This window comes from Canis lupus, chromosome 4 (assembly GCF_011100685.1).
Source record: "Canis lupus familiaris isolate Mischka breed German Shepherd chromosome 4, alternate assembly UU_Cfam_GSD_1.0, whole genome shotgun sequence".
Lineage (NCBI taxonomy): Eukaryota > Metazoa > Chordata > Mammalia > Carnivora > Canidae > Canis > Canis lupus.
Window position 1 is genome coordinate 10301660 of NC_049225.1, and position 144179 is coordinate 10445838.

At 41.1% G+C, this 144179-nt stretch overlaps 1 protein-coding gene, 4 long non-coding RNA genes and 1 other non-coding gene across 14 annotated transcripts; 2 read left to right on the top strand and 4 right to left on the bottom strand.

The window, feature by feature from the left end:
- Positions 1-15103: 15103 nt before the first annotated feature.
- On the bottom strand, positions 15104-66219 carry RAB4A (RAB4A, member RAS oncogene family). Of its 5 annotated transcripts, XM_038533957.1 has the most exons (10): positions 65990-66139; positions 57994-58187; positions 37580-37676; positions 37339-37419; positions 35092-35206; positions 29550-29612; positions 27809-27925; positions 26485-26580; positions 21421-21557; positions 15104-16820 (listed from the first exon to the last, which is right to left on the bottom strand). In XM_038533957.1, the coding sequence occupies exons 6-9, from the start codon at positions 29560-29562 to the stop codon at positions 21442-21444; spliced, it is 342 nt and encodes a 113-aa protein (XP_038389885.1). In that variant the 5' UTR covers positions 29563-29612; positions 35092-35206; positions 37339-37419; positions 37580-37676; positions 57994-58187; positions 65990-66139; the 3' UTR covers positions 15104-16820; positions 21421-21441. The 5 variants fall into 5 exon arrangements, with proteins under 5 accessions (XP_038389885.1, XP_038389883.1, XP_038389882.1 ...); XM_038533955.1 differs by lacking the exons at positions 37580-37676; positions 57994-58187 and having other exon boundaries at positions 27809-27963; positions 65990-66219; XM_038533954.1 differs by lacking the exons at positions 37580-37676; positions 57994-58187; positions 65990-66139 and adding an exon at positions 63453-63532 and having other exon boundaries at positions 27809-27963.
- An 8824-nt stretch (positions 66220-75043) lies between these two features.
- On the bottom strand, positions 75044-78717 carry LOC111095444. The gene is made up of 3 exons (XR_005357826.1): positions 77975-78717; positions 77800-77895; positions 75044-76065 (listed from the first exon to the last, which is right to left on the bottom strand). It is a non-coding gene; the product is annotated as an uncharacterized LOC111095444 (long non-coding RNA).
- A 2477-nt stretch (positions 78718-81194) lies between these two features.
- LOC111095443 lies at positions 81195-89354 on the bottom strand. The gene is made up of 4 exons (XR_005357550.1): positions 89251-89354; positions 88274-88468; positions 82252-83491; positions 81195-81719 (listed from the first exon to the last, which is right to left on the bottom strand). It is a non-coding gene; the product is annotated as an uncharacterized LOC111095443 (long non-coding RNA).
- Positions 89355-97656: 8302 nt separating this feature from the next.
- LOC102153281 lies at positions 97657-99716 on the bottom strand. 5 transcript variants are annotated; one of them, XR_005357555.1, is made up of 4 exons: positions 99533-99716; positions 98962-99076; positions 98768-98807; positions 97657-98250 (listed from the first exon to the last, which is right to left on the bottom strand). It is a non-coding gene; the product is annotated as an uncharacterized LOC102153281 (long non-coding RNA). The 5 variants fall into 5 exon arrangements; XR_005357554.1 differs by having other exon boundaries at positions 98962-99354; XR_005357556.1 differs by having other exon boundaries at positions 98962-99073; positions 99189-99716.
- Positions 99717-102083: 2367 nt separating this feature from the next.
- LOC106558668 lies at positions 102084-134508 on the top strand. The gene is made up of 3 exons (XR_005357827.1): positions 102084-103079; positions 103734-104311; positions 132607-134508. It is a non-coding gene; the product is annotated as an uncharacterized LOC106558668 (long non-coding RNA).
- On the top strand, positions 126888-126994 carry LOC119871661. The gene has a single exon (XR_005358733.1). It is a non-coding gene; the product is annotated as a U6 spliceosomal RNA (small nuclear RNA).
- Positions 134509-144179: the final 9671 nt, after the last annotated feature.

Genomic DNA, 144179 nt, shown 5'->3' on the forward strand with positions numbered 1-144179 from the left:
TTGTCCTGTTTTTTCATTTCGGACATATTCCTCTGTCTCCTCATTTTCGTAACTCTCTGAGTCTGTTTCTCTGTGTTAAGAAAGCTACATTCCCTGCACTTGAAAGTAATGACCTTATGAAGAAGTCCTATAATGTCCTGCTGTGCAGGACCACCAGAACTTGTTGCTTCAGGGGTGTCTTCTATGTATTTTATATGTATTTTATATGCACCCTGCTGTTGTGATTGAGCCACTTTTTCCTTCAGTCTGATTGTCTGCAATGGCTTTCTTTGCCTGTTGGACAATGTTTGGTACCTGTGGTGTTCATGAGCCAGTCTGGGGACACCTTGGTCTTGAGTCAGACCAAGCATTTTCCAGAGATGCAGTAGTACCAAACTGTGGGGTACTTTCCCTGTGTTGTCCTGGGAAGCTTTGGTTGGCGGGTCAGGCTCAAAGTCAGAATAATTGTCTGCCTCCAGTCCATCGCTAGGGCCTCTGACTAGTTTGTATGATGATCTTTTCCTCTACCTGAGGCAGGAGACGCTGTGGAGTGGTGCTGGTCAATGCAGGGGCTGCTTGCACTCTGCCAGGCCTGTGGCAATGCCCTATATAGGCTCTGGTCAAGAGCGTGTTGGAGAGGGCACATGCACCAACACACAGCATGGAGGTGTTGGGGTCGGGGTGTGATGCTAGCCCGCTTCGTGTCCCTGCTGTGCCTGGATTAGGTGGGCTGTCCAGAAGGGTGGATTAGTAGAAGCACAGTGTGTGTATGGGGGGGAGGGGGCAGCAACGCTAGCAAATTAGTGCTTTCATTTGCTTTCGGCAGGTGGCTGTGTGTTTACACTGGGGGGTGGGGGAGGGAAATGGTGCCTGCCAGTTCCTTTGTTCCTAGAGGAGTTCCCCAGGGATTTCTGTCCCTCCTGACAGGTACGTGCTCCAGTGCTCCGAGATTAGTAAACAACTCTCCCTTCTGTTTGCCCCAGGCATTTTTCAAACTGCTGTCCAATCTCCAATCTCCATGGGCGGTTTGTTGTGCTCTTTTTAAAGGTGGGGGTTCCATTTCCTCTCACCCACATGGTCTCCCAGAGCCAAGCCTGCTTTGTTTTTTAAAAAAGATTTTATTTATTATTTATTTATTTATTCATTCATTCATTCATGAGAGACACAGAGAAAGAGGCCGAGACAGAGGCAGAGGAAGGAGAAGTAGGCTCTGTGCAGGAGCCTGATGCGGGACTAGATCCTGGAACTCCAGGATCACGTCCTGAGCCAAAGGCAGACCCTCAGCCGCTGAGCCACCCAGGTGTCCCCCAAGCCTGCTCTTTAAAGATTGCAAGTTTAAAGTCCCTCTGGTTGTAAGAACTCATGAAATTTGGCCCCTCTGGTTTTCAAAGGCAAATGTTATGGGGATGCATCTTCCCTCTGTGGGCTCCTTGCTGTGAGGGGGTCTGTTTCTCTCCTCTCCATGCCTGTGCGGCCCCCTGCCTCCCACAGTCCCCAGAGTCCATTTAGTTCCTGAGTCTCCTCACTTCCTACCCTCTTTGGCCTCTTCTCTACTTTTAGTTGTGGAATTTGTTCTGCCAGCCTTCAGACTGTTGTTCTGGGTTATTTACACTGATGTGATCCATGGGATGAGGTGGGCCTGGAGCCTCCCTACTCTGCCATCTTCCTGGAAGTCTGTTTTTTAAAAAACTGAAGTACAGTTGATACACATTACAGTAGTTTCTGGTGTACGACATAGCGATTTGACAAGTCTGTACATTATGCTATACTCACCACAAGCGTCGCCACGGTCAGTCACCATACAATGCCATGACCTTATCATTGACTATATTCCCTGTGTTGTACCTTTCATTCCTGTGGCTTATTCATCCCACAACTAGAAGCCCATATCCTCCCACTCCCTTTCACCCATGTTGCTCACCCTCTCACCCCTTCTCCTCTGACAACCAGTCTATTCTCTGTATTTATGGGACTGTTTCTGCTTTTTGTTTTATTGGATGTTATATTCCACAGATAAGTGAAATAATATGGTATTTGTCTTTTTCTGACTTATTTCACTTAGCATAATACCCTCTGGGTCTATCCAAGTTATTGCCAATGGCAAGATCTCATCCTTTTTTTATGACTGAGTAGTATTCTATTGTGTATACACCATGGATATGTGTATATCCATTCATCTGTAGGTGGAAACTTGGGTTGCTTCCACATCTTGGTTATTGTAAATAATACTGCAATAAGCATAAAGGTTCATATATATTTTTGAATTAGTGTTTTCATGTCTTTTGTGTAAATATCCAAAACTGGAATTACTGGATCATATAGTATTTCTATTTTAAAATTTTTGAGGAACCTCCGAACTGTTTTCCACAGTGGTTGCATTTCCACCAACGGTGTATGAGAGTTCCTTTTTCTCTACGTCCTCATCAATACTCGTTATTTCTTGTATTTTTGAGGCTAGCCATTCTGACAGTTATAAGGTGATATCTCACTATGGTCTCAAGTTGTATTCCTTTGATGATTAGTGACATTGACGCTCTAGCAATTTAATAGACCCAAGGAGGGTCATGGAACCTCCAATTTATAGCTGCTCAGACAGAAGCACAGGTAACAATCTGGACTTGTGGTCAGCATCTGAAGTGGGAAAGGAGGGTAGTCTTATGTGACTTAGCTCTTACACTGTGGGGTCTCATGCTGTCTTCAGGTAGGTATTGTCAGAATTGAGTTAAACTGTAGGATACCAGCTGCTGTCACAGAATTGCTTCTGGTGTCAGAAGTGAAGTGGTGTAGTATTGAGAGGAGACACACAGCAGGAGTGAATGTTTCCTTACAACCCAATAACAGTACTTCAGAATATATGTGCTTCTGTCCTAATAGTGCTGTCATGTGCATGTGAGTGTTCCTAAAACCTGGTGAGCTTCTAGAAGAGGTGTGGCAAGGATCATCCCTACAAAAATTACAATGAGCAAGAAGAACAAGAATTCTCTGTATGCCCAGGGAAAGCAGAACTATGACAGGAAACTTAGTGACTATGGTGGGCAGACTAAGTTGATCTTTCAGAAAAAGGCTAAAATTACAAAGAAGATCATGTTTGGGCAAAATATGCAGGAAAATCTGAAGATTGAAAGGAAAATGACAAATTTTCATTTATAGTTGGAGACTTCAACACTATCAGTAATAGAACTAGTAAACAAAAATCAGTGAAGATATAGAAGAGCTAAACAACATCATTGCCATCAAATAACTGGCATTTATAGAACATTCTACCCAACAACAGAAAAACTTTTTTTTTTTTTAAGAATTATTTATTCATGAGAAACACAGAGAGAGAGAGAGAGGGGCAGAGACACAGGCAGAGGGAGAAGCAGGCTCCATGCAAGGAGCCCGGTGCGGGACTCGATCCCTGGTCTCCAGGATCACACCCTGGGCTGCAGGCGGCGCTAAACCGCTGCGCCACCAGGGCTGCCCAGAAAAACATTTTTCAAGTGCATATGGAACATTCATCAAGATCATATCCTATTTATAAAATAAACTAACAAATGCAAAATGAAATTATACAAAGTATATTTCTGACTAAAATGGAATTATTTTTTTTTAATTTATTTATGATAGTCACAGAGAGAGAGAGAGAGGCAGAGACACAGGCAGAGGGAGAAGCAGGCTCCATGCACCAGGAGCCTGATGTGGGACTCGATCCCAGGTCTCCAGGATCGCGCCCTGGGCCAAAGGCAGGCGCCAAACCGCTGCGCCACCCAGGGATCCCCTAAAATGGAATTAAACTGGAAATCAGTACAGAAAGATAACAGGAAAATCCCAAATCAGTTGGAAATCAAACAATACACTCATAAATGATTTCCCAAAGAGGTCTCAATTAAATATTTTAAATGGGAGAAAAATGAAATTACAACATAGCAAAATTTGTGGGCATAGCTAACACAATGTGCTTGAAGGAAATTTATAGCTTTGAGTGCTCATATTAGAAAGTTCTCAGATCAATAATCTAAGCTCCATCTTAAGAACTGGAAAAGGATGAGCAAAATAAACCTACGTCTAGTGGAATGAAAGACAAAGTAAAAAGTAGATATCAATTAAATGGGAAACTAAAATGAAAACAGCTCATTCTTCAAAAAGAACAAAATTGATAAACCTGTAGCAAGACTGGGCACCTGGATGGCTCAAGCATCTGCCTTTAGCTCAGGTCATGATCCCAGAGATCCTGGGATCCAGCTCTGCATAGGGTTCCCTTCCAGCAGGAGCCTGCTTCTTCCTCTACCACTCCCCTTTCTTGTGCTCTCACTCTCTGTCAAATAAGTAAATAAAATCTTAAAAAAAAAACAACAACCCAAACACCCAAAAAACGTATAGAAAGAAAAAAAAAAAAACGTATAGAAAGACTGGCCAACACCCACCCCCCAAAACAAAACAAAACAAAACAAAAACCCACAAACTAGTCTTATATTACCAAAATCAGGAATATTATCTTAATTTGCATTTTACCTGGTAATAGTGAGGTTAGCATCTTTTTCATATTGTTAACCACCTATTTCTTTGATGAATATTCTGTTTGCATACTTGGCCAATCTTTTAAAAATATTTTGGAAAAATTAGAAAAATGCACTTTTTTTTTTTTTAAGTGCATTCCTGTTTGTGTAGCTTGTTAGGATCTGTATACATCTGGCATCAATTTTCTGTTAAATGTATTGCAAATGTGTTGTCATAGCCCATCGCCAAACTTTATGCTTTCCTTTTTCTTATAGGAAATAAAATAATAATCTGCAGAGTCAAACCTCAAACCTTTTCTTTATAGATGGGGGATTTTGTGTCACCTTTAGAGAGATTCACCTTTTGATCATTAAAAAAATTATGTTCTCCCAATATCTTAAACAAATAAAACGACTGCCTTTTGCTTTCAGTTTTTTAATCCAACTGGAATTAATTTTTTGGTGACTATGAAGTGAAAATTGAATTATTTTTTCTCCCTATTAAATGAGTAGTAGATGGACTTAACACTGTCTAGTGAAGAGCCCCTACCGATATAAGATGTCACATCATCTTTTTTGTAAATTGCCGTAGATTCATGAGGTTTCTAGATGCTGCTCTTCTATGGATCAATTTGATCAACCTGAGCTCATAACACTGTTTAATTTTGTGGTGTACTTTAGTATTTGGTATGGCAAGTCTTTCTATGCCCATCTTGTTCTTTGCTTTTCTTGGCAGTTTTCTTTCTTTGTTTTTATACTTGAATATTAGAATGAACTTACAAATCTATTAAAGTTCCCATTTGGGAGTTTTACTAAATTGCACTGATTTTGCTAATTTTGGAGGACTCACATCTTAATAATACTGAGTCTTTCTATCCCCAAACACAGTAGGTCTCCATTTAAGTTGGTCTCCTTATATTTATTTCAGAAGTTTTCATCAAAAATTTCTTGCACATTTCTTGCTGAATTCTTCTCCCTTTCCATCAAATTTTGTAAATGATTCTTGCCTATATATAGGAAAGGGGTTAAACTGGAAAGAATGTTACTACTTTTTCTGATAAATAGGTTAGGAGAATGTGGTGAAGACTGAGACATTAACAATGCTGTCATTAATTAAATATTTTGGAATTACTTCGAAAGAACCAGAGACTTGGAAATTACCCAGTTGTTAACCAGTAAGGAATGGGTTAAAGAAAACATGGTCTATGCACACAATGGAACATTATGTAGCCTGTACTGAGAAGAAAGCTCTCAATGTACTGAGTGATACTTGCAAAGAGCTCCAAGATACATTATAGCTGGAAAAAAAGATAGTATGTAATATGTTACCTTTTGTTTAAGAAAGGGAAGAGTAATAAAAAAAATCTGTATTTACATCAAGATGCTGGAGGGATATACAAACTTACAAATGGTTATATAGAGAGGTGAGGGAAGGAAGGGAGTATGTGTGTGTGTGGGGGGGAGACTCCAATGTTTATTTTTCATACTGCTTTGATTTTTGAACTGAAAAAATGTATGTTGTTTTTAAAAATCCTAGAGAAAACACAAACTAAATACCCCTCTTCAAAGATATGTCCACCACCTAAAGATTCTTTTGTCTTTTTTAAATTTTAGCCTTTCCATATGTACTGTAGTAGTTATGAGGAAGGTAGACTTTTACTCCACAAACAGTAGTTTCTGGCCACTGTTATGAAGTATACAATGAGATTTTTTAAATTTTATTTTATTCATTCATGAGAGACAGAGAGAGGCAGAGACATAGGCAGAGGGAGAAGCAGGCTCCCTGCAAGGAGCCTGATGTGGGACTCAATCTCAAGACCCTGGGATCATGACCTGAGCTGAAGGCAGACACTCAACCACTGAGCCACCCAGGTGCCCCTACACTGAGATTTTTGAATAGTAAGATATAAATCCTAAAGTTTCACTAAAAAGACTAACTTTTCTAGGTTAGTAAAGACAAAGTATAAACCTCATGTTTGTTTTTTAAGTGCAGATTTAAGTCTGGGCCTCTTGCTCTATTAGTGGGAGTATAAATTGGCACAAAATCACTGGAGGGCAGTTTGGCTTTATGAGTCTTAAAAAGGAACACATCTTAACTGGGCAGTTCCACTCCAAGAATTTCCTGATATACCCATGTGTGCAGGTGTGTCCTGACCAAGGGAGTTCAAACCGTGTAGGATAGCGGCAGACTGTGGCCCAACCGCATTGTCTGACTCTAATCATGAGCTAGACCTACAGGGGAGGAATGAAGAATGCAAAATGCAGAACAGTCTTGAAGCATATACAAAACCCAAGTGGAAGCCCTCTTGCTCCACTGATCACCATTGCTAAAGACTCATGGATTCAGGGGGTTGCCTGTGGCAGGAATCTTGCTGTGTGTATAGTTTCAATTTAAATGTAAAACGCTGGTTTTGTTTACTATGAAAGACAGTCCAATCTAGGTAAGAGTAACTACTTGTGAACATTGACTTTACCATTATCTTTTATTGTTTTTTTATGGCCTAGGTGTTGACTAACACCTGTGATGACAACATCAGTTTCTCTTTTTACATTCTTATGGCTTTAGGATTTCAGAACTGGGGAGTCCCTTTGTCTCTGCACTGCTTTCTGGTTATTGAGAGGATCCCTGGGAAGTCAGAACCAAGTGCTTGCTTCTGCCCCAGAGCCTCCTCGAGTGGCTCACCTTGCTCAACTGGCCACTTCCTTCTCCTTCTTCACGGCATCTGGCTCAGCTCCAGGGTCCTTTGTCCCATGCTCATTTCTGGATGCTTCCTGACACTCACCCTTCTTGGTTGCCTTCTATACTTTCTACAACATCCGTTGAACTAGACTTTTACTTTATCCCCAGCAGACTACTCTGCTGTGCAGTGTCACCAGTGACAGAACAGACTTGACACGTGGCTAAAACATTATGTCAACAGAAGAACGTTTGAGCAAACACCAGACTTGGCCTAAAGTTGAGGCCACTACATGGATCCTGAAATGTAACTACATTTGGTGAAAGTGTGAAGCAACAGGTGATATTTTACTAGCATAAAGCCAAAAATATTCCGGAAATAAAAAGGAGAAAAGAGGGCTACAGTAGAATAATCTGATGGTTACAGATTAAGTTAAAAAAATTCCAGAGTAAATAATATAATTTTTCTTTTAGTCTTGCTCAAGGACTGAGTTAAATAGAGATGAGAAGCAGCACAGGCCAGGACTAGCCTGGGTCAGCAGTTTATTGCACACATACAACACAGGAATGTGGCCATGGGAAATACGTGCAATGTTGCCATGAGGGATGCAAACCCCAGGGTATAAGGTGAAGCACAATCTCCCCACGAGGGGGGTGACAGCCACTAGCACAGGCCTCACATTCTTACCTTTAACCTTACCGTTTAACTCACAAACAACTTCAGCTCTGGACAGCTTAAAAGCCAACGACAAGAAGATAGTGGCAAGCATTCCAAAAACCAGTTAGCATGCACTTTGAGTCACGCACTTTTAACTTTATACTGTTTTCAATTTACAGAAGGCAGGGACAAAAAGCAAGTTACCAAACTTGCAAGGGTTTTTTTTTTTAAACCAAGACATGGTTTCACGGCGATGAAATCAACATATTTCCCACATCTAACAATTTAACACTAAAGATTATTTTTAAAATAAAAACTACTCTCATTAGTTAAAATAAGAACTTAATAGTTTTAAAAAATTCCAATAAATGTGTGTGTGAAATTTTCATAGTACATTGTGAGGGAAGAAAGGATTCTGGTCAGTAGAAACCCTAGTGCCTTGTCTGACTGCTGAGTGGTGGGGTCCGCAGCCCGCCCCCCACCCCCAGGGCCTCCGGTTCACCTCCTAGGGGTGGCCAGCTCCTACTCTGTCTTCTGGGCCCTCAGTGGTGAGATGGGTCTTGTCATCTGCTCTGTACCACTGCAAAGGGCTGTTTTCAAAGTTGAATCAGGGTTAAATGTGAGAATATTTTTAAGTTGTAAAAAATGCAAAGCCCTTACAAGGTTTTATTATAGACGTTTTAATTGACAGTATTAAAAATGCATTTGTTAAACTAAAAGTTTTCTCGTAATTTCACTAATAAACTGTTTTTTAAAGAATCTGTGGCTATCCCCTTGGCTGCTAGCTATCTGTGGTTTCAGTTACCTGTGGTCAACTCTGGTCCATAATTATTAAATATAAAATTTCAGAAATAAATAATTCATAAGTTTAATTTTTTATTTTTTATTTTTTAAATTAATAAGTTTTAAACTGTGTTCTGTTCTAAGTTGCATCGTGCAAACTTGTGCCAACCTACTCTGTCCCACCCAAGAGACAAATCATCTTTTGTCCAGCGTATCCATGTTGTATGCAATACCTGCCTGTTATCGATAACCTGGCAGACGTGGTTACCAGATTGGCTGTTGTGGTATCATGGTACTTGTGTTCAAGTAACCATTATTTTACTTAATAAAGGCCCCAAAGCACAAGGGTGGTAAGGCTGGCAATTTGGATATTCTCTTATCTAGCTATGTGTGTATAGGAAGAAACTATATATATAGGGCACAGTACTCTCTGCAGTTTCAGGCCTCTTGGGGTCCTGGAGTGTGTATACACCATGGAAGGGGGCGGGCTGCAGTACTTTGATCAGAGACACAGTGGGCAACGAAGCTGCATTCAGCAACTGGATTTCTCCAAGTGCAAAAGTATAGTTCTCATAGCTTAGAGTGAAAGTTTGAAAAATCAGGTAAAAACCTGTATAAACAACTTAAATAGATACAAAGTTCAAGTTTCAGGTGAAATCATTTAATCTTAGTATTACAGTAGAACAACTATTTGCCATTCCATTTGAAAAGACAGCAGTTTCCAAGTTTTCAGGATCTGGCTTCTCCAACATGGGGACTTGTCAACTGTAACAGAGTACGTAATTAACAAAACGGAGAGATTTGACACATTTCACCCCAAGCATTTGTGACCATCATACAATACTTAGATAGCTGAGCACATCTAGGCCTGAAAGCAGAGGCTTATTAATAATCACAACCTCAATTGCTTCTCACAGTCCTCAAGCCTAAATCTCCGTTCTTATAGCAGCAGGTCATGAAGATGGAGAGCATACCTTGAGTACCTGCCTGCCCACGGGTTGTACCCCGAGGTACTAAGAGGCCAACCAAGAGTACAGATAGAACTCCCAAAAAATACTAATCCTAACAAGAAAGGCTCCTCTCCAAATGTCAAAGCTCTTACCCCTAGAATGTAAAATAACTGGGTAACTCTGTTTGTTACCCAACATTTGGAAAAGGAGTATCATATGCATGAGGACATAGAATTTTAGACACTTTTATCATAATGTGTCTTGGAGAAGACAGTTTTGAACTGAAATTTTGGTGTGACTCATCAGCTTCAAGAACTTGGATGTCCAGATGTCTCCCCTGGTTTGGAAAGTTCTCAGTCACTACTTCTTTATTTTTTAAAAAGATTTGAGAGAGTGAGAGAAAGCTCACACAAGTGGCAGGGAGGGGGAGAGGGAGAAGCCTACTCCCCGCTGAGCAGGGAGCTTGATATGGGGCTTGACCCCAGGACCCCGAGATCATGGCCTGAGCCAAAGGCAGCCACGTAACTGTAACCGAGCCACCCAGGCGCCCCTGCCACTACTTCTTTAAAAAAGCATTCTTGGGCAGTCTGGGGGTGCTCAGCAGTTTAGCGCCACCTTCACCCCACAGCCTGATCCTGAAGACCTGGGATCAAGTCCCAGGTCAGGCTCCCTGCATGGAGCCTGCTTCTCCCTCTGCCTGTGTCTTTGCCTCTCTCTCTGTGTCTCTCATGAATAAATAGTCTTTAAAAAATAAAAAATAAAAAAGCATTCTCCTCCTTCTCCCTCCCCTTCTTCAGGGACTCCAAAGCCATGTATAGATTTCTTTTTTTAAAAAAAATTTTATTTATTTATTCATGAGAGAGAGAGAGAGAGAGAGGCAGAGACATAGGCAGAGGGAGAAGCAGGCTCCATGTAGGGAGCCTGATGTGGGACTCGATCCCGGGTCTCCAGGATGCCGTGGGTGGCGCTAAACTGCTGAGCCACCGGGGCTGCCCTAGATTGTCTCTTAATGGTGTCCCATATGTCCCATAGGCTTTCTTCATTCCTTTTCATTGTTTCTTTGCTTCTCTGACTGGGTAATTTCAAACCATCTGCCTTCAAGCTCGTGGATTCTTTCTTCTGTTTCATCCAGTCTGCTGTTGAAGCTCTCTACTGAATTCTTCGTTTTAGTAATTGTATTCTTCAGCTCCAAAATTTGTGGTTATTGTTATCTCAACTCATTTTGTTCTTGTGTTTTTCTGATTTTGTGAAACTGTTCACATTCCCTTGTAGCTCTCTGAGCATTTTCAGAACACTGTTTTTAATTCTTTATCAGGTAATGCATGTATTTCCATTCCTTTGGGGATCAGCTACTGGGAGTTTATGGTGTTCTTTTGGTGCTGTTATGTTCCCCGATTCTCTGTCACCTTGTGTAGGTGTATGTGCATTTTAAGAAGCAGTCACCTCTTCCAGACTTGATGGACTGGCTTCAGTAAGGAAAGTCCATCACCTGTGAGTGGGGCCTGCTGGAGCATGCTCTGTCTTCAAGAGCAGTAGCGCAGGGTACCAAGAGCAGGGCAGTATGGCAGCTCCAGGTCTGATGCTGCACTGGTTCAGGCCACTGTGGTCCATAGCATCAACTGTATGATCCTTTGCCAGTGCTGCAGTGGCTTCAAGGGCTATTGGGATCCTCAGTGATGCCTTCAGGTCCAGTGGCTAGGGACCAGGGCAGGCAGCAGTGGTGGCTGTGCACATACTTGGCTGTGGAAGCCAGCCACAGGGGCTGGGGCCAGAGGAAGCAACTAGCGCTGGAGCCAGCTGCAGGCTCACAAGCAAGCAGCTGGGGGACCCTGGCTGTTGGCGTGCACTTCTATGATTGCAGGACTGACCAGGGATTAGAGTCAGGCTGGTGGCTTGCAAGGGCACAGCTGGAGGGGCGAGTGTGCATGTGGCATTGGGGGGTCAGGTATGGGGTGTGTGTGTGGGGGGGCTGTCCCAGGCTGGCATCCTGCACTTGTACAGCTGCAGAAGCCTGGGTGAGCTGCCAATGCAGATCTCAGGCTCCCGCAGGGGCACTGGGAGGGAGCAGAAAGGGACTCAGACTTGGTGGTGGGGCAAAAAAGGAATGAAATCTGCAGGGGGGATCCCTGGGTGGCGCAGCGGTTTGGCACCTGCCTTTGGCCCAGGGCGCAATCCTGGAGACCCGGGATGGAGTCCCACATCGGGCTCCCGGTGCATGGAGCCTGCTTCTCCCTCTGCCTGTGTCTCTGCCTCTCTCTCTCTCTGTGACTATCATAAATAAAAAAAATAAAATAAAATAAATAAAAAATAAAAGAAATCTGCAGGGGATCCACATGGTGTACCGGCTGTTTATTTCTTCAGTGGTGAAAGGTGTGGGGTCCTCTGCAGAGCAGGTCACTGGCCACCATGGTTGCTCTTGCAGAGTAGCTGCTGTTAGCCCTTGGCCCTCTTCCTTGTTCTTAGTCATACCAAGTTCCCAATGGTATGGTGATTATATAAAATTAAAAACAAATCATTTTCAGAGATGCATAGGTCTCAGCATTGCAAGCCTCTAAGTGGTGTAAAACTGAAGTGGGTCCTTTGTGTGATGCCCCAAAAGGTTAGGGAGACTGGCTGCTCCCCCGACTCTCCTATCCCTGGTGCTGAAAACTCTTTGTAGCCAGGGAGTTCTCTCGGTGCTGAGCAATGCTGGTCTGCAAGATGAGAGAACACAGGCAGGATGAAGCTGTTTTTCCTTCCCTTTATTTGTGGTTATTCTCAGGTTTTTTGTCTCATTGTGTTGAAGATCTTCAGTGGACTCCTGAGCTGTCTTGGAGCTGATTTAGCAGACAGCTGTCTGATGTTGTCCAAGCTGATCTGTGTGGGGAGTTGGGGGTGGGGGGGCAGAGGCTGGGACCTTCTACTTTACCATCTTGGTGATGTCATCTGGAAAAGGGCTCTAGGAGTTAGAGCCCTGTCTCCCTCCCAGACAGGAAGGGATTTAGCAGGATCATATGACCATCTTTCAGGGATTTTGCAAAAAGGGATCTTGCAGTGCATAGACTGAACATCTGACTATGTTAGAAAGCATTGGGGACAGAACTGACACCTCATCTGTCCTTTCCACAGGTACTCCTATGTACTGGGCATTGGGTGTACAAAAGGCAGCCTGTCCTAGGGAGGTCTCAGCCCATGAGTGAAGACAAATACGGATAACATACAGATAAACGTGACAATATCAAAAGTTAGGAGAATGACAAGAGCAGAATGTGTGGGCCTATGTCCAGGGGTGGGAAGGGGCTCAGAGAAGGCTCCCAGCAGAGAAATTCTACAGTGCAACACCACAAGACAGCAGGGCTGCAGCCTGACAGCCTGGGAGAGCAGGTGGGGTGTATTACAAATGAGGAGGACACACAGTCCACACAAAGCCACAGAGGCAATGGGAAAGAAAGCAGGGGGACATTCAGAGAAGCACGAGTGTCTTATCAGAGCATCACTCTCCCCTGGAAATGGGTATACTATGTACTATGGGGTATGTAATATACACTTATGGCCATGGAAATGAATATGATGACTTTTCTGGAAAAGGGAATAATGTGGGAGACTTACTCTGAATTACTTATATTACAAAAAAAGAGAAAACTCAATGCAAAATTATTGGAGCCCCCCCGCCCCGCCCCTCAGCCTACAGAAATCAGCATCCTACTTTCACACATAGTTAGCTAGGTCCTTAAATATTTAGTGAACACAATTATCTCCATGATATTTTGGAATGCAAATTTGTTTACTTAACACTAGTTTTCTTTAAAATGAAACTTATCTATGTCGCCCAGAAGTTAGAGAAAGAAGTTGTCAGAGCAGCAGCTTATCTTTTCATTCAGTTCCCCACAGAGGTCTAAGGACGAGGTCTTCTAGCAGAAGCAGCTGAGATTACTGCAAGTTTATGACATGGCTCAACCCACCTCATACTTGGTTAGCGTAAGTCAAAGTTAAATACATTCTTCATAATGTGATACAAACACATTGAGAGGATTTAAATGAAGTATGCTTCTTGTTACTACACTGGCAGAGGTGATACTGAAAATATTTACCAACCAACATTTACCAACCGCTCTGATGCTGTGCTGGCCATGGGTAGCAGGCTGGCTGCCACGGTGTTCCTGCCGCAGGCACGAGTGTCCCTTGCACCACGGACAGCACTTCTGGTACAATTAGCCACATGCCCCGAAAATACTGTATGAAAGATGTACACTTTGTTTTTTTGTTTGTTTGTTTTTTTTTTTTTTAAGATGTACACTTTGCTTTCTCGTTATATGCTTGAAAACTTTATGTAACTCCAAGATAAGAGAAACCACCATTCTTGGCTTTGTATCAGTATCTTTTAAGAAGTTCCCAATGGTATGGTGATTATATAAAATTAAAAACAAATTATTTTCAGAGATGCATACCAGATAGTTTTGGGTGCAAGGACAGATGCCTTGGAGGTTTCCAAATGCCACAGAATTGAAAAATGGGGCAAAGGTAGAGCAAACGAAGACACACACACAGATGGCCAGATCCCACTACTGCCTTCTCACAGTAAGCAGTATTTTCTAACTCGATAGGGTGATGGCTAACACTCAGCAATGGGTCTTCCTGAATCTGTTGGGTGTTCTCAAATCCGTTTAAAGGTCTAAAAACAACTCCTTGAAGAATTTAATGCAATTGGGAAGTAACCAAGCAACAACTAGGACAAACTCCGATTATTTGTATATGAACAGGTAGAATAATTAGGAAAGAGGTTCACTTTACAACTGGCACACAAAAAAATTACTAAGAATTCACAGGTGTTTTAAAGTCCCTCTAAATATCCCTTCCAAAAAAAGAAAAACAAAAGGATAAATTTGACAGAGAATGAAGAACCACCTACTATGTTGCAGTATGAATTGCTAATGATTTAAATTTCTAATTTTAACATCAGATTCTTCATCACTCTGAATAATACTGATCTGCTAGGAATCAATGTTCCTTAAGATTTCAAAAACTCTTACATAAGTCACAAAAAACAGATTTTCAATAAAACCATGACTGATGTGACATTCTTATTTTCACTAAATACTGGACTTGTAAAAGAATAAACAACTTCAAGTCTAAATGGAGTTTAGAATATTTTTCCAGGAAGACTGAAAAAATACTTTTCTAGAAATGTGAATTAAGAACATCCTGAAAACTTAGTAAGTTGTGGAAAATGTATGCATAACATTTACTGGACTATGATATAATAACATATACTTGGTTTTTTGTCCCTGATCCCTGGCACAGAGCTAAATTCCTGGGAACCTCAGATTTCTAGCTGGCTGGTCAGAAGCACAGGTAACTTGCTTGTTACTGACGCCTGAAGTGTGTATGTGTGTTAAGGGGCAGGGCAGACAAAGCCTGTAACCTGCGGAATCTGATACTATCTCCAGGTAGAAAATGTCAGAATTGAATTGTAGGCCACCTCGCTAGCATCTCTAGAGACTCAGAGAATTGGTTGAGGGTGTTGGAAAACACTCCACTGACCAATACTAAATTATCCTCCTTCATTTCTCCTAAAGGCCTTTATTAAGAACCACCATAGTTTGGTTCTCCAGCAACTTTTATTGGTCAAAAGATGTGGAATTATATGCAGTACCTGTGGTTTAATTAATAGGCTCATTTATAAACCAACTTAACATCTTATTTTAAAAATTCTTGCTTTTGAATAATCCACTGTGGTAGAATAGACATGCTTCTATCCCATGCAAAAAGCTGTTCAAAAATGAGCAGTCTGCAAAACTACCATAAATGAGACATTGAATCGAACGTTCTTCCAGTGAGGTCCAAGAAGTAGTTCAGTCTGAGTATTTCCTTCATATTCTGACTTTTCAAAAGAAGATATCCAAAGCATTAAAAAAAGCAAAATTAAAAATACCTAAAACAGATACATACTGATATTTTTATCCAAGTCACTTTCCAGAGTTTGTAGCGCCACTGTGCTCTGTTGATAACTAAAACAACGAAAGCAGTGGGCAGCTTCTAACTGAAAGGCAATGAAATCTACCAATCAGTCTGCAGCTAAAAGTCACAGTGAAAGAACATACAGATGGTGAAGAATGCTTTTTAACCATTTAGCCTTAAATAATACTGTATTTCAACTTTAAAGAAAAGTTCTATTACATGTTTTTTGCATCGACATTTTAAAATATTAGAACAAGTCTTTGTAATACAATATATATTATACTTCAATATACCTTAGGTGAATTAAAAACATGTCAACTTGATAACTGTAGTAAGGCATTTAAGTATTCAGCGAAAGCTATACAGAAATTTCTTAATGAGTGGTATTCCTTTAATATTAACTTCATTTAGTGGGCTTCCTTAAAATGAAAACATAATAAAAGACTTAAAAAAGAAGCAATGACATCATACACTGAATCCCAGGAAAAGCACAGTAACAAACAAGTTTTCCAACAGGGAGACCAGATAGAGCAGCAAACCAGCAACAGGTGAGCAGCTCCAAATTACACGGTTCATTGCATTTACAGACAGCTGAAAGCAGAATCAATTCCTTAGTAGTAAGTTTGGGTAAAGATAACAGAATCCTTGGTGCTGATCACAGTGCCTAAAACACAGCAGGTACTCAGGCTATGTTTCCTGAATTGGTCTGGGTGAAGATACTTTAAAATCAACAGAGTGCTGGACAGTGTAAAGTTCATGGAAAAGCTTTACTTTTCATTTTATTTCCATACACGAGTAACTACTGATCTAGTATTTCAAGGGTGGATTATGTAAACACTGTGTGGACTGTGGTAGACGGAATTAAATAAGCACTGCACTGGCCATCAATGCCAGTCTTTGAATATCAGGTCATAAATATAACCAACTGTGCAATATACCTGACATGATGATCAAAGTACACCTCACCATTAACAGATTTCAGTTCATATGATTAAAAAAAATAAAATTTTAGACTGCATTTAGAGCAACATTCTATCATATCCTACATAAGATACCATGCTGTGGAGACGTATTGAGCAAGAGTATATATACAGCACACAGTCAGGATTTAAACCAAAAGTGAAAGGGAAATATGGAACAGAAAATTTTTACATACATGTATACATCTAATGGTACTGTCCATTTAACGAGATTTATTGTTATATGATTTGCTGTGCCACATCTACTAGCTTGTGTAACACCCCAAATTATTTTTCTTCACACAAATATCTACTTCTGTATAAAGTAGAAAAAGATGGTGGTAAAAAAACTTCTTCTTCAAGCTCCAACAATTGTCCCAAATACCACTGTATGAACACCTAAAAAATATTAAGAACAATTTAGAAATATGCAGAACTATAAATGTACAAATACAGCTCAAAGTTCCATAGGGACTTAGTGAATGTATCTTCCAACTTTACTTAAACTTACCTACCCCTGTTAGATAATGTGGTAGGTACATAAAAAAGTCCACTGTGGTAAATGAAAAAAACAAAAGCTTTAGAAAGGTAAACTCTCCATTTGCAAATTTTATAAATAAGCCTTCTATTTTAGCAACAGACATATTTAGACTTCAATTTACCACAAAAAAGTCTCCTTATGGATACAAAAGCAGAAAAATCTCTAACCCAATTACTCTCATCACCTACCACTCTTCTCTCTTTCTGACCAAGAACCCAAGAACCCAAGGATTTCCTATAAAGTTTAAATTCTTTCAAGCAGAACATCTTTTTTAATCGGTTTAATCTACCATTTCCTATTTGATCTGTTCTTTACTCCTTTCCTCCTCTTGCCTTCTTCTTATTCAAATTATATGTTTATTCTGTTTAAATTCTTATGTTGGCTTAATAGCCCAAACTCTTTGTGATGTTGCTTTAAGACTTTTTTCTTATTAAGATTTTATTTTTATTTTTTTGAGCAATTTTAGGTTCATAGCACAGGTGAGGGAAAAGTCCCTAGATTTGCCATATGCTCCTGCCTTCACACATGCAGAGCCTCCCCCATTATCAACACCTGGGACCAGAGAGGTACATCTGATGAAGCTACAATGACACATCACCATCATTACCCAAAGACTGTTATTTACATCGTGGTTCACTCCTGATGCCATACATTGGACAAATATATAATGACATATATCCACCATTATGGTATTATAGAGTACTTTCACTGCCCCAAATATCCTCCATGCTCTGCCTATTCATCCTTCCCATCCCCAACCCCTGACCACCAGGGGGTTTCTTTTTTTTATTGTCCTCGTTTTGCCTTTCCAGAGTGTCATATTGTTGGAATCATACAGCATATCGCCTTTTCTTCAGATTGGCATCATTCATTTAGTAATATGCATTGAAAGTTCAATTCCTCTCTGCTTTTTCATGGCTTGATAGCTCATATCTTTTCAGCACCGAATAATCCATTGCTTGGATGTACAGTTTTGTTATCCATTTGCTAAAGGCCATCTTACTTGCTTCCAATTTTGAGCAATTATGAATAAAGCTGCTATAAACATCCATGTGCAGATTTTTATGTTTTCTTTTTTTTCTTTTTGCATAGACTCCATGCCCAATGTGGGGCTTGAACTCATGACCCTGAGAGTAAGAGGCACACGTTCTACCAGCCAGCCAGGCACCCAGACTTTTGTTTCCAACTCCCTTGGATAAATACCAAGGAGTGAGACTGCTGGATCATATTTACAGAGCATGTTTAGTTTTGTAAGAAGCTGCCACACTGTCTTCCAAAGTGGCTGTACCATTTTTGCATTCCCACCAGCAATCAATGACAGTTCCTACTGCTCCACATTCTTGCTCACATTTGGTGTTGTCAGTGTCTTGTATTGTGCCTATTCTAATAAGTATGTTGTAGTGGTACCTCATTGTTGCTTTAATTTGGATTTTCCTGTCAACATACGATGTGGAGTATCTTTTCACATACTTACTGCCATCTATAGTTAGTATGCCTTCTTTGGTGAGGTGTCTGTTATAGTCTTTGGCCCATTTTTAAATTGAGTTATTTTCTTATTGTTAAATTTTAAGGGTTCTTTATATAGTTGAATAACAACCCTTCATTTGGTATCTTTTAGAAATATTTTCTCCCATTTTGTGGCTTGTCTTCTCTATCTTGTTGTCTTTCCTCGAGCAGAAGTTTTATAATGGAGTCTAGCTTATCAATTATGTTTTTAGTGGATTGTGCCTTCCATGTTGTATCATTATACCCAAGGTCATCTAGGTTTTACATCTGGGTCTATGATCCATTTTGAGTTAATATTTATGAAGGGTATAAGGTATGTGTCTAGATTTTTTTTTTTAATGCGGATTGCACAGTTGTTCTAGCACCTTTTGTTGAAAGGACTATCTTTGCTCCATTGCCTCATCTCTGCTCCTTATGCAAAGATCAGTTGACTATATTTATGAATGTATTTCTGGGCTCTCTATTCTGTTCTACTGATATATTTGTTTCTTCGTTTGTCTCTACCAAACTGTCTTGACTACCATAGCTATATGGTGTCTTGGAAGTCCAGCAGCCACAGTCCTCCAATTTTGTTCTTCTTCAATCCTGTTCTTCTTCAATCCTTCAATCCTTTTGCCACTCCATATAAACTTTAGAATCAGTTTGGTTTTCCTCATATAGATCTTGTACAATTTTGTCAGAATTATACCTAAATTTTTTTTAAAGATTTTTAATTTATTTATTCATAGAGACACAGAGAGAGAGAGAGAGAGAGGCAGAGACACAGCCAGAGGGAGAAGCAGGCACGATGCAGAGAGCCTGACATGGGACTTGATCCAGAGTCTCCAGGATCACACCCTAGGCTGCAGGCGGCGCTAAACCGCTGCGCCACCGGGGCTGCCCCCTAAAATTTTTTTGAATGCCAATGTAAACAGTATTGTGTTTTTAATTTCAAACTGCACTTGTTCATTGCTGGTATATAGAAAAGTGATTGACTTTGTATACCAACCTATATCCTGCTATATATAATCTTGCTGTATGATTGCTTAGGGAGGAGTTTGTGGATTCTTTGAGACTTTCTACGTAGAGAACCATGCCGACTGTGAACAAAGACAGTTAATTTCTTCCTTCCCTATCTGTATACCTTTTATTTCCTTTTCTTATCTTACTGCATTAGCTAGAACTTCCAGTATGATATTGAAAAGGGGTGGTGAGAGGGGATATCCTCACCCCACTTCTTCTATTAGCAAGAAAGCTTCAAGTCTGAAGATGTTAGTGGTAGTTTTCTGTAGATGATCTTTACCAAGCTGAGGAAATTCCCCTCTAGTCCTAGTTTACTGAGAATTTTCATCATGAATGGGTGTTGGATTTTGTCAAATGGTTTTTCTCTTGATAGAACCATATGATTTTTCTTCTTTAGCCCATTGCTGTGATGGATTACACTAACTGATTTTGGAATGTTGAACTAGCCTTGCAAACCTGGGATAAATCCCACTTGAAAGTGGTTTATAATTCTTTTTGTACATTGCTGGATTTGATTTGCTAGTATTTTATTGAGGATTTTTGCATCTATATTCATGAGATATTGGTCTGTAGTTTTCTTGCAATGTCTTTGTCTGGTTTTGGAATTAGGGTAATGCTGGCTTCATAGAATGAGGTAGGAAGAATTCAATCTGCTTCTCTCCTGTGAAAGAGATTGTAGAGAAATGGTGTAATTTCTTCCTTAGATGTTTGGTAGAATTCACCAGGGAACCCATGTGGGCCCAGTACTTTGTTTTGGAAGATTGTTAATTATTGGTTCAATTTCTTTAATAGATGTAGACCTCTTCAAATTGTCTATTTTTTCTTGAATTTTGGCAAATCATGTCTTTCAAAGAATTTGTCTGTTTCTCATCTATGTTATTAAATTTGGGGGCATAGAATTATTCATAGTGTTCCTTTATTAATCTTTTAAAGTCCGTAGGATCTACAGTGATGTACCTTCTTTCATTTCTGATAATAGTAATTTATGTTTCCCCTTTTTCTTAATTAGCCTGGTTACAGGCTTATTGGTTTTATTGATCTTTTCAAAATATCAGCTTTGATTTTATTGATTTTTCTCTGTTGATTTTCTGGTTTTAATTTCATTAATTTCTGCTGTATTTTTTGTTTTTTCTTCTGCCTACTTTGAATTTAATTTGCTCTTCTTTTTATAATAGCGTATGATGGACACTTAGATAACTGATTTTAGAGCTTTCTTCTTCTTCTTCTTTTTTTTTTTTTTAAAGATTTTATTTATTCATTCATGAGACACACAGAGAGGAGAAAGGCAGAGACACAGGCAAAGGAAGAGGCAGGCTCCATGCAGGGAGCCCGACGTGGGACTCGACCCCGGGACTCCAGGATCACGCCCTGGGCCAAAGGCAGGCGCTAAACTGCTGAGCCACCCAGGGTTCCCCGCTTTCTTCTTTTCTAAGTATGCATTAAACATTATACATTGTCCTCTAAGCACCGAGAATGTGGGGCATCCCCCCACATTTTGGTATGTTGTGTTTTGATTTTCATTTAGTTCAAAATGTTTTTAAGTTCCTCTTGAGATTTCTTCTTTGACCCATGACTTATTTATAGGATGTTGTTTAACTTCCACATATTTTGGATTTTCCAGTTATCTTTCTGTTACTGACTTCTAGTTTAATTCCATTGTGGTCTAAGAGAAGACATTGTATGATTTCTATTCTTTTAAATTTGTTAAAGTGTGTTTTATAGCCCAGAATGTGGTATATCTTGGTGAATGTTCCATGTGAGCTTGAGAAGAATGGGTATTCCACTGTTGTTGAAAATATCTGACTTTTAATTATACAATCACCTCTGGGTTTCATAATGTAGCTACAAAAAGCACTAACAGCTTTACATTAAGCATGTGTAGAAATACTGAGTAATGAACATAGTTTAGGGTAAGAGAGCCAGCAAAGATGCTATGATAAGAGCACCTACCTGTATACTCTCATCCTGCTTCTAACAACCACATTCCTGAGCACTTGGGGCCTGTGCACGACGTGGTGACCGTAACTGTCTCAAGGCAGCATCTCCATACTGAATACCAGAGCCCATTCTTTCTGGGTCCAGCTCACCTGAGGACCAAGCAAATATATATATATATTTAAAGATTTTATTAATTTATTCATGAAAGACATAGAGAGAAAGAGAGGCAGAGACACAGGCAGAGGGAGAAGCAGGCTCCATGCAGGGAGCCTGATGTGGGACTCGATCCCAGGGCTCTAGGATCACGCCGGCTGACAGGCGCTAAACCGCAGCCACTCAGGGATTCCCCTTAAAAAAGTTTTTATGTTTCTGTGATCCCAAAAATATATTAAGTGAAAAAAGCAAAGTGTGGTACATGTGTATAAAAAATGTTTTGAATAAAGAGGAAAAAATATATACATAGGTTTTCTTATATGGGCATAAGAACATCTTTGGAAGGAGACATAAAAAAGTGAGAATAACAGTTGACTTCAAAAAGGAGTTTTAGATGGGTTGGGGCCAGGAGATAGGTAATGGAGGGAGACTTTTACTATATCTGCTTTTATATTTTTTTAATTTGGGATTATATGAATATATTATGTATACAAAGATAAATTAATAAAATTAAACTACAAAGACACCATTTCCTACCTACTCAGACTGGTATGATACCCTGTGGGCATGGCTTCAGTGAAATAACCCCTTTTATTCATTATAGTGGGATTATAAATTGCTACAACCAAAATAGAAGGAATTTGACAGCCTTTACCTAAATTCTAAATGCTTATGTTCTTTAACCTAGCAATTCCACTTTTGGTAACTTATCCTGTACATACACTTCACACATAGACTGGTTAAATAAATTATGGCAATATAAATAACTGAATATTAACTATACAAACGTACACATGTATATGTATGTACATATGTATACATATGTATATGGAAGTCTCTATATGTTGATGTGTAATGATCTGTAGACCCAGTAGGTATAAAAGCAAGGTACAGTAGAATTTATAGCATGCTAACTTTTGTGCAAAAAAATGAGAGGAGGAGGGGTGCCTGGGTGGCCCAGTTGGTTAACCGACTGACTCTTGATTTTTGGCTCAGGTCATGATCTCAGGGTGGTGAGACTGACCCCCGCATCGGGCTCCACTCTCAGTGAGCAGTCTGCTTCTCTCCTTTTCCCTCTCTCTCTGCCTTTTCCTTTGCTCACATGCATACACACTCTCTCATTCTCTCTCTCTTTAATAAATAAATCTTTAAAAAAAAAAAGAGGAAATAATGGTTTTTGAATCATATGAATGTGCAGCTTATTCAGAAAATTTAAAGTACTGCTGAAATACTTCAACTTAACTTAGATGTAATTATGATTTTGATCATCTCAAAAGAAATATATCTTGCAAGTTTCATTATGAGTCAATTTATATGTACTATATCCATGGATGCAATATTAAGGTAGCAAGGTAATTAAATAAAACTTCATGCCAAGATTAATAATAAGCATAAAAATTAATAACAATTTTGTACCAAATTTAGTAAAAAAATTTTTTTTTGTTTTCAGACCAATAAAATCCAGGATGAACTGTCTCTGTTTTCCATCTGGGTTCCTAACCCTCTCTCCCTGCACCTCACCCAGCACCCTAGTGTCTCTGTGATCTCCTCTCCACCCTCTTCTCCTTCCCCTTCCACCTTGTTTTATCTCTCAGCATTCATACATGCTAACATTTCTTCCATCACCAAAACGTCTTTATTTTTTTTAGGATTTTATTTATTTATTCATAACAGACAGAGAGAGAGAGGCAGAGACATAGGTAGAGGGAGAAGCAGGCTCCCCCTGGGGAGCCCGATGTGAGACTGGATCAGAGGACCCTGAGGATCATAATCTGAGGATCTGAACCAAAGGCAGACACTCAACCACTGAGCCACCCAGGTGCCCCACCAAAACCTCTTTAAATTAACCCTTTATACCCTACACTACCAGCACTTTCCTTCTCAAGAGAGGAGTCAACACTCAACTCTGCTTTCTCACCTCCTTTTCATTCCTCACTTGCTGCCTTCTATTTTCATAATTCTACTGGAGCTGTTCTTTTTTTTTTTTAAAATATTTTATTTATTTATGAGAGACACACACAGAGAGAGAGAGGCACAGATACAGGCAGAGGCAGAGGGAGAAGCAGGCTCCATGCAGGGAGCCTGATGTGGGACTCGATCTGGGGTCTCCAGGATCACACCCTGGGCTGAAGGCGGCGCTAAACCACTGAGCCACCGGGGCTGCCCTACTGGAGCTGTTCTTGATAAAGACACCCAATGACTTCCTATTTACCCACCCCAGTGGGTATTTTTTTTAGCGTAGTTCTTAGCTGAGGAGACTGTTCTCTATTGCGCTGACAGTGAACAAGTCTTTGACTCATCATTTTGGCTGAAATGATGCCCACTTTCCCCTGGCTCTTTCCATACATCTCTAATAATTTCCTTCTCTTTCTCTTTTGTAGGTTCCTCTTCTTCTCACTCTGTCTCCAAGATTCCACTTTGATCACTGTTTTTCTCACTTTTACCTGCTCTCAGATTATCATATTTCTTCCATAGTTTCAACTACTCCTATATCCTGATGGCTCCCAATGTGTTCCACCAGTCCAGACTTCTCCCCAGAGCTTAGGAAATAATTCCATGGGCTTGTGCCAGTGGTACTGCAAAGGGAACACATCCAAAACAGAAACATCCATATTCCCTTGAACCTACTTATCCTCTGGTTCAATGACATTTCTTTACCGAATTACCCTAGTGTGACATCTAGCTACCCATGGTTCCTCATGCCTTCCTGACCCCACCTCCTTACCACTTCCCATCTCAAAACCAACTGCTCTGCCCTACTATTTAGCATATGAGTTATATGATGCTACTACCAAAATATTTCTTAGACTTATCTGTATCTTTTCATCTCTAATTCACATCCTCCTTAAAGCTCTAATCAGTCTTTTACTTGGATTATTAAAAAACGCCTTAATTGCCATCCTGGTCTCCAGTCTTGGTTCTTTCAATCTGTCTTCAACATGGCCACCAACATACATGATTTATCTCAAGTTCCAACCTGACTATATCAGTCACTGCTTACCATCCTTGAATAGCTTTCTGCCCTCTACAGCAGTGGTTCTCAGTCTTGGATTAACAGTAAAATCAGTCACAGAAGAGGGCTTTTATTATTTATTTATTTATTTATTTTTAAAGATTTTATTTATTTATTCAGGAGAGACACACACGGAGAGAGGCAGAGACACAGGCAGAGGGAGAAGCAGGCTCCAAGCAGGGAACCCGACATGGGACTCGATCCGGGGACTCCAGGATCATGCCCTGGGCCACAGGCAGGTGCTAAACCCCCAGAAGAGGGCTTTTAGAAATGCTGATGCCTAGACCATACTTCAGCCCAATTAATCAGCATCTTGAGAGGTGGGGGCTGGGATCTGAATTTTCATACATCCCAGGAGACTCTAGTGTACAGCCAGGGTTAAGACTCAGTAACCCACAAGATAAAGTTCCAGATCCTTGATGAGGATCACTAGCCTGGCTTCTGCTTCTCTCCAACCTTCTCATCGGCCATCCCTCACCGTAGTCTCTCTGTTCTAGTGATTTCAATTTTCCAGTCATTTTCTGCCAGCCTCAAATCATGCTATCCCCCCCTCTGGAGGACTACCCTCTCCTCCTCACTCCCTCAGCCAGCTCACTCTTCCTTACACTGTCAAAGATGAGTTCAGCTGTCACCTCCTCTTGGAACTCTGCCTGACACTACCTCTGTGACCTGGCTGGGCAGGTTCCCCTTCTCTGTGTCACCCAGGATCCAATGACCCCCTCAATTACTGTATCTTTTTTTTTTTAAGATTTATTTATTTATTCATGATAGACACAGAGAGAGAGAGAGAGGCAGAGACACAGGCAGAGGGAGAAGCAGGCTCCATGCAGGGAGCCCAACGTGGGACTCGATCCCTGGTCTCCAGGGTTGCACCCTGGGCCAAAGGCAGGCGCTAAACCACTGTGCCACCCAGGGATCCCTCAATTACTGTATCTACCACACCGTATTATAATTATCTTTTGATGTCTCCCATGAAAGACAGTTTCTTGAGGGCAAGGGTTACAATTAAATCATTTTTGTATCCCAGCACCTGACAAGAACAGATATTCAGATATTTAAGTGCATCAATTAAAAAGTGAATGTCCAGGGAGCTTGGGTGGCTCAGTGGCATCTGCCATCAGCTCACGTCATGATCTCAGGGTCCTGGGATCAGGGTCCTGGGATCTAGCCTGCTTTCCCTCTGCTCGTGCTTACTCTTGTTATCTCTCTCTCAAATAAGTAAATAAATAAATGTATATCTCAAATAATTAAGCAAGTAAGTAAGTAAATAAATAAATAAATACCTTTAAACAACAACAAAGTTAATGTCCACATATAATTTTGGTAATATTTAAAGAAGACTCAACTTTAATAAATGACAATTATATAGTACTGTCAGCTGTCTAGATTAGGGTTATTTTAAATTTATTTTTACTGAAGCAACAAATATAATAACAAGACAGGTTATTACTGAGGCATGCTCAGCTGGCTTCAGAAATAATTTCTTCATGATGCCCAAGCTGTAAGTACCAGCATCACATATGTACCCATAATTTCCTTAACGTCACACAGGCAGGTCCCCATCAGGCCACAGAACCACTGGCCCAGCAGGGCTAGCAAGCTGCTGACAGAGAGTGGACAAAGATCCAATCATCCTCCTCTAAGCGATGGATCCATGAAAGGCCATGGTTCTAAAAGCATACCCTCCCTGAAACCCTGTCTGTCCATCCTTTCACCAGTGGCTCATGGAGGGGTGGGCTTTCACCTCTGCCATGTAGATAAGACCTTCAAAACCATAAGTGACCATTTTAGGTTGGCAGGTGAAGAGAGAAATGCTCTTTGACCAAATCACTCCTAAAAAATTAAAAAGTGATACTTAGCTAGAGAGTAAAATATGCTGAAGAAAAGTTTATTAATGGAAAGCCTTTTACCTGATTCAATTTTGTTAAGTATTTTTCTTGCACATTGTACAAAGGCCTCTTCCACATTCTCCCCCGTTAGTGCACTTGTTTCCAAAAACATCAGTTCTAAAAGTGACATCAAATAAAATGTGAAGGCATGTTGAAGATAATCACAACTGAAGTACTGACAGCCTGTTTAGTATTCTCTTCAAATAGCAGGCAAAATGGAATTTATTACTTAAAAACCACATATTTCTGTAAATACAGAATCAATAAATGTCAGTATATTTTTTTAACTGTTAGGAGAATTCTCAGCCTTTCTAAAAAGTGATGGGTATCTTGTGCTGGCACTTAAGTCTATTGGAAGGAAGTACTGGTATTAAATCCTGGTAAGGAAGCAGGCTGCCTGAAGCAGCTCAGCTGTCGATCCAAGATGAATATTTTCCACTCTTCATGTCACCACAAATACAACTGACAAGTTTATCATTTTAGGAGAGGGACTACACTGCAGGTTGTCATTCTGATGGTGAAGAGGTCCTCTATGAATTAATACTTTCCTTATCTACCACTGTACTTAATAACCCAGCAGAAAGGCTGACTCTCCTTGCTTCTGTATTTCTAAATGGCTTCTTTACAAATTCATAGTGGCTTATGTTTTTGTCACATGCTTATTTTCCTAGCATAAAACCAGTCAATTTGTAAGAATATAATCTGGTAGTCCTAGAGTCCAACTGAAAATTGATACTAGGATATTTTAGTTCTTGACTGGTTCTAAAAATTAAAATTGTTTAAAATGTCTGAATTCCGATCATTCTGTTATCTATAAGCAACCATTAATTTTATGTGTCATCCTCTGGTATTCCATATGAAAATTCAGAGAATTTTCAAAGGCATATAATCAAATAACTTAAATTTAATGTAAGTAAAATAAAACCAATAAGCCCAGTATTTCTTCCACTGCTTTCCCCTTCTATTTAGATCTAACATTTCACCAACTTAGCTCCATATTATATTAGAAAAAAGACAGGACATCATGCAATTAGGACCTTTAAAAATTATTATTATAAACTTCACTTTAGATCAAAGCCTGTGTAATTCAAAGGCCCTACACCAAAAAGTCACTATAGGATATTGGTACATTTGCTTTTATCATCATAATAACTTTGGTAGGTGGCCTGCAATATAGTGAAAATATGTTGAATAAGTCTAATCGCATTCAACACAACAGGAAATTTCACATTTCTTAAAAATGGTTTTAATCTTAAAATTCTAGTAGCTGTTATAAACTCAAAGCAATGTTATTATCCTCAAATCAGCCCATTTGAAAAGCAGTAATAGGTAAAAAATCACTTGCCATTTTCTTGGGCAAATCTGGAGGCTTCTAAGAAAGTAACTTCACGATCTGCGTCCAGGTCCTTCTTGTTTCCACAGAGGATGATCACGATGTTCTGACTTGCTAGCATTCTGGCATCTGTTAACCAATTAGTAAGCGCATTGTAGGTTTCTCGGCTGCGTAATATAAGATTGTGAAAATAGCACATGTATTTTATAAAACTAGCAATTCTTTCCAGTCATTCACACTACTCACACTGCTTTTACATACGTCAGGGTAACGTCGACAACCTTTAGGGTGACTCAGGTAACTTGCATGCCCAGTTTACACCATACCACAGGGTTTGTTGGTTTTGTTTACAGAAAAATGAAACAGCAAGTCAGATATTTAGCTGTTTGTTTTTGCCCAATTGGGGTGCCAAAAGGAAACAGAAGTTCCTTAATTTGTTTTGCAAATATTTATTGAGCTCTTAAGTCTTAGCTCAATTATGTGCAACACGGGTAAGCAAGATCTAACACCTAACTGTTGCCATTTAGCAGATCTGTGCAATATGGTGGTACTCTGTTTTGTAGGAATTTATCACATTCTTTATAAGGACTCTGTGACACAGAATCTATCTCCCTTTTCCATGAGAAACCTGAACCCAGAGAGCTTAATTAAGTTGCCCAGCCATACCAGCAGCCAGTGGCACAGCCAGGCAGGACTTAACCAGGTCTATCTAACTCGAGGACCAACTCTGAGATCTGCTGTTTTCAGCTCTGATACATTCAGTATATGTATTCTGCAGTATGCTTAGACAGCCTAAGGACTTCATACATTAACAAGCTGAGCCTTTCACACTGTGAGCAAGTACAGCAGGGCTGGGCCAGGAGCTGCACACCTTCTTGCCACAGTGCCTCATCCCGAACACGCAGACTGGGTGTGTGTTGCAGCAACAGAGTAACACCCTCTCAGCTCTGCAAGTTTCCAACCCAGAGAGAGCCACCAGATGGTGGAGTGTAGATGACATTTTAACACTGAGATCAGCGCTGTCTGAGGGACTTCCACAAGGACAAGAATGTGCCGTAACCCATAGTGTCCAATACAGTAGCCACCAACCACATGTGGCTGAGTGCTCAAGATGGGGCAAGTGAGACCAAGGAACTAAGTTTTTTATTTAATTCCTGATATGTGGATGATAGCTACACACAGAAGAGTGCACTCAGATTCTTAGGATGTGCCAAGAGCTTTATATTAACCAATTTAATAACCAGAAAATCTCATGAGTATAACACGATCATCATTATTCCAGGTAACAGATAAGGAAACAAAAGTCCAGATGGCTAGAGCACGTTGCCCGGGGACACCACACAGCTAGTGATCTGGAACTGAGGTTTGAACCTAGGCAAACAAGGCCCACAGCCTGTGCCCTCAACTTTCATCAATGTCAATTACTTCTAATAATTTATCACATGTAAACTTTCACTTTGTGAACCGTGAGAAACATGTCAAAGTATCATGCTAAAAAAAATAATGAAACACTAGGGATGCTTTATATATCTAAAGCCTCACCAGCAGATTTCCTTACACAGTTAAGTAGTACTAGGGGTTAGCTCGAACTCCTCTCAGACCCCAAATGAAAGGGCTGAGGGGATTCCAGATTCCCAGCCATACTGCCTAGCCTGACACACAAAACACACACCACATGTAGGTGAGCCTTGGGAAGATCAGACTCTGTGGGCACAGCCCCAAGCTGCTTCTTCCATGGGGGACTTCATATTACCTGGTGATGTCATAGACGAGGAGAGCTCCTGCAGCACCTCTGTAGTAACTTCTCGTCACAGACCTGAAAGAATTACACTGCTTTTACTTTCAGCCAATTGAGATCCTTTACTACTGAGCACCGTCATCTACTTTGTAAATCTCGACATGGGGACAGGCATTGCTTAAAACAGAAATGAATCAGACATTGGAATATATGTATGAGGGGCTCTTCTGTCTGAAATCATGTCACAGAAACACTGGGTAGCACTGGGGAGGTGGGGACATTAGGCCGAGGCATGAGGCATGTATGACATTTTCTAGCAGGTAAATGAAGCTCTCCCACAGAACTTAAGATTATCTTGAATTTACAAAGAGGGGTAAAGTGTCTTAAGAGAGCTAGATGGACACTAAGCATTTAGCAATCCCACTCTGCTTCCTCTGGGGGTTCCAGACCTTCCCCATGCCCCTGCAGAACTGCCCCTGCTCTTTCTCAGGGAACAGGAATGCCCTTGGATGGGAATACACTCATCTTCCAACAGAGAACCATAGATATCCTGCCCTGTACTCACCTTCTGCTCCTTCCCACTCCTAACGAGGAAGCACAGCTTTGTGCACCTTCCCTATTTTACCTATCTCCACTAAGGACCTCAGAAGACCTAGCCATTCTCACAGTCGTGCGGATTAGTAACACTTTCTCCCCTGTATTATCAGTCTCTTCTTCTTGGCTAGATCTTTTCCCATTAGCAACATAAAATGTGCTCTGGTACTTCCCATCTTAAAAAACAAGAAGCTATGCAGCACGATCCTTCAGAGCTCGTTTCTGCATCCACGTTCCACCAAAGAGTTGTCTTTGCCAGCTGTTTTCTCTGCTCTGCTGTGTCCTCTATGCCGTGTCTCTGAGTCCAGCGGCATTTCTTGGTTCTCATCCCCTCACCTTGCCTTGTCCCTCCCTGAATGTCTCCCTTTGCTTTGCTTCTGCAGCCACAACCTCCTCCTCTCTCACTGGTCAGCTCTCCTTCTACAGCCCTGGGTCATTCTCCAGAGCCTGCCCTCTTTGTACTGCAGTTCCTCAGTGCTAGGGCTCAGTCCTGGGTTTTCTTTTCTACTCATACCTTAAATTAAATGTAATCTTTGGCTCAGACTACTTCCTTGTAAAACTACTTATAAGATTCAGCTGCTGCCCCAATATCTCCATGTGACTGCCTACTGAACATATCCTACTTAATATTTGTAAGACAGAGTATTTTGGTTTCCAGATTGCAGGTCTATCCTGGTTTGGGGACCATGGCCTCACCATGCCTCTATTTGTACAGCCAGAAAGCTCTGCTCCTCACCTCCTCTTTTGCCCATCTCCATACTGGACCCATCAGTCAGGTTTTATCTCGCTAACTGAATATATCCTATATTGTGCATGTCCTTCCATCTTTACTGGTACCATCATAATCCAAATCACCAAGTCTCTGCCTGGACCCTTGCAGTCACCTATAGCTGGTATCCCCACTGCCATGTATGTTCCCACTACCACCTATGTCCCTTGGTCCATTTTCCTGAGCAACCAAACTCCTTATTAAGAACTACAAGGCTCCCCTCCCTGTGCTCAGGGGCTAGACATTGAGTTCAATTGCCCATAGGCAATGATTTAATCAATCCTGCTTACCTATTGAAACCTCCATAAGAAACACTAAATGATGGAGTTCTGAGAGCTTCTGAGTTCATGAACATGTGGAGGTGCTGGGAGGGTAGTACACCCACAGAGGGCATGGGAGCTCAGCACTCAATTCCAATATCCATTGCCCGATGTATCTCTTCCATTTGGCTATTCCTGGGTTGTATCCTTTATAATAAACTGGCAAGAGTATATACAGTGCTTTTCTAAATTCAGTGAGTCATTCCAACAATTTATTGAATCTGAGAGATGGGTCATGGGAACCTGTGAATTTGCAAAAGTGAGCGTGGCCTGGACACCAACTTTGTGACTGGTGTATGAAGTGGGAAGAGATCTGATGCTAATACCAGAGAGTCAGAATTGAGGTGAATTACTGGACACAAAGCTGGTGCTGGAGAATTGGAGAACTGGTATGGAAAACCCCGCCCCCCTCCATTTGGTGTCAGCTAACAGGTACCACAGAACATTGTCTACTCAGGGCAAAAAGGAAACTGGGGACCTTATCAAAAATAAACAAAAGGATGCATTATAACTTTGATACTTTGAAAAGGGCAGCTATTTTCAAATGTATTTTTAGTTCCTAAAACTCCCAAGGCAGATGGGTAGCCTGAAGCTTCCCCTTGCTACGTTTAGACTGCTCTGCAGATGGGCACGTGCTTTCAGAAATGGGAGAGAGGTGTAGCCTGAGAAGGATCAGGTCATTCGTTCTTCCTGGGGTCATCTCTCTGAATGGGGGGAGGCCTCTTTTCCACATATGTTAAGAAGCAAATCTTTTCCTATTTTAGTTTCTAGGAACTACCTAGTATCAAGTTTCTAGAGAAAGAGGTATGTAAGAGTTCTTCTCGAGATAAACTAAATTATATCTACTGCTGAATCACTTATTTTAAAACACTGTAACTTGACATATGGTGCCTAACAAATTATTCAAGTATACAATTTAAGCTAAATGCTCAATAAGAATACTTTTTTGAGTTATTTAATTTTCTCAAAAGTAATTTTATTTTTTTATTATTTTTTTAAACAGCACATTTTATTTTATTTATTTATTTATGATAGTCACACACACAGAGAGAGAGAGAGAGAGAGAGAGGCAGAGACACAGGCAGAGGGAGAAGCAGGCTCCATGCACTGGAAGCCTGACGTGGGATTCGATCCCGGGTCTCCAGGATTGTGCCCTGGGCCAAAGGCAGGCACCAAACCGCTGTGCCATCCAGGGACCCCTCAAAAGTAATTTTAACCAGAGTAATACAAGTACATAGTTTGAAAATATTGCCAACAGGCTCAACATGAAAGTCTGCAGTGTCCTGCCCCACTCTTCCCTGGAAGCCCCACTCCCAAGGCCTTCGAATTTTATTTTTTCCCCTGAATGAAGTTATTAACACAATACACGCTGAATATCTATGTGCTAGATTCTACTCTGGGCTTTGGAGAACAAAAAAATAAAAACATCCCTACTTTCGTGGAACTTAGTTTCATTTTTTTGGTATATGCTTCCATATTTCTATAAAATGCTTATGAAACTCTTTGAGTTTCAGGGCTCTCTGCTTACCTGCTTTGATAAGAATCTAGCTCGCTCACACCCTCCCAGGCCCCTCCCTCCATCTCCTCCTCCTCCTGTCAGCTGCACCCTCTCCTGAGGGCCACCCTGTGACACTTGTCCTTTCTCTTCTCCCTAGCCGGGGCCATCTGGCTGGACTGCATCGTCCTCTTTCAGGCTTTACCTCCTTATATTGAAGAAGTATATCCTCCTGAAGTTTCTAAGAAAGAATATGTGAAAGATAAACTTTGTTTCCCCTATTCTAGAATATCTAAAGGTTTTCTGACTTTATTCTCACATTTGATTGATAGTTTGGCTAAGTTGAGTATTTAAGGTTGGAAAGGAACTTTTCATGCTGAGTTAGAAAGGCAAGGCTTCAGTATCTTCTAGCTTCCTGAAGTTGCTATTGAATGGTAAAATGCAATTCCTCTTTCTATCCTTCAAAGTGACTGGTTTTCCTTCTTAGGATCTTTTTGCATCTTTACTTCATCTTTGTCCTCTTGAAATTTTACATGACATAAATAAGTGAGATTTCCCCCCATTCATTTGTATTTGGTGTAAGGTGGGCCCAATATATCTGGGATCTCATTTCTTTGGTAGAAAATTCCAGAGATTGGGCTCTTTTACTGGGGAAGCTAATACATTAGTATATTTAGACCTTTCCTCTGGAGCTCTTCATTTTTCCGTAGAGAGAAACTGTTTCTCCTGAGAGTATGTATACCCCTGGCTGCCAGCAACCAGGGTGTGTGTGTTGTGGGGTTGTGGGGGTGGGTCAGGAGTCACAGACTTGCACTAACGTCCCTCTTTTCAGTCCTTCCTTCATCCCTGTCCTCTGCTGCTGTGCCTTTGGACTTTGTGTCTTGACCCTGTTTCAACTCAGATACTGAACTTCTCACAACGTGGGTGTGTGCACACACATATGTAAACACCTTCACCCTTCCTCCTGCAGAACCTAATTCTTCCACATCCTGACCTCTTCCAGGATGCAGAAGAACTGACCTCCAGCTCACTGGCCTTCCCCCTTCACAGATACTTAAGATGCAGCTCCCTCAGCACTCAGGCAGTCACCATTCACATCTTATCTCTAACATAGCTCTGAAATCTCTTCATCGTAATTATGGAGTCTCCCTTTCTGGGTCTTTGTGAGTTATGTTGTTTTATAATCATTTCAGGGAGGATTAGAAAACATTTAAGTCTGGACTGAATCCACAATGTTCAATCAGTGGTTCCAGAGTGGTTTTCATATTTAAAAATTTTCAAAGCAAATAGTTATTGAACATTTCAAATATAATATATACCTGATTTTAATGCTATAAGTGAGAGTGAGTTTTACTTAACTAAAATTTAAAACTGTGGGGCAGCCCTGGTGGCTCAGCGGTTTAGCGCCGCCTTCAGCCCAGGGCCTGATCCTGGAGACCCAGGATCGAGTCCCACGTCGGGCTCCCTGCATGGAGCCTGCTTCTCCCTCTGCCTGTGTCTCTGCCTCTCTCTTTCTCTCTGTGTCTCTCATGAATAAATAAATAAAATCTTAAAAAAAAAAAAAACTCTCTTAAAAAAAATTTAAACCTGTGAATATCTGTTCTTTTTTGATTTTGTGTATTTGTTCAAAAAACACAACTAGAATATTAATCCATTTTCTTGCTTTAGTAATTACAGTCTATTAAACATGTAACCTCATCTGCAGTGATCTGGGGTCATCGCTCCAAACATTGATTATGACTGCAGTATAATAAAACTGTGCAGGAGAGAGTATCTGGTGGAATGTATATCAACCATCAGAACATGCTCTAGTTAATATAAAACAAAAGAAAACCCCAAAAGAGATTTTAAAAATTCTCCTTTAAAAATCAGAGAAGGGCAGCCCCGGTGGCGCAGTGGTTTAGCGCCGCCTACAGCCTGGAGTGTGATCCTGGAGACCTGGGATGGAGTCCCAAGTCAGGCTCCCTGCATGGAGCCTGCTTCTCCCTCTGTCTGTGTCTCTGTCCCACCCCCCTGAATAAATGAATAAATCTTTAAAAAAATAAAAATAAAAATCAAAGAGAAAAACGGTTTTACTATTTGTTTGCCTTAATTTTAATCTAAAAGTATTCTGTAGAATAAGCAATGCCACATCCTCCTAATGTACTCACTAGTCCCAAAGAATAAATTAGCCTCTACATTAGGGTGTGTTCACTCAAAAGAGATTCTAATGCATTTTTCTAATGCTGCAAAGAGACTTTTAGCTTGTGTTAAAGCTTCCAGAGGTGAAGTTTTTGAAATGTGTGCAGGGGAGGAGGAGACTATATATATGAAGAGACTATAATTGATTATTTCAAATCCAATTTTCAAATATTTTTATTAAATTAGAGAGAAAGCTACCTGAATCGTTCTTGGCCTGCTGTATCCCATATCTGTAACTTTACATATTTACCACCAACATTTATTATCTTTGAACCAAATTCCACTCCTATTGTATGATTTGAGTCATCTTTGACTGAAAAAGAAAAAGAACAAGATATTTAATTTCAGAACATTAAAAAAACACTTACAGACTTAAACAAATAAAATCATGGGTTAAAGTCAATGGAAATGTAATTTACTGTAGCCTTTCATTCTCCAATAGTGAGTTGATAAGAAGCACTCACTGTTTTAAACAGAACACACACACAGTTCCTACTCTGAAAGAGACAATAAGGCTCTTTCACAAAACCCCTGAAGCAAACCATTCATTTTATTTTTATTTTTTTTTAAACATTCATTTTAAAGCCTAAGCTTGGAAGTGGCTATGGCACATGAGAACCAGATCTACCTGACCACTGTTAGAGTACTGACATATGGGGGCTGCATAAAATACCTGGGTGCCATCCTGAAGGGATGCCCAGTAACAGACTTGCAACTTGGTCAGGAATGAGGTGGTGATTGTTTCTAATATTTGAATGGATAAATATTCAAGAGAAATAAAAGGGAAGGAAAAGCACTGTAGGCCCAAAAAGAAACTTGATAGACACCAAAGATTAAGGGGAAAAGAGGAAAAGATAAATAAAATAAAATGAAACCAAACCAAACAAAAACCAAAAACTCTATCCATATTATAGCTATTGAGTTTCCATGAATTTTAGTATTGTGTAGCAATAATTTTGAATGAATTTGCTGGAGAAGTCAATACTATCTGTACTGGGAGGCTGGCAAAGTAAGTAGCTCACTAAACCTACCTGGGATGAGCTGTCTGTGAAAAAACACTTCTGTGGTGATGAAGAGCTGGGCTAGCAGCTAATATTATGGCTATACAGCCCATGACTGACTTATACTTTATAACCTTAGGGCAGAATCCAAGTGTGCTAGAAATCATGAATGCTACTTGACGGTGTGTTGAGGGTTTCCTGGGGGTGGGAGGTGAAGGTGATGATAGGTTAATACTGACCACACCAGCCTGTCTCAGATGATGTGGAACTAGTGTGGACATTCTAGAATCAAGCTACCGAGAAACCGCAGAGTAAAAGTCTCAAAGGGTGATTGCTGAAGTCCAAGGGTGTCCTGATGACAGCATGACCACAAAAGGAATAAAGTGAAGTCCTTCCCATCATGCTATAGACCATGCAGACTAACCCAACACACATACCCATCTCTGTGGTGAGGAGTTAGGGGAGGACTGTCAAGGGAGAGCTCACACAAAGATTAATAAATGGGCAGGTTCTGGGCCCAATGTCCTCAGGGCATCCTTTCCTGAGTGAATACTTGTTACATTCAGTAAGGACTGGCTCTGTGTCACTGGACAGTGGTACCAATAAGCTCTTGGATAATGAAAACGGAAGTTGCAGAATACATTTCTACAATTTTATTCTTCAAAGCTCCTTGCCAAAGCCTTCCTCTACTCTTTCTCTATTTTGCCCACCATCACTTACACACACATGCTTCAGATGCACTGCAGTAAGTAAAATTGTTTTTGTGCCTTCACCCGACTGCCATAAAACAGATCATCCTCCATAATTCTTTCCGTTATTATAAAAGCACTGTTTATTTAAAGGGGCTTTCAAACTTACAAGTCTTTTACAACACTTTGGAATAAAAAATTCAACTTCCCTTATAAAAACAATGCAAGTCAATGGCAAAAAGATGGGTCTGTGGTCAACCAATTCTAGGTGACCATCCCAAGAGTACACATCCCACTTCTCTAAACCTGCAAAACAGAACTGATGACAGTTGATGACAATAACTGCCTTCACTATAATACAAGGCCACTGAGGATCCAACATGGCTGTTTTATCTACAATGTACTACTACTCAGGCTTCTTGGGCAGCTCCCTGTCAGGAAAGGAAATTCCTCTGCACCTTCCATCTCACCATGTTGTACTTCAATATCTAGAATGTATTTTAGTATCTGGAAAATGTATAGTAGAATAATATATTGAATAATGAACGACTATAAAACTGAAATAACTTAAAAATGCAATCATGCTGCTAGAAGTTTAATATAACAAATTAATATTATTTTAACAAACTTTTAAACTATAACTTTTTTCTTGAAATAATATTCAGGAAATATTATCTGCTATAAACAAATCTGAGCAAAAGATGACTCTCAGGGGAAGACATGCATAAAAACACTGACCATCTGATGTCACTTACATTTTTTTTCAATAAACTGATGAAGCAAGCAGGACTTGCCAGTTCCTGCATTTCCAATAACCAAGAACTTAAACAAAAAATCTGAAAAACAAAAAGAGACTATGAAAAATAACTTTAAAACTTGTGCTACAAATTTATTCTTACACTATGACCAAAAAAAGTTAATAAAAATCTTACTTGTTAATACAACAGAAAAAAGGGTAACTATTTTGTGAAAACAACAATAAACATGTCAACTTACCTTTTCACCTTTTTTGATATTTGGCTCACATGTCAATTCAGTGGTTTTCCAAACAGTGCTCTTGGGACAATTTCATTTGATGTTGGAAGTCTGAAGACTATTAAATAAAATTTGTTCTTTTGCTAGTCATTATTCAAAGAAATATGCAAAGCAGTGACAAAAATAGTTTAGAAATTTCAAGTGTTTTCTGCACAAGAGAAAAACGCTGGGAAACTTCTAGGCTTTGAGAAGTCCACTCCCTTCTCATTTTTATTTATTTCATTTTATTTTTTTAAAGATATTATTTATTCATGAGAGACACAGAGAGAGAAAGAGAGAGAGAGAAAGGCAGAGACACAGGTAGAGGGAGAAGCAGGCTCCACGCAGGGAGCCTGACATGGGACTCGATCCCAGGTCTCCAGGATCACACCCTGGGCTGAAGGCGGTGCTAAACTGCTGAGCCACCCGGGCTGCCCCCCTTTTTATTTTTAAAAATAAGTATGTTTCCCCTGCCCCTGCAGATTTCTGTGGTCTTGCTTCTATTCCCTTATCTATAACTTGTGGGAAAGAAGGCTTAAGCCAAGTTTGGGTCAGTATTCGAAGTGTGAAATTTGTCTCATTAGATGTAAAAAGAATTCTTCATTTCTTCTTTACACAGAGTAATATATTTATTTTGGAAGATTATTCTCCATACAATGGAAATGAAGACTCTCCAATGGAAACTTATTAATTAACTTAGCACGATGTAGCCTCAGTAGCCCCATGCTGCCTTAATGGTTAATTTTGCTTTTCCTGTTAGCTAAGAACTTTAGTTCTGCTGAGCCCAGGAACTGCAGAGCACCACCCTCCTCCACCCCTCACCCTTTGATCAGAGCCCACCACTGCTAACCCCCGTGCTGCTGGACTCATTTTGTGGCCCTAAAGGCCCGCTGTGTTCCTAGTTCCCTGGTTTGCACCTTTGCAAGTATTCCCTCCACACACCTTTTCCAAACTCAGACCAAGCACTCCTAGCCCTGGCTCCTTCTCTTTCCCCGGGTAAGTCCAAATAGCCTATTTCTTTGCTGCCACAGCCCCGCCCTGTCTCTTAGGACTATATTCATCATCACTCAAAGGTGAAAGCCTATTCAACCTTTCATGATTTTCACATGGTTATAGGCAATAAACTTATAAGATAATGCTATTAGAATTTTAAAATATCAAATTTTATGCATCTCACCACATGTTTTAAAAGCATGCCACACTCATGTTCACAGCAGCATTACTCACAGGAGCCAAAAAGAAGCAACCCAAGTACCCATTTTTAGACAAATGGATAAACAAAATATAGTGTAAACATACACTGGAATATTGTTCAATCTTGAAAATGAGGAAATTCTGACATGTTTCAACATGGATGACTCTCAAAGATATTATGCTAAGGGAAACAATCCAGTCATGAAAGGAGAAATACTATAGGATTCCATTTATATAACGTACCTACAGTAGTCAGATTCAGAGACAGAAAGAATCATGGCTGCCAATGACTGGGGCAGAAGGGAAATGAAGAGGTATTGTTTAAAACATATGAGTATCAGTGTGGATGAAAAATTTCTGGAGACAGATTGTGGCAATAACTGTCAATGTGAATGTACTTAATGCAAATAAACTGTAGATTTTAAAATGAGGAAAATGGCAAATTTTATATAATTTTACTACACACACACAAAATAAAACATACCAAATCTCAAATCTAATCATTTTCATTGAACAGCTTTTATAAGCTAAGAAATCAAAGGTTAAGACTGCCAGGTTAAAATGAAAATACTGGGATTTCTCAGTCTTGTTCAATATTTTCTTCTATTTAAAATATAAAGCCCAGGGATCCCTGGGTGGCGCAGCGGTTTGGCGCCTGCCTTTGGCCCAGGGCACGATCCTGGAGACCCGGGATCGAATCCCACATCGGGATCCTGGTGCATGGAGCCTGCTTCTCCCTCTGCCTGTGTCTCTGCCTCTCTTTCTCTGTGTGTGACTATCATAAATAAATAAAAAAATTAAAAAATTAAAATAAAATAAAATATAAAGCCCAATACATTGTATAGCTAACCCTTGAATGACTGTGTGGGTCCAGTTATATGTGGAATTTTTCACATTACAGTACTGTAAATGTATTTTCTCTTCCTTGTGATTTTTTTAAATAAGATTTATTTCAGAGAAAGAGAGCATGTGTGTGCAAAGGGAGAAGGAGAGAGACTCTCAAGCAGATTCTGCGCTGAGTGTGGAGCCTGACGTGGGGATCAGATCTCACTACCCTGAGATCATAACCTGAGCCAAAACCAAGAGTTGGACGCTTAACCAACTAAACCATGCAGGCACTCCACCTTGTGATTTTCTTTAAAGATTTTATTTATTTGAGAGAGAGGGCATGAACAGGGAGGAGCAACGAGGGAGAGAGAAAGAATCTGAAGCAGACTCTGCACTGAGTGTGTAGGCCCACTCAAGGCTCGATCCCATGACCACAAGATCATGACCTGCACTGAAACCAAGAGCTGCATGCTTAACCAACTGAGCCACCCAGGTACCCTGCTCCTTGTGATTTTTTAAAAAAATTTTATTTATTTATTCATGAGAGACACACAGAGAGAGAGAGAGAGAGAGAGAGAGAGGCGAGACACAGGCAGAGGGAGAAGCAGGCTCCATACATGGAGCCTGATGCGGGACTTGATACCAGGACTCCAGGATCACATCCTGGGCCCAAGGCAGATGCTAAACCACTAAGCCATCCACAGATCCCCTCCTTGTGATTTTCTTAACATTTTCTTTTCTCTAGCTTGTTTTATTGTAAGAATATGGTATATAATACATATAATATAGAAAATACATGTTATCAGTAAGGCTCCAGCCAATAGTAGGATATTAGTGGTTAAGTTTTCAGGAAGTCACAATTTATATGTGGGTTTTCAACTGTGCAGAGGGTTGGCACCCTTAATCCCTTTGTTGTTCAAGAGTCACCCATATAAGTTGTAAAGAGAAAAAGGTGAGAGCCAAATAAAGATGCTGCTAATATTGTAGGTAACAGTAAATAATGCTGAGAAAGAGAATAATTTGTATATGCAAACTGAAATGTCCTGGAACAAAAACTCATATCTAAACATAGACTTTGATATGATTCTCTTTCCATTTTTATTTTCTGCTTTGGAAGTTTTGCTTAAATGTATTTTATTATGCTGTTATCTAGATTGTACCATAGCTCCAACAGGCAAAAGGGTAACATATCCACTGAACTGCACCTTTCTGGACAAAAGACAAGTAAAATATGAAATTTCCATATGTAAAAATTCCTCAACAAACTCTTCATACTCCACATCTTTAGTTAAGCAAAGTATTCATATTTTAGTAGAAAACCTTTTTGGGTCAAACATCTAGAAACGGTGGATAAAATGGATCACAGTTTCAAAAAAAAAATTGCACTGATGAGGTTTTAGGAAAGAAAGGAAAATTCTAGATGCTTGGGAAAAAGCAGCAGCAGAAAAAAGCAGTAGGGGCCTAAACGTGGGACTGTCAGTATGGAGTTTTAATACATGTATGGGACAGAACATAAGAGCTTGTAAAGAAGGAGCAGAGAGCTAAATTTGAGGGTTTTTTTTTTTTCAAGGCTAGGCCTAAAGTCAAAGGGTAGTCTGGAGTAAAAAATCTATTCATTAACTCAGAGAGATGAGGAGCCTTCTTTCACTCTGCCTGGCTTCTGAGTGAATGGGAAAAACATTTCCCTTTGAAGATTAATCATGGGCTGGTATGTCAGGTGGGTTTGAAATTCAAATTTAAATAACCACATGGACAATGAACCTCCATATTAAGAAGTGAGCAACAATAAAATGAAAGTGCCTGGAAGGATTTCTTTGGAAGGACAAATCCTCAGCCCAAGAAACACAGGATTCTCACGTTTACAGCTCCTCGAAGATGAGCTCACAATCTAAAATTACAAAACACTTTTTTTTTTTGTTGTTGTTGTTGTTTTTTAATTTTTTATTTATTTATGATAGTCACAGAGAGAGAGAGAGAGAGAGAGAGAGAGGCAGAGACACAGGCAGAGGGAGAAGTAGGCTCCATGCACTGGGAGCCCGATGTGGGATTCGATCCCAGGTCTCCAGGATCGCGCCCTGGGCCAAAGGCAGGCGCCAAACCGCTGCGCCACCCAGGGATCCCTAAAATTACAAAACACTTAAGAAAACACTCTATCCCAAGTGAGTCAGTGATCTGCAGATAGATCACACTTCTAAGAATTTGATTAAAAAAAAAAAAAAGAACCTAATACAGTATAGTTGTTAGAGGCACTGACACTACTCCATTCCCCATCCCATGTTGTGCAGTTGAAAATCCATATTAAATGTTTAACTCCGTAAATACTTAACTACTAAGAGTCTACTGTTGATTGGAAGCCTTACTGATAACATAAATCATAGATTGACACATATTTTCTATGTTATATGTATTACATACTGTATTGTCACAATAAAGCAAGCCATAAAAAAGAAAGTGTTACTAAGAAAATCATAAGGAAAAGAAATACATTTATATCACTGTACTGTAAAAAAAAATTCATGTATAAGTGGACCTGCACAGTTCAAGCCTGTGTTGTTCATGGATCAAGTGTAAACTCATGATGAATACCATAAAAGAGGAACTCAATTTATAGGAATAAAATAAATGAAAGAACAGGTAGATTTCTAGAATGTGTCCAGAAATAAAAATTGCAATCTTTAAAATTAAATTGTGAATGGATGAGTCAAAAAGAGGCATCAATCAAAATGAGGAGAAAATTGATGAACTGGAATAGAGACTAAAGAAAATTACCAGAAGGCAGAAGAGAAGAGTTGAGAGGAGAGGAAACTATGTGACTTTAAGAAACATGGAGGGGATCCCTGGGTGGCGCAGTGGTTTGGCGCCTGCCTTTGGCCCAGGGCGCGATCCTGGAGACCCGGGATCGAATCCCACATGGGGCTCCTGGTGCATGGAGCCTGCTTCTCCCTCTGCCTATGTCTCTGCGCCTCTCTCTCTCTCTGTGACTATCATAAATAAATAAAAATTAAAAAAAAAAAAGAAACATGGAGGATTAAAGCAAAAGGTCTCATAGGTATCTTGGAATGAAAACATAGAGAATGAGTATAGAGCCAATATTAAAAGAAATTATGAATGAGAATTTCAACAGAATTAAAATAAAAGAAATTGTCAGGATCAAAAATAACTGTGAACCATGATAAGGATAAATAAGAGTAAGTCCACACTTAAACACATCACCATCATAGTGAAATGGAAGAACACAGAACTATAAGGCTGTCAGGAAGAATGGAAAGTTTGCTTATAAAGAAACTAGGTTCCTGACCCCAAAGGCTAGAAGGCAGTGAGATTAACATCTTCACAGTGTTGAAGGAAGGAGCACAAAACCAAAAACTGATATAGAATGCAATGTACAAAAAAAATCATACTCAATGCCAAGATATACCTCTGCTTCTAAGAAGCTGGAATAGAAGTGCTTTTCCCTATTCCTCCCACTCAGTACAACCTAAAACCCTAGTCAAGTATGTATCAAAGAAACATAAGGAAACTTTGAAAAGTGTAATAAAAAAGACAGACTGGCCAGGTACCTTGGGGCATGAGGAAGGATGCAGTGGTGACGTTCCTTGGGTTTTCCTTTCACCTCACACACCCCAGACTTGGAGCTGAACAAGCTGGCAATCTGGAAATGGCAATGATGCAGATTTTAAAAAGCACCAACAAAAGTCTGCTCTGTCTAGCCACATGGCTGAGTAAGGGCAGCCCAGCAAGTGATATAACTTCTACACATTAATGGCTCTACTCCAGCCAAACAGCATAGAAAAATCTGTGATTCACTCCCACCATCTATTCCAGCAAAGGCTGAGAGGGCACCCAGACATAGCCCAGTGAGACTGGAGAACCTCATTACAGCAGGGTGGTGTCAGAAAAGACCAAGTGTGGAGTTGAGACTCTCATCCCTGGTAGCTAGTTATGAGCTGCCCCCAGCCCTCAGCACAGTGTCAGTGGAGACCTTGGTGGTGGTGATGTGGGAGACACAGAACACTGAAGTCCTCATCCTTCCTAGCAGGAACAAGAGCACTCCCTCCACCTAGATGTCAAGGGAGTTGAGCAAGGAATATGGACTTCTACCTCCACCTGGAGGGTAACAAGGCTGTGCCCAAGAGTGGAAACCAGTGAAGATTTAAATAAATATCTAAAATATCATAACATAATTAAAAATGTACAGGTTTCAAGTTTTATGTTTTTTAATTTTTTTTTTTAATTTATTTATGATAGTCACATTGAGAGAGAGAGAGAGGCAGAGACAAAGGCAGAGGGAGAAGCAGGCTCCATGCACTGGGAGCCTGATGTGGGATTCGATCCCGGGTCTCCAGGATCGCGCCCTGGGCCAAAGGCAGGCGCCAAACCGCTGCGCCACCCAGGGATCCAAATGTACAGGTTTCAAGTGAAAATCACTCATCATATTGAGAATGCGGAAGATCTCAAACTGAAAGAAAAAAGATAATCAATAGATTCCAATGCCAAGATGACAGAAATATCAGAAATGCATGACAAAAATTTTAAAGCAATTTAAAAAATCTTTTAAAAGGTTTTTAAACATAAAAATGTTTCAACAATACAAATATGCTTGAAACAAATAAAAAACAAATCTTTAGCAAAAACAAAGTCTTATCAAAGAAATAAAAGATAAAAAGAACCAAACAAATTTTAGAATTGAAAAATACAGTAACTGAAGTATAAAGCTCAATGAATGGGCTCAATAGCAAAACGGAAGGGACAGGAGAAACCATCAGTGAACAGTATGACAAAATGATAGAAAATATCCAATCTGAACAACAAAGAGAAAACAGACTAAAAATACACAAGCAGAGAGCTTCATGGACCTTTGAAACTATAAAAAAAGCTCTAATATTTGTGTCACTGGAGCCAGGAAAGAAGAGAAAAATGAGAAGGAGGTTGCAAAAGTACTCAAAGAAACAATGGCTGAAAACTTTCTCAATTTGGCAAGAGTCATAAATCCAGATTCAAAAAGCTGAGGATGAATCCAAATAAATCCATGCCAATAGGTATCATAACTCAACTTCTGAAAACTAAAGACAAAAAATCCTGAAAAGCAGTCAGAGAAAATGACAGGCTAGAGAAAATGACAGTTTGCCTAAAGAAAAAAAAAATAATCCAAATGACAGCAGATTTTTCATCAAAAACCACAGAGGCCAGAAGGAAGTGGCACAACATTTTTCAAGGGCTGACAGAGAACTCTCTATCCAGAATCTTCCATCTAGTGGAAATGATCCTCTAAAATGAAGGGGCAATCAAGACATCCTTGGGAGTGGTCAGAGGGACTCTTACAGAATTTGTCAGCAAGAGACCTATCCTAAAAGCATGAGTAAAAGAAATAAGGAAGTTTTCTCAATAGAAAATCAATGATAGGGATCCCTGGGTGGCGCAGCGGTTTGGCGCCTGCCTTTGGCCCAGGGCGCGATCCTGGAGACCCAGGATCGAGTCCCACATCGGGCTCCCAGTGCATGGAGCCTGCTTCTCCCTCTGCCTGTGTCTCTGTGCCTCTCTCTCTCTGTGACTATCATAAATAAATAAAAATTAAAAAAAAAAAAAGAGATACGGATTTTAAAAAAAAAAAAAAAAAAAGAAAATCAATGATAGAAGGAGCCTTGGAACATCAGGAGGAATGAAAGAACATGGCAAACAAAAACATGTATAAATAAGGGGCGCCTGACTGGGTCAGTCAGAAGAGCTTACAACTCTTGATCTCAGGATCATGAGTTTGAGCCCCATGTTGGGTGTAGAGATGGCTTAAATAAAAATTTCAAAAAAAAAAAAAAAAAAAAGGCTAAATACAATAGGCTTTTATTCTTCTCCTGTTGTGCTTTCTAAATTATGTCTGGCTGTTAAGCAAAAATGATAACACTGTCTTATATGAGTCTAAATATGATTAGAGGAAGCATTTAAAATAATTATATTAAAGGTGGGGCAGACTAAAGGGATGTAAAAGATGGTAAGGTTTTTATATTTCCTTCAAATGGAGAAAATGACATCAGTAGACTGTGATATATTTATATATATATATATATATATATACACACAATGTATATACAATGCAATACATAGAGCAATCCCTAAAAAAGCTATACTAAAGAGATATACTCAAAAATATTATAGATAAATCAAATAGAATTCTTAAAAATATTCACATAAACCATAGGAACACCAGAAAAAGAGATAAATGAAAAACAGAACAGAATTTTAAAAATGGCAAAATAAGTCCTAATATATTAATAATTACAATAAATAGAAACTGTATAAATATACCAATTAAAAGACAAAAATTGGCAGATTAGATAAAAAACATGACATGTTGATATGCTGTCAACAAAAAACTCATTTTGATTATACTGATATAGGCAGGGTGAAAGTGAAAGGATGGAAAAAGTTCTATCATGCAAACATTAGTCAAAGGAAAGCATTATTATCATCAGATAAAACAGACTTCATAGTAAGGGAAATTGCCTGAGACCAAAAGGGTTATTCCATAATGATAAAAGAATAAATCTACCAGTAAGATGTACGAATCCATACCTGAAACTAATATAATGTCAATTATACCTCAAAAAAAAAAAAAAAAAAGACCTAGGATTCCGAAGCGTGTGCACCAAGTAATAGAGCTTATAAAGTATATGTCTAGCAAAAATTGATAGAACTAAAAGGAGACACAGACAACCCCAACCATTAAGGTTGGAGACTTCAACACCTCTCTCTCTACAACCAAGAGAACTAGACACAAAATCAGCAAGCATACAGAACAAAAACAAAGTAAACCAACATGATCTAGCTGACATTTACAGAATATTCCACCCAACAAGGGCAGAGCATTCTTTTCAAGGACCCAGAGACATATTCAAGTTAGACTATATCCTGGGCCATAAAACAAACCCCAACAATTGTTTTTTAAAGATTTTATTTATTTATTCATGAGAGAGACACACACACACACAGAGGCAGAGACAGAGGCAGAGGGAGAAACAGGCTCCATGCAGGGAGCCGGACATGAGACTCGATCCCGGGTCTCCAGGATCACGCCCTGGGCTGAAGGCAGCGCTAAACCGCTGAGCCACCCCAGGCTGCCCAAACCCCAACAATTTTAAAAGAATTGAAATCACACAGAATGTGTTCTCCAACCAAACATAATCAAACTAGAAATCTGATAACATGAAGACAACGGAAAAATCTCCAAATACTTTTGAGTAATCCACTTCTAAATAATCTATGATATAAAGAAGTCTCATGAGAAATTAAATATTTGGGCTGAATGTAAAAGAAAATATAACCCATCAAAATTTGTGGTATAAAAAAAAATTTGTGGTATAAAAGTAAAGTAGTGCTGAGAGGAAAATTTAGAGCACTAAATGCATACATTAGGAAAAAAGAAAGTCTCAGTGATCTACCCTCCTACCTCAAGCACCTAGAAAAAGAGTACAATAAATGTAAAGCAAGCAGAAGGAAGGAAGTAATAAAGAGCAGAAATCAATGAAACTCTGAAAATAGAAGAACAAAGGGAAAAAAATCCATGAAACTAAACCTGGCCCCTTGAAAAGATCAATAAAATTGATAAACTTCTAGCAAAACTGGGATGAGTTCAAGAATTAGGGGCCAATCCAAGAAAAAGACAGGACTATGAGATGGCACAATCCAATTTCTCTGGGCAGCACTTTGACAGGTTGCATTGGAGGGGACATCTCTCACAGCAGGAGAGCTGCCAGACAAGGTGCCCAGAAGGGGAACAGGGCAAGGCGACTTTGTGGGGGAAAGGGGATTTATGTGTCCAGATGATGTCACTCAGTAGGCTGGTGGGCAGCCAGCAGCTTGAGGTCTTTTAAAGCCCCCGAGTTCGTTTATCAAAGGTTACCAGATGGTGAGTGTAATTTCACAGAGTATGCAAAGCAGGAAGTCTCTAAATGGCTAAAAATATGCTTATTTGGGCTGTATTTTAAGCAACTGAGTGTGTAAGAATTGGAGTTCAGTGCTGGTAGATTTTGAACTAATGTCTCAGCTTGCAGTGAAGAAGAACACAGGGGACAACATAAAGGGCCATCTTTAATCCACTTATATAACAAAGACTGACAAAGGAAAGGAGAGGACAACAAATAGTCCATTTCAGGAATTAAAGAGGGCATATCACTACAGACCCTGCAGACATCAAAAAGATAACAAAAGAATAACATGAACAACTCTACACATAATTTCAACAACTTAGATGAGACGGACCAATTTTTTTTCAGTTTTTTAAATAAATATTTTTGAAATATTTATTTTTTATTCTTTTAATATTTTATTCTAATGTTTATTCTTTTTAAATTTAAATTCAAATAATTACCATATAATGTATTATTAGTTTCAGAGGTAGAGTTCATTGATTCATCAGTCTTATATAAGACCCAGTGCTCATTATATCATATGCCCTCCTTAATATCCATCTCTCAGTTACCTCACCTCCAACAACCCTGTTTGTTTCCTATGATTAAGAGTCTCTTATAATTTGTCTCCCTCTTTGATTTCATCATGTTTTATTTTTCCCTCTTTCCCTATGATCCTCTTTTGTTTCTTAAATTCCATGTATGGGGGCAGCCCGGGTGGCTTAGCAGTTTAAGCGCCGCCTTCAGCCCAGGCTGTGATCCTGGAGACAGACCCAGGATCGAGTCCCATGTCAAACTCCCTGCACGGAGCCTGCTTCTCCCTCTGCCTGTGTCTCTGCGCCTCTCTTTCTCTGTGTGTGTGTGTGTCTCTCATGAATAAATAAAATTTAAAAAAATACTGTTTTAAATTCCATGTATGTGTGAGATCACATGATAATTCTTTCTCTGACTTATTTCACTTAAATAATACCCTCTAGTTCCATCCATGTCATTGCAAATGGCAAGATTTCATTTTTTGATGGCTGAGCATTATTCCATTGTGTGTGTGTGTGTGTATCCCTCCCACATCTTCTTTATTCATTCATCTCTCAACAGACATCTGGGCTCTTTCCATAGTTTGACTATTGTGGACATTGATGCTATAAATATTGGGGTGTAGGTGCTCCTTCTGATCACTACATTTGTATCTTTCGGGTAAATTCCTGGTAGTGCAATTGCTGGGTCGTAGAGTAGCTCTATTTTCAACTTTTTGAGGAACCTCCATACTGTTTTCCAAAGTAGTTCAACCAGCTTGCATTCCTACCAACAGTGTAAGAGGGTTCCCATTTCTCTGTATCCTCACCAACATCTGCTGTTTCCTGACTTGTTAATTTTAGCCATTCTGACGACTGGTGTGAGGTGGTATCTTGTTGTGGTTTTGATTTGTATTTCCCTGATGCCGAGTGATACTGAACATTTTTTCATGTGTCTGTTGGACATTTGTATGTCTTCTTTGGAGAAATGTCTATTTATGTCTTCTGCTCATTTCTTGATTGGATTACTTGTTCTTTGTGTCTTAGGTTTGATAAGTTCTTTATAGATTTTGGATACTAGCCCTTTATCTGATAAGTCATTTGCAAATATCTTCTCCCATTCTGTTGGTTGTTTTTTGGTTTTGTCGACTGTTTCCTCTGCTATGCAAAAGCTTTTTATTTTGATAAAATCCCAATAGTTCATTTTTACCTTTGTTTTCCTTGCCTTTGCAGACCTGTCTAGCAAGAAGTTCCTGAGGCTGAGGTTAGAGAGGTTGTACCAGTGTTCTTACCCAGGATTTTGATGGTTTCCTGTCTCATATTTAGGTCTTTCAACCATTTCGATTTCTTTTTTGTATGGTGAGAGAAAGTGATCCAGTTTCATTCTTCTGCATGTGGCCAGTTTTCCATAAACCATTTGTTGAAAAGACTCTCTTTTCTCCATTGGATATTCTTTCCTATTTTGTCGAAGATTAGTTGATGATAGAATTGAGGGTCCATTTCTGGGTTCTCTCTTCTGTTCCATGGATTTATGTGTCTGTTTTTATGCCAGTATGATACTAGTTGATGATGACAGCTTTGTAATAGAGCTAGAAGGAGATGGATCAATTCTTTGAAAATACGAAGTACCACAACTCACCCAACATTAAACAGACAATTTGAATAGCCCCAGAGCAATTAATGAAATTGAATTTGTAATTTTAAAACTCATAAAAAAGAAATATTCAGGCTGAGGTAGTTTCACTAGAGAATTCTACAAAATATTTTTTTTTTTTTAAGATTTTTATTTATTTATTCATGATAGTCACAGAGAGAGAGAGAGAGAGGCAGAGACACAGGCAGAGGGAGAAGCAGGCTCCATGCACCGGGGGCCCGATGTGGGATTCGATCCCGGGTCTCCAGGATCGCGCCCTGGGCCAAAGGCAGGCGCCAAACCGCTGCGCCACCCAGGGATCCCTACAAAATATTTTAAAAAGAACACAATTCTATATAACCTCTTTGAGAAAACAGATAAGGGAACCCTTCCTAAGTCATTTTAGGAAGCTGACATTTATTATTACCTGATTTATTATATATTTTTATTTATTTAAATATTTTAATGTTATATATTTAACATACTAAATGTTTTATATATTCTATGTAATATATTAACATAAGTATTTATTAAATACAGATTTCTAAATATGTAATTGCATATTATAGCATAAAAATATTTTAAATTTTTGTTTACATACTTATATTTATTATTATACTGACACCAAACCAGAAGACAGCACTGAAACAAAACAAACTACAGAACAATATCTCTCAAAAAAAAAAAAAAAAAAGAACAATATCTCTCATGAATACTTAATAAAATACTAGCAAATAGAATTCAGTAGTATTTATATTTATAAACATAAATACAATTATACATATGACCAAGTGGGCTTTATTTCAGGGATGAAAGGCTGGCTCAATGTTTCAAAATCAATGTCACTATTAATAGGCTAAGAAAGAAAAGTCAGATGACTCATCAATTGGTACAGAAAAGGCATTTCACAAGAGTCAACACTTGCTTGTAATAAAACTCCCCCCCCCAAAAAAAAAAATAGAGGGGAACTTCCTTAACTCGATAAAGAATATTTTAAAAATTGAACAGCTAAAAAAAAAAATAAAAAAATAAAAAATAAAAAAATAAAAATTGAACAGCTAACCTTATACTTAAGATTCATGAAGGACTACTTTCTCCCTAAGACTGGGAACATAGTAAGGATGTCAGCTCTCACCACTATTATTTAATACCACATAGGAAGTTCCAGCCAGCACAATAAGACATGAAAAGGAAACAAAGGCACACAGATCACAAAGGAAGAAATAAAACTGTTCATATTGGCAGGTGATATATGACTGTATACAAAGAAAATTCAAGGAATCTCAAAAACAAAACAAAGTAAAAAATCTCCTCCAAAGAATAAGTGAATTCATTAAGGTAAAGATCACAGAATACAAAAACCAACTGTATTTCTAATACTAGCAACAAATATATGGGCATCAAAATTAAAAATGTAATGCCACTCACAGTCACTCAAAAAATATACTTAGGTGTCAATCTAACAAAATATGAGAAGAACTTCTATGCTAATAAGTAAGTACACATTACTGATGGAAAAAAAACAAAGAAAATCTAAATAAAGGGAGAGATATATTGTACTCATGGATTAGAAGACTAGAAATAGTAAAGATGTCAATCCTCTGCAAACTGACAGACATTTATAAAGTTTCTCTTTTTTTTAAGATTTTATTTATTTATTCATGAGAGACACAGAGAGAGGGGCACAGACACAGGCAGAGGGAGAAGCAGGTTCCATGCAAGGAGCCCGATGTGGGACTCAATCCTGGACTCCAGGATCATGCCCCAGGCCAAAGGCAGATGCTCAACCGCGAGCCACCCAGCTGTCTCTAAAGTTTCTATTACAATTCTGACAAGGCTTTTTGGTATAGACAAGCTTATTCTAAAGTTTATGGAAAGGCAAAGGAACTAGAATAGCTAAAACAGTTTTGAAAAAGAAGAATAAAGTAAAAGGAATCACTTTACCTGATTTAAAGACTTATGTAGCTACAGCAATCATGTCTGTATGATATTGACATGTAAAGACACATAGATCAATAGAACAAAGAACCCAGAAGACCTACACTAAGTCAACCAACAGATTTTAAAACTGCAAAAACAATTCAACACCAGAAAGTTAGCCTTCTCAACAAATGGTGCTGCAGCAATTGGACATGTATACGGGGAAAAAATGACATGGGACTCATATCTTATGCAAAGTTAACTCAATATACATCAGAGACTTAAAGGTAAAACATTATACTATAAAATTTTTGGAAAAATTAGGGGAAAATCTTTAAGATTTATGGAAAAGCAAAGCTTTCTTAGACTTGACTCTAAAAACAAGCCAGAAAAAGAAGAACTGATAAACTGGACTTCATCAAAATGGAAAATTTTTGCTTTGTAGAAAATTTTGGGGGCACCTGGGTGGCACCATCAGCTAGGCATTTACCTCGTGGTTTTGTCTTAGGTCATGATCTTGGGGTCATGAAATCAAGCCCCACATCAGGCTCCGTGGTTGGCACAGTCTGTTTAAGATTCTCTCTCCCTTTCCCACTCTATATGCTGCTCATGTGCTCGCTCTCAAATAAATAAATAAATCTTAAAAAAAGAAGAGAGAAAATTTTGTTAGGAGAATGAAAAGATAAGCTACAGAGTGGAAGGAAAGACTGAAAAAAATATATACATCCAGCAAAGAACTAGCATCTAGATTATATACATTTTAAAAAAACCCTCAAAACTCCACAGTGTAAACTGAAACAATCCAACTGGAAAATGGTCATGACGTGGAAAGACAGTCATTGAAAAACATAGGCAAATGGCAAATAAACATGTGAAAATATGTTTAACATCATTAGCCAATAATCAGGGAAATGCAAATTAAAACCATAATGAGAAATCACTATATACCTACCAGAATGGCTACAATAAAAAATAGTGACAACACCAAATGATGGCAAGGATGCTCAGAAATCATATCACTTACACACTGCTGGTAGAAATATACTTTTGGAAAATAGTTCAGCAGTTTCTTAAAAAAACTAAACATGCAACTACCATATGACTCAGCAATTGCACTCCTAGGCATTTATCCCAGAAAAATTTTTATGTTCACAAAAGCCTCTGTACACTAACATTTATAGTAGTTTTATTCACAGTAGCCCCAAACTGGAAACAACCCATATGCTCTCCAACAGGTGAACCAACTCTAGTATACTCATACCAAGGAATCCTACTGAGCAGAAAAAAGGAATGAACTGTCGGTATTTGAAGCAACTTGGAGGAATCTCCAGAGAAACAATCAAACTCAAAAGATTATGCAATGCATGATTTCATTTAAGAACACTCATTGGGGGATCCCTGGGTGGCGCAGCGGTTTGGCGCCTGGCTTTGGCCCTGGGCGCGATCCTGGAGACCCGGGATCGAATCCCGCGTCGGGCTCCCGGTGCATGGAGCCTGCTTCTCCCTCTCCCTCTGCCTGTGTCTCTGCCTCTCTCTCTGTGTGACTATCATAAATAAATAAAAATTTACAAAAAAATTAAAAAAAAAAAAAAAAAAAAAAAAGGAACACTCATTGGTGAAATGGCAAGATTATAGAAATGAAGAACAGATTAGTAGTTGCTTGGGTCTACGGAGGGGTGGGGGTAGAAAGGAAGAGTGTGTGCCTATAAAAGGGCAAGAGGAGAGATCTTTGTGGTGACAGAAATGTTCTGTTTTTGCAGCTGTGGCAACATCGATATTCTGGTAGCAGAGTTTTATGAGAGTTCTGCATGATGTTACCAGTAGGGAAAACAGGTACATAAGATCTGTTTTTTCTTAAAACTGTATATGAATCTATAATTATCTCAAAATAAAAAGCTTTATAAAAATTTAAAAATAGGTGATAGTATCAAACAATGACTCCGTAGGTTTACTAGGCACAGTCCTACATTGGAAGATTACCAAAGCATGTGCTTCAAGAAGGAAGGAGGGCAGGTAAGAAGCTAAGCTGTCCAGTATGCTATTTTCTGTCTGGAGACATCTGTACTTGGCTAACACTGACAAAACCAAGCACCATAATGGCTGATGAACTATTCCTTATATGTGAGAAGAATCCAACTCTAGGAGTTTTAGTTGATACCCCTCATTTATGAGGGGATTCAGAGTTCACACACCTCCTTGTAGCTGAGTGCCAGGAGACGGGAGCCCCATGCATTCATCTTCAACCTAGGGGTCAAGAGGACAGCCTGATGTTCTGTCTTCAGAGAGGGAGCATTTGAGGTTTGCTGGCCTCATGCTCCCATCGCTGTGGGTATGGTAGCATGTGTGTTGATTCTACTGACTGACTTTGTTTTTTATAATCTGTGGGCTTTATTTTCTTTTTCTCTTTCCTTGCTTGAAGTTGAATGACATACATCAGATATAAAGCATATGTTTCATATGTCAAATGTACAGTGCTTAACAGCTATGAAAGGGTTTGGAAGCAGGTAAATAACCATATTACAGAGTAAGGCAAGAAAACTAGATTGTATAAGTGTATAAGAAGATAACCTAATGCAAACTAGTTAAATAATTATGTATACTTATATCAGATTTAGTGTGGTTTCATTATACAGGTATTTTGCATCCAATTTATGATGACTGCATTCACCTGATGAGGGTTTCCTCAGCATGAATTAAGCTTGAAGGTGGGGAAAGACCATATCCCAAAATACAAAATCTAAAATGAATATATGCTACTAATGTGCTTTTAATTTTTCATGAGAAATTTAAATGAGATAATAGGAAAAGTATCAAATAAATAGAAATCAGTTTCTACTTAAAAGTTAACCATTCAGGAACACAGGCAAAATACAGAGCAGGAACAAATGGGCTCCAAGCTAAATGAAACAGCTAACACAGCCAAAAGATTAAGTCTACAGGAGAAACCTCATTCATTTGGAACTTACTGATTTGTCTTTACATTCATTTCAAGGAACGTCTAACTCCCCAGACCATAGCAGATGAGAAGCATGTACTTAGAACTGTAAGCTACGGGTACAATGACAATCAAATGCTGACAGCAAAGGCAACTACTGACCAGGAAACAAGCCAGAAAGGGACCTGAATAGCACAGTAAAGTTGTTCAGCAATTGGTTATCAACGACGACCTTGAATCTTCCAGAAGATTAGGTCATAGTGAGTAGACAAGATGGCCTTTGCCATCCTAGTTTCTCCCATGAACAGTGGCCTGGCTTTTAAGATTTCCAAAGGTCAGATAGGAGGCAAAGGTGGGTGGCCTTGACTGCAGGATTCCTTCCATGTTTCATTTCCTTGCAGAAGAATGTGGTGTGAATTCATCCTCGCCTGATGTGACAGCAAAATCAGCCAGCTGAAGATTTAAGAAGCAGGATGCTACAGATAAAAAGTACTGACAATCCTTACAAGAAGCTTGGCTGTAATGGAAAGAAGTGGTGGAGTGTTCAGGGGAATTAGAGTGTAAGGCAAACAAAATGGAAGTTACCAGGAGCAAAAGAAAGGATGGTTGGTGGTTAAGTCTGAAAACTTGAGGGATGAGGTCCAAAGAGGAAGGCAGGGACTGGTCTTAGAAGAAGAGAGGCCTCTTTTCCTCCAACACCCTAAGAGAAGGATCAAGGCTGAGTGTGGAGGTAAGTAACTTCACAGGCTGGAGAAGGGAAGGGGAAGAGAGGTAGTTTCCTCAGCAGAGAGAGCATGTTCTTCTTTCCTCTCATGCTGGACATGAGAAAATGGGCTTGAACAGATTAGTGATGGCTTAAAACAGCAGATGGAGCGAAAGGGCAGGATGACCAGGATAAGAGAGAGGATAGCTAAGCACTACTGAGTGTCCCTTGAGGGCAGACCATAAATCCATAGCGAACTTAATGGAAAGAGCTCTGTCTGTACAGCAGCAGGCAAGACAGGTTGGGAAGCCAGGGATGGGAATTTGCAAAGCACATACAGCTGAAGGACGAAGAAGGAAGAGGTGGAAGGAAAGGCTGATGGTGTCCTCCTCTCTGGAGAGGGAGCAGCTCATCACCTGACAGAAGGTGGGGGGTGGTGCCCAGGAGGCTCCAGTTCTAGTGAAGACTGGGTGGGAGTGAGCAGAATGGGACATTTGACCAGCCAGGGAAGTAAGTACCTCGGGTAGGGGCAGAAGAGAAGGTGCCTAGAGATGAAGTTAGGAACCAGACACTAAGCTGCTGACTGGCTTCTCTGCATGGATACAGTAGTCACCCAGGAGCAGGGAGGAGCTGGAGCAGAGGGTAAGATCCTATGCCAGGTGAACGTGTAGAATAAGGAATAACCCCCAGATCAGCAAGTAACCAGCAATGAGAAGGAGCTCACAGAGCTCAGAACATAAGACGGCAAACACTTCAAAGAAAAAAAAAATGTTCTGGTACACTGGTCAGAGAGGAATTAAGCTTCAAAGAGCTTGGTGACATGTTGGCCTAGGAGAGGGCCTAGGAGAGGGAGACGGTTTGGGCAGCGGAAGAACATGTGATCTGTGGAGGGCAGGTAAAATGAGGAAAGGCAGGTGGGAAAGACAATAAGGCCTAACTCTAGGACTCCATTGGCCTGCCCGAGCCTCGATGAAATGCCAGCAGAGAGGATCTGTGACATCTGTGGATTTCACATTTGCAGCACAGACTCTGATGACTGCTCAAGGTCTGGGATAGAATCTGTGATTTTGCTGAAGAGCTCACCTGGATCAAACCTACTATGGGTCAGGTGTGTGGACACAAGTAGTTTGCAGGTGAGTGAGTCTAGCTAGACACCCGCCCTCGAAACTGCAAGTTCTCAGTTGCTTTCTACATGATATAATCACATACAAAAAAGAAGTAATTCTCCTAAAGTGGAAAACTGTCCAAAAAAAGAAGTCAGTGGCCAGGGCAGTGCACACAAAGAGACCTAATAAAAACAATCACCCTTAAGTGTGCAACAAGTTTTGGATACTTCAAAGAGTAGGATGTCCCATTTGATTTTGATACAAGAGAATAAAATTATATTAAGAAGGACAAGTCGTTTGTGAAATGTTTCCGAGAACACTATAACTAGTGTAATTCAAAGAGAGAAGTTGAACGGTTGATTGTTTGAGAATACATATACAAAATACTGTCTTTCTGAACTGTCTGACTCTGAGCCAGACTTAAATACTACAGTATTTGAAATTTTAGAGATTACACAGATCTGTGAAAGCATCCCTTGTAAATGTTAAAGGTCTTCCGCATTAGTTTGGGAGGTATGAGCTTTGGTCCCTGCTACTCTCCCCCTTTATGCTGAGTTCAGAGAAAGATTTTGACTCATATTAAATGTCCCATAGACATGACTCCAAAACTGGAGACAGATTTTGGTTGTCTAGAACATGCGCTAGAGTAATGACATCCAGTGGGAATGTTTCTTCTGGGTCACCACTGACCCGAGGTTTTATGGAGGAGATTTCTGTATAAGACAGAGAAGCAGAGTTAAAAACCTGACTGCCCTTGAGAATGTGATGCAAGGCAAAGCTGATTCCAAATTCTGGCTCTCCATCTCCCAGTTTTGGGACTTGAGGCAGAGTACCAAACCTCTGTTTCCTCACCCAGAAGAGGGCCCCAGTGAGGATCCGAGACACTGGACACAAAGTACTCTGTGTACACTATTCTAACTTCACCCTTTATCTAGAGTAAGAGTTAGCATTCAGCCTTGGGACACCAATGAGGAAAAATTTCCCAGTATAATCATGGAAACAGAACAATAGCTTAATACCAGAAGAATCTTCAACCAGTACACACCCAACAAACTTCTTTAGTCATGCAATAGCTAGAAATAATACCGTTCTTGGGAAAATGTAATAGGGAAAATGAACTTTGTTATTATATAATACACACCAGAGGAAATACTCTAATTCATAATGCTTTTATAGTTGTAAACATTAAAGGATCTTATTTGCATAATAACAAAAGACACCTTAATATCAATATGGACTTTATTCTTATAAAGGTGTAGTATCCTATGTTATGTACATATTTATGACAAGTTACTCAAGGTGCTAATATATGAGAAGTGGAAAAATAGCAATGGGCACCAAATAGCCAAGTTCCATTTGCTCCCAAAGTATTACCATGGTCACAGTGACTCTGAAAAGGAATGTCAGGGACAGCCTCGGTGGCTCAGCGGTTTAGCGCCTGCCTTTGGCCCGGGGTGTGATCCTGGAGATCCAGGATCGAGTCCCATGTCAGGCTCCCAGCATGGAGCCTGCTTCTCCATCTGTCTGTGTCTCTGACTCTCTCTTTCTATCAAGAATAAATAAAATCTTAAAAAAAAAAAAGAAAAGGAATGTCAGTCTTCAAAACACCAAGTATTTTTAGCACATTCACCAAACAATAAGAACTAAAGACAAGTGTAAGTTACCGTGTTTGCAAAATGACAAGAGAAATTTCAATTTTTCTAAGAAGACAAGGGATTCTAATGTGTGTGCGTATGGCCGACATAGACAGACACCATGCTCTCTCTCCTACTGTGCTGCTTTCTCTCACTACTTCCTCACTGGAGAAGCAAAGGCCTTGAAGAACATTTAAGTCCATCATCTTCAGGAAGATCACTGCCTGGAACAAATGATTGAAACTGAATTGTAGCTTACATTTTTTGGAGACTGTAGTAGGCACTGTTGTAGTAAATATTCTGCCTAACAGCTACTCCCCAAGAAGCCAAAGTAACAGGTAGACATGACCCCAAAACTGGAGACAGACTTTGGTTATTTAAGCCAATTATGGTCATTCTGAGCCAGAGACTTGATCAGAAATACATACAAACTTAAGCTACACAGTGCGAAGTATTACCCTGGCCACATAATTGGTCCAGGGTCAGGCTCTTGACCCAACATGGCCCACCCAGATGGAGAGGAAGGACTTTGACTCCATAAATGCAGGGAAGAACTCCTTTTTTCCCCATGGATATTGTAAGAAAGCACACCCTGATTACAAAGAGTAGTCATTTTATGACTCTGAGGGGGATGAGACCAACAGTGCCAGCTGGAGGAGAGAGATGGGAAGCATTTAGGTCCTAGCTGACACAGCTGAGCTTCTGAATCGCCAACCCTGAAACCTCCTCATCTATAGTTATTTGGAAAAAAACTCTTTTCATATTACCTATAGCATTTTGAGTTGGGTTTTCTGCCACTTGCAGCCGGAAGCATTCTACCTGATAAAATGACCAAAGAACTAATCATCTATTAAACAGAAATTCTGTTAATTTTAAAAATTCATTTATTCTTAGTCACATAAAATCAATTTACAAAGAGGAGGTTGTTAAGTAAGAGGGACTTAGAACAACGGGAGTTCATTTAACCACTGTTTACTTGGTAACTATCAAATGCCAGACATTTGAATGTTTAGTGACCACAGATTCAAATCATCTGATACATCGGCCACCACAATAGGGTTACTTTGGCCCCTAAAAGCCCCCTGGCTACTGCGTAGGGTGCCAGTCTCCTCCCCCAAAGTGCTTGATGGATACACCTGCCTTCAAAGCTTATTTACTTCCATAGTTGACCAACTTCCACTTGATCACCATGTTCTCTCCTTAGGTACATTTAAGTGGGCAGCAGTCAGGCCCTTCAACTCCAGAAAGCAGTGAAAGTACCTCCACAAGTCTCTGCTCCCATGCACTGTGAACTGATTTAGGAATCGAAGTCTCAGAAGGAAAATCTATTTCCTAAAGGATGTATTGTGTGACCTCTTTAATTCAAGCAAATGTGATCTGTGGAAGAGGTTTTAATTAGAGCTGCAATTACACTACCCACAATGTAAAAATTGACTTCTACCATAAAGAAAACTATGCCTTAAAGTGGGGTTTTCTATTAACCTGGCCTTTCGTTTCATATTCTGTAACTTAGAAGAAAAACACCACCCTCAAATGGAATCAACAGTGCTTTCAGCAGTCCCTGAGGCTGTGTCCAGAAACCATTCACAGCACCAGGGACAGAATGTCACCCTAGCAGTCCACTGCTTTTAAAGGGCTTATGGTCTCATCTTGAAAGAAAAATGTTCTTTGTCATAACTGAGATTTGACCAAATTATAAAATAGATATGTAAAGTCCCTAGGTGTCTGGCTGGCTCAGTCAGTAAAGCATGTGACTCCTGATCTCAGGGTTGTGGGTTCAAGGCCCACACCGGGTGTAGAGAGTTAAAAATAAAACTTAAAATAAAATATGCAAAGTCCCCACAGGCAGGGCAAAGATGTAGTACTCATTTTATGAGGACTCCTATAATAATAATCAGAAGCTAATGAACAAGAAAAATGGTATTAAAACTAAGGGAGCACACTACATATAATATTTTAAATTATAACACAAGAGAGAAAAATACTTTGTTTTTAAGTTCCCAATTTTTTCTGCATGATTAAAATTTCATATTTGAAAAATTACAAACCTCTACAATACATCCACTCATTCATAATTTATTAGCATTTTATGAATAGTGTACCCTAGCTCCATATCTAAATATTGTTAGCTGCTTTGAAGACTAAAATGCAAAAGACACAGCACATAAGAGAAACAGAAACAAAAGACTGATGTAACTAAGTATTGCCATACAAGAGTTTACCATTCTGAGTAGCATAGGGCAGAGCCACAAAGCATTCTTTCTCCAGGTATCACAGCCATCATTATGGGATTCATTTCTGTTGGTCAAATCTCTTCAATATAAACTTATTTTGGTTTGGAAAGCTTTGAGGGGGATTACAAAGGAAGAAAATCTGTAGCTATACAGTGCTTATTTCATTTATGTGTTATAGTGCCATTCATTACACTTGTCTTACTTTATCCATACCTTACATGTCATTTTAGCTTTTAAATCATACAGCTACAGAGAAGCAAAAAAAAAATGTATTTTTCAAACATATAGAGCGTAGTCCTTTATCAAGATGAGACTGATAGAGAAGCAGGGACAGAGACAAGCATTACAGAACACAGAGGATTCAAAGGTTTTCCCTCAAACTAGTTTCACTGGCATGTATCCTAATGGGGTTTTCAGGAATGGGGGAAAAAAAAATCCATGACAGCAGTCTAACCAATCTCTAGGGGATGGTTTATGAGAAGAAATTCAAGAAATATCAGCTTTCTTCTTATTCCAAAGAAATATTCAGAGCAAAGAACATCAACACACTAGCTTGCTTATATACAGGTACAAGTGACCACTATAGTATTGAACCTTACAAAAGAATTCTATAATAGCTAGTTCATACAAAGGGCCCAAAGTGCAAGTTACTTTTCAAAAAACATTGGCGATATGGTCCTTAACAAAGGAGACCTTACCATTATTATTATTATTAGAAGTAAAGTGCACATTTATGCTGACACATAATCATCTTTCAAGGAGCACAACCATTTACTTAAATCATTATGATATTCCTATGAAGCTGTGGCACATGTTACCAATAGTCTGGGTCCCCAAATAAATTTGACCAAGACCCCTTCCAACACACCCCTACCAGAAACCACCAAGTCCATCCTTGCCCAGTGAGTTCATGCCAACTATTGATGCTGCTTAAGCAGTTACATGGCTGCCATGCCACGAGTGGTAGCAACTAGCATCGCTGCTCAAGTCACTGTGATGAAGAACCTTGGGATGATGGTTTTTTTTTCCTTATAATCCACTAATCTGACCCCAACGTCATCTTCCCTTGTCTCTTCTAGGGTAAATGGTAGCTTGAACTATGTTAAGGGGTCAGTTTAAAAAGACAGAAACCAACTGGACTCAGGAGACAGGATGATGAAGAATTAAAACTGGACTAACTTTCTCCTTAGGCAAATGGATACATCAGACAAATAGAAGGTTGGGGAGTAGTAGGTAATCAGTTGGGTCTGGGACACATTGTGTTAGGATACCCCAGGCCATCCAAATGGAATAGTTAGGTACAGAGTTTAATATAAGATATTAAACCTGAGTGAATGTGACTGGAAATAAAGGTTTAGGAGTGAGACATTCATAGGTAAGGACTGAAATGCTTTATAGTTTAAATGACCATGAAAAATTATCACAAACTTTTACTTTTCTAAAGAACAATGTTTTCAAAAGTCTATGGTATTGGAGCCATTGTACAGTATAGGGCCCTGAACCAACAAACAGTACCTGTCTGGCCTGGGAGCTGATCAGGTGTGGAACCTCCATCCATTCCACATCTACTGTATCAGAACCCACACCTTCACACACCAGGGGGCTCAGAGGCCCATCAGTTCCAGACCCATTGGTGTAGTGTTCCCCAAACTCTGGTTCTTAAAATGTTCACCAATTTTCAGCAAATGAGAAAAAGAAAAATACAAACATTAAACATAATAAATGTATTCAATTTATAGAAATGTCCTTTATCCTGATGTTATATGCTTCCTTCATTAACCTTGTTTACATGCCCTGTCTTTTACTAAAATTTTTTTAAAGATTTTATTTGAGAGAGCACTACAAAATTTTTTTTAAAGATTTTATTTGAGAAAGAGAGCACACAGACAGAAAGCATACACACACACACACACACACACACACACAGAAAGAAGCAAATTCCCTGATGAGGAGGGAGCCCAATGTGGGGCTTGATCCCAGGACCCTGGGATCATGACCCAGGCCAAAAGCAGACGCTTAACCAACTGAGCCACCCAGATGCCCCTCTTTCAAGAAATTAACAAGGTAACGGTTATCTTGGTGATTTCTCTAACAGTAAGTTATTTTATACTTTATTGGTACCACATAACTTTAGAGATGTTATTTCCTTTGCCTGAAATAACCTCCTAACTCTACCTCTCCTAATAAGCCCCAATTTCTCTATGAATCGTATTCTAACTACCAAAGCCTATGTATTAGTTTTTTGGGGCTGCCATAACAAAATACCACAGACTGGATGGTATAAAAGTAGAGAAATTTATTGTCTAACAGTTCTAGAGGCTAAAAGTCCAAAATCAGAGGTCAGTAGGGCCATGCTTTCCCAGAGGCTCCAGGAAAGGATCCTTCCTTGCCTCTTTCTAGCTTCTGGTGGTTGCCGGAGATTCTTGGTGATTCTTGGCTTGTAGATACATCACTCCAATCTCAGCCTGCATCTTTGTATCCCATTCTCTCTGCATTATCTATGCAGATTTCTCTCATTTTATAAGAATATCAGTCACTGGATTAGGGCTTACCCTTATCCAATAGGACCTGTCTTGACCTGATTACATTACGTCTATTTCCAAATAAGGTCACATTCACAGGTCCTTGGGGTTAGGACCTAAATATGCCTTTTGGGAGATACAATTCAACCAACAACAGTCTATAATGATATATTTTTAAAAGAAGATATCTTGATAATTCTCCAAATTAGGTGGTAAATATTTTAATACTGTGCTTTCAAAGTAAGGCACAAGGGCAGCCCGGGTGGCTCAGCGGTTTAGCGCCACCTTCAGCCCGGGGCATGGTCCTGGAGACCTGGGATCGAGTCCCACGTCAGGCTCCCTGCATGGAGCCTGCTTCTCCCTCTGCCTGTGTCTCTGCCTCTCTCTCTCTCTCTCTCTCTCATGAATAAATAAAATCTTAAAAAAACAAAAACAAAGTAAGGCACAAAATAAAAATAGTAAGACTATATTGTAATAAAAATCAGCATAAGACTAAGAATTTGTAATGTTTCTGTTTCACAAACTGTATTTACTATAGAAACCATGAACTCCAAAGTGTAGAGATTTATCTTAGATGTTTCCTCAGTGGTAGACTGCTTTACTCCTTATTATTTTTTTTCTGGCATTTCAGGCACCACTTACTTTTTAGCTCCTTTCTGATCATTACTGCTTGGTACTACCTATTCAGTTTGTTAATTCTGTCTCACAAGTCTTGGTGTTAGGCATTACTTACAGCCGATTTCTGACTTCCCAAGTCTTGGATGGTTGGAGTTCCTCAGGAAGTTATAAGCCATACTAACTGGTCAAGGCTTTAAGAATGCTGTAAATCTAACAATATTTAGGAAACACTGTTTCAGTTTAGAGATATTAAAATCCAGGGTTTCAATCTGAAACCTGTTTAAAATTTCAACTTTGTATTACAATGTTATATACAGTATTCAATATTATATACAGTATGTGGTATATTACATGCACAGTATATATTATATACAGTATGTGGTATTGGTTTCAGGGCAGCAAAATGTTAAAAACTACTCAGTCTCTGGAAGGTGAAACATTGCCTTAATATGCTAAAAAGCAGGTAGATGTAGCTAATTAGTGGTACTCTGTGTAAGCACTGGCTCTTTATTTTTCATCCTATCCCTGTCAAGCTACACAGAGACTTCTTTTCTGGAGGAGAAAAATGAGCGTAGAGCATGAAGGAGTTTAAAGGTTAGGCACACATTCCTTTACTAGCTATCAAAGAGGCAAATGTCTGGAAGCCGGAACCTGATTGTTTTACTTTTGGGGAACAATGCTATGCAAATACAGTCAATGATAAATGAAGGTGACAGTTTAGGACTTTTGGTTGATTCTTGTTTTAGGTTCACAATTTCAACTGCTACTTTTGCTGTTTCAAAAACGAATTTTCTATTCCATTAGTTTTCTCTAATTGCCTCTACTAGAGAAAAGATGAGATTGTGAGTAAAAACAGCAAAAACATATTTGGGAAGTATCATGACATTAGAATACTATTGGTGAAAGCCTTTTGATCATCATTTAATCAGTTAATCTGTGATGCTCAAAAGTTCAATTAACTGTGTCTAAAGTGAAGCAGAGATATGCAGTATTTTATCAAGGCTATTTCATACTAGACAAATGAAAACTCAAGTCCTTCCTTACTAACTCATTATCCCCATTTGGTTTTATTTTGACTTTTCACCCCTATCTAATGCTACTTATCCAGGTTCAAGAAATAAAGCGTACGGGGTAAGGAGCACTTGAAAATAAAGAAAAGCAAAAGTACAGCCAAAAAATTGCTAGAGAAATGTATTTTCTTCACAAAATCTCCGTGGTTATCTAAAGGGAGAAGCAGACCACGTGGATGCACAGGACCATTTGCAGCTCTGACAACACTTAAAGCACCATGGACTTCCTGGAGGATTTCCCAAGCCTTCTAGGAATAGATGTAATGCCCCAAGTAGCCCCAAGAATGGGGCAAACACAAGTCATAGGAGGGGCTGAAGGTGAAGCAAATGTGCTGTGACCTCATACCTCTGAGGAGAAAGGTGGAAACCTGCCAAAGGCCCTCTCCACCACACCCTCACCCCTGCTCCACTGTTTAGGCTCCCCTTGTTGGAACTCCACCTCTCTCCCATCCAGGCCTGGGCATCTGCTGTTCTGCTATGCTGACCAGCTACTAACTACCTCCTGGGTTCCCCAGTCTGAGCCAGGTTTCCTTCCAACATACTTTCCTAGAGCACACTCCTTCAGAACTCCAGCCTGGAGCTTTAACTACTCATTCTGTAGTACCACGATGGCATTAGCTCTGTATCCTCCACTAGACTGCATGCTCCATGAGACCAGAACCACGCCTGTTGTGTCGCCTGCAGCACTGACAGCGCCTCCCAGCACCCTGCCTGCTCCATCAGGCCCTTCCACCTATGTTGCCAGAGCAGCAGGCCAGCACAAGTGATCTAAGTTCAGGTACATACTTTTGAACTTGAACCTCTCCCTGGGATTGTAAAACTCCCAATCTAAGGGTTAATCTGAGAATGCACACATCTGAACAAGTGATTAGTGACTGGTAAACATCTCAAGCCTGGCAAAGTAGACATGTACGATATTATTTATTTTTTTACCTCGCAGGGCTAAAACACCACAAACCCAAAAACAGTCTATGAATTGGAAAGGCTTTCGATTACTCGAAAAATTATCTGTGGAGACCCCTCTAGGGGTGGGTGCTTCAGGGGAAGCAAAGATTAAACAGAGCTCTGCTTCCAGGGTGTTTATGGTTTTAAAAAGGCACATTTATAAATAGCCATAATGCAACCCAGAAAGGACTAAAAGCCCGAGAGATTGAGAAACAGAAATAAAGGAGGCAAGAGGTCTCCGCAGGAAGACATGGATTAGTCTATTGATTACTTCTCATTGTAATCCCAGGGCAAAGAAAGGAATTCCAAACCAGGAAAGGTCAAGCTGGAATATTCGAGGAACACACAGGAATGCAGGCGTCGCCCTAAGTCCTTCCCATCCCTCGTTGGGGACAACATCGCAGAGCAAAGTCCTGAACTGGCTTCCCAAACCCTGAGCTAATGAAACTGGACCAGGAAAGGGAAAACCCTCCTGGTGTGAGCGCGGGGAAAAACAGGAGAAAACTTGAAAAAGCAGCTCACGTAAGTGGGCTCCACACCGCCCGGCCGGCGCCCCCGGCCCCCGCCGCGCCCCCGGCCCCGCGCCCCCCGCGCCCCCCGCGCCCCCCGCGCCCCCCGCGCCCCGCCGGCCTCGTACCGTAGGTTTCGGACATGGCCGTCTGCGACATCTTGGGAGCGGCACCGCCTCTCGCCGGGTCACCGGCTGCAGCTCCGGCCCCGCGGGCGGGAGGGGAGGGCCGGGGTCGTCCTCGGCGCCTCGGCGGGATTGGCTCGGGGCGGGGGACCGGAGCAGGGAGGGGCCCGCCGTCCCCACGGCAACCGCCGGCCACCCCGCGGCTGCGGCCCTGCCGGACTGCCGGCTCCGCGCAGGCGCACGGCCTCCGCCCCCGCCCCCGCCCCCGCCCCCCGCCGGGCCGGGCGCCGACCGCGAGGAGGAGGAGGAGGAGGAGGAGGAGGAGGAGGAGGAGGAGGAGGAGGAGGAGGAGAGGGGGTGAGGCCCGGCCCCCGCCAGGGTAGCGCGTGCGCGCGCAGCTCGCGGCGGGTCCTCGGATCCCGAAGGCCTGGCGGGGGCGGGGGCGGGGGCGGGGGCCTCGGGGCGCGGGGCTGGATGCGGGCGCGGCTGGAGGGGCGCAGCTGGCCAAAGTCGAGTGGCAGAGGAGGGCCCTGCGGTCGGCAGGCGTGGGGTGACGGAGCGTAGGGGACGCCGAGATCCAGCTCCTGGGCAGGGGCGGCAGAGCGCCTGCGGTGGGAAGACGGCCCCGCCCGGGTGGCTCTCCGCAGCCGGCCTCGTCGTCGTCCGTAGCAGTTCGAAGGCCGGAAGAGACTTCTAAGCTGTCCTGATCGCCCGGGCAGGAGGTTAATGTATAACCCGGAGGCTGTAGCCCCAGCTGTCCTGCTAGAGACCAGCCCGGTGGGCCAGGAGCCTGGCTTGCCTGCGGTGGAAACTGAGCTTTCGCCCGCACCTCCCGGGCCTCTCCTGTAGGGCTAGGCTGGTGTCTGCGGAAAACCGTCCGCAGCTTAAGGAGCGCTTGTGGAACACCCTAGGGTGGCCCCTCTGCCTCCCACTGTAGGGGAGTCTGGCTTACGGGCAGGAAGCATCTCTTGGTTCTCAACTAACGTTAGGAGTTTTGATTTAAGGGGCAAAACTGAATTCAGAATCCCCTTCTGCTGGACATGCAGAGATAAACATATATTACGAAGAGAATTTTGCTTGGGAGTTTGCTCTATCTAAGCATGATCCGGGCCACATCATAAGACCCAACTTCATTCAAAAGATATAGTAGAATACTAAAAATATGCCTTGGCTAAGCTCCTAAGTAACTTGGACTATGGGAAATGCTAGTAAATACATTTTTTTTTCAAGTCCATTTGGCTCCATCCTCCATATAAATTGGCATCAGATTTCACTGAGGCCTTTCCCCTCTTCCCCAATGGCCATTTGGCTCTACATTTTGTTCTTCTTTCTGATCCTAATAGCAAATAAACACATCCTGGCTTCTAAATCACAGAGAAGGTCCCATGCTGAAATATTGTGAAAATGATAATTTCCTAGAATTATTTTGTATATATTTCTTGTTCAATGGCTGAGATACTTTGTTGCCGTCTTATTTGGTTTTCTGCCTGTTAGTTTTGATTTACCCTACTGAGTATAGCAGGCTAACCTGATGGAAGCTATTTCAGAAGAAAGACAGGGATGCCATTCTTTAGATCTAAGTTTTCTTCCTGCCAGAACCTTCTGTGGGTAAGAAAGGAATCACTGGATTACAGTGATTGCTTGGGTTATTGACTGAAACCGGACCTCAAGATCTCTGAAATCTGGACAGAGTGATAGAAATAAAAATTAAGCTGCTATTTCAAAGTTGAGAACAGTTTTCTATTCTGTGGACCATGAAGAGACTTAGACCTTTGAGGAAAACTATTTGTTTTGGAAAAATTACCCAAAGAAGTCATTTCATTTGCAAATAAAAGCCAGATATCGCCAACTGAAAAGGAAATACTCAAGCTGAGATTTGAAGGAACTGTTTTTTGAATAATAATGTGAAAGGTCCTTCGCATCCTAGTAACTTTGCATCTTTGAGAGAAAATAAATTTCTGGGGATCCCTGGGTGGCGCAGCGGTTTGGCGCCTGCCTTTGGCCCAGGGCGCGATCCTGGAGACCCGGGATCGAATCCCACGTCGGGCTCCCGGTGCATGGAGCCTGCTTCTCCCTCTGCCTGTGTCTCTGCCCCTCTCTCTCTCTCTCTCTCTCTCTCTCTCTCTGTGACTATCATAAATAAAAAATAAAAAAATAAATAAATAAATTTCTTCTAAAAACCCTCAGAGACCACTTTCATTCTGAGGTGCTGTTGATTGTGTGAAAAGAAAGCTTACTGCAAAATTAGTGTTTTCTCCAGTTATTTTCTCCTTTCTTTTTAGAGGAGGTTTGTGATAGAGTAAAAGTAGATTTCCAAAAGCCTAAGCACATTGAAGATTTGTCTACAGGAAATGAAGGGAGAAAGATTTCTTCCAAAATAGATCTACTCTTCCTATCCACTCTTCCTCAGGACAGTGGGTCCTGCAAGTAGCTGGTACTCTCTCTCCTCCCTGGCAGTGCTTCACATTTAATGACTGATTAGGAACTTCAGGGGGCTGCCAGCCTCACAACAATTTCTGTTCCCCAGGACTGGTAGAGAGGACCACATGGGTTGGGACAGTGGTCTCTCTGTAGAGACAGTGGGCATATAACAATGACTGAAGAGCCTTTCAGACGCCTATGCATAGGGTTGGACCCAGAAAGGTGATCCAGTCCCTTGGAAGGGAGTTCTAAAAAGGCCTAGAAAGAGAAAGCAGTGGCACTGGGAATGAAAAGACATGGCATCCTTGGCAGAGCTAAACTTGGTAGAGAGCACAACAGTCTGTGAGGCATGGTGACTTTACTTGGTGGCTAGAGTTGAAGAACCTAAGCCAATTTGTGTCTGAGTCCTTGAGGACTCAGAAATATCTAGGTGTTACTTTGAGAAGGAGCCAAGTTCTACCCAGGTAGGTAGAGGCTTGAAAAGGTGACCTTGTTAAATACCTGTGACACACAACTCTTCAGGTTGGAAGAGACCTCAGAGGCCAGTGGACCAGTCTGCCTTCTAAGGCCATCCAAAACTACACCTCTGTAATCGGACACGTCTGCTAGGGAATGTTTAGTCAGGATGGGCTAAGTTATCTGCAGTGAAAAAGATCTCCCAACATGCCTGTAACTAACACAGTGAAGTTCATCTCTCACTCAGACCCACCTGCCCCACTCATGCTGGCTCCATTGTGAGCACTCAGCACCCAGGTTGACCCAAGTCTCATAGGCACACGCACTCCCACCGTCACTTGGACAGGAAAAGGAACCAGCGCTAATTGTGCATTAGCTCATGATGATCCCATCAGGAGTGAGTAGAATCACTTCCATCTATATTTTACAGGCCAAAGCAACTGATGTGCCCAGACCCGTTTTCAAAGAGAACAGAGTGCAATCTTGTTATGTCCCAGAAGGAAAAGAGGAGAGGATATATTTGGAAAGATGTGGTGACTACTACAGAGCTTTGTACCTGCCCAGGCAGCTCATTCTGCTTTGATTTTAAACAGCTTCATTGAAGTGTAATTGCCATAGTTGCACATATCTCAAGTATTCACATGTTAATTTATGCTGTAGATGTATACCTGTGCTTGCTGCTACTGGGATGTCACTACTTTTGGCCTTTTCAGTGGACAGAGACATTTTCTATCGATTCTGTTTTTATCTTCTCTGTTGCCGATTAGGAATACCTTCTTGTAAGGTTATTTTTGTGGTTGTTTTAGCATTTATGGTATAGGTTTTTAACTTGTCACATGGTGCACCTACATGTGCTGTGCCTTTGTGTAAAGTATAAGAACCTCACAACACATTTACCTCCATCCTCCCCATTAACCATGCTGTGGAAGTCCTACTTCTACATTCGTTGTATACCTCACATACTATGCGGTTATTTTTGCTTTAAGCAGCCAATTCTCTTTTTAAAAATTGTGGTAAAATATGCATAACATGAAATTTACCATCTCAACCATCTTCACGTGTGCAGTTCAGTGGCATCAAGCACACTCACATTGTTGTGCAACCATGCACCTCCAGAACTCTTTTCATCTTGCAAAAATGAAACTGTCTCCCTTAAATACCAAATCTTTGTTCCCCCTTCTCCCAGGTCCTGCAACCACCACCCTATTTGCTCTCCCTATGATTTCGATACTCTGGGTACCTCAATATGAATGGAATCATACAGTATCTGTTCTTTAGTGACTGGCTTATTTCCCTTAGCATTATGTCCTTAGGGTTCATCCATGTTGTAGCATGTGTCAGGATAGCCTTCCTTTTCAAAGATGAATAATATTCCCCTGTACATATATATAACATATATATATTCCTTTGTACACAGTGGATTTTGTTTTTCTAGTCTCTGCCTTTTTTTTTTTAAGATTTTATTTATTTATTTATTTATCCATTAAACTCCCTTGGCCTGTGAATTTAGTTTTCATCAGATTTTTTTTCAGCCACTATTTCTTCAAATATATTTTCTGCCCCTCCCCCTCTTCTCCTCTGGTGATTCCATCACACATGTATCAGGCAACTTGAATTTACCCCATAGCTAACTGATGCTCTGTTCAATATTTTTTTTCTTCCTGTGTGTCATTTTAGATAATTTCTATTGCTATGTCTTTATTTTTTATTTTTTAAAAATTTTTATTTATTCATGAGAGACACAGAAAGAGAGGCAGAGACATAGGCAGAGGGAGAAGCAGACTCCCTTAGGGGAGCCCGATGTAGGACTGGATCTCAGGACTCCGGGATCACAACCTGAGCCAAAGGCAGACACTCAACCACAGCCACCCAGGCATCCCTATTGCCATGTCCTTAAATTGACTAATCATTTCTAAAATATTTAATCTGTTAATCCTATCCATTATATTTTCCCTTTCAGACATTGCAACTTCCTATCTAGAAGTTCAATTTGTATATATGTATATCACATTCAGAACTATTTTCATTCTCTCCCTTAGCTTCTTGAACATATAGAATATGTTGTAATAATGATTTTAATGTCATTTTCTTTTTTTTTTCATTTTTTACTAATTTTGTCATCTGAGGAATTTCTGAGACCATTTCCATTGATTGGCTTTTCTCCTTGTTGTGAGTGATATTTTCCTATTTTACAATGCAAGGTAATTTTTGATGCCAGACATTGAGAAGTTGACTTTGTTTAAGTGTATATATAATATATAAGGATTAGGGATTCTTCTGGACCTTGTGTGTGTGCTGAGGACTGATGTAAAAATTAGAGGGGATTCTTTACCAAGCCCTGGGTACTTTCCACACGCTCCTACACTGACCAGCAGGTGAGGGCTTGAAGGGAACCCTTTGTGAATCTCTGGCCACTCTCTCTGTGCACAGCATCCATCTCTCCTTTTGGGTCCTGAGGACTCTAGCTACCTCTCAGCCTCCCTGCCTCCCTGCTCTGTTCCTTGGTCTCTCCAGCTCAGGGAGTGCTACCTCCTCCTCCTGTCAGCAACCCCAGAGCTCAGTCTGTGGATCTCTTGTCCACATTCAGTTACTCCTTAGTGGATCTCATCCAGTTGTGAGGCTTTAAATACCATCTAAAGCTAATGCTTCCTAAAGCTCTCTCTTGCCTAGTCTTCTGCATACAGTTGTTTATTTCATATCTTCATTTGAACACCTGTTAGGCTTCTTAATACTAAGAATAAAAAGCAAACATCCAAATTCCTCAACTGAACCTGTGTCGTCTGCAATCTTTCCTATCTCAGTGAGTGGCAGTTTGTGCAGACAAAATCTTGGAGTCCTCCTTGACTCCTCACTGCCACTCATGCCTACATTTGGTCCATCAGCAAGTTCTCTGCCTTTAAACATCCAGAACACAGCTACTTCATCCCTGTGCTATTCCCTTTTGGTCCAAGCCTGCCTCACTTCTCTCTGCATGAAGATCCTAATTGGCCTTCCTGCTCCTGTCCTTGTCTCCTGGTAGTCTATTCTCAACACAGCTGCCAGTGATCCTATTAAATGTAAGTAAACAAAAACAAACCTTAAAAGAACAATACCCCTTTAGAGCAGCCAGTACTGGGGGCAAGTAGGTGGGTGGAGAGAGGAGGGGAGAGGAATATAAGTTCCATCATGCTGCTCTGCTCAAAACCCTTCATCTCATTTACTTACCCTGGATAGTCTATGGTCTGACTCCCCTCTGACTTCTCTCCTTCCACCTTCCCCCTTATTCTCTTGGCTCTGACAACATAGGCCTTCTTGTGTTTTGAACATATCAAGAAGATTTCAGCCTCAGGGCCTTTGCATGTGCTCTTTCCTCAGCCTGGAATGCTCTTGTCTCAGATGTCTATATGACTTGTGCCCTCATAGCCTTTGTGCTTTCTGCTTATATGGCATTTCATCAGTGAGGCCTTCCTTTCAGATATAAAATAGTGATTACCCCCACCCAGCATTTCATACACTCTCTACTTTGGGTGCCCCCTTATAGCATTTACCACCACCTAACACACATATCATTTATTACCATAGTATCCACCGCCCCCCCGCAAGATGGTAAGGTTTATAAGAGAGGGATTGTATCTGTCTTATGTCTCTGCTCTATCCTCATTCCTAACATAGTATTTGGCATACCAAACCCTCAATAATTAAATAGTTGTTGAATGACCAGATGAATGAAATAAAACTCAGCAGCTCTCTATTTAATACGGATTTAATTTAGTGTAATCAACTTAATTTTAAACTTGTTGATTTATGGGAAATTTAAGTTGATCTTTTAAATTCCACCATGTAATTGTGGAAAGGCTGTAATAAAACCATTTGAAAGTATCATCTAATATTAGTGTGATTTATTGAGTACTTAATAGATACTAGGTATAGTGCTAAGTGCTTTACATGTAATATTGTAAAACCTAGTCCTTACCACAGACCCATGAGGTAGGTATTATCCCATTTTATAGATGAGGAAACAAAGGTCCAGGTGTATTACATATTTTGCCCCAGTTCTCAGGGCTACTGTGTATCAACATTGGGATTTTTCTCTAAAACCACACTAAACTAGGCCCTTCTCCTTTTCATCTATAATGTGTAACAGGAAAAATATGCAGTATGAAAACTTACAAAACAAGTGTGACTTCATAAGGCATCAGACTGTTCAATGTAAGGGAACATAAGGACAAAGTGCCCTGGGGGCCATGCCCTGTTATGGGTGCTATATGTAAGTTCCCTTGACTCTCACTGACAAGTGGCTTTCCTCACCCTCCTTTTACAGGTGAGGATGGCTCCAAACCAGGGGTCTGTACTGTTCTATGATGCTAAGTATGGAAATGGGAGTGGGAAGATGTTTCCAGGAGCAAAACTTCCCTGAGCACCTTTGTAAATTAAGCTGAAGCTCAAGCTACTAGCTCTAAGCTGAACATAACCCTGAAGGTAACATCCAATTCACTAATACTAAACTTAAGTCTTTCAATCTATTTCTAAAGACAGTCTTCTGTTTATTCAAGAATATGCTACGAATGTCCCACGGAACAGTATGCACTCTGAGGCTAGAGTTGTAGACACATTTCTTAGTTCAGTGATGTGATAATTCTTCATCTTCATTCTTTAATTTGAAAGTTACCAGCATGGAACCCTGGGTGGCGCAGCGGTTTGGCGCCTGCCTTTGGCCCAGGGCGTGATCCTGGAGACCCGGGATCGAATCCCACGTCAGGCTCCCGGTGCATGGAGCCTGCTTCTCCCTCTGCCTATGTCTCTGCCTCTCTCTCTCTCTCTCTGTGACTATCATAAATAAATAAAAATTAAAAAAAAAAAAAAAAAAAAAAAAAAATGAAAGTTACCAGCAAATCTTATTCCTTCTAATGGGAATGCTTCTCTGCATTATTTCTCCATTTAACAACATTTATACTCAGGGATTTTTTTTCATGAGTCCTTTTAATTTTTGTTCTGCCTTCAGTAGCAAGGATTTTCTGGTTCCTCTTTTAATCATGTTTCAGAAATCAGATTAACTATCTGACTGAAAATACTCGAATACATGTGTTCTCTTTCCACTTTCTGGTAAAAGTAAATAGTGTTTTAAATCAAATGGCCTATTTTCAGTCTGGTTTCTGGTTAAGAAGATTGCAAAATGAATTTTTTTGGTCTTTGTTTTTGGATTTTCCTCCTATCACCAAATATATTTAGCTGGAATTTTCTGTTAGGGGATGATTTTTTAAATCAGTTTTATTGAGGTATAGTTTATATATAAAATTCAACCATTTTAAAGTGTGTAATTTCATACTAATTTTTGACAAATTTTACAGTTGAGCAACAAACTACAACACAATCATGTTATAGAACCTGTAGATTACCCCCAAACTTCTTTTATACCCTTTTGAAATGCCCTCTGGACTGACTTTTTGTTTTTTTTAAAGATTTGTTTATTTTTTAAAGAGAGAGAAAGCATGAGCAGAGGGAGGAGTAGAGAGAGACAGGGAATCCTCAAGAAGATTCCCCACTAACTGTGGAACCTGAAACACCCCCGACTCCAGGATCCTGAGATCGTGACCTGAGTCAGAACCAAGAGTCAGAGGCTTAGCCAACTGAGCTCCCCCCCACCAGGTGCCCCACTCTGGGCTGACTTTTAAGAACCTTTATGGAGGATTACTGGTGTCACATGAGAAAATATAGCATGTCCTATGAGGTTGGCTGGGAATTTTCCCACTACAAAGAACAGCCACCCTTTCCTCCATCTACAGACATCTGTCAGCCTTCCCTTCTCCCTATTTTAATCTCTCATGTTTGTGTTAGCCACCAGCTCTTTTTCTGGGCCCAAACAGTAGTCAATACTACAATTCCAGGGCAGCCCCGGTGGCACAGCGGTTTAGCGCCGCCTGCAGCCGAGGGTGTGATCCTGGAGACTCAGGATCGAGTCCCACGTCGGGCTCCCCATGTGGAGCCTGCTTCTCTCTCTGCCTGTGTCGCTCATGAATAAATAAAGAAAATATTAAAAAAAGAAATGTCTTTGAAAAGTGACTCACCTTTAAAAAAATACTACAATTCCATAGTCAATATTACCATTTCCATCAATCAGTTGGGTGGAATGTGCTTCTTAATGGAAGACTAATGAGACCTCAGAAGAGACACTTCTTGGGTTTATGGGTGCTCCATATGACTTTACAGTGGTGAGACTTTTAAGTCCGAAGGAACTTCCCTTCCTTCCCATAAAGTGGTATAGACTTGGCCAGTAGGCATGTAGTAAAACACTGTGTAGTGTTTGTACCTTGCTACCTTTATTCATTTGCTAGGGCTACTGTAACAAATACCATGGACTGCATGGCTCAAACAACAGGAATGTGTGGCCTCCCAGTCCTGCAGGCTAGAAGTCCAGTGTGGAGGTGAAGGCAGGGTTTGGTTCCTTTCCTTGGGCTGCGAAGGAGCATCTGTTCCGGGCCTCCCTCCTAGCTTCTACTAGAAGCTGGTTTGCTGCTTTGCTGGCCATCTCTGGCCTTCCAACAAGCATCACCCTGACCTGCTTTCATCTGCTTTCATCTCCAGATGGCATGCTCCCTGTGTGTGAGCCTGTGTTCAAATTTCCCCGTTTTAGAAGGACACCAGTAATATTGGTTAAGGCCCAGCCCAATGACTTCTTAATTAATTACACCTGCAACTACCGTGTTTCCAAATGAGGTAATTTTCTGAGGTCCTTGGGGTTTAGGACTTCAATGTATGAATTTTGAGAGGGAAACACAATTCAACCCTTAACACTTTTCATCATCCAAATGTCCCACAAAAATCATAAATGCAGTACAGCAATTATGCCTCACATTGGTATAGACCCTGATGTCTTCTCAGAAATGAAATGCAGACTCCTGCAGGTTTTTTTTTAATCCAATTAGCCAACATATAGTATATCATTAGTTTCAGATGACTCCCGCAGAGTCTTAAACTGTAGAGCATATGTGAACACCTGGGGACCTGTGAGAAACACAGATTTCTAGATCTCATCTCTGGAGGGTCTGATGAATGAGTCTGGACCAGAGCCCAGGAATCCATCTTGTTTAACAAGCACCGTGAGTGTTTCTAATGCAGCAGGTCCTCACATTGGAAGAAGTCCTGATGTGGGCTGGAAAGGGCTGTATTGCTGAAGGATCCTGGCTCCAGCTGCTTGTGGAAAATGCAATGGAGAGACGCAGAACCTGAGTTGAATATTAAACGTGGTGAGTGGCAGGATCTTTACGTCTGAGTAGTGAAGACATATGCTCAGAGATCCTTCTCTGACACCTAATCCACTTAGAAATATGAATGGGGATCCCTGGGTGGCGCAGCAGTTTGGCGCCTGCCTTTGGCCCAGGGCGCGATCCTGGAGACCCGGGATCGAATCCCACATCAGGCTCCCGGTGCATGGAGTCTGCCTGTGTCTCTGCCTCTCTCTCTCTCTCTCTCTGTGTGACTATCATAAATAAATAAATAAAGAAAGAAAGAAAAGAAAGAAAGAAAGAAATATGAATGGGTTAGAGATACACGATGGGCTAAATTTTAAGCTATATATCTGAATCAGTCCTTCCTGTTCAGGGGTCATCCGTCATTCCTCCAGTCAGCCAGAGCTTTCTATATCAGGGAAGCAGCCAACATTCAGCAAGAGCTGCCTTCAAAAGCTGGTGGGGTAGGGGGGCTTTGCAATGTGCCCTCCCCTTCCCTGGATCTCACCATCTCTCTTGCCTTTTCTTACCTTTCTTAAGGAAGATCTTGGCTCAAGGACTTTCCCTCAATCTTCTTGAGATGGTTGATTTCCTTATTAAAGCACAATCTGTTTGGTTTCTTTCTCTTCCTCTGCCTATTGCCATAATTTAGCAATAATAGTTTTGTATTCACTGAGCAATTTGCCTCTGACACTAGAATGTAAACGCTAAGGGCAGAGACTTGACCTTCATTGTTCTCAGTCTTTTTCAGACACTAGCACCTGCCCTAGAGCCAGGCACATTTCAGATACCTCAAAATGTTTGTGGAATTAATTGAATGACTGAATGGTGAATGCTGGTACCACCTGTGAGCAGTAAAGATGACCATAGAGACCATCTGGAGCATTTAAACAATTTCAGCTGAGTCCACATTAAGGCTGTGTGAAGGCTAAGTGCCAGAATACCAAGGAACAGGTGAGTCACTTGGGGTAGGGTTCAGGGATTGTTTTTACTGAGACTCTTTCTATGGATTTTCCTCCTGGCTTCCTTTTTCACTCAGCTTAAACATTTTCACATTGCATTTGAGGAAAGCGGAGGCTTTCCTTACTATTGAGCTTAAGTGAATGGAAATTTTGTTTGTGGGAGAAGTAGTCTTGGAACTTGAGGGGCTCTTTGGGAACCAATGTGCAACGGGGTTTTGGAGCAAGCTTGTTAGACCATGTGTCTGAATGGAAGAAGCGGTGGAGAGATGGGGCCAACAAGGAAGTGGCAGCCTAATGCAGGCTCTTCCTGGGCAGCTTTGCCTAGAGTTGAAAATTACCTCAGAGAGAAAGAAGTTGATCCAGCTCATGGCCATCATACCCTTCAACTTATTTATTGATGCATGATTTCACTTGAATCTTGGGTCCAGTGGGAGATCCTGGCCCCTCTAATTGAGCTCTTCTGGAATCCCCAGAGGGTGCCCTGTGCTAAGGACTGTGAGGAGCTACTTCTCTCTTCCTCAAGAATCTACCATCGCAGCTCAGACTCTATGGCTCACCAGTAGGAACAATGAGGTTTAAAGCTACTTAGAAATCATCGTTGGAAAAATCAGGAAATCCTTGAATCTGTCTGGGCTATCAAATTTGAAGATCTTAATTTAAGAAATAAAGTGAAGAAACAAATTCAGTAAGGAATTTAACAGGACCACGGGTATTTTTGTCACTTTCCTGGTCAAGTGGTGCCCCCTTGTGTGTACTTTGATGTACTCACCAGGATGCCGGGCTCTAGCAAAGCAAGGCAGGCTGTGACGACAATCCCAAGAACGGATAGTTTAGGCCCAGTCGATGGTTCTCTGTGGATTGTCTACTACACAAGAATGTAACTTATGAGAGTGGTGTGGGCTGATATGTGTCCCTTCCCCTCCCCCCCAAAGATATGGTGGTACCTGTGAATATGACTTTATTTGAAAATAGAGTCTTTGCAGATATAATTAAGGAATAAGTAAAGATCAGGCCAGTAGAGTGGGTTCTTCATTCAATATGACTGGTGCCCCTGTAAGAAGAGGAGAGGCACATGGGGGGAGAGAAGGCCATGTGGGGACAGAGGCAGACATTGAAGTGATGCAGCTATAAGCCCAGGAAAGTGCAAGATTGCCAGCCTCAGCAGAAGCTTGAATGGGGCATGAGACTGAGATTCTCTCTCAGAGCCCCCCAGAAGGAACCAGTTGTGTGGACACTTTGTTTTTGGACACCTATAGGGCTGTGAGAGCATAAGTGTCTACTGTTGGAAAGCATTCAGGTTGTGCTACTTTGTTATAATAGCCTCAGCGAATGAATGCGGAAAGAGTCTGTGATTCTGAGTCCAGGTACTAGCTACTACTTAAAGGTTGTATAGCCTTGGACAAGTCACTGCAGTGTCATTGAGCCTCAGGTTTATTAAGTACATAATGGAAACATGCAAACGTAAGAGTTCCTCTACCCTGAGGTTCCTGTGAGGATGAAGTGTGATCATGTATGTAAGCACATTTTGTTAATTGTAGAGCACTGTGCAAATGTTATATTATTATGTAGTAAGGCAGTGTTATAGTGTGGTGGCTAAGAGCGGGTCCTGAAGTTAGTTTGCCTGGGTCCATGTGTGGAAATATCATAAAGGAGAATATCGTGAAAGCTTGATTCTCAAATAAGCCAAAGGCAGTGATGCCCAGGAATGGAGTTGGAGTGCATTGGAGGATCAATAAATCATTGTTATGTAACAAATTACCCCAAAACTTACTGTCTTAAAACAATGAACACTTCTTATTTTACATAATTTCTGTGGGCCAAGAATTTGAAGCAATTTAACTTGGTGCTTCTGGTTTGGGGTTTCTTATAAGGATGCGGTAAAGAAGTTGGCTGGGGCTGGGGGACCCACTTCCAAGATGGTGCACTCACACAGCTATTGGCAGGAGGCCTTAGTCTTTACTTACCACGTGGTCCCCTCCATGGGTCACCTTGAGTATTTTCATGATGTGCCATCTCCTCATTCCTCTCACCTTCCCTGCCTGCTTATCTCACTATGTTCTTCCCTTGGCAGTGGTTCTGAGGCCACAAAACCTAAAACACTAAAGAGGATTAGGGACCCTCCCTCAAGTAAAACACACATATACAACTATACAGACTATCCCAGATAGAATTTCAAGAGATTCTAAGGTCAAGTGCCATTTGTCCATAGATCTCTGTCAAACACAAATCTTTTTTTTTTTTTTTAATTTATTTATGATAGTCACACACACAGAGAGAGAGGCAGAGACATAGGCAGAGGGAGAAGCAGGCTCCATGCACCGGGAGCCCGATGTGGGACTCGATCCCGGGTCTCCAGGATCGCGCCCTGGGCCAAAGGCAGGTGCTAAACCGCTGGGCCACCCAGGGTTCCCTATATTCTTTCTAATCCTTAGAAGAACCCTATAAGGAGTGAGTTTTATTCTTGGTGTTTTGGAGATAAGGAACATCTCAAAGATGAGATGTAGTGGGTCCAAGTCCCCACTGAGTTTTGCTAACTCTAAAGGTGGCATCCCTCTGTCAGGCTCACTGCCTCACTGTGTGTCCCATCTGCTGCTGGACACACTATACACTCCTTCCTTTGGTGCTTCAGAACAACTGATAATTTCCAGAACGCTGTGGGTTTCTGCATGTGTGGTTTTCTCTTCTTCAAAGTTCTTTCCTCTTCTCTCACTGTCTCTCTTCTCCAACCTTCATCCCTCATCATTGTGTTCTGGTATCCTGTTCTTTCTTCAAGACTTGGAGTATCACTTCTTTCATGAAGCTTTCTGTGGACTCCCCAGAATGACTCCCACCATTGACTTTCTAGTGACTTATCACATATTCTACAACCATCACCGGGCTGTGTTGTAATTTCTAATTTATTTGCCTATCTGCTACCATAAGACTGAGTTCCTAGAAGGTAGGCATCAGGCATCTCTCTAACCTTGTTCTCCTCAGCACTTGGCACAGGATGGCTGAGGTATATTTGCTGAGTGAGAGAATGAATGAATGAGTACATGAGTGGCATTTTCTGCAAGAACACCTAACTAGCATGTAAATCACCCAGCTTTTGAATCCATGTGGCAGGAACCTCAACAGTTCCTGAGGTTTCAGCAGTTTTTAGACTGTCTCTAGTAAGCTGGGGGTGGCCAGGAGATGTCACACCTGGAAGTATTCTATCACTCCTTTCTTGACAATTCAGCGCCCAAAGGGAGAGGCCAGAGCAGTAATTTGTGCCTGCCTGTTGAAGCCATGTAATCCCTCTGAACAAAAAGGGTATCTGAGGTTCCAAACAATTACAGTGTCTCATCCAGACGTCCTATCATGTAATGCTCTGCTAACTGGGGACCAGGATCCAGGTGTGAGTCCATGTCTTGGGGCATTTTCCCGAAATATACTACATTTGGTACAGGAAAAGTGAGAGCCTCCTTTGAGAACTTGTGAAGGCTCTATTGTCTGTGGAATCATGCATGTTAAGGAAAAAAAGCATATGTCAATCAGACTTCAAGCAGTTTGACATGGTTCCATTTTAATAAGAAAAGTATAAATATATGTATATGTGTATAAGTATGTATATGGTAAAAGGTATATCAAAAAGGTATATCAATAATTGTGATCTTCGGGTTGTAGGATTTTGAATTATTTTTCTTTCCTTTTTTATGTTTTCTAATTTTTGTATAAGGTGTATGATTTGCTCATGTGATTTAAAAAGTCTTCTAGTTGTCAAAATAATAATGACCTGCAATAAGATAAGCTCTCATTGCAAGTTATCACTTTTCTTTCTTACTTTTTTTTCTCACTTTTCTTTCTTTTTTTTTTTTTAATTTTTATTTATTTATGATAGTCACAGAGAGAGAGAGAGAGAGAGAGAGAGGCAGAGACATAGGCAGAGGGAGAAGCAGGCTCCATGCAGGGAGCCCGATGTGGGATTCGATCCCGGGTCTCCAGGATCGCGCCCTGGGCCAAAGGCAGGCACCAAACCGCTGCGCCACCCAGGGATCCCCTGGAGTTGGGCTTCTTAAGTGGGGAGTCTGCTTCTCCCTCTGCCCTTTTCCCTCTACCCCTACTCCTTGCTCTCTTTCTCTCCTCTCTCTAAAATAAGTAAATAAATCTTAAAAAAAAAAAAAAATCACACATAGTCTGCGCATAACAAAGGAAGTGGTTTCTAGAGCAGCAGAAAGACCAGGTGACTTTAATATGAAGGCAACTTTTATGAAGTCTATATTTATAAAAGTTCAGTTCAGTGAAATAGTTAACTTGGTTGCTTATTGTTTAGATCTAACATCTTTAAAGAATGTCAGGAAGCCTAGAGGTGGAAGATGTAGGGTATTTTCTGAATATTTTACTCAATATTGAGTGTGTCCAGCAGTAAGGAAGATCCCTTCATATTTGCGTTGTTGTTAGCTTGTTGGTGGATTTTCTTTTAAGGAAGTTAAATTGTGTTGTATTATCTATTTAAAAAAATCTAAGGGAAACAAGTTAGCTGAAACAAAGGCGGGGCTCTTCTGCTTCATTGCCTCTGTGTTGACAGTTTCCTTTGGTGCTGGTTTCAAAATCATTCATTCATTCGATTTCTTCATTCATTGATTCATCCAGGTTCCAGTTCTGTTGTAGTTCCTGGGAATGCAGCAATGAACAAAGCAAAGTTCTTGTCCTCACGAAGCAGACTTGCTTGTGGGAGGAGACAGAGCATGAACAAATAAATATGTAATATGTCAGGAGTGATATATACATGGAAGAACAGGTGGTGGTCTAGTGTGCTGCGGAGGGGTGGGGCAGGGGAAGTGCCATTTTTTTTGTAGCCCGACAATGGGTTTCTTTGATAAGGAGACATTTGAGTAGAAATCTGAAGGGGGAGAGAAGGAGCAACCCTAGGTGTTGGGCCGGCGGGATCAAGGGGGATCCGGAGGAACCAACAAAATGGCGGCAGACCCTCCATCTTGTTACCCCGCCTCGGGACATCCCCGCCAGCAGCCCACCGCCCAAGGACCGTCATCAGGGGGAGACAGGGCCTATGCGGGAAGCCTGAACCGCGCCTCACCCAGACCCCATGTAAGAGCAGAAGCAGTTACCGCCCCGCAGTAACATGCCCTAATACCTATCGCTCCGTATAGACGCACAACCCCTTACCCCTCCCCCTTAAAAAAAAAAAAAATAGCCCGCTGTTGTCCCCTGGGCGCCACTTCCCCGGCCTGAGACTTACCAGGCTTCACTCCCTTGCGGGGCTGCGGAACCTTGCCCAGAGTGCGTCCGTTAAAAACCTGTTTTGACCAACTTTTGCCTGGCCTCTCTATTTCATTTCACTACCAATCAGATTAAACCTGACCATAAGTAAGGGCAAAGACCTAAGATGAAACTGTGCTGGGCATTTGGGGACACAGCTGGAGGGGCTGGGGGACCATGCATTAATGAGTCAGCAAAGGGTGAGGGCAGCATATGGGGTCTTATAGACCGCTGAGAAGAGATTGGCTCTTATTCTGAGTGAATTAGTCAGAAGAGACTCTCTGAGACTGTTAAAGGCTGTTGGAGACTAGGCCTTAGAGGGACCACAGGGGGGCTATTTAGAGAGTGTTAGAATAGCCGTGGGAGATGATGGAGGCTTAGATGGAGAACAGTGAAGCAATGGGAAGTGAATGGGTTCTGGATATATTTTGAAAGCAAAGTCATCTGGGTTTACTGATAAATGAGATGTAGGATGTGAGAGAAATGAATCTGGGTTTTTGGCCTGAGCAATGGGGTCGATAGTGGTTCTACTATCTAAGAGAGGGATGATGGCAGGAGTAGGTTTGGGGGTGTTTCTAACTATCTATTGCCTAGTAACAAACCATCCCAAACTTGGGGCTTGAAACATCAACCATCGTTAATTCTCACAAATCTGCCATATGGACAAAGCTCAGTAGGGACTTAGTGGGTGCAGGTGGTATTAGTTGGAGCACCCAGATGCTGGCTGGAACTATTTCAGATTTCATCAATCCCATGAAGCAGTTGATGCTGCCTGTTGGCTGGGTCCTCTGCTGGGACTGTTGGCCAGCACACCTCACCTCTCCATGTGGCTGGTGGCTCTCTCACAGCATGGTGGCCGGGCTCCAAGAGTGAGCCTTCCAAAAACAAGGTGGAAGTGCATGACAATTTTATGCCCTAGCATAGGAAGTCTCACCACCTCATTTCTACTGTTCTCTATGAGCGAGTCACAAAGATCAGTCCGGTTTCAAGGAGAGGGGATATAGGCTTGGTGGGAAGTGTCAGCATCACATTGCAGAAGATGGGATGGAAGGTACTGTGATTCTCATCTTCAGAAAATACAATCTGCCACCAGAAGAGTCAAGGTTTGTAAAATGTGAGTGGGGATGTTGAGTGGGCAGGTAGATGTATGAGTCCAGAGAGCTCAGAGTCAGGGAAATACAATCTGAAGGCTTTAGGATATTGCTGGTATTTAAAGCCATCTAGAATAAACAGGGAGAGGGAGAGGGAGATTATTAAGCATTACATTATTTATTGAGTGGTTATATACTCAGCATTGTGGGAGATTGTGGATACCACGGGGAAGAGCTCACTCCCGTGAAGGTAGAATTCAGCTCAGTTTCTGACTCTCGCATTTTTCTCTTGCTCCCATTGCTCACAGAGGGGGAGCCCATGATTAGATCTAACAAGCCTCTTTTGTCCTCAGGAAGCTGACCTCTCCGTAGAGCTTGGAGTGCCCTCAGGCTTTCCCTGAATAACAATAGCCAAAAGTATTCAGATTTTTAAAAAACCAAAAAAACCTTCAAAAGGGCAATATTGAGAAATAGCTGAATTATTCCATTGTTAGGCAACTCCATGTCTGGGTGAGAGAGAACAAGAAATTATGGTGGTTAAAGTATTCACTGAAGGTTAAAAAAAAGAAAAAAGAAACTAGCAAGCCACTTTTCATCCTTAAGAGATCTGATGAAGTTTAGAACCAAGGCTCTAGTTAAGATCTTTGCTTTATGATCAGACTAAATGCCAGATGGTCGGAAAAGGGTAAACCATAGCTTCTGAGTATGGCACATAGAAGCTTTCATAACCTGGTCCTTTCCTTTCCAACCTTATTATATTACATTATATTCTGGTCACTCCACTCCCAAATCCCCTAAACGTGCTACACTTATTTACCTCTGCCTGGTTTTGTTCCCCTATTTGATTCCTGGCAAACTCCTACTCATCCTTCAAAGTCATCTGTTCTACAAAGCAGGGGGTTGCAATCACCCTTCTGAGTGCTCCTGTAGGCTTTTGTAGTGCTATATTGTTTATCATCGAGCAGACAGCCAGTTCCTTAAGGGCAGAAGCTCCAGACGCTTTCTTGGCAGCTCAAGTACCCAGTAATGCTAGGCACAGAACTGATTATTTATGTGGGAAACAAAGGTAGAAGGAAATGTAGATAAAATTAAATTTCCTTATAACCTGTAGCCCATTGACAAATACTTGAAGTGGGCAGAGGATAACATTCCCCCAGGAAACTCATGACTGTCTCACTGTTAATGCTTTGTTAGAGGGAAAAACAACCTTAGCTTGGCAATAGCAAGGCCACTGGGATCCCGTGATTCTTCTTCAGTATACAAAAGTCCTTCTGGAAACCTCCCTTGTCTTTATCTTTCCCACCTTCATTAGTATATAGTCAGTTGCTCCTCACAATCCTGGGGCACCCATGATTCTGCCCTGGGGTGGGTCCTGTCCCTGTGCTTTCACAAAACCACATTTTTGCACCAAAGACTTCTCAAGAATTCCTTCTTGGCCATCTGCTCTGAACCCCCACCAGCATTACCATGTTAATAATCACTACATTTTTTCTGGTTTTGGAATGATATACTAAAACTTTAACAATGCTCTTTAGTGTAGAAAAGCCTTTAGTTTCTGTTCCCATTTCCTGGGTCTTGCTTCTTGACATGCCTGAGTGGCTCACCAGGCAGGATTTTCACTGTGGAGAAGTCTCTTGCTTGGAAAGAAGACCCATGGCTTGGACAGGAGGACAGTGTTATCGTAAAATCCTGGGGCTTGGTTTCTGCCTACTTCACAAATAGGGGTTAGGGAGCCCTATGGTCTCACTGATTTACTTAGGAGTTTGTCTTTTATCCTGAACCACCCTAGCACAATTATCTGTTGCCTTCCCTTATAAAATCTAAAATGTCAGGAATCAATTGGGCTTAACAAATCATTTTGATTACCTAAACGCACTGGCTATAGAAGCTGGTCCTAATGCCATTTTCGAAGCTTGAAGAAGCTTGAAGAACAAGGGCAGAGGGATGTAGACTGTACTATTTGTAAAGGTGACACAGTTGTTTGAACAGAGCTTGTCTTTTGGAAGCTCTGTGGTAGCATAGGAAATAATAGAAGAAGTCCCTGCAGGTCTATTGCAGACAGTTACTTCCAGGGCTTACGGATAATAATATCTGGTTGTGAAGGAGTGGGGTGAGTGTCCCTAGAATGCTGAAGATTTTGGGGAAGTAACTGATGTACCAGAAATTCCCTCTCTGTGTCCCTCAGTGGCTGTCACTACTAAGAAATAAAGAAAAATCCTTCTATCGGAACAACAATAAACGTTCTCCTCTTCTGTTGTTATACAAAACATAGTGAGGTTGTTGTTTGAGGTACGTAAACTTTATAACAATGCTAACCGGTCTCAAACCAGACATGGATGTGGAAGGTCCTGGCATAGGTGATGAGTTCAGGTAAGTCTACCTTCCATTCCAGTCTACTCACCTCCTGAGCTCTCAGGAGATCTTGAGATTTTCTCTGGAACCTCGGTGGCCCTTCTTCCCTGGGGGCATGTGGCTCCCTGGTGGGGAATTACCAACCACCAAAACTAGAGATGCCACAACCTTAGTCACGAGAACAGTTATCACATGCACAGTTATCACATGTGGTGCTAGGAAGCCAAGGTCCAAGTGAAGGGGAGGGAGAGTGAATCTGGGAGAAGAAACTGGGAAGAAGCTGGAGGAAGGGAGTGAAGGAAACAGGGTGATGGAGCCAGTACTTGGACCCAGGGAGGTCAGATCCATTAAGAGAGAGTGGGAACCAAAGGGGTCGTGTTGAAAGGCTGCTCAGGATTCATTTGCTATGTCTTGATGCTCCATCTGGGACTGACAAGCAGAAGGAACAGCCTTGGTTTACTGTGCTGGGGTAGCCAGTACTGTTGTTGCTGTTCAGGTGCAGCTTCATCTTTCCTCCTTAGTAGCACCTTGAACTGAAATATACAACAATAGGTGTGTAGACCTGAGCAGGGCTGGGGAGAGTATCTCAGATGCAGGAGATGAATGGGTGGGGCTATGTGTGCTTTGGGGTGCTGTGGTGGGAAGAGAGGTAACGAGCAGGCTGGATGCTGGGTCTTTCTGTGAATTTTCTTCACTAAGTCCTTGGAAGGATCTCTGTCTCCAAAAAGACACTGTGATTGACTTCTGACCTAGAAAATAAAACATGCTTGCCTTTCTACTGCTATGGAGCCCTATTTGAATCAAGCAGCACTAGCAGTTGAGACTTCCATCCTGAAATCTAACATTTTAAAAAAAGATTTTATTTATTTATTCATGAGAGACACAGAGAGAGGCAGATACATAGGCAGAGAGATAAGCAGGCTCCCTGAGGAGAGCCTGATGTGGAACTGGATCCCAGGATCCTAGGATCATGACCTTAGCCAGAGGCAGACCCTCAACCACCAAGCCACCCAGGTGCCCCAGGCTTTTATTTTTATATTTAACTTATTTATGCCTTTATATTTAAAGTGTTTTTTCTTTTTTTTTTGTAGACAGTATAGATTGAGACTTGCTCTGTTAAAAAAATCTGCCTGACAATCTTTGCCTTTTAATTGGAGTGTTTAGACTACTACTTTAACATAATTCTTGATGCAGTTGGGTTCAATCTACTGTCTTGAATTTTTTACCTATTTGTTCTATCCATTCTTTATTTCTTTTTTCCTTTCCTTTCCTTTCCTTTTTTTTGCCTTCTTTTGGATTAATTCAGTACATCTTACAGGTCTCTTTATCTCTGCTCTTGGTTTGTTAGTATATCTCTTTGTTTTAATATTATTGTTATTATTTTAAAAGACTTATTTATTTATTTTAGAGAGAGAGAGAGAGAGAGAACATGAGTGGGAGGGGCAGTGAGGAGAGAGGATCTCAAACAGACTCTGTGCTGAGTGTGGAGCTTGACACGGGACTGGATCTTACAACCCTGAGGTCATGACCTGAGCTGAAACCAAGAGTCAAACGTTTAACTGACTGTGCCATCCAGGTGCCCCTGTTTTATTATTATTCTTTAGTGATTATTCAAAGGTATGAAATATACCTCTTTAACTTATCACAGTATAGTACATATGATGTGAGAACCATACAACAGTATACTTTCATTTCTGCCTCCCATCCTTTGTCTTATTGTTGTCATACATTTAATGCCTACATATGTTATAAACTTTGTAATATCTTGGAGTTTTTTAGCTTTAGATCAGAGGTTGGCAAACTTTTTGTGTAAAGTTCCAAATAGCAAATATTTTAGATTTTGAGGGCCATACAGTCTCTATTGCAATTACTTAACCCAGCCATTGTAGCACAATAACAACACAAATAGTAAATAATGAACATGACTGTGTTTCAATAAGCTGTATTTACAAAAACAGGCAGCAGGCAGGATTTGTGAACTCTGCTTTGAATAATAAATTATATATTACAAAACAAGATGTTTTTTAAAAAACTTATTTGTTTGAGAGAGAGAGAGTGCATGAGTGGTGGGGAGGGGCAGAAGGAGAGGGAGAGAGAATCCTCAAGCAGACTCCCCACCGAATAAAGATCCCAACACAGGATTTGATCCCAGGACCTGAAGATGATGACTTGAGCCAAAAGCAAGAGTCAACCACTCAACTGGCTGAGCCACCCAGGTGCCCCAAAAAACAAGATGTTTTTAATTTTGACCCATGTTACCATGTCTGTCACTCTTCTCTCCCCTACCTTTTTGAGATTGCAAATTCCATTTGACATTATTTTCCTTCTGCCTGAATAATTTTAACATTTCTTGAAGAGCAGATATGCCTGCAGTACATCATCTTAGCTTTTGTCTGAAAAGTCTTTGTTTTGCCTTTATTTTTGAAAGACATTTTTGCTTGGCATAGAATTCTAAATTGACAGTTTTTTTTTTCTTTCATTGCTATAAAGATATGTCTACTTTGTCTTCTGGCTTCTATGGTTTTAGTCAAGAAATCAGCTATAATTATTATTTTTTACCTTATATAAGTCATTTTTTCCCCGTCTGTATTCATGATTTCTCTCTTTGAGTTTTCAGTAATGTGACTATGATGTGGCAGGTGTTTTCCTTTGCATTGGTCCTGCATGGGGTTCTCTAAACTTCTTGGATCTGTAAAAATTCTTGGACATTATGTCTTCAGATATTTCTTCTGCTCCATTCTCTTTTTACTTCTTCTGGGATTCCAATTGCATATATGTTAGACTGTTTGAAATTTTTCTATGGTACTTGGATTTTACCATCATTACCACTACTACCATCATCACCTCTACCATCTCTATCACCACCTCTTTATCCTTCACCCCTACACATCATGACCATCTCCACCACCACCACCTCCATTTCTACCACCTCCACCTCTATTTTTACCTCTACCATTACCTTCATTACTACCACGATCATCATTTCCACATATAGTTTTTACTAAGGGGCAGGTATTATTCTAAGTGCTATTAACTCTTTTAATCATCACATCAAATCTATAATATATCTATATACATACTACTAGTATCTAAATTTTACAGGACTTGGGAGAGGTGTCTGTACTAAAATGGAGGAAAATAACACAAAGAAAATAATAATAAGGCTCTCTAAAGCCTTAGTCTATGATATTGAAAAGTTGTTCTAATACTGAATCTAGTGACTCTGTTTCAGAAAAATTCCTTCAACCAATCATTCCCTCATCAAACAGTATGGGATGACTACTATGTGACACAAAGGGACACAGATGAATAGCCAACAAAGATTGGTAACACCTGCCCCTCCCTGCATCTTTCTCTTTCCTCTCTTTAGTCAACAGACAAGAAGGGTTTGAAGAATCAGTTGCCACCACTCTACCCATATATCTAATAATATAAGCTTTCAGCTTTGGGCCTGGGCCCCTCTGGAGGTCAAGATTGCCTGTGGGTTTCAGAGTGCCTTTGACCACAGGTGTTGCTTCCCTACCTCTACTTCTTACCCTCTTCAGAACTCTTCCTGCTTTGGAAGTCCAAATGATAGGTTGATGGGTGAATCACTTTGTGGTCCTAGGCTTGGAACTGGGCAGCTAAGCTACTTCCTAGGATTCTAGGCTTGTGAGGTTTCTTTTCTCTGTCTTCTACATTCCAAAGTCCCAAGAAATAAGTTTGGTGGTATTGGACTTGCTAAAAATCATATAAACTAAAGTTTTCTCTCTGGAATACAGTTTTTAAAGTGAGAATTAATGTGTGCCCAGGACAGTTCTGGTTCACACCTATTGTCTGAGTGTAACTATTAGTTGCATCCCCATTCACTCACAAAAAGTTACATGGTCATCTGAAGTTAAGAGACCTCCAATCCAGTGTTGTGACAGCTTAATCTATTTTCTCATCTGTTAAGTGAGTCTAACAACAATTCTCATAAATGTTATGAAGGCAAATGAAAGATGAAAAGGGAGTGCTTTGAACTTGCTAAAAGAAAGACATTCTAGAAATCCAAGGTGGTTTATAATTCCTATTATAATTTTTATTATGCCTGCTGGCTGTAACAGATGTACTCCGACTTAGGCAATAGCTAAAACTTTCATGCTGGGATCATAATTTTGCAACTTTAATGGTATATTCTTATGAATTTATATATTTTTTTCAGATGCTTTCTCTTTTTCTGAAGGTCTTAAATTGTCTTTACCTCTCTCTCACTTGTTTCTTCCCAAAACTCTCTATCCCTCAATCCCTCTGTACCTCTCTCCAAAAAGCAGTGGACTGCTTTTGTGATGTGGATGTTGGGGTATCTAATGGGAGCCATGTCTGGGCAATAGGATGGGCTCCAGTATCTCTGCATTGTCTAGACCAGGGGTGGGTAAATTTTTTCTGTAAAGGGCTAGATAGTAACTATTTTAGACTTTGCAGGCCATATGGACTCTGTTGCAACTACTCAATTCTGTCTTTCTAGCACAAAAGCAGCCATAGATGATAGTGAAGGTGTTTGTATTTCAATAAAATTTTATTTATAAAAAGATCCTTGCGTCATAGTTTGCTGGCCTTCTACTCTAGAGGACTATTTGAGGGATTTAACCTGGGATCTCATCTTAATAAGCTATTCTAAACCAGATGTAGGAGACATGTTAACATTTAAAGGAGGCCTCAGGGATTAATAAGCCATTCTAAACCAGATGTAGGAGACATGTTAACATTTAAAGGAGGCCTCAGGGATTCCATCTTCAGGGGCTAAATAATAACTCCCCTCTGTCTTTTGAGAAAAGGAGTTTTCTTAGAATGATGATAGGTCAGTATAGGTTTATTCATTATCAGACATTTAAGGAAATTAAGATCTTAAGTATTGACCAGGCAATACTGGTCTCAGTGACTGACAGTCACTGAGAAAATTTAAGTGATTGGTTTACCAGGCCATGCCAAATACTTGTGGTGGGCAGAGAACTCCACTGCACAGATCTCTTTTCACCTATTTTTTCACTTTCACACTGCTATCCACCTCATTTCCGTATTTACCTCCTTTGGAGAAAAAAATAAAAATTTCTTTGTTTTTATATGGATGAGTGGTCTTGCAAGAGCCACTCAAAGGAGGTAGAAGGGTGGTTTCAGATATCAAATAATTGAAGGTAAATATTGCAACTCTGCAAGAATGATTGGAAACCTATAGCATGGTTTAGCTCAAACTAGGCTTCTTCTGCTCCTAGTTATGGGTGCTGACTTCAGTATGGCTTTGCCAGTCAATGCACAAAGCCTCCTGAGACAACAGCCCCAATGGGGTCATGTGGTTTCATCGTTGCATTAAGTATCTCTGGTGAGGTGATGATTAGCACAGAGTAAATGAGCCCTTATGTCTACTAGTCTCAGAGGGCTGAAAGGTCAGTGAGCACTCATTGATTCTGTTGTAATGCAGTTATGGATCTTCTTTCTAGGCTCTGGGTTTCTATCACAGGACCCTGCTGAGGGTCATGCAAGAGGTGGCCATTGGCAACAGGACCTTTGAGAGCAGCTCTTCCTGGAGGAATCATAGTTCTCAATTTATGTGTATGTTAGGTACCAAGAATTGTTAATAAGTTAGTTGTTTGGAACCTGGAATATACTCTCATGGAAACAATGTCATGTATTGTGGTAAGGTGGACACCAGCTTACTTATTTAAACCCTTGTGAACTGACCTATTAATACTGCAAAACCTGACCAGTGTGTATAGAGAGCGTTGGGGGACCAGCAGATATTGGTGGGATCATATCCCCCCGTCCTCAGGAGTATCAGAAGCTCCCTCCCTTCCTGCCCCATCCACCCTTGCAGACACTCACTCACTGTGGGTTTCAAGGCCTGAGAAACCCAGGGGGCAGGAGGAGGAAGAGCTGACTCTGGGCCCCAGGGCAGTGGGTAGGGGCAGTTACAGGTGTACAGTGTTTCTGCTTAGGAACCACAGGCTGCATCTACTTCCAGTTGACTCCTTTATATTACTAAATATTATAATAATGTTTATTGTTTGTCTTAATCCATCAGTAATGAGAATTCATTTTAGGAAACTTAGAACATGTAGATAAGCAGAAGGAAGGAAATGTAAAGGCTCATTTGTCATCGATTTGGTATACCGACTTCTAGTGTTTTTCTATAAATGTGTATATACACATATATTCTTATATTCTGCATAATATTTGTAGCTTATTCTTCATTTAATAATACATTGTGAACACTTTTTGTATCATTAAATATTTTTCTACTGCATTTCAAAATGGGTGGATATACACCATAACGTATTTAACCAACCTTCTACTGTTGGACTACTAGACTTTTCTATCAAAAAATCATCCGTGATGAAGCCCTTGGAGTTGTGATCATCACAAAGATCCACTATTTTTTCCTTTGGATAATTCTGAAAGAGGTCAAAAGGTGTGTTGAGTTAAGACCTTTAATAACTTACTGTCAAAGTAACTTCTGTCCCCAGTTTGTAAGAAAACTTACCTCCACCTTTCTAATACTTGATAGTAAAAAATTTAAAAACTCTTTGCTAAATTGATAAAACATAATAATAGGTTTGGTCACAATTTTCTTTCTTTCTTTCTTTCTTTCTTTCTTTCTTTCTTTCTTTCTTTCTTTCTTTTTTTTCTTTCTTTTTAGAGTATTGGTGAGCTTCTACATTTTTACATGCTTATGAGCCCTTTTGTGAATTGACTGCTTTTTTCTTTAAATCACAACATTGGTGTCTCTGGATTGTTAGGGCCCTATGGAACAGAAGTGAATGGATTCAGGTTTTATTACCCTTTGAAATGTAAACACACACAAACCTTTCCAGGGTAATTAATTCTGTCTCTACCTCCCAAGTCTTGTCTTCATTCTCTCATACTCTGACCCATGCTGCCCTCACAGTCAGAATTACCAACATATTCACATGGTTTCCTATCATACCCACACGGGGCCCAGTGTAGTGAAGTTTCGTCTATTTGGAACTGTGAGCTTTTACAGTAATAGGAACAGAGAACGAAATTGGATCAGTAAGACAACAGGGATCCATGGAAGGCCTTAAAGCCAGGAAACAATGCATCTGTTATGACTGGACATTTGGGTTGTTTCTAGTTGTTGGCTACAGTAAATAAACTTGCTAGAAATGCTTAGGTATTTGGAGGGTACATACACCTGTTTTGACTTGGGTATTTATTTAGGAGTGGAACTGTGGGTCCCAGTGTAGGTGTATGCTTAGCTAGTAATAGTAATAGTATGTTTAGCTAGTATTTAGTAGTAAATAATGTTAACCAGCTTTCAAAAAAATCCCCAATTTACACTTCAACCAGGCAGAAGATGAGAGTTCCAGGTGCTTTAAATTTTTACTGACTTTTGATATTTTTAGACTTCTAATTTTAAGTTATTCTGGAAGGCTTAATATTTTTTTTTAAGATTTTATTTATTTATTTAAGGTGGGGAGAGAGCACAGAGGGAGAGGGATAAGCAGACTCCCTGCTGAGCATATATCCTGATGGCAGGGCTTGGTTCTAGGTAGGACCCTGAGATCATGACCAGAGCCAAAGGCAGAAGCTTAACCAGCTGAGCCACCCAGGTGCCCCCATATTTCTTTTAATAAACTAACGTGATACCACATATAATTTGTATTTTTACTTTGTCGATTTTCATTCATTTTAGTTTTAACATAGATCTTTTAATTTCTCTAATCTAGACACCATATTTTGTAGAAACACTTCAAGATTTTATTTAACACTTTCTAATAAAATTCTAGGTATATTTATTACTTTATGATTAATTTGCTCCTTTTGTACTATCTATAAATAAAGATTGACTTAGGCTCATATCCTGCCCGTACAACTTATTAGCTGTGTGACCTTGGGCAAATCTCTGAGAGCTTTGGGTTCCCCACCTGTGGAGTAGGAATAAAAAAATCTACATCTTAGGATTGTTGGAATGATAAATGAGATACCATATGTAAAGTGTCTAACATGTAATACATACTCAGTAAATATTAGTTTCCTTCTGTGTTGGAGGCAAAGACATCAGGTGCCTCTTTAGTATTCTTGCCTCATTAGTTCACAAAGCTATTAAAAATGGGCACTGCCTTGCTTATCTGCTAACTATACCTAACCAGTTGGAAAGAAACCTAAACCATTAAGCACTGCCTTGACTTCATTTTACTTTTGGTTTGCCCTGCACCCCATATGAATCTAAACACCCTTTATGACATTCCTGATCTTGCTCCAGGACACAAATATAATATGAATCAATATAAAACTTGATCTTTTGATGCTCAGAATGTCATCAGACAAAATGATCTTGCATTTGTGATTTTGAGAGACTTCCACAGATTTGTCAGTTGGAATACTATCTCTCTCTCTCTCTCTCTCTCTCTCTCTCGCTACATTTTGTGCATATTACTTCAGCACTTGACATTTATATCCGTCTTCTAGATGGTTGGACTGCTGGCTCCCCAGTTTAGTTAGAACTTTGCCAAGTAGCTTGGAAGAGGGGACCCACTTTATATTCTGGAGCCAACTTCATGCTCACTGACCAGAGATCCATCTCTGCCACCAGATGAAGATGCTGGCACCCAGTCCACTAGACTCCTGATCCTACTTATTAATGCAAACACTTTGAAAATGGATGGCTAAATAATAGAGGATGAAAAATTCAGGATGCTCAAAAATGCTAATGACTACCAGAAAAAAGGTAGCTTGTGCTTGGTGCCTTGGAAATTCTCAACACTTTCCTTGTTGTCTTTGCTCCCTCCCTCTCACCAGTGTGCACACACAGGCTAAGAAAAGCTGGCATCAAGAAGGGGCTGGCTTGCTTAGTAAGGAGAAGTCATTGTCCGTCAAGGGTTCAAATACAGACTCAATAGAGAAAAGGGACACTTTTTCTTCCCAAGGTTAAGCACAATGCCATTTGGAACAAGGAATTCCAGGGGAGAGTGAGAGAGTAGGATTTAGTTTCTTTTTGGAGGCTGTCTAGGAACATCCTGTACTGTGACTGAAGCCCATTGAATAGTCCTGAATAAGGCACGCCCTCTCAGTCTCTTTGGAAAGCATTCCTGATCTCTACCATTGTGATTGTCACCTGGGTTTCCAACTCCTCTTCTCCCCTGAGCTACAGTGCCAGGTTGTCAGTGGCCCCAAGCCAATGCTTCTTGGGGTGTTCATTAAACTTTCCAAAATGAATTAATCATGTTACTTCCCTTGCTGGTTTTTCTCCTGTTCCTCTTGTTTCTGTTAATGGTACCATGATTTTCTTGGGCCATTCTTTCTACACTGCTCAAAAAAGGTGTGATTTATTGCTTTAGGTAAAGTGGTTCCATAACAGTAAACAGCAGACGAATTCCCAATATCTATTAATCTCTTCTTTCACAGTAATAGGATTTTCACTTGAGTTGTCCAGGATCAAGACTCCATTTCTTTTAGATTTTAGATTTAGATTTCTTTGCCCCTGGGTATGAACATATTAAGTTCTGACCAAAGGGCTGTGTAACTTCTATGTCATATCCTTAAAGGGAAAGACTGATTTCCTTCTACCCCTTCCTCCATCCTGCTGCATAGACCATGGAGGAAGTGGAGTGAGCCAGCTGGGAGAACACCAACAAGGACAACTATAAGGATGACAGAGCAGCTGGAAAGGAAGAACCTTGTCTTAGACCCATGAGGCTGCCATATAAGCCTTAGGTTCTCACATGTGCAAACTATTACAGGAGAGAGAAATCAATGTCTACTTTAAGTCCTAATTATTTTAGTTCTCTGTTAGAATACTTGAAATTTATCCCAATGAAAACAGCCACCAGAGAGGCCCAGTTACCACCAAGCTCTGCCTCAGAGCTCAGTCCACTTGTAAGATCAGGCTCTGATTGGAAGGCAGAATTTGGATGCCAACAATAGTGGCAGCTAGGGGAGCTTTGATGGAAAATCCTAGCATGTTAGTTGGAAATACGGAGGCTCAAAATCTCCACATTGTGCCCTCTTCTATCTTCTATAACCACCCAGACAGTGAATCTTGTCTCTTCTGATGTCGAGTGTCTCTTGTATTATACACTCCTTTCTGTCTCCAGTTGCTCAGGGCTTTGGGTCTGGGTGACATTAGGGCTTTCCTAGAACCTTTCTCTGCCTTTCTTCTTTCTGTGCTCCTATCCATTCTATATTTTGGTGTCAGATTAATCTTTGTAAAATAGTCCAATGTCTTGATTTCCCCTCACAAATCTTTAATGACCCATATATTATTATTAAAAATTTTTTTTTAAAGATTTTATTTATTTGACAGGAAGAGAGAACAGAAACAGGGGTAGCAGCAGGCAGAGGGAGAGGGAGAAGAAGCAGGCTTCCTGCTGACCTGAGAGCTGGATGCAGGGCTTGATCCCAGGACCCTGGGATCATGACCCAAGCAGAAGGCAGATGCTTAACTGACTGAACCACCCAGGTACCCCGACCCCTATATTATTGTTAACTTTATCCTACCTCATCTGCCATCTCTCCCTTAAGTGAACTTTCCTTTTCTACTGTGTTAGACACACTTGTCAGAAACCTGTTAGTTCTGTTCCTTCTTGTCTTTGCTCGTAGAACCTATTGACTATGGTGACTTCCTTTTGCTTTTGCTCTCCAAAGTTGACCCAGTCCTACAGTGAGAAGGCCAAGTTTGCTCCTGCTCACTCTGACCTCTGCTTTGTGTGAAGTCCCCATGTCACCTAAAGTTGGTCATTTAATTATTCTCGGTCTGAGGCGTCTCTTCCTAATTCCACTAGAACTAGTTCATAGAATTGTTAGAATTTTGGAATTGTCAATGATTTCAGGTGTGTTTTACCCCAGCTAGAATATATATTCAGATAGCCCTAATCAGACCCCCTTTTTACCACGTGCCCTCCCCCTACTACTGTTTCAATCATATTAGAACAAAACTCAAAGTCAAACTCCACTGGGGGCAATCACGTACCACACTATTTATAATAGTGTTATTCACGCAGCCTGTTTTACACCTTCACCTTCAGGCAATCTAAGCCCCCCCACACCCCCGCACCCTTTGAAGTAAATCACAACCCTCACTTCCTGTTTGTAGTTTTGGGGAGAACAGTGATGTGAAAACTCACTGTACATAAAGCAAGTAGGAGGGCGTCCGAGCCAAGATCACAGGATCCTGAGTTTTGCCCTTGAGGTGAATCAACAGATGACAGTGTATCCCTGGCCTCCATGTGCCAGAAACAGAATCTCTCTGTCATAAGAAGCAGGGCCGGAAAGGCCACATAGGCAATCTGGATGATTTAGATTTATAAGGGTGGATTTCTTTCTCTAGAAGAGCCTGGATAAACTCAGAAATGACTTCTAATTCCAACATAATGACAAGCATGTAGTGGGAGCATAATAAATGCTTACTGGCTATCTGACTACTGAATGAATGGCTCACCTTAAGTTTAGCAGTGGAATGCAGCTCTGATCTCAGAGACAAAATCATCTGCAACTTGCTCTTTTCCTTGTCATATTGCTTCCTAAAGTCTTTCTCCAATTTCTGGCTAGCCTGGTTTTCATTTCCTGCCTACCTCAGACTTCTACCTGCTTTGTTTTTGTGCGTTTGACTATAGCTACCATATGGTAGAGCAAGCTACTGTGGTACCCTCAAAAATAATAAGGCTTTCTAGTGTGCTGTGGTTTTTATTTTATTATTATTATTATTTTTTTTTCAAGAAGCAGTGGACTTCAAAGGTTTGGTCTAGCATTTAAAAGTGAGGTGGAAATAATGGGTGCTCAGATGCCTTGGGCAATTCCAAAACTCCTCTAGCCTAGCAAGAGTTAAGTGGTGTGGTAAAATTTGTTTAGAAAAAGAACTTAGGTATTTTAGTAATTTAGCATTTATTTTGTTGATGGTAGCAGGTGTTTGCTTTGAAGCTTAGCAATAATAAGGTAAGGGTGAGTCATAATGTCAATACATTTATTTCTAACTTTGGTAGTTTTTTTTTTTTTTTTTTTTTCAGTTGAAGGAGCTTCTCAGTCAGTGAAAAGAAAGTCACTGCTCTGCTGATTATCTGATTGAGCAGACAGCCAGAGGGGAGCAGGAACTGGGAGTGTGGTTTGGAGCAGGTTGGGGTGTCAAGTGCAGGGCCCAGGAGAACAGCGTGCCAGCCTGCGGGGCCCCGGAAGCCCTTGACTGGTCAAAGTGCCTGCAGGGCTGTCACCATGATTTAAAGCTCTGAGAATATAAATTAGCAGGAGGTAGGTTGAGGGTGGATGGTGTCATTCTGGCCCTGAAAGGCCTTCATAAATCAGTGACAGTGGAGCCCCAGCCAACTCCCTTCCAGCTGGTTTCCGGAGGCCCTCCTTCCCAACTCTGCTCAGACAAGTGGAAAGAAGTGATTCTTGAGTGGGTGGGCTATTGGCCTCCCCTCTCCCTAGCTCCGAGACCTGAGCACCTGGGTTTTCGCTGCTCCCTGATGGTGAAACCACAGGCTCCTTGCTCCAGTGGTGGGACTCAGATTCAGGTCTTGGGCGGGATTTGCCTCTGACAGTGGGGGTGATGAGGGTGTCTTTCTGTCCTGTTGGAGAAACACAATAGAGCTCTCTCTGAACAAGAATGGTTTGTTCCTTCCTTCTACCCTTTGTGCTTTGTTAACAGAACGTCCCTGGCACATCTGTGCTCCAGCGTGCTGCCAAAAGCTTAGCTCTGTCCTTGCACAATACTGGGGGACACTGTCAGAAGGTCAGCTGTAAGTTCCTCATCTAGAGGCAGATGGAAGAGCTAAAACCCTGCCAAGATCCTTAGGATGTTTATTTTCAGTTCTAAGGTCTGAACTCATTCCCTGCAGCCATCCTCTACCTCCACACCAACCCATCAACTCCTCCCTCTAGCTAGGGTGGAGATCTGGGGTTCAGAGTGTCTATAGCGCCCCTCTGGAAAGCAAGAGCACCCAGCCATTGACACCAGGTGCCGCATTATTGCTCTTTGGTCTCTTTGGTTCTGTGCTGCAGGAGGCTTTATATTTTACGGAAGAACCAAGAGTCGCACGGAGGTCAGCTGTAGTCAACTTCCCCCCACCTCCCCAACTCACTTACCTCTCCTGTTAAGCACGTAGGCCCAACGTCATCTTGTCATCTCATAGTAGAAAACAGAATGGGAAAAATGACCTGTAAGCATCTCTTAAGAACTGAGGAATAAGATTCAGATATCTCTCTGCATTTGGACAGTTTGCTTTCTTCTCTTCCCTGGAATGCCAAACTCCTTTTACAAACCGTGAGAGGTGACTTACTGTATGGCAGTTGGCCGAGCCTAGGATTCCTGACCTCACCCCTGTTGTCTCTGCAGGCTGCTCAGCTCAGGGGGTGAAGGAATATTTTCAAGGTGCCAGGGCAGGGTGTCTCCTTCTGGAACGAAAGTGTGTGTGGCCAGACATGGACCACCTTAACTTTCGGACACACAAATGCTTTGTTGTTTGGTCATCAGGGATATAAGGACAGGGAGCGATAGATCAAGTACCTGGAAATACTATTATTGCACACATAGGGGAGGGCAGAACGACCTGCCTCCCACCAGCCTTTTGCTCCATGTAGCTACCCCGGCTCTGCTGCTCTCTGGCCGTGTGACCTTTTCAAATGACTTTACATCTCTGTGCCCCATTTTCCACCTCTGATAAATACATTTACTACAAATCAACAAATCAATAGAAATTAGTCAACAAGTTAATGAATAAAAATACTATTCTCTCAGGGTCGCTGTTAAGATCAAATGAGGTCGTGACCGCGAAGCTGCCGGCAGGGTGCCTGGCGCAGGGAGCTCAGGGCGTTCTCATCCGCGGCCGGTCTACCGACGGCTTTTATTACCGTGGTTAGCTCTGGACAAGCGCCGGCTCTCAGGTCGTGCGTTTCGAATTCCGGCCGTGTGACCGCAAGCCACCTGCCGACAGCTCTCTGGGGCGACGGCTCGCTGGCCTCTTAGGAGCGACCGCGGGAAGCCGCGGCTCCCGGGCCCAGCATGGCTGCCGCGTCCGCCTCCTTTGTGCGCGGCCTTGCGGCGCCGGCGCCCGCGTTGCCATCCCACGGGCAGCGCGTGCTCGCGGAGCGGCCAGCAGGGGGAGCTACGCGGCTGTCCCCGAGCTCTGCGCCCGCTCGGCTCCTCCCAGGACCAGCGGACCGGCGGGGCCCGGCCTGGGCATCTTGACGTTGGGAAGAGGGGAACCGCGCCTGGCGGAGGAGATCAGGCTTCTAAGGGTCCGGGCTCAGCTTGGCTTGGGGAAACCTTCAGGTCTGGGTTGACACAGGTGATTTGGTTTGGTTTGGGGCACATGTGGAAGTCTCCATGTGTCCTGTCCCCTGAATCTCAAATGAGGCTGGGTGTCTTCTGCAACTAGAGGGCTGGTCTCATTGCTCTCGGTCCTCGGGGACAGATTTCCTTTGTTTCCATCTGAAACTCTGGGTCTCTTATGGAGGGATAAAAGCCCTGTGGGTAGAATGAGCAATTTGTTTTAGCCCTGAAAGTCCTGCGTCCTGGCAAACTCCTTAGTCACAGCTGGGGTTGGCCACTTTGTGGGATGTAGCACATGAAACACTACTCTGAGGCAGGACATCTCTGGAGGAGAGCTCCGTGGCCCTAGGGGGCACCAGGGAAGACAGGAAAAAATAACTGCCATTTCCTCCCACCACCGGAATTGATGTTGGCCTTCCTCAGGCATCTCTCACAACACCTAATGAATGGGGCATCCAGGCCAAGCCAGTCTCTTCCAGAATTCAGCAGTGACAGGGGTCAAAGGTGGACTTATTCCCGAGGACCACACCTTGGAATGGCCTCCTGGCTCTGTGCCTCACAGCCCTCAGGACCAGGTCACTGGAGCCTTGGCCACTGGGCCCGGGGGCCCCTGAGGCATGCTGCAGCAAGCCCTGCTAGAGAGCAACTGCAGACCTTTGCTTCTAATTGGCCTCCGTCTCTGCACACAGCCATTTCCTCTGCCTGCGGCAGAAGTCATAAAAAGCCAGGCTTTCTTCCATACCTTTGAAAAGTTCAAAGGAACCCATATCCTGGGGAGATCTGGCAGTGCAGGCACCTGGATCTGAGGGGACCGAGGACTCTGGGTGCCCCCGCCCCTGCCCTGTACTGCTTGTCAGTGTCAGTATCCCGTGCTGCACGGGAGGGGAGGCTCAAACCTTCCAAGGCCAGCTCTGTTCTGTTTTATGGGATCAGGCTGTGCTCTTTAACCCTGCCCTGCATTTTGCAGCAGGAGCTCTCATGGCCACAGAGCAGGTCATGAAACAGATGTCAAGCCCATCCTAAAGCAAGTGTGTGATAAAGCCAGACTCAAAGCTGGTGAGTCAGTCAGCCCTGCTCTGGTCACATACTGTCTCCATGGCTTTGCTCCCATCATGTTTCTGCTCTTTCTCTGGGGACCCTGTGTTCCACGTGGAGGTGGAACTCAGGTGAGCTTACTTGAGCCCAAGGTGCAGATGTGTTCAGGTTGGGGGTAGGCTTTGCAGGCTCTTAGGCATAGCTTTTTGGTATTGACTGAACTTGGTTCTTTCCCAGTATCCAAATTGGTGACTTTTTAAAAAAATACTTTATTTATTTATTCATGGGAGACACAGAGAGGCAGAGACAGGCAGAGGGAGAAGCAGGCTCCCTGTGGGGAGCCCGATGTGGCACCTGATCCCAGTATCCCAGGATCACAACCTGAGCTGAAAGCAGATGCTCAACCACTAAGCCACCCAGATGCTCCCAAATTGGTGATGCATAACATCTTAGATACTATCCTGAACTTCAGACCCCCAGAGTTTCTAGGGGAAAATGAAATAGGTCTGTGCTTTCTATCCCAATTGGTGGTGCTTACAATGTGCTCTAGAAATGTTCAAACATTTCTGAGAAGGAAAACCCAGAGGTCCCAGGTTCTGGAACTCTGATAAACCGAGCCTTCCTGAGGTGATTGGATTCTTGAGGGATTGGGACCAAGGGCTGAGGGGCAAAAGTAGGATTCAGGGAATGGAGAAGGTGCTGACAAGCTTTCCACTGTACACATTAATGCAATTGAATAAGCATCCCATATTCATCTACCAGCTAGTTTGATGGGCAGTAAAAGAGTGAATCTCATTGGGGGGGGGATATATAAAAATTTCACCTTCCAATCTAGCCCCATCCTCTTTCTAGATACATGTGACTAAACGGCTCCCTTTTGAGATCCCAGTTTCCTGTTCCCTAAGCAGAATTTATTCATCCATTCAACAAGAGTTTCTTTCTTTTTTTAAAAGATTTTATTTATTTGAGAGAGCATGCATGCACACATAAGTGGGAGGAAGGGGAGGAAGATGGTAAAGGGGGATGCAGACTCCCTGCTGAGGAGGGAGCCCTAAGTACATGGGCTCAATCCCAGGATTCTGGGATCATGACCTGAGCAGAAGGCAAAGTGTTTACTCTTTTACTACCCATCAAACCAGATGGTAGATGAATATGATATGCTTATTCAATTGCACTCATGTGTACAGTGGAAAGCTTGCCAGTACCTTCGTTCCCTCCAGTGTTTGACTGAGTCCCTACTGCAGCCACTGGGCAAGTATGTGGCATCTGTAGCCACATCATTCTTAGCACATTGGGCTGGAATGTCTGCCTGTTGCTTCACATCTACAGCCTCTAGATCATGTAGGGTGGAGGTGAGAATTGAGCCCTCCCTTTCCCCCCAACACACGCGTATTCACACACACACAAGCACACACACATATTCACAAATACACAAATGTGCATACACACTTCTACACACAAACACTACAAACATGTACATACTCCCCTCTCCCTCAACCTCCTCCCACTGGTTGAGGAATTGGGCCAGAAGAGAAGATAAGGAAACTTTTATCTGCTTTTAATCACAGCATTCTGTACAATAATTATTCTGTAGGATTTTTCAATGTCTCACTGAAATTGTTCTAAGTTTTACTGATAACAATAGTTTAACACTATACAAATAGATACGGTTTTTATGGTTTGCAGCCTCTGGAACATGGTCATTTGTCCACATTTAAAGAGTTTGAGGCAGCAATATCCTTCAAGGTTTTTTTATGTTATTAGTTTGCTTCTGAAACACATCTGCTCAATCCTGCTGTGGTACATATCGCCCCAGCTCCACCCAGGTTATGAATGTCAGTGCTGAGTTCTGCCTTGAGATATGAATTCAGTTTGTCTGGCAACAGTTCTGATTATAGTGTGTTTTGTGCAATGAGTCACCAAGCTCAGCATCTCCCCACAATGGGGGGTTCTGTGTGGGGCTGACTGCTTTCCTGACCAGCCTTGATCACTTCTGAGTGCTGTAAGCTTGGAATTACTGTGATACTCTGCTGTTCGCTCCTCCAGCTACTTGGCCATAGTAGTGCCTCTCTTTCAGGACTCTTGTGACAAGTAAGTGAGAGATTTTAGTAAAACCTCTGACACATGTTTTGTGGCCCACTGGTGAAATAAATTTGATGGGCTGTGACCAGTGTTAAAGAAATAAATAAACAAAATAGAATGGATATTGATTTTTCTTTGGGGTGATGAAAATGCTAAAAGTTCCCAGAATAGATGATGGCGAATGTTGCACTACTCTGGAAATATGCTAAGAGGTATCAAGGCATACACTTGAAATGGGTGAATTTTGTGGTATGTAAATTGTATCTCAATGAAGCTATTTATATATATATCTCTATATATCTCTATATATAATCTCTAAGAGATTAGGAGCCCTAAAAAAATCCATCAAGCTGTGTGTTTGAGATTTGTATACTTTATTATGGTATGTAGGTAGGCCTCGGTTAAAAATTAAATATAAAAAATGGAATAGAGAATATAAGAATCTCTCCCATGTAGTGAGGCCAAACAGTATTTTTGTGAGACGTATGTGTAAATATGTGTGCGTTTGTGCATGTGTGCATGCACTGGGCTACAATAAAATGTGCTTCTTACTGTGGGTTGTTGCATAAAATGTTTAAAGCCTAAATGTTTAGCCTAGATCTGCCCAGTCAGAATAGGCATTTAACAATGGTTATTTATACCCTCCCTTCTTTTCTTTTCTAGAAACCCAGAGCGTGCCCATGTTCAGTCATTGACCTTCCAGTATGGCTGTTTTTGCCACAGAGAAGAGAAATTCTGACTAGCTATAGAAGCCCCCCCCTTCCTTCCTCCCTTCATGTGCACACGCGCACGCGCGCGCGCACACACACACACACACACACACACATACAGACACACACTCAATTAAGTCAAGCTGTTTTTTCCAGTTAAATAAACATCACACCCTTGAAAGGAAGAACAAATAGCGGGACTATCCCCAAAGAAAACGTGCCTCTGGGCTTCTGGTTTTGAAGGTTTTGTAATGTTTACTTTTCAGCGTTCTCTACTTGACTGCTTCCCTCTTTCATTTGATTTTAAATACCATGGTTTGAATTAGCTATCCTTGTGCCCTGACCCTGGGTAAGGGGTTGTTTTGACAGACATGTGGCTCCCCAGCCCCTCCCTCCTTCAGAAGTGAGAGTGGTAGAGCTTGTATCCAGAACCTGGAGATACAGAAGCACAGCTGTTGTGTGGGTGCGTGTAGCACGGGGATCTCAGCCACTGACACCCTCAAGACATGTGTGGACTGTGACTCAATCCAGGTAAATAGATTAAGTCATCAAGCACTTGGTGACCTTATGAAAATGACCAAGTTGCAGATAGCCTGGGGTTGACTCTGTTTGACCAGGGATGAAAAGATTGTGTTTCTGTTGCTTTTGGACAATGTTTTTTCCTTTGGGTGTTTGCTCATGTGACACCTTTCATGACTATCGAGGGGGCTGGCACAGATATACTGGATGGAGAGACCAAGTTGGGAGTGACAGGGATGGCAGCTGTCTATTGGCACAGGGATGGCACTGAAGTCTGGGAAATTGGGGAATTATTAGAATTTAATCTGGTTTTGTAAGTTCTGGGTTCAAATTCCATTTTGTGTTTTAGAGCAAGATGACTAGTTTGGGGCCACTGGGCAAGTGGTTTGGGATAGAGGGTTAGCCTCTGATTGTGATTAGCTATGATGATGAGAAGGCCATGTCAACTCCTTTAGTCACTTGGTATCCCTGAATGCCCAGAGCAAGGGTGGATGTTTTTATTATTTTTACTTCTGATTTTCTGCCCCCCCCACCAATAAGATGATCTATGGTAGATGATAAATAGTAGATGGTGGGTGGTAGAGGCTCGGTAGTCGATGGCCAGTAGTGGATGGTAGTGGTTAGGTCCCAGACCTTGGACTCAATCTACCCACTGGGAATCTTGGTTTTGTCTCTTATTTGCAGCCTGGTCTTTGTGCTTCAGTTGCTGTATCAGCAAAATAATAGCACTTTACTTGTGGGATTTCATTTCTATTGTGGTAAAATAATATGTAAAATTTACCATCTCAATTGTTGTCAAGGGTACTGTTAAATATATTCATATTGTGTTACCATCACCACCATCCATTTCCAGAACTCTTCATCTTGCAAAACTGAAACCCTGTCCCCATTAAACAACAACTCCCCATTCCTCCTCCCATCCCAGATCATGGAAACCACTGTTCTATTTTCTTTCTCTATGGATTTGACTGTTCTGGGTACCTCATATGAATGGAATCCATACAATATTTTGTTTTTTGTGACTGACTTATTTCACTTAGTATAGTGTCCTCAAGGTTCATCCATATTTGTATCATGTGTCAGAATTTACTTCAAGGCTGAATAATATTCCATGTATGTACATGTTTTGCCTGTCCACTAATCCATCAATGGATACTTGAGTTGCTTCCACCATTTGGTAATAGTGAATAATGCTGCTGTGAACATGAAGGTAGAAATATCCATTTAAGTCCCTGCTTTCATTTCCTTTGGGTGTATACCCAGGAGTGGAATTCCTAGGTCCTATGGTACTTCTATTTTTCATTTTTTTGAGAAGTCCATATACTGTTTCCACAGCAACTGCACCATTTTACATTCCTACCAGTAGTGTACAAGTGTTACAGTTTCTCCACATCCTCACCAACACTTGTTATTTTCTGTTAAAAACACCTTTTAAATAATAGCCCCCCCACCCGGATTTTATTTTTGAGGGTTACATGACAGAATGTATGACAAGCGCTTAGCATAGTGCTTGGCTCAGCAGATGATAGCTGCCTTTGGTACCTCAGGTTTTAGCTCTTTCTTTCCTTTTTTTTAAAGATTGTATTTATTTATTCATGAGAAACACACAGAGAGGCAGAGACACAGGCAGAGGGAGAAGCAGGCTCCATGCAGGGAGCCTGATGTAGGACTTGAGCCTGATGTAGGACTTGATCCTGGGACTCCAGGATCATGCCCTGGGTTGAAGGCAGACACTTAACCCCTGAGCCACCCGGATGTCCCACTCTCTTTACTAGTAGAATAAGTGCTAACTTTCTCAGAAGCCACTTCAATGCCTGCTTGTCACCTTGCAGATCACTGGCCCAGGAATACCAGGGCTGTGCATTTGGACAAGAGTAATAGATTCAGCTGTAGTCTGGAAAGGCCCTATATGGCTTGGGGTCATGTCAAGCTTGGAGATTCTTGAGAACAGTGTGGCTTTAAGGGTACCCCAGGATGGGGAGTCCTTTCTATGTAACCTCTTAGTCTTTTCTTGTCTGAGTTCCCACCACCTTACCAGGTTTCACTACCTGGCTTGGTAGACACAAGCTCTGTATAGATAGATGAGCAATGAGAATATTTTGCTGTGTCCCATGGACTCTTACAAAGAAAGACATGGTGATTAACACAAAGTTTTTTTTTTGAATTCTTATGGAAATGTTGGGAAACAACCTTTTTAACACTTGATCATTTAGTAAGAGGATATTTGAAATATTCTCTTGAATAACTAGCAAGATGAGAAATGGCCTTTATTTTCTAGATTGAGGCTGCATATTTGAAAAAAGGACAAAATGAACATGATATCAGGTAGGAAGACAGTTAACATCAATAGCATTTATTTCATAATTGGAATATTCCAAAAGAGGCTAAGAGACATGCTCTGCGTATACACTATTTCTCAGCCAGACATTGGGCTCTGTCCTCTCCACCTTCAGCAAATGACTGCAGATTTATGTACCACATGTAGGGGTTTATACTCTCTGGTAAGGCCTGAGAAGTGATTTTTGGACTAAAAAACCAGAAAGGGGGTGCCTGGGTGGCTCAGTCTGTTAAGTGCCTGTCTTCAGCTCAGGTTATGATCCCAGGGTCCTGGGATGTAGCCTAGCATCTGGCTTCCTGCTCAGCAGAGTCTGCTTATCTTTCTCTCTCCCTTTGCTCCTCCCCCCTGCTGGTTCTCTCTCACACTTGCTCTTTCTCCTAAATAAATAAATCTTAAAAAACAAAAAACAAAAAACAAAGGAAGAATTCAGTAATCCCCCCCCCCCAAAAAAAAATAAAAGGAAAAGGATAGAAACTTCTTTGTGGTCTGGAATTTTGCTCAAAAAAAAAAAAATTCAGGGGAAGGTGTTTTTGTTTTTTGTTTTGTTTTCTTTTCCAAGGCAAGTTCCCCCCCCCCGCCCCCCGCAAGGCAAGTTTTTTTTTTTTTTTTTTTTTTTTTTTTTTTTTTTATGATAGGCACACAGTGAGAGAGAGAGGCAGAGACACAGGCAGAGGGAGAAGCAGGCTCCATGCACCGGGAGCCCGACATGGGATTCGATCCTGGGTCTCCAGGATCGCGCCCTGGGCCAAAGGCAGGCGCTAAACCACTGCACCACCCAGGGATCCCAGGCAAGTTTTTAATAGTCATGTTTCCATCAGCTCCATAGTCCTTACCCCTCAGTTTAAAAACAAACCTAAATGTAAATAGTTTTACATTTTGATCCAACCTTAAAATAACTCATTGGAGTATACTTGTTACATATATCTATGTATCTACATTTATTGCGCGCGCACACACACACACACACACACACACATATATTATCTGTAGATACAGGAATGGATACCAGTTCCATAGTGTGGTAGCTCATAAAATTTCAGTGGCCTTTTTAAAGAAAAAAAAGACATATGTTCTTACTGTGCAGAATTTTCCAGAAACACAAGTGTGTTAACCCCTCCCAGGTTCTGGCGGAAGCCTGAGTTTCGCCGGCTTCCTGGAAATCTGCCCGCGGGCATACATGACCCTCTGTGAGGTGTGCCCCTGCAGAGGCTCCCCGGAGGGTGCTCCCTTGTCCGGGGCTCCGCCGGCGGTGCCGCACCCCGGGAGCCCCGCTGCGGCTCCCTCCCGGCTCCGAGGCCGCGGCCCCTCCCTACCCGCACGGGCCGACTCGCGTCCAGGAACGGCGCTTCTCCGGAGCGAATCCAAACGCTTTGGTCTTGATGAGAAGATGAGAAAACCTGCGGCGGGGGGAGGGGAGGGGAGGGGAGGCAGAGAGAAGAGGGGGCGCAGCGCCGGCTGGGGGGTGCACAGGGCTCTCCCCGCCGCCGCGGCACGAGCAGCGCCAGCTGTTTCAAGCTGCGCTGGCAATGGCCTCTCCACGTGGAGGCCGGGAGGCCCGGAGGCCGGAGGCCGGGAGGCTGGGAGGCTGGATTATTCACGAGACGCGAATCGGCCGGCGCCCCTGGAGCCCCCCTCCAGCAGGTGCGTGGTCACCTCCCCGGGGTCCCGGGAGCCCGCCCGGCCGAGCTCGGCCGCCTGGAGCCGCGCTGACCGCCACGCGGCCCGATGCTCAGCGTCCCGCCGTCCCGTCTGTGCGTCCTTCTGTCCGCAGAGGCGCAGGGTGGGTGCTCGGGAGAGGAAGGACAGCAGACGCACCCCAAGGCGAGGGTGCCCGTGAGGAGAGCGGAGAGAGACCGGGGAGATGCTCCCGGGTACACGGACCAGGGGCCCGGTGTCTCCGCGCCCCGTGTACCCAGACTGGATCCTGGGTCAGGGAGAGAGGCCATAAGGGACGTCATGGGGCAAAGAAGTTGATACATGAATTATAGAATAGATCATGGTATTAAATTTCCTGCATTCGAAAATTATACTGTTGTTATGTAAAATAGGATCTTTGTTCTTCGGATGAAAATGCTGAAATATGTAGGCGTAAAAGGGAATATTGTCTCTGAAACTTACTTTCAAATTGTTCAGAAAATAGTAATTATGTATACATATATGTATACATACATATATAGAGAGTGTACAAATGTAGCAAAATGTGAGTAATTGCTAAATAAAGGGCATAAGGGAGTTCTTCGTACCATTCCCAAATTCTCTAAAGTTTGAAATTATTTCACATCAGAAAGTCACAAAATAAAAAAGTGGAGGGTATGGAGTTCCTAGAGCCATGTATTTTGGGGTGTTTTCCACCTGTCTATGTTAGAATTCCTTGGGGCGTTTAATCCTTTTTTTTTTTTTTAAGATTTTATTTATTCATGAGAGACAGAGAGAGACAGACAGACAGACACAGGCAGAGGGAGAAGCAGGCTCCACGCAGGGAGCCCGATGTGGGACTCGATCCCGGTCTCCAGCATCACGCCCTGGGCCGAAGGCGGGCGCTGAACCGCTGAGCCACCCATGAGTCCCGGGGCGTTTAACCCTAAATCAGCTCCAGCTCCTGCTTCTATGGCATTAGATCAGAATTTTGTCTGCACGTTGGAGGGACGGCTAGCCTGGGAGAGGCTCTGACAAGGAAACACACCTGTCCTTCCACCTATTAGGTTATAAGCTCATCTTCCTGGAGGAAGTGTTTCTTAAAGTAGCAGCTGCTGGCTGCCTGAATCAGAATCATCTGGGGGTGCTTGTGGGAAATGTCTACTCTCAGGCTCACCCCAAATCTGCTGGAGCAGAGGTCTGTGGGTAGAACCCTGACTCTGTAGCTTAAACACCACTTAAGTATGGGGAGGGGGCATTTTCTGTAGGTTCCATTAGGTCTGACAGATAAATATTAGTTATGTCCCAATAATAATAATAATAATAATTATAAAAATACTGAAAGCTTTTGTCTCAAACTCTTAATCAATGGCTTTTGGAATCATCAGGGGTTCCAGAACAGGTGGACTCTTCCCCTCTTTCATTCTCTGGTAGTTCCTCTCTTTGGCTACATGAGTGATACTGGTGCCACGAGTTCCCTCGTGCCATCACCTCCAAGGTGCCCCTTGCTGTTCCTTGTAGGTAAGGGCCCAACTATCTCTCTTTTCTCTCCAGCAGTTATGCTTATTTATTTCTTATTTACTTAACTTTTATTTAACCTTTATTTATTGAGTAGCTCATATACTCACAGAGTTGAAAAATAAGAGGTATGAAGAAGACATGAATAACATCTCTGTGATTCCTGCCTCACCAGCTCTCCCAGGGGCACACAATTTCTTGTTTATCATTCCAGAGAGAGTCTCTCTGTATTAAGGAATAGGCTTTTCTTCATTTTTAAAGAACAAATTCTAGTACATTTTAGATTTTATTTTGTACTTTGCTTCTTTTGCCTATTTAAAAATATATCTAGGAGATCATGCCCCAGCAGTCTATAAGAGGGATCCTCATTCTTTCTGTGACTGCATAGTATTCCATTGTGTATATGACCCATGATTTGGTTAATTGATTCCCTTTTGATGGCCATTTAGGTTGTTTTCAAACTTCCCATTATAATACATATATGAGCATATTGCATGTTAAATTCCTAAAGGTAGAATCAGAATTGCTGAGTCAAAGGATATAAGCTTTGGTAGGTTTGATACATGCTGCCAGATTTCCTTCCACTGAGGTACCAAATGACATGGCTACCAATCATCTGTAAGAACCTATCTTACCACACTCTTGCTGCCATAATAGATTATCATTTTTTTTTGACATTTGCAATTTTATAAATGAAAAAAATGGTGCTCCATTGAAATTTTAATTTGGATTCTTCTTATAATAAGTGGATTTGAACATCATTTCATGTTTAAAATCCATTTTCATTTTATTTTGAAGGCATTCCCCTGCACCTCCCCACCCCTGCCCATATCTCTCACTCTTTTCTCTTGGGTTATGTTTTTATTGACAAGGAGCTGTTTCCAGATTAGCAACTTGTTAGTGACGTGAGGTGCAAAATGTAATGCCATGCAGACTCTGAAACATTTGTATGTAGTTCAACGGATCAGTCTTTTCTTTAATGGATTCTATTTTGTTTTGTAGTTAAGGAGATATTCTTTATGCCAAGATGACTTAAACAATTATTCCATGAAGACTTCTAACTCTTCCATGACTTAATTTTTATATTAAAAATTTAAATCCAGACTACATTTACTCTGGTGTAAGATGTGAAGTATGAATTCAACTTCATTGTCCCCACAGATGTTTATCTAATTGTTCCAACATCGTATTTTCTGTACTGATTTGATGTGCTGTCCTTTCCATACACTAAATTTTCATTTGTGCTTAGGTTTATTTATAGACTTTTAGTTCTATTTCATTTATCTGCCTCTCTACTTTTCATCATTACCACACTATTGCAATTACTAATCATAATATGTCAGTATTTGTCTGGGTTGTCTGTTATTACTTTTCTTTTTTAAAAATGTGACTGACTGCTTTGTTAGCTTGTTTCTATGCATAATCTTTAGGATCAGGTTATTTACTTAAATAATCTTGTTGGTGTTTTATTTGGATTGTTTCTTTATAGGCTATTTATTTATATAGTAAGTTAGAGAGAAGTGACATTGTGTTATTTCCCAATCCAAGAGTATGATGAGCCTTTGTATTTGCTCAGGATATTTTTAATGTGTCCTACAGTAACATTTTAATTTTTTATATAGATTTTTACTTAGTTCTTTTTTGACTTTATCCCTAAGCAGTTTATCCTTTTCTATTGTAAATTACTCTTTTCTTTAATACATATTCTAATTGGTTGTAGTTAGTGTATGTTGAAGGATATTGAGTTAATCATTTTATATTATCACTGAATTTTCTTATAGTTTGAAAGAAACACTGAGTGGCAGTTTTAATCATTAAAAATTAGCTTTCTCCCTCTTCCCTTTAATATTTATTCATGGGATAAATTCTTTCTCTAACACTGGTCAGCTCAAGTTTTCTTGTGCAAGTGACTGATGTTGAGTACCGTTTACTTTGACAGAACTTATTATCTAATTTGTCATGGGTCTCCTTTCAGTGGGACTGGTTTCTCAGAAATTTTATGTTATTTATGTTGATGCCATTTTTGGGGTCAAGTCAGCAAAAAAAAAAAAATAGTTTGCTCAAAGAATTTTGTAATTCACTTCTCTTCACTGATTGAATTGTCAAACAATACAAGAACTTATTCATCATAATTGATTATGTAGACTAGAAATCTTTTTTTCTGCTAATTAATGTATTATTGCTTTTGTTATGGTCCGAAATTTCTTTTGGTTACAATTTGCTTCTTGATATCAGAACAATTTCTATTGGTTTCTGTGCTTCTATTTGTCACTTTTGTTTCATATTCTAATGGAATTTATATATGAATTTTCTCTCAGGTTTTTAAATAGATAAATTTAAAGGTGAGAAAAGAAAGTCCCTTTCATATATACACAAAAAAAGAAATTTGTACTTATGTTTCAAAACATCTTTCAGTGGCAGTTATAAGGGTGTATTTAAGCTTTAATAAACTTTTAAAAAACATTTTATGGGACACCTGGGTGGCTCAGCGGTTAAGCATCTGCCTTCAGCTCAGGGTGTGATCCTGGAGTCCCAGCATCAAGTCCCACGTCAGGCTCCCTGCGTGGAGCCTACTTCTCCCTCTGCCTATGTCTCTACCTCTCTCTCTGTGTCTCTCATAAATAAATAAATTAAAAAAAAAAAAACACCACAAAACATTCTGCATTTTGTTTGTATTCTGGGTTCTCTTCCTTGTATTTGGAAATACATTTTAGACTCCGTAAAACAATGTTTACTCATGTTGTGGAGCTTGAATAGTGGATTTTGGGGAACCTGGTGAGAGTTGGGGACTCATTCCCTTAGGTTTAGTGGCCTTCAGTCACCTCTGTGTATCATCAGTTGCTGTTAATGTCCTGGTGTGGGCTAGCTCCCAGGAATATCTTATTGCCAATCCTATGACTGACCATGAGGATGTAGGAGCCAGTTCTGTAGCCACCTACTCCAAAACAGAGAGGAAAGAGATGGTGGTCCTAATGGAGCTCAGTTAAGATATTTCATCTTTGCAAATATTCAGGAACACACAACCACATTAAGGCTAGAGCTCTTTACAGGTGTTGAGATGATGGTGCAGGTGATAGGCTAAGGCTTGGCCTCTTCAGTCCTTTGCAATCACCTCTGATGATGCACCTGCACAGGCTCCATGGCTTCTCTAGTTTTTCTTAGAGAATCAAAGGTCCTTTGGTGACTTTTGATTGCCAAACTCCATTTCAGCTAGGCAATTAGAATGTGCAGGCCTGTGTAATAATGAAATCTTCTAACTTGATTCAAAGTTATACTAATTTCTACTTCCCCTGGTGGGCCTTCTGCACTTTGGAACTGGGATGGGTTACAAACTTTCTTGTTCCTAGTACAGATTTTATTTTTGACAGTATTTTTGTTGATTTTCTTATTCTTTTCCATGTAAACAATTCTATTGTTTGAAAATGATTGGAATTTTGTAATTCTATGTTGATTTTTTTTTTAGCTTTAGTTTCTTCCTTTTGCCTAATTGTTTTGGCTAGTGTGCACAAGAGTTAACATGGCAGGCCTGAACTGCTTTCCTTGGGAAGGTCTGCTTGCAAAATTGGCACTTGGCTATCTGGAACTTTGATTTCAGGAGCATCCCACCATTCCCACAGGTGACGAGTGGCTCACTGTACCTAAGCTGTTTGTACAAACAGCATGGTCTTTGCTAAACACCTACTTCCTTCTAGGTATCTGGAATTTGGGTCCTTGCCAGCTAGAGGCTGCTTACATGATCAGCCCCCGATAAAATCCCTGAGCAATGAGTGTCTAATGAGCTTCCCTGGTTGGCAGCATTTCACACAAGGGAGTTAACCCTCTTGACGTTTTGATATCAAGAGTGAACACTGCCAAAGTAGTATAGCCATCTCATGAAGTAATGAGATCCCAACAAGAGTTAAGGCTAACAGGGACCTTGGTGAAGAGGACACAGTTGATAATAATGAGATCAGAGTCAAAATCTTTTCAACTATGGGATCAGTGTTTCATTTTCAAAACCAATAGATTCTTTCAGGCTTTTCTCCCCACCCCCATTCCACTCTGCACACTACACCCAGAATAAGCCACTTTTATCATATCACTCTGTTCAATATCAGGAGTGGCCTCTACTTGCCTGGCTTGTTTTCAAATCCCTCCAAAATTGGGCCCCACTAACCTGTCTATAATTCTTCATACTATATTTAAACATCCTAATGTGGGGCCATACACATAGCATATGTACACCACCCCCATGCCAGTTTTCTCATTGCCTCCAATAGACGTAGTTTCTTTCTTTCTTTTTTTTATTAAGGATTTTATTTTATTTGTTTTTCAGAAAGAGAAAGAGAGAGCACAAGCAGGGGGAGTGGTAGGCAGAGGGAGACACAGGCTCCCTGCTGAGCAAGGAGGCTGATGCCGGACTCGATCCCAGGATCCTGGGATGCATGAGACACTGAGCTGAAGGTAGACAATCAACCGATTGAGCCACTCAGGCTTCCCGTGACATAGTTTCTGCTCATCTTGTTGTTGCCTCCCTAAGCCACCAGTTCTTCTTTCATGTAATAATTACTCCAGAAAGCCTGGCATAGTTGGCTATTCTGGAACTGACATGGGTTTTGGGGTTCCTTTTTTAAAAAAGATTTTATTTATTTTTATTCATGAGAGACACGGAGAGAGAGAGAGAGTCAGAGACATAGGGCAGAGGGAGAAGCAGGCTCCATGCAGGGGACCAATGCGGAACTCAATCCTAGGTCTCCAGGATCACGACCTGAGCCGAAGGCAGTCACTTAACTGCTGAGCCACCCAGGTGTCCCTAGGGTTCCTTTTAATATCAAGTTCCAAGTGCTTTTGGCATCCCTGGAGCTGTCCTCAAAATGCCCAAGAGCAAATGCGAACGAGGCATAGCTAATCTGTAGGACAGTAAGGTGAGCTCTTACATGGCTGATCTGAGGCTGTGTTAATCCATCAAAGCCTGTCCTTTGCAGCAATTCCAGGCTGACCAAGAGACATGCTGTTACAGTTAGCAATCCACAGAGTGAATTTAAATATAATATATTTTTCACAGTGGAATTATAAGATATTATCAGAGGTCAGGTTTAATCAGAACATTGCATTCAAGTACAGAGCTGTAGCAGCATATTTTCAAAAATTAACTTTTATTTATATAAATAATTTGTACTTATTGTACAAATTAATAATCAAAAGTTATTAAATAAAAGGTTCTTCTGAAATTGCCCACTTAACAACACTTTGCTGGGAATCCTTTCCAATAATTTACACATAATATATATTATATACATATATGATATACATATGTATGCTTTTCTTTCACAAATGAGAAATAATTTGTACATATTATTGTTTTGTTTCCACTTATCCATATAAGCCAGACATTCTTCCTTGGCATATAGAGATAACTCGTGTTGTTTTCAACGGATACAGGGTATTTTGCTATATGGATGTTCCAGTATTTATTTTAGCAGCCTCTTCCTTTTAGCCTTCTGTTTTTTCCCAGTTCTTTTGTTACTAAAGACAATACTGAAATCAATATTTTTATGCAATGATACCATTGTATATTTTTGAAACTTTATCTGGTGGAGAAATGCCTGGAATTCCAATATAATTGCTGGGTCAAAAATATACATATTTATAATTTGGGTGGATGTTATCAAGTTGCTCTCCAAAAAGGTCGTGTTGATTTATACTTCCACCTACAGCATTTGAGAGAAGAGCTACATCTTTGGCTACGAAGATGGAAAGAAGATATCTTTCTACCTATCTGTGCTCTCAATGGCAGCATATGGAGAAGTGAAAGAGCACAGAGATGGTACTCAAGAAAATCTTGTAGCATCAGTTTGGTGTCGGACAGAAATCAGAGAGTTTGGGAATCATAAAGACTTCAGTTTTCATCTTGATCCTGCCAGCCACTAACAGTGAATCTGGTGCAATTCACACAATCTCTTTCAGTGGTGACAACAGTGCTCCCCTGCAGCGGTGCTGTGAAGGTTTAATAAGATAATATATACAGAGTATATATAGGTAACCATCTGGTCCTGGACTTTTTTTGTTGGGGGTTCTTTGATTACTCATTCAACATATTTGCTGGCAATCAGTCTGTTCAAATTTTTATTTCTTTGTACTTTGATTTTGGTAGCTTATATGTTTCTAGAAATCTATCCATTTCGTCTAGATTGTCTAATTTGTTGGCATATACTTTTTCATAATATGCTCTTACAATTTTGTATCCCTGTGGTGTTGATTGTTATTTATCCTCTTTCATGTGTGATTTCATTTTTTTGGGGTCCTCTCCCTCTCTCTTTTTTGATGAGGCTGGCTAAAGGTATATCAGTTTTGTTGATCTTTTCAGAGAACTAGCTCCTGGTTTCATTGACTTATTCTATTGTTTTTTTTTTGTTTTTTGTTTTTTTTAATTTTTATTTATTTATGATAGGCACACAGTGAGAGAGAGAGAGAGGCAGAGACACAGGCAGAGGGAGAAGCAGGCTCCATGCACCGGGAGCCCGATGTGGGATTCGATCCCGGGTCTCCAGGATCGCGCCCTGGGCCAAAGGCAGGCGCCAATCCGCTGCGCCACCCAGGGATCCCGACTTATTCTATTGTTTTGTCTTAGTTTCTATATCACTTATTTCTGCTCTTCTCTTTATTATTGCCTTCCTTCTGCTGGTTTTGTTTTTCTTTTTTCTTTTTCTTTTTTTCTAGCTTCTTTGTGTGTAAGATTAGGTTGTTTATTTGAGGTTTTTGTTTTGTTTTGTTTTGTTGTCTTCTTGAGGTAGGCCTGAAATGCTATAAACTTCCTCTTTGAACTGCTTTTGCTGTGTCCCAAAGATTTTGGACCGTTGTATTTTCATTTGTCTACATGTAATTTCTGATCTCTTCCTTGAACCAACCAAGAGGCTGACCCATTCATTATTTAGTGGTATATTATTTAACCTTCACATATTTGTGGTCCTTCCAGTTTTTTTCTTGTAGTTACTTTCTACTTTCATAGCATTGTGGTCAGAAAAGATGCTTGATATGACTTTGGTCATTTTGAATTTTTTGAGACTTATTTTGTGCCCTATTCTGCAGAATGTTCCATGTGCACTTGAAAAGAATACATATTCTGCTATTGTAGGAAGGACTGTTCTGAATATATCTGTTAAATCCATCTGGTCCGGTGTGTCATTCAAAGCCATGTCCTTTGATGATTTTTCTGTTTAGTCCTGTCCATGGATGTAAGTGGGGTGTTAATGTCCCCTACTATTATTGTATTACTATTGATTAGCTTCTTTATGTTTGCTATTAACTGTTTTATGTATTTGGGTGCTCCCACGTTGGGTTCAGAAACATTTACAATTGTTATATCTTCTTGTTGAATTGTCCCCTTTATTATTATATAGTACCCTTCTTTGTCTCTTCTAACAGTCTTTGTTTTAAAGTCTATTTGGTATGATACAAGCATTGTTATCCTGGCTTTCTTTTGACACCCATTTGCATGATAGGTGTTTCTCCATCCTTTCACTTTCAATCTGCAGGTGTTTGAAATGAGTCTCTTGTAGGCAGCATATAGATGGGTTTTATTTTTTTTTTTTTTACCCATTCTGTCACCGTATGTCTTTTGATTGGTGTTTTCAGTTCATTTACATTCAAAGTAATTATTGATAAATATGTAATTTAAAAAATATGTAATTTTTGCCATTTTTTAAACTTGTTATATGGTCGTTTTGTAGTTTTTTTTTTTTTCTGATCCTTTGTTCTCTTGCCTTCTTTCATGGTTTATTAGCTTTCTTTAATTTTTTTTTATTAGCTTTCTTTAGTGATATACTTAGATTCCTTTCTCTTTCTCTCCTTTTAAAAGATTTTATTTATTCATGAGAGACACAGAGAGGCAGAGACACAGGCAGAGGGAGAAGCAGGCTCCCTGTGGGGAGCCCGGTGTGGCACTCAATCCCAGGACCCCAGGATCACGACCTGAGCTGAAGGCAGATACTCAACCACAAAGCCACCTAGGCATCCCGATTCCTTTCTCTTTATTCTTTGCATATCTACTACTGGTTTTTGATTTGTGGTTACCATTAGGTTTGCATAGAACATCTTCTGCATAGAGTAGTTTACATTAAGTTGATGGTGGCTTAAGGTTGAGCCCATTCTTTACTTCTCTCCCCCCATGTTTGACATATATGGTGTCATATTTTGTATCCTTTTATTTTATGAATCCCTTGACTGATTTTTCAGAAATATTTATCTTTATTGCTTTTGTGTGTTTTGCTTTTTATACTCTCCCTTATGGTCTTTCATTTCCAAAGAGTCCCCATTTTAATATTTCTTGTAGGGCTGGTTTAGTGGTCATGAACTCCTTTAGTTTTTGTTTATCTGACAACTCTTTATTTCTTCTTATATTCTGAATGACAGCCTTGCTGGATAGAATATTTTTAGCTGCAGATTGTTTCCTTTTAGCACTTTGAATATATTGTGCTACTCTCTTCTGGCCAGCAAAGTTTCTACTGAATATCTGCTGATGGCCTTATGGGGTTTCCCTTCTATGTAACTGTCTTCTTTTCTTTTGCTGCTTAAAATTTTTCTTCTTTATTACTACTTTTTGCCATCTTAATTACTATGTGTCTTGGTGTGTACTTTCTTGGGTTGATTTTATTGGGAAATTTCTGTGCCTCCTGGATCTGGATATGTTTCCTTCTCCATTTAGGGAAGTTTTCAGCTATTATTTATTCAAGTATTTTCTGCCCCCTTTTGGTGTGTCTTCTGGGATTCCTATAATGCAAATGTTACTACACTTGATGGAGTATAACTTTAGTGGAAGTCCCTTAGACTGTCCTCAATATGCATACTTTTCCCCCTCTCATTTGCTCAGCTTGATTACTTTTCATTAGTGTGTCTTTCAGGAATTAATTCATGCCTCTTGTTTTTCTAGCCTATTATTTGTTCCATCAAGTTCATTTATTGTGTTTTTCATCTCTGCTTGCCTCTTTTTTTATCTCTTTGCTAAGGGTTTCACTGATGTCCTCCACTGTTTTCTCAAGTCCAGTAAGTATCTTGATAATCATTCCTTTAAATTCTGTCAGACATATTACCTATATCCATTTCACTTAGGTCTCTTGCTACAATTTGGTTCCATTCTTTCATTTGGGACACATTCCTTTGTCTCCTCATTTTGTCTCTTTGCATCTGTTTCTGTGTTAGGAAAGTCAGTTATGTCTCTTGGTCTTAAAGGTAATAGCCTTATGAAGAAGAGGTCCTGTAGTGTGGTGTCTCCTGTTCCCTAGGACTTGGCAATTCAGGGAGTGTCTCCTATGTGTTTTTCATGTGCCTTCCTGCTGAGACCTGGCCTCTCTTATAGTCCAGTTGTCTGCCAAGGCTCTTTTTGCCTGTTATAGGCAGTGTTTGGTCCCCGGCTGGGTGGGGCACTTTTTAAGAAGATATGTGCTGGTCTACTTGTGAAATGAGACCTGCTGTCACTGCTGCCAAAACTGAGGCTCCATAAAAGGCATAGGTCAGGAGACACAAGGCTGGTCTTCTGGGAGCGGGGTACTGCAGCACAGGGACTGAAGTAAGCAGGACTGGAAAGTGTGGATCCGTGGAAGCATGGGGAGCAGGGCTTGGTGTAAGCAGGTTATTTAGTGAGTGTTGGCATGGTAATGGTTCCTGCAGATGGCTATATGTTTATGTTTGAAGGGTTGGGGAGGAATATGGTGCATGCCAGCTCCTTTGTTCCTGAAAGGGTCTCCCCATGATCTCTGCCTCTCTGGGTTATGCTCTGAGATGAGTAAATAATGCTCCTTACCATCTGTCTCTAGCATTTTTCAAAATGCTGCTTCCAGGCTGTATCTCCACTGGCTGTCTGCTCTCTCTTTAAGGGCAGGGACTCAGCTTCCTAACACCCTCTGTGCTCTCCCAGAGCCAAGCATGCTGATTTTTAAAATTCCAGGCTCCAAGTCCAGCTGGTCATAAGAACTCACAAAATTCAGTCCCTCCTGTTTTCAAAGCTGAATGTTATGGGGATTTGTCTAACCTGAATGGGCTCCCCAGTGTGATTTTCTGTTTCTTGCCTTTCTCTGCAACCCCAGCTCCCTCCTGCGCAGATGGTCATGGTTCTTTTCACTCCCAAACTGCATCTTTGCCCTTCCTACCTTCTTTGATGTGGCCTCTTCTCTACCTTTAGCGTGGAGTTTGTCCTGCCAGTCTTCAGGTCATTTTTTGGATTATTTATGCTGATGTGAGCGTTAGCTAGTTGTACCTGTGTGATGAGGCAAGCTTGGATTCTCCTACTCCACTATCTTTCCAGCATCCTCCCCCAATTGTTCTGTTTTGGGACTTAAGTAACTAGTGCATGTAAGTGCTTAGATGAGATATGGAACTTAGCAAGTCCTAAGTAAATGTTTGTTAGAGAAATGAATTACTTAGGGCCCTCTCTGCCTAGATGACCCTTAGACTTGTTAAATGGATTTGCCATAAAACATTTCAAGCAGGGTGCTCAGTTCAGGTGAAAGAGCTAGGATCTGGGGACAAGGGAGCTAGATCCAATAAACTCTAAGTAGCATAGTTGCTTTTCCTGACCAACAGGTTTCTTGCCAGACCTATATATCACAGGGCCAAGAAATGACACAGGATCATAATAAAAACTCTCTATTGTTTCCAGTGTAATTACAGCTGAGAATGGAAGCCAAGTCTCCTTTCTTCACTTCATTTATTGTGGTTATACCAGCATGCTCTGTTTTACCTTCAAGCCATAAGGTCAGACTCCAAGCACACTTATACCACCCCTTCCTTGGCAAACATAACCCCAAAGCTGCTGGGAAGACAATGTCTGTACTAATTTTGCCCCAGTAGGAGCTTTGGAGCCACAAGGAAGAGGCATTGAGGGAACAAGAGCTGAGTCTTGGAATGGAGAGCCCTATAAACTGCTCTTAAATTCTTACAAAGTGGCGATGTCATGCAGAGTGATGGCTCAGCTATGAAGAGCTTGTTGTTCTCTATGACATCAGAGGACCAGAGGTCCTCTTCAGAGATCCCTTGTGATGAGTCTCAGCCTGCAGTCTCTGCCTATTTCTGGGTATGTTTGGCAAAGTCAGCTCTTTTAGGTAAATCTATCTTGGATGGAAGGAGAGATGACTTGGCCTGAAGTAGGACTCCTGGACTTATTTCTGGATTCACCCACTGTTTTTCTTTCTGATCTTGCAGTAGTCATTCAACCCCCTTCCTGATTTTTTCTTACCTAGCTCTAAAATTGCCATTCAAGAAGCCACTAAGTCCCTAAGCCACAGTGAGGAATTGATGATGTTCAGGAGTGGCTCATACTCATGCTGCTGAGAAAGAAAATATCACTTAGTCTCCCTCCCTCTCTTCCTTCCTCTCTTAATAAGAAGGGGCTGAATTCATCTTTGGGACACAGTCAAGAGATTTGGAAAGTGATAGAAAAATCTTACATACTTAAGAAGAAGTCTTTAGAAAGGACTCACTCATGAAGAGGTGGGATCTTTAGATATTCTTTGGGTTCTGCCCTTAATTTGTACTGTCACTAGGCAGTCATAAGACAGGTATGTGTCACCTTTGTTGCTGGGGAGTTGAGAGAGCTAATAAATTAGGGTTCTTGTGTGTAAAATTGTATGAGACGTAACAAAAATATCTTTACAAAAGTGAAATTTACAATCCAATACCTTGAAGGCAACAATGATTTTCTGTGATTTAGTAGGAATAAATTGTTGCAGCCTCTCTGTAGGGAAAAAAAAAAATCCTGCCCTAGACCCTTTGACACTACAAGTACCTGCTGGTCTGACTTGTCATCAGCAGTAAAGATCCTTTAAAAATAGAGCCTAATTAACAAGGCAGAAGCAGGGTTCTTTTTTTTTTTTTTTTTTTTTTAAGATTTTATTTATTCATCATAGAGAAAGGCAGAGACATAGGCAGAGGGAGAAGCAGGCTCCCTGCAGGGAGCTTGATGTGGGACTTGATCCCAGGACCCCGGGATCACTCCCTGAGCCAAAGGCCGATGCTCAAACACTGACCCACTCAGGCATCCCAAGAGCAGGGTTCTATAATAATCCTATAATAGATGGGAAGGGAAAGATAGTTCTTTTATGGTACATAGTGCACAACCCTCTACCCTGGGAAAAACCAAAACATGAAGTGATATCATACTGTTTCTCTCTGTAGCAGAGACTAATGTCCATTTCAAGAGTACTCTCCACCCTGGCCTGGAAAGAGAAGTAGGATTGCAGCCAATTGTCAGGGGAGACATGCTGCATGGTAAGACCTGCAGTGAGTATAGGGCTAGCCCACTTGGGAGCTCACCTGTTAAGGGCCTACAGAGTGCCCTACCGTGGATGCTTAGCAATCTGCATGTTCTCAGTGGATGACATTTGAAATTCAGATATTGGGACAGCTGAAGGTCAGTGTATGTTCTGTATAGCATTTAGCACATGAATGATATTTAGCAGAGGGATGAAGTTTTATTGTTTGAGAGTCTATGACCTCTCACCAGAATCCACAAGGATCATTCCTAGAAATTGTTCAGGTGAGAGCTGCTCGGGGTCCAGAGAGTTTGGGGGCAGATGTCCCCAGAGGAAATCTGCCCTGCTGCTGGGGTCTGGCCTGTGGGAATCCTTATGTCCTGTCTCTAAGTATGCTGACCTGACTTTCTGATCCTCTTTATTTCATCAAAGTGGAGGAGAAGATGGTGGGCACTTACTTCTGCCATAAAGTGCTGGAGGAAGGCTTTTCTCAGGTAATCCACATATCTTTGAGTTATGGAATTCAGAAATAGGATAAGACTTAGGAGTCTGGCCACATTGAATACTGCAAGAGACAGCCAGGAGAGGCTTATGGTAGATGAATTTGAAGACCTCAAGGGGGTTCAGCCAAAAAATGGCAAGAGAGAAGTTTGGAAGGAAAAGGAAGAGGACAGGCATTTCAGACCATCTAAAGGGCTCCTCGCCTATTGCTGGAGCAGAGGGGAGAGGACACCTCAACGGCCAGTTGACTCACCTAGCTGTTTTTCCTTTTGGTGCCTGGCCACGACCTACCCAAAAACAGTGCTGAAGCATGGAGGAGGAGCCAATTTGCAATTTGTGATTTGCCCATTATCATTGCAAAGCAAGAGGGACTGAGTGGCTTAGTGTCCTCAGTCTGACCTGACTTGGGAATGGGACACTAGCTCTGCATGGAGGCTGATTGACACAATGTCAAGTAGCAAATGATAGATGTGCCTCTGAATTTGTGACTACATAGGAGAAAAACACTTGGCTTTGGAGCCAGACAGGCTAGACTGAAATCTAGGTTTCATCACTTAGTATTTTTGCAGCTTTGAGAAAGTCCTCTCCAAATATCAGAGTCCCCATTTGTGAAAGAAAAAACCGTTCCATTGCTCAAGGTGGTGGCCATTGCAGAATTTGCATGCTCAGAATGGCAGGGAGTCAGCTATGGCTTTTATGATGGAGGAGAGCTCCTGATCCTGTGTCTTTGTGTCTCTTCTGAGCCTCCCAAGTAGTAAGCCTATGAGAGACACATTGTTAAAGGCAGAAGGCACTAAAATATGCATGTGCCAAATGTTGGGAAAGCTTGAATGTAAGCAGCGTAAATTGGAAACAGCCTTGCAGTGTAGCATGACTAATTTTATCGCTCAGAGAAGTTATCGAAGCTCCTCCATATCATCCAGATGACTGTATTAAGGAGAACATCTTGAAAATTTCAGATGAGCTTCTGATCCTAAGCGTGACATGCCATGGTTTCACCCTTAATGCTTTGTATCTCCCAAGGTGGGGTTTGGTCGTATTTACAAGCTCACTGATGGTAGCCTGGGGAGAGGCCAGGGCTGAACCCTCTACCTAATCCCTACTTTTCCCTGGGCAAAAAACTGGCAGGGTTTTCGGTTTCTGAGGCGATTCTGTGATCATGGCATTTTTTTTGTTTCCTTGCATGAGCTGGTACAGGACTGGCAGGGCAGCTGTCTTAGTGGCTGGGTAGAGGGTGTGGAGGGAGGCCAGAGGGATAGGGATGGGGGAGGGTTAGGGCCAGTCTTTGATCTCAGGTCTCCTTCCCCACCCTCTGGACTTGTACCCTCCTGCCACTGGCCTCATTCTCTCTCCCCAGAGGCCTTGACTGGACCTTTCTGGCTTACACACCACTTCTCTTGAGACTGTTATCTCCATTTGTCCTCAGATTGTAAGGAATGTATACTTCCGGGCCTCATCTGCCTGGTGCTTTTGAATATTGAGATCTAAAACCATGCTAGGGCAGCCCCGGTGGCGCAGCGGTTTAGCGCCGCCTGCAGCCCGGGGCATGATCCTGGAGACCCTGGATCGAGTCCCACATCGGGCTCCCTGCATGGAGCCTGCTTCTCCCTCTGCCTGTGTCTCTGCCTCTCTCTCCCTCTGTGTCTCTCTCATGAGTGGATAAATAAAACCTTTAAAAAAATAAAAATAAAAAAAAATAAAACCATGCTAAACTGAAGAAGTATAGTTTTTGGTCATAGAAGATCAGGCATATTTTCTCCTTTTACTCCTTTCCCACTTTTCTCAATGCATAGGCATCCCCTACATGTGCCTGGAGATGTCTCAAGTACAAGGCAATCTGGTTCAGTGAAGTTCCTGTGGACATATTCCTGGTTGGAAAGTAGTTGGTTCCACATACGACCTTCGTGGAAAGTGTGACTGCCATGCTGGTGGGGCTCCTCTGCTTTGGGGACACTGTGGAACTTCACATGGGCAATGCTGAGCCTGTGTTCTTGGAAAAATGGTCTTCAATCTGCATGAGGCTACCTGGTCAGCACCAGGAAGTTGCCTTGTCCCCGCCTTCTGTGGATGCTCCCTGATGCCTTATCACTGACTAGAACTCCCAGCCCTCCTGAAGCCCATTGCTGGGACAGACACCTTTTGAAGCCGCTATTCTACTATTTTCTGAACACAAGCTTTGTGCCAGGGACTCATGTGCATGCCCTCCTCTAATCCTGACAACCCCTCTGCCAGAGAGACATTGGTAGGCTCACTTTACAGTGTAGAAGCTGAAGCTCACACTGACATACGGACTTACTCAAGGTCATGTGGCCTCTGGGATTGGAGACCAGCCCAGCGGGCTCAATCTCCTACCACACTGTACTGCACACAGGCCCTTGACCAGCACAGGCCTGGGTGTGGCAGCAAGCTGCTGAGTTAATGCACAATGAGAAATGGGACATGTGTAGGTGGGAGTGGTTTGATTGACAGCCCAGAAAATATTTCCAGAGCCACACTCAGACTTATGACTCCTTTCTTTCCTTTCTGGTTTAAAAATCTGTATCCTGGGGATCCCTGGGTGGCGCAGCGGTTTGGCGCCTGCCTTTGGCCCAGGGTGTGATCCTGGAGACCCGGGATCGAATCCCACATCGGGCTCCCGGTGCATGGAGCCTGCTTCTCCCTCTGCCTGTGTCTCTGCCTTTCTCTCTCTCTCTGTGACTATCATAAATAAATAAATAAATACCTTAAAAAATTAAAAAAAAAATAAAATAAAATCTGTATCCTGGGTTCAACAGTTCTCACCTCTAGAATCACTGCAATTGGGATATTTTTCTACTCCCAACTGTTTCCAAGGATAAAGTGGAAGTGATAAAAATAATAGCAGCATTCTGAAAAGTATGGAGCATCAATGTCCAGAAAATATTTATGGCTTTGGAAAGTCTATTAACCAAAGGGCTTTTTATGCTAAACAACCTAAAATGCACAGAAGCCCAAGAAATCTACAATTTCAGAAGTGAATTGTAGGAGAGAAAAACAGCAAGAGTTCAACCAGAGCTTCACTGAGCCTCTCACTATGAGAGAAAACCCTGGATTCCACAGATTTCATCCCTGTAAACTTTGATGAGTGAGTGACAAGTCCTTCACCCAGTAAGATTCCACGTTGGAAGCATTACATCATGGAGGCAAAAGCTCATTGGTTGTCTGGCCTCCGAGATCCAATCTCTGGCTGCTGGCAGGTGTAAAAACTGCTTTTTGTTGGAATGATGCTTTATCCAGCTTCTAGCATCCTTCTGTTTCAGAAGGCACATGTTTGGTGTCCCTTGTACCCAGATGAGGGATGCATGTATTTGCACTATTAGGGCCACTGACAAGACCTGTTAATGAATACTGCAGCTTCTGCAATCTGTAATTGAGTTTCCCTGCGAATCCTGTTCCAACTTTGTGGTAATTCTAGTGTCACTGCAGGACAGATATGTTCTATTGGATCAGGAACTGGGAAAGACAATTTTAACAGTTGGCTCATTTGCTTAGTGACTGGAGGTTTAGGTCTGTATTAACCTCTCAAAGCAGATAAAGTCCAGATTACTGCAGTTTGAAGGTTCTTCTCCCCAGAGGAATGTTGTAGTGGTACCTCTCCTTGGCCTAACAGGGATGGGAAGAGCCCTGTAGATTCTACACATAGAAGGATGGGGTAGGAGTATCTGTTCCCACGGGAAATTCAAATTCCTGCTCCAGGAAAGCATTTCCAGCTGGGAATGGAATCATCTGTGTCTGGGAAGGGTCTTGTTAGAACTGGGAAGAAGAGTGATGTGTGCTTATCTTGTCTGTTATTTTTACATGTTTGAAGTCATATGGCAATAAAACTTGCAGAGAGAGATAGAGAACCCCAAGGCCACAGATGGGCTTTCTTTTTCCCTTGCATTATGATATGTGGGAGAGACCACCGGATTTGAAGTCAGAAGAGCTGGATAGAAATACTGTATGACTTTGGGCAAGTCTCCAGGCCTCCTAGTGTCTTGACTTTCTCAGATGTAGCAAACTGTTGATAATAACTCATTTCTTACATGGATGATATGAGAACTAAATTAAGTAATTTGAGTCTATGCTCTTAACCACTAAAGGAGAGGGCAGTGTCAGGCCATGACAAAAGCCCTCCTGGGATATCTGGTTTTATATTCTTCTGGTTTTACCATACCATAGCTAATATCATAGGGTGGTTGTCAGAGAATTGTAAATATGGATTGCTGTAACTCAAGGGTTGCCTGCGTATATAATTGTGAAATAGTTTGGCACCAGCTCTTGGTAAAATTGCAGTTCAGAACAGAGGAGTTAAATTGTTTTAGTAATGGCAGGTAACTGCTATAACAAATACTCAAATAAAAACTTATTTCTAGTGCTCACTTTGGCAGCACATATACTAAAATTGGAATGATACAGAGAAGATTAGCATGGTCTCTGTGCAAGGATGACATGCAAATTTATGAAACATAGGAGAAAGGAGGGAAAAGCAAAATAAGATGAAATCAGAGAGGGATAAAAACCATAAGAGACTCTTAACTATAGGAAACAAACTGAGGGTTGCTGGAGGGGAGGTGGGTGGGAGGATGGAGTAATTGGGTGATGGGCATAAAGGAAGGCACTTGATGTAATGAATACTGGATATTATATGCAACTGATGAATCACTGAACTCTACCTCTGAAACTAATAATACACCACTATATGTTAATAATTGATTTTAAATAAAACTTAAAAAAGAAAAAAAATTATTTCTATCTTACTTGGTGGTCAAGTGTGTATGTGAATGTGTGTGTGAGTACGTGTACATGCATGTACATGATACGTGCAGGGACCCAGGTTGCTTCCCTGTAGAAGATTTGCAATAACCTGGGCCTTTGAGTCCTCCACTGGATGCACTGCATATGGACAGCTAGTGAGGAAATAAAGCAAGAATAATGGCTCAGAAGACTTTTTAGGGGCCAGACCTGGAAGTGCTATGGACATTTCTACCCATGTTCCCTTAGTCAGAACTGTTTAGCCCTACTAACTACAGAGAGACTAGGAAATAGAACTCAGCTATGTGTCTGAGATGAGAAGAAAAATGGGATTTGGGAAATACATAGTATTAATGTGTTTGCCATAGTCTATCCTTCTGGTCATTAAATACCTGTTTTATCTTTCTCCCACATTTATTTCTCCCTAAAAGAAGCACATCCCATAATCCCATCCAGTCTCTGCATCCAGTTTAATGATCACACACAAATGATGTGCAGTCCTCCCCACCAGTCTGCATGTAGCTGCTTATGGTCTAATGCCCTAAAGACTAAAATACATGTCTTTCCACATCCTCATAAACTGAACATGAAGGGTAGAACGAAAACAGGATAATCACAGTAGAAGTTCATATTTGCCAAGTTTGTCTAGAACTGGACACAAATTGAAAAGCAGTAGGCTTACAGTAGTTTTAAACTCTTAGTGGACAGATTGTGAAGAGCCCCTCCCCCCTTTTGATTTGATCATTGTATTAGTTATCTATTGCTGCATAGCAAAATATCTTAACATTTACAACTGAAAGCAATAAATGCTTACTTATATTGTAGTTTCTGAGGGTCAGGAATCTAGAAGTAGCTTTCATGAGTAGTTCTGGCTCAGGGTCTCCCCTAAGGTTTCAGTTAGTATGTTGACTGGGGCTGTTGTCATCTGAAGGCTTGACTAAGGCTGGAGGAGTTGCTAACCCACACAACCGTAGGTTTGAGGCCTCAGTTCCTCTCTGGCTGTTGATGAGCAGTCTCAGTTGCTCATGATACAGTTCGTAGGACTACGAACTGCTACATGGCAGCTAGCTTCCTAGAGCGAGCTATCTAAGAGAGAAAGAAGGAAGCCACAATGCCTTTTTAAAATGCTTTATTTCAAAAGTCATACATTATTCCATCACCTTATTCTATTTGTTAGAAGCAAGTTTAGACATTTAAAACCATCACAACCATGATTCTGCCTTCTGGAAGAATACCCAAGTCCATTGTTTCCATATTAGTTCTGTGTTAGTAACACATCCAGAGCATATTTCCTAGACATTATTACTACTATTATTTTTCTTTTTTCCTCCATTATTATTTTTACTAATTATTTTTCACATAATCATTCCTCTTTCTTATCAACTTAATGGTGGCCATTTTGTTATTATTCAAGAAAATTATTAGGGAAACAATACCCTTAATGTGATCATTGATGAAAGACTGAATTATTCAGCTGAGAAGTTTACTGGACTTCTGACATTAGAAATAGTTGGGTTTTCCAACCTTTCAACACCCAAATTTCCAGACTATATTTCCTTTCATTCTGCTTACTCATTGGTCAGGTCTCTCTTGGTCTCTTATCTTATATATCTCGCCCAGAAAAAGCCAGTAGTGGCCGATGCACTCTACCTTACTGGTTCTTTCCAATTTTTAGTACATGTGCTGCTGAAGCGAGCACAACCACACTGGTTCTTTCCAATTAGTTACCCTGAAGCCCTCTGGTTGGTAGGCAGGTGGTTTCCAAGTTATTGCAGGTGGCAGTTTTACCAAGTGCTTTACCACCACAGAATATGGGGTGCCATTTTTCTAGACTCTGATCCTGGTTTCTGCATGCCTGCCACACAGCTGTTAAGCAAGCTAATTCCATATTTAATTTTCATGGTGAAGACTCATTTCAAGGCTCCAATGACTGTACCAGTCAAAGTTTGGTCTAAAACTATTCTGGGGCAGCCCCGGTGGCTCAACGGGGCCCCTGATCCTGAAGACCTGGGATCGAGTCCCACATCAGGCTCCCTGCTTGGAGCTTGCTTCTCCCTCTGCCTGTGTCTCTTTCTCTTTCTCTTTCTCTTTCTCTTTCTCTTTCTCTTTCTCTTTCTCTTTCTCTTTCTCTGTGTCTCTCATGAATAAATAAATAAAATCTCTAAAACTACTCTATATTTTAATAGAAAAAGATATAATATGAGGAATTATATGCTCATAAAATTGTTGGCAGGGTTGAGGGTACAAGGGAGAAACACTCCTGGATTTGAGAAAAATTAGAAAGTGCTGGAATTGTAGGAGGTCACCACTGGGAAATCCACTACCTGCTGAATTAAAGCAGGTGATTTCTGGGAGCTTGCCTAAATACCATGAAACCTGTGTCTGCTGTCTGGTCATACACCTATTCACTGCTATTAGAGAAGAACAATACTTCATCCTTTCTCTTCCATCTTCCAGATTTCATCTTCCAGTGGCATAATGGCATAAGCTAGACCAGAAGCTTCCCTGGTTGAGAGAATAAGATGTAATTTCCAGGATTTCAGTCCCTGTGATATAGGAATGATCAGAGGTGAGAATGGTGCTGAGGATCAGGAGACAGTAGGACAAGGGCACCATCCTGGAGAAAATAATACTTGATTCAGGAAGCAGACATAGGATTTGAGTATGTAAAGAGACTAGATGATGCCTTTGAAAGTGACTGGAATCATATGATGAGAACATATGTATGACAACTTGCTTAGTAGTTTTGGTCCTAAATGTACTCCATAAATAGGTGACAGATGAATGTAGGTGGAGATGAGTGTACTATATTCATGGAAAGAGACATCTGAATGGGAAAAAGGAGTGGATTAGATCTAGAAGGGTATCATGCCATCTCACTCATCTTATAGTTTTCAAAGTTCACCTATATTATCTTTGGTCCTTTTAAGTAAGGTAGGGGGTGGATTATCAGGGAGCTTGACAAGAGGTGTGAGAATTCAGATGAGGGATGGGAGATGACAGCTGGCATTTACTGAACAGTCATTACATCTAGGCTTTTTACATACCTCTCCTTGTTACCTTTGCCTAAGTAGTTCATCCTGTTCACCTTCACCTCAACATGCTCACATCTACCCCTATATATTCACCTTGTTCATCATTATCTTTACATAGTTCAGGACAATCCTAGCTGAATGCAGTTTTATTGTTTACTTTCTAATGAGAAAGATTAATGTTTAGAAAACTTAGGTAATTTTAGGGCAATGCCTGAATTTGAACTTAAGTCTGCCTGACTTTTGGTCCCAGTGCTTTAATCTTAAATCTAATCCAAGATTTCCTCTTGGGCAAGAAAGAGCCAGGCATTCCATGTCTCAAGAGCATGACTTTACTTGGTAAAAAAAAAACTGTGTAGGCTGTCTCCAGGTAGCAAGTCCTTATCTGGCCAGGACTGACTCCCTCCTCCAGGTTGCAGTTTCTAATTCCATAAAAAGAGGGGATTGGACTAGAACAGGGTCAGCCAACTGTGGCTAGTGTCACGTGGCCCTTGCCTGTCCCTGTGGATATGGCTTTATGGGCACAGCCACACCCTCTCACTACCTCCTGTCTTTGAGGCTCTTGCTGTACCACAGTGGAGCTGAGTTGTGACAGGGACTGTATGGTCTACAAAGTGGACACATTGACTCTCTGGCCCTTTACAGACAACATTTGTGACTTTTGGACTAGATGATCTAGAAGGGCTCTCCTAGGTTTGTACTCTGAATTGTAAGGTCAGTTCTTAAATTCCTCAACTAACTGTCAAACCCTTGCCAATGGATCATTTACTTCAAGAAATATTTGTACCAATTCCCTTTACAGAAGATCTCTTGCAGTTTGTGTGATGGGGTGTGACCCATAACATTGCTCAACACCCTTGTTGCCCACAGCCCATTGCATCCAGACAGGAGGATACTGGATACTGACCCTTTTATCATGTGTAAAAAGGGTGACCTCTGGAAAAGTAGCAGACCTTGCAAATATCCAGGTAGTACATTCCCTACTGTTAAGAGGCACAGGGGACCGTGGCCTCTCACATCCTTATGGTTCTGGTGAGGTTGAGCAACAGTTGGAGCACGCTGGGCAGAAGAATGTGAGCTGGGTGGAGCTGGCCTGGCCCATCCTGAGGGGCACTGCTGCCATGATCTCACTTGAGACAGCAAGATGTGGCCTGGGATGTGAAAAAGTGGGCCATCTGGTTTTGTAGCTGCCTATAGCCTACCAGATAGTTTATGATCAACTGACCTGATCAACTGCTCAGGTAATTCCAGTGACCCCTGCTGGGCTATTCCTAAGTACTATCCCCTTTGTGTGTGCATAAGGAAGTTGTCTTTCCATCATGTTGCTTTTTTGAATAGTTTATCCTCAGATCACTGGCTTTTGTGCTATTTTTTTTTTAAGATTTTATTTATTTATTCATGAGAGAGAGAGAGAGAGAGAGAGGCAGAGACACAGGCAGAGGGAGAAGCAGGCTCCATGCTGGGAGCCCGATGTGGGACTCGATCCCAGGACTCCAGGATCACGCCCTGGGCCAAAGGCAGGGACTAAACCGCTGAGCCACCCAGGGATCCCCTGCTTTTTTTTTTTTTTTTAAAGATTTTATTTATTTATTCATGAGAAACACACACACACACACACAGAGAGAGAGAGAGAGAGAGAGAGAGAGAGAGAGAGAGAAAGGCAGAGACACAGGCAGAGGGGAGAAATAGGCTCCATGCAGGGAGCCTGACGTGGGACTCGATCCCAGGTCTCCAGGATCACGCCCTGGGCTGAAGGTGGTGCTAAACTGCTGAGCCACCTGGGCTGCCCCACTTTTATGCTTCTTTGAAGATGATCTCAGTAAGAAATTCATTTTATAGTAAACCAGTAGGTAAATACTCAGTGCTGATAGACGTGTATGTGTCTGCCTATAAAAATGAAACCGTTTCAGACAACAATACTCACCCTCATTCTTAAGTGATATAATTTGATAGATCCTATCCTAGTCTGTACTTTATCATGGTTTCAATTTACTAAAGTGATTTTCCAGGAAAATCAAGTCATGACTTACAGTTTGAAAATACTGCTCTAGATAATATGTGGAAAGCTTTTGGGGGAGCTATTATTATTTTTCCATAATTCTTAATTGCAGGCCACCTCAGGAACACTGGCTTGTATCATGAGAAATGCATTTGTGCCTATGTATCTGTATGAGCTTAGACATGTCACTCCCCACTCTTGGGTGCCTCTGCGCTTGCATGTAAAATGGGAGTTAGGACTGGCTAGTAGTAGCTGGGTTTCCTTCCAGCTCCAAGTAATCAGTGAGTCTATGTTGTGTGTGTTCCCAGGGTGTCAGGAATACCTATCCTGTAATATCGGAGACAACATTCAAGGACCCCTCTGCTCAGGAAGGAAGAGGTGCTCCTGGATGCTTGTCCATTGCAGCCCAAACAGAAGGAACTTCTCAGAAAGGTCACTAAGAAGTCTCAACTTGGTTGTTGGGCTCGTCATCTGATGTACTCACATGTATTGTCATCCTTCTTTCTGGAATATTCATATTTACCTCATGATACTCTCTCTTCATCCCTGCAAGGACCTGCAAAGTGCCTATGTGCTGTATGCACAGAACTGCAGAGGCCAGGCTCCTTGTGCAGAGCTGGATGAAAATCTAGGCCTCTGACTCCCACCTAGTGGGATCTTGAGGCCCCTAAATGGGCAGAGTTGATATCTCTGGCTGCAGAAAGCAGGATGGAGAAGATGGCCTGTTCAGGGGACCCTGCCAATTCTAGCATTTCTTATTTTGTCTACTGTAGGAGACCTATCAGGCATGGTGCCTGCTATAAGCAGTGTCACCCCTCCTCCCTGCTCTAACCCTGCTTGGGAAGGAAGCAGTTCCAGGCTAGGTTGGTGTGTGTGTTTACCTGACCCAGAGGCTGGCTTTGAGGTTCTGCCCAGAAGAGCAGGGGCAGGCGGCCACACCAAGCAGTCTAGGCCCGAATCATCTAAGCTGGGGAGACGGTAGGACTGGCCAGCTGGTGGGAAACAGGCAGACCTGGACAGAGCAGCAGAAGCTGTGAGGCCATGAGGGCAAATGGGTGTCCACCTTGTACTTCCTTGTCCTCTGTTCCAGGTTCAGGCTCCTTGGAGCCTTGCAGGCAAGGACCTCCTTCCTCTCGGGGTGGCTGACTGTGGCTTGGCCACCCACAGTTGCATCCCTTGCTCAAAATTATGTAGCAGGGTGGGGGAAAGATGGGATGTTCCCAGCTTTCAACTCCCCGCTCCAGCCTTGGTCCTTATGTTCTCTGATCATGTCAGTGGAAAGGTTTTGGGCTTACACTCTCAATTGTGAGTTATTTATTTTATTTAATCTATTGTACAACTAAGTTAATATAATTTGTATATTAAAAATATACACAAAATAAAGATCAAAGTGATATACAAGTAATATTTTGAGTTAACATTTGTTTATTACTTATTAAAGAGTCCAAAAATCATTTTCTCTCAGTGGGGAAAAATATTTACATATTCTCTATTTTCTTTTAACATCTTGGCTCAACTCTGAGTGATGTAGTGATTCTAAGGCCTGTGATAAACCCAGTTTATTTAGATACATGGATTAATGGCTGCTGCCGCTAAAGAAGATACACTGGGTCCAAGTGGAAGCTGCCCATACGAGGTGGCACATTCTAGGCCTTCACTGAGTGTCATTACTCATTTTTCAGTTGTATCTACTGATTATGCAAAGTTCTTTATTAAAACTTAGTAACTACATTTCTACCTTTCTTGCATTAATCAGTGAAGTTCTTAAAATGAATTGGATTGCCTTTATATATGCATTGTTTGGAGATTTAAAAAACATTTTGGAAAGGTCTGTTTTTAAGGATTTTTTGGTATCAGCTTTATTGAGATATAATTCACATACCATATAATTTACCCATGTGAAGTGCCCAATTTAATGGCTTTTGTATATCCACAGAGTTGTGCATCTATCACCACAGTCGATTTTAGAACATTTTCATCACCATAAAAAGAAATGCTAACCCCGTTACAGTCCCCCCTCATTTTTCCCTTCCCTTTAGCTCTAGACAACCACTAACCTACTTTCTATCCCTATGGACTGCCTTCCCTGGACATTCCATATAAATGGAATCATTCAGTGTGTGGTCTTTTGTGACTAGTTTCTTTCACTCAGCATATTATTTTCAAGGTTCATCAATGTCATGGCATGTGTCAGTACTTCATTCCTTTGTATGGCCAAATAATATTCTTTTATATGCATGTATCACATTTTAAAAATCTATTATCAGCTAATGGACATTTGGGTTGTTTTCACTTCTGGTTATTATGAATAATTCTACTGTGAACATTCATGTACAAACTTTTGTGTGGACATATGTTCTCATTTCTCATACCTAGCAGTGGAACTGTGGGGTCATATGGTAACTGTGTTTACCTTTTGAGAAACTGGTGGATTGTTTTGCAAAGTGGCTGCACCATTTTATCTTCCTATCAGTAACACTTGAGAAGTCCAATTTTGCTATAGGTTTTGCTTTTGTTTGTTTGTTTTTGTAATGATTGTTATTATCTGTCTTTTTTATTATAGCTACCTAGTGAATGTGAAGTGGTATCTCATTGTGGTTTTGATTTGCGTTTCCTTAATGTCTAATGATGTTGAACATCTTTTCAGGTACTTATTGGGCATTTGTGTATCTTCTTTAGAGAAAACCCTATTAAGTTGGGTTGTTTGTCTTTTTATTATTGCATTATAAGTGTTCGTTGTGTGTTATATGATATTATATATGTGATTTACAAATATTTTCTCCCATCCTTTGGGCTGTCTTTTCATTTTTTTAATATTTCTAAGTTTTAAAAATGTATAGATACCAGGGTTTCTGTAGGTGTCACACTTAGGTGGTTTTAGGAAGGAAGTCACATAATGATGTAAACATTTTGTGATTGGTTTTAAAAATGCCTTCTCCAACACACAACTTTGTTTCTAAAAGAGTTCTTTTCCCACTCTTGGTTATAACTTTTCTTTTATCTTGAAGAGTAAGTGTGTTTTAAAAATTTATTTACATAATCTTAATAAAATCTGCTGGCAAACAAACTGCTGAGTCCCTCTTGTCATCACAGAAAATGTCAGCCAACTTGGAGTACCTTGTATAAGAAGAACAATTGGATTGATAAGTCTTTTAAGTATCTTGCCATGAGGCAACCATTATGGTACAGAGTTTCATGATCACTCTTAATAAAAGTTTAAAGGTTTTGTTTTTATAAAACTAAACACATTGGAGACATCTAGCAGCACTTATTGTTGCATTGTGACATCCACTGTTATGCCAGAGTAACTTGTCTGCAAATGAAGTTCAAGTGAGGTGCTTTATGAAATTCTGGAATTTCTCATATATATATATATATATATATTCTCATATATATGAGAATCCTGGTTATAGCAGAGTTTTAGTCTTCCCATAGACTTTATTTTTATTGAAGTATCATTTAATGCTGAGTACATCTCCAGGGCATCTTTTAGCAGCTCATAAAAAAAGCCTTTTTAAGACACATTGCATTATTGATTCAGACTCTAATAAATACTAACTATCAGCCAAACCATGTTAGGGACATCTGTCTTTTCATCTAATTGTATAATAAACTTCCTCAATGAATTAATTTGCTTTGATGCTTACTTCTTCAAATGCTCAACAAGATTTGAACTTGTGTCTTTCAGTAGTATCTGCTAACAAAGGGTTACATTTTAGTTTGTTGCTATTGTTTTTCATATCTTTTATTTCAGTCATTCTTCCCCCAGCAGGACAAAAAAAAAATATGTGTTTCCCAAAACAATGATTTTGTTAGTCTACTGTTATGAAATTAGAAGAATTGAAAAGAATTTTAAAATTTATCATTTAGTGAGCTTTTCAAAGGTGGTGGATGAAATATTTCCTCACTTTTTTTTTTTTTTTTAATTTATGATAGTCACACAGAGAGAGAGAGAGAGAGGCAGAGACATAGGCAGAGGGAGAAGCAGGCTCCATGCACCAGGAGCCCAACATGGGATTCAATCCTAGGTCTCCAGGATCGCGCCCCGGGCGGGCCAAAGACAGGCGCTAAACCACTGCGCCACCCAGGGATCCCTATTCCCCCACTTTTAAACATCACTGAAGAACGGATACAGGTCTGTCCTCGCATCTATATTCTTGTTTAGATTTTAAATGTCTCACTCCTAATAATGATTTCATTATCATTAGCCAGGATCTTGACATAATATACACTTTGAGGAGATTAAGAGTAGCCATAAATTCATTCTTCAAATCATCTTCTTGATTATTGTAATATTTGTGGCTGATTATCCATCAGGTCTGATTAGATTGTCCATGTTTTTACTTGTGAATGTGACTGATAGAGAGTTTGTATCAGGGATGGGAAAAGGATCATCTCTGCCATTTTCTGGTAGTTCACTAGGCTTAAATGATTAATTTTATCTTCACTCTGTCGTTTTCTTGCAGGAATCTTTTAAGGTCGTTTTGTAAGAGTTAATCTAGTTCAAACTAGACAACCTAATGGGGCACATGTCACTGCACCACGCAGCAGCCACTGCAGGAAGAAATGAGTGAATGAGAACCCCATGCCACCTCTTCCAGGGTCCCTCAGGATACCTGTGCATTGCTTCCAACCTGGGACAGTCTGATATGTAGAAAAAGCAAAAGTTGCAACTTCAATCATGGAGTAAATAGCACAAAACAATCTCCTCATTTTGTAAGATAAAAATTAAATTTCTAACATTTGTTTCCATCCCCTAGTAGATTGTTGTGACTAGTTTTAAGGTACATGCACCCTACTTTGGAAACCAACTACTCTAAACATTAGACCAAAATAACTTTTTAAGACAAAGATAGCAAGCAAGTCTGATATATATAATTGTTTTTCAAAAAGAAAAAACCCAAGCCTCCCTAGAGGCATGCCCATTTAACAAATGTATTACTTAATAGTTTTATTGGAAACCTAATTTTTAAAACAAACTAATCTAAGTAGATAAGGAAAACTTGTGATCCTATGATGGATGAATCCATTGTGTAAAACAAATGATCAGTCCCTAACTGGATTTCATAATTTTGGACTTTGTTTTTAACCCCAGACATGGAGGGCTGAGTTAATAACACTTCTTGGCTCAGGGCACATTATCCTCATTGTCTGTACAAGATCCTACTCTGGTTTCTAATTTTCATTATTCATTTCTTTTTATAGGCGTTTCCCATTACCATTTTCTTTCTTTCATAGGCAACCCTTCCCCATTTTGGATCTGTATCTATATCTGCTTTTTTGTTTATAAACATACAGTTTATCCAAATACAGTTCGTGCATAAACTATGTATAAATGTAATTTATAAAATGTGGTGTAGTTTTGTATGCATGTGTTTTTAAAATTTAAATAAATGGTAATGTGCTCTAGATCTAATTCTGTTTCCGTTTTTCACTCAACACTATGTTTTTGAGATCTGTCTGTACTGCTGTGTGTACATCTGGTGTGTGTTTCTCACAGCTGCATAGGATTCCACAGTGCCTGTCTACCTCATGGGTATGTTGCTTCATCTGGAAATGGGTGCTTAGATCACCCTACTTCCACAACACCACAACAAACGGAGACGAACATCCATGTATTCATCGCCTTCATCCCCTTCTAGGACATCTATGAGTACTTGCTATAGACTGAATATTTGTGTTCTGAAATTCACATGTTCAGATCCTAACCCCAATGTGATTAGGGAGAAGGGCCTCTGGGAGGGGATTAGATCACAAGGGCAGAACCTGTATGAATGGGGAAAGTACCCTTAGGAAAGACACTCTCCAGAGTTCTCTGAACCCTTGTGCCACTTGAGGACAGCCACCCATGAACCAGAAGTGGCCTCTCCCCAGCCACTAAACCTGCTCGTGCCCTCATTTTGGACTTCCCAGCCTCCCAAATTGTGAGAAATAAATTTTTGTTGTTTATAAGCCACCTGGTTTATGGTACTCTGTTCTAGCAATGCAAATGAGCTAAGACAGAACTACTCAGGAGCTGGATGGTGGGTCCTAAGTGTCCATATACCTACATGGAATAGCAACCATCAGGTTGTTGGCCACATGGCCGCACCAGTTTACAGCAGGGCACTTAACACTGCCCAGCCTTTCAGTTGTTGCCAAATTAAGAGGTATTATGTGATATTTTGTTGTTTACTTTCATTTTTCTGATAATAATGAATTTGAATATCTCACCCATGTGCTTGTCAGTCCTTTTGGATGTCCTTTTCTGTGAATTGCCTATTTCTATACTTGGCATACACGCTATTTTTCTGTTTGGCTTCCTTGTTCTATGCTTGCTGGTTTGTAGGAATTCCTTATATATTCTAAATATCAGTCCTTTGTTTTTAGACACATTTTAGACACACTTTAACAAGTAGCACCACTCTGTGGAGTGGCTGTGTGGCAAAGTAGAATGTGGCTCCCAGCGGCCTGGCTGGCTCAGTTGGTAAAATGATCTTGGGGTTGTGAGTTCAAGCCCCACATTGGGTATAGAGCTTACCTATAAAAAAATGAAGAAGAAAAAGCAAGAACATGGCTCTAGATGTTTGCATCTAGACAATCTGGGTTTGCTTTCTGGCTAGGGCCATTAACTATTAACTATGTGATCCTGAGTATGTTAACTTCTGTGCAGCTCAGCACCTTATCTGTAGAATGGGGATAAAAATAGTACCCATATCATAGGGCTTCTAAGAACATGAGATCAGTCAGTATTTTGAAGCACCTAGATCAGTGCTGGCACATAGTATGTTGTATAGGAGTATTTGTTAAATAAATACAAAATATTAACTTTGCTCTGGAGTTTTTTTTTTTTTTTTTAATATTTTATTTATTCATGAGAGTCACAGAGAGAGAGGCAGAGACATAAGCAGAGGGAGAAGCAGGCTCCCTACAGGGAGATCCTAGGACTCTGGGATCATGATCTGAGCCAAAAGCAGATGCTCAACCACTGAGCCACCCAGGTGCCCCTGCTCTGGAGTTCTTAGTTGAACAGAACTCCTAAAATTTGATGCAGTCATATTTGTCAATATTTTAATTCATGTTTTGTGCTTTTTGGGATTCTGTTTAAGTTATTCTCCATTCCTAGTGAACAAGTTTTTTTTTCTACATTATCTTCTATAAAACTTACAGCCTTACTTTCTACATTGGGATGTTGAACCATCTGGTTTCTACCATTTCATATGGCTTTAGGAAAGCATCCAGCTTTATTTTTTGGAGTCAGTTTCCTAAGCCCATCCCGGGATGTCCTGGCTTCAGTGATTATAGTTCACCTTCATCACAGCCTCAAACACACTTGGGCTGGTGGAGTTCTCAGTCATGTTTATCACCATTACTGCTGTTGAGCTGTTGTCATGTGGACATATTAGTGGGGCTTTAGAGATGGTAGTAATATCTAGTTACGTTTTTTTTTCTCTTCTTTTTCAATATAGATTTAGCTATATATAGATATTATTCTTTCATAAACATTTTAGAATGTGTTTATCAAATTCCTCATAAGGTTCAGCTATCATTTTTACTGGTGTAGCATTGAATTTACACATTTATTTGGGAGAAAAAAGGTATCTTTAAAATATGATGTTAACCCAACTGAGATCATGGAATATTACCCTATTTTTTCAGCTCTGTTAAAATGTCCTTTAAAAGAGTTTTGTTTTTCACAGAAGTCTGAGATATTCTTTAAGTTCATTCTTTGATACAATTTTTGCTACTACTGTTAATCATTTATTATTAATATTCTCTTGTTGATTTTTGGTGATAAAGAGAAATGCTATAGTGATTTAGTTAGTTTTTCTTGTCTCTGGGAATTTTTATGAAATCCATTTGGTTCCTTAGTATAGATGATTCCATTCTCTGCAAATAATGATACATTTTTCTTTTTCCTTCCAAATTTTATGATATTCATCTTTTTAAAGAAATTTCTTGGGGTACCTGGGTGGCTCAGTTGGTCAAATGTCTGCCTTTGGCTCAGGTCATGATCTCAGGGGCCTGGGATTAAGCCCTGCATCAGGTTCCCTGAGCCTGCTTCTCCCTCTCCCTCTGCCTGCGGCTCCCTCTGCTTGTGATCTCTCTCGCTCTGTCAAATAAATAAATAAAATCTTAAAAAAATAAATTTCCTGTTGGCTGAGACCTCTAGGACTGGGTTAAACGCTGGTGATGGGAAAGCACTGTCTTACTTTCAGTCTTAAAGGGAGTGAGGCTGAAGCTTCTCCCATAAGCATAACATTTGCACGTTTGTAAGTTTTCTGGTATAAAACTTTTTCTGAGTTAAGATATTTCCTTTCAACTTGTAATTTGTTTAGTTTCTTAAGAGCTTTTAAGATACTGAACTTTATCAAGTGCACACTTTATCAAGTGTGTTTTTTGCAAAAATTGAGATAATCATAGAATTGTTATTTATTCTAGTAATGTTAAAAATTACATTGACATATCTTCTTATTTTTATTTTTTTAAAGGATTTTATTTTTTTATTTTGAGAGAGAGATAGAGCACTCACGCGCGCCCATGCACATGACTGTGGGGAGTGGGGGGTTGGGGGCAGGGCAGAGGGAAAGAAATCTCAAGCCAACTCCATGCTAAGTGTGGAGCCTGTCACGGGGCTCCGTGCCACAAACCTAAGATCATGACCTAATCCGAAATCAAGAGTTGGACACTTAACCAACTGAGCTGCCTGGGTGCCCCTAGATCTTTTTATTTTTTAACGCTGAACCACTATTGGCTTCTGGAGATGAATCCTGATTAGTTATAATTTTTCTTGATATACTGTGAGAAACAGTTACATTATGAAAAATATCTATTCCTTGAAAATTTGGTAGAATTTACCTATAAAACAGTCTTAGTGTGAAGATTCAGGTTTTGATATGTAGTGTTTTCATTGTTAGTTCACTGCTAAGTATTTTATAATTTCTCCTTTAATTTTATTTTTAATTTGATATTGATTTCTAATTTTATTGTTATGTGGTCAGAGAATATATATGGATATATTAAAAATATATATTTACATACTAAATATATATACATATATATATTTATATTCCTTACAACCCGTCAAGGTACATGGTTGCCTTTTTATGGATATTTCATGCATTCTTTAAAAGAGTGTGTATCTTCTTGCTAGGTGGTGTTAAATCCTACCTACAGCCGATAGCTCAAGCACACGCTACATCTTTGCTCATGACTTTTGTCTACTTGGCCCATTAGGGTTTGAGAAAGTGTGTTGAATTTCCATCTACAACCATTGATTTACTGACTTCTCCCCACAGGTTTGTTAGTTGTGGCCTCATATATTTTGAGGTTATACTGTTTTGAATTTAAGTGACTATGTCTTTTGGTTCTATTATTCTTTTCACTAGTAATCTGTGATACCATATGCTTTGGATTCTATTTTGATAAATATTGTTATCCTAGTTTTTGGATTTGATTCACATTTGCCTAGTAATATTTCCCACCTTTTATTTTCATCCATTTTTAAAAAAAAATTTTTGTTTTTAGTTCCCAATGACTATGTTTTAAAGGTGAGGGTATTTGTGTTGCATTCTACGTACGTGGAGAGTTCTATGGTACCTGTGAAGCAGAATTTACTCAGGGCAGCAGGTGCTTTTTCTGATGGATGACCAGTCCTGGTTTCTCTTTCTCTACCAATGCCTTCATAGCTCCCTGACTGCAGAGTGTGTCTGGTAGTGTGGCTTTCCTGAGTCACACCAAAAACAAAAGTAAAGGTCGAGTTTCTTAGTCACTGGCCTCCCAAGCTTGAGAAGCCTGAGCTTAGTAGGAGTTAGCGTTAACTCTCTCATGGACACTAGTTGATGTTTATTTGAAGTACGACCCCAATCCTAGATGAAGAAACCAAGAGAGGAGGCAGGAAGTTTCACTGAAGGATAAGCCTAAATGATGCAATTGAAGAGACACTATAATGGTTTGAATTTTGTACCATCTTGTGCCATTCTCATTACTCTCTTCTCCCACTTTATGCACTGAGAGTTGGCCTGAAGGCTTCACCCCCTAAGCTCTGATACAGGCCTCCTTCTTTTTCCTAACTTTCATAGAATGAATCTGCCCCTGCATGTGGGTTAGGCCTGTGAGCATTGCCTTTTTCTTCACTGGTCCTGTTCCCCTGCTTGGTCCTCTCCATCCCTCCATGCTCTGCTCTTCACAAATCATCTCTCACCCTCAACCCATCTTCTCACCCACCTGCAGAACCTGATTTCCCTTTCTGACTAATAATTAGATTTGGAGCCGAGTTCCAGATGCCAAGGATTTTTTTTTAATATTTATTTATTTATTTATTTATTTATTTATTTATTTATTTATTTATTTATTTACTTGGGAGGTGGGGGCAGAGGAGAGGGAAAGAGAGAATCTCAAGCAGACTCCCCACTGAACACAGAGCCCACACAGGGCTCCATCCCATGACCTGAGATTGTGACCTGACTGAAATCAAGAGTCCAATGCTCAACCAACTGAGCCACCCAGGAGCCTTCAGATCCTAGGGATTTTAATCTTGAAGACCCAGCCAGAGAATGACCTTGAGAAGCCAGCAGGCACACCCATACTATTGTGGCCCTGTGTTTGCTATTCTGTCACTATGGGAACAGTGGCATTGCACGTGTCCCGACCTGGCAGGGACTTAGATTGGAACCATCTGCACACAGAGCTTGGGACTCACTCACCCTGGCTCTTACCTATCCTGGGGTGACCTGGGATAAATGTTCACCTTTATGAAACTTTGATTTCCACCCACATTTAAAAGGTAGAAAATCAGCCTTGATCTTTACCCATTCCTATCAGCTCTGGTTTAAACTGATTTATTAAAAATCCTTTTGTCTCAGCCCAATGATTCAGGTTTTAATTATCAGTCATTAGCAATGTGTTTTGTGTTCTGCTCTTTCCTCTCCTTGCAATGATTTACCTTCAGAGAATTACTAATGAATTTGACTTGAAATAAAAGTTGAGACTCATCCGACCACTTCCTGAATGTATTTTCTAAGGCAGGGGTTATCCCAACCCCTTCTCAAGGTTCTGTACGGGTGGGACGAGGAGACCAGGCCTTGGAGAGCTGCAGGTGCTGACAGTGTGGGCCTTGCACAGGTGAAAGCATGTGTCTATGCATGAGCATGTGTATAGAACAGGGAAATAGACTCTGAGATTCTGAAGGCAAATCCAATGTGAGTTCTAGGTATTTTATGAATATTAATCATCTAGAGAAGAGGTTGTTTCTTGAAGGTTCCTGGAATTTGGTTCATTACTTGAATTTTGCTTTGTACTTTGTAACCTGTACCCATTTAGATTGTGCTGGCAGTCACGATTCATTGGACACAGCTGGAAAGGATGATTAATTACTCCTTTGTTCCTGTGGTTTGATTTGAGAGCACATAGGGACAGCTGACCTTTGGAGGTTGGTGTGAGAAGCTCTGTGCTGCTGGGGTGTTTAAGGCCTTGTGCATGGCAGATATCTTAGCCTCCCAAGATTTAAGTCCTTGAAGCAAGTTGATTAAAGCTTGGTGTTCTTTTGCTCACTCTTTGTCCCTGAAGAGTGAACAGTTTTATACTTTCCTGAGCTTCGTTTTGGTGACTTAGGAAGGACTTGCCTTTTGAGCCGCGTCAGAGAGGACAGAGGCAGAGTTTGGGCCACCAACTACTAGTGCAGCTCAGCCATGAGCCCTATTGGTCTGGTAATAGTGACCATAGCTGAGGCTTCTCTGTGAGATCAATAGGTTAGGGAGGGTGGCAGGGACAGCTCATTGCCATTTTTGGAAAGGTAGCCTAGGATATGTTTCTTCAGCTGTAAACATTTATTATCCTATGTGAATTGACTGGAGTAGATGCTGTTCAGTATAGCCCAGCTCTATCTAATACAAAGGGAAAT

Bases quoted from the DNA above. Each gene is read 5' to 3' on its own strand.
- RAB4A (XM_038533954.1), bottom strand. From the start codon at position 63,513: ATGGCTTATAACTTCCTGAGGAACTCCAACCATCCAAGACTTGGGAAG. The intron at 37,420-63,452 runs GTAAGTAATGCC...TTTGTTTTTCAG, and splicing joins TGGGAAGTCAGAAATCGGCT to ATTTTTTGTTTAAGTTCTTG. The intron at 21,558-26,484 runs GTAAAAGGCTTT...CTTGGTCCTCAG, and splicing joins ACTTAACAAAATTGAATCAG to GTGAGCTGGACCCAGAAAGA.